This window comes from Hypomesus transpacificus, chromosome 3, assembly GCF_021917145.1.
Source record: "Hypomesus transpacificus isolate Combined female chromosome 3, fHypTra1, whole genome shotgun sequence".
NCBI classification, from domain to species: domain Eukaryota; kingdom Metazoa; phylum Chordata; class Actinopteri; order Osmeriformes; family Osmeridae; genus Hypomesus; species Hypomesus transpacificus.
In genome coordinates this window covers 480,689-622,993 of record NC_061062.1, presented here as the reverse complement: position 1 = coordinate 622,993, position 142,305 = coordinate 480,689, and the positions used below count along the sequence as shown (strand labels likewise).

Below are 142,305 nucleotides of genomic sequence, written 5' to 3'. Positions count from 1 at the left end.
TCCTCTCCTGCTTCTCCCCTGTTCCTCTCCTGTTCCTCTCCTGGGGCTTCATGTATAAAGGATTGCGCAGCTTTCATACCAGAAGATGGCGTACGGCCAAAACTCGAAAAGTACCTATGCACAAAAATATTCACATGTATTAAACCGGTCGTACGCCAGGTCCTGCACACCTTTCCTTTATAAATCACAATCAACGTGAGATTGACCGCACGTGAACGAGCCACTGACCCCGCCTTGCCTCCTCCCATAAATGAATATGCAGATGGGCTATAAATGCGCTCCTGAGGTCATTTCGTTGTCTGAATGACCGTATTTATTCGAATAAACGCCGCCCTCGAAGAAACGCAGCACCAAAAATGAACGTTAAACGCTGCAGCGTTTATTTGAAGAAATACGGTGACTGTGAGATCGCGGTTCTGACAACAGAGGTGGAGGCAAGAAATTGTGTCCTGTTTGGCGGCCTGTCATCAGGTATTAGTGACAAAAGCCAGCACTTTGAGATTTAGCTAAATGTAAAGTGCATTACAAATAAAATTATCATTATTATTATAGGGCCATCAATGCTGTGGGTTCAGAGAACCGGACCATGGCAGAAATTAAGAAGAAATGGTCCGATATAAAACTTTAAATGAAGAAACAAGTGGTGGCGCATCGTAACAGCACGATTTTGTCGTTCGTTTGACAGCCTCAAGTTTAACAGAAGTTATTAAGTGGTGGCGGTATAAACAGAAGGCTATATAGCATTTCCCGTTTTGGGTTTTGGCATTTTGATATGATCATCCACATTAATGATAAACGTTTATTTTATGTTTTTTGAATAGTCAACGTCATAACGTACTAGTGGAAACTTTATTTTGTAATGTTTGGTGAGTCTCGGCACTTTTCAGTTGGAATTCGCCATGTTACAGAGCCAGACAAGACTTTGCGGACGGTCCGCACATTCTCACGTCTGCTCAAAAGTTTCCGTGACGGCCCGCACATTCTCACGTCAAGTAAATCTTTATACATCACAAAGTGTGCGTGAAAACCATCGTACGCAAGCTTTTTGTGCGTACGCAACGTTTATACATGAGGCCCCTGTTCCTCTCCTGTTCCCCTCCTGTTCCCCTCCTGTTCCTCTCCTGTTCCCCTCCTGTTCCCCTCCTGTTCCTCTCCTGTTCCCCTCCTGTTCCCCTCCTGTTCCTCTCCTGTTCCTCTCCTGTTCCTCTCCTGTTCCCCTCCTGTTCCCCTCCTGTTCCTCTCCTGTTCCTCTCCTGCTCCTCTCCTGTTCCCCTCCTGTTCCCCTCCTGTTCCTCTCCTGTTCCTCTCCTGCACCTCTCCTGCTCCCAGCCTTATCCTACCAAGGTCAGAAGTGTGATTCTGTGTTGGCACTTGCAGACCCTATTCAGATGTGAATGGAAGTGATCTGCATGACATAATTAGGACCAGTTGGCGTCTTTAGGCTGCTTTATAATAGTGCAGTTGGCGTCTTTAGGCTGCTTTATAATAGTGCAGTTGGCGTCTTTAGGCTGCTTTATAATAGTGCAGTTGGCGTCTTTAGGCTGCTTTATAATAGTGCAGTTGGCGTCTTTAGGCTGCTTTATAATAGTGCAGTTGGCGTCTTTAGGCTGCTTTATAATAGTGCAGTTGGCGTCTTTAGGCTGCTTTATAATAGTGCCGTTGGCGTCTTTAGGCTGCTTTATAATAGTGCAGTTGGCGTCTTTAGGCTGCTTTATAATAGTGCCGTTGGCGTCTTTAGGCTGCTTTATAATAGTGCAGTTGGCGTCTTTAGGCTGCTTTATAATAGTGCCGTTGGCGTCTTTAGGCTGCTTTATAATAGTGCCGTTGGCGTCTTTAGGCTGCTTTATAATAGTGCCGTTGGCGTCTTTAGGCTGCTTTATAATAGTGCCGTTGGCGTCTTTAGGCTGCTTTATAATAGTGCCGTTGGCGTCTTTAGGCTGCTTTATAATAGTGCCGTTGGCGTCTTTAGGCTGCTTTATAATAGTGCCGTTGGCGTCTTTAGGCTGCTTTATAATAGTGCCGTTGGCGTCTTTAGGCTGCTTTATAATAGTGCCGTTGGCGTCTTTAGGCTGCTTTATAATAGTGCCGTTGGCGTCTTTAGGCTGCTTTATAATAGTGCCGTTGGCGTCTTTAGGCTGCTTTATAATAGTGCCGTTGGCGTCTTTAGGCTGCTTTATAATAGTGCCGTTGGCGTCTTTAGGCTGCTTTATAATAGTGCCGTTGGCGTCTTTAGGCTGCTTTATAATAGTGCCGTTGGCGTCTTTAGGCTGCTTTATAATAGTGCAGCATCAAGATTTATTCCTTGTGGCTGGCTGGAGGATGAAAAAGGAGGGAGACCCAGGAGGGTTAGGGTTAGGGTTAGACCCAGGAGGTGGACCTCAAACACGGAACACAACGGGACCTGGCACTCGCCGGCTCCTACCAACCCCCAGACTCCCGGCCCCGACTCCCGGCCCCGACTCCCGGCCCCGACTCCCGGCCCCGACTCCCGGCCCAGACTCCCGGCCCAGACTCCCGGTCCAGACTCAAACCACATTTCTGCTGCAGCCCCACATCAAATACCAGCGCCCTCGCTCTCCATTTATTGTCTCCCCAGACTTCCATGTTGCCTAATAAATGCGTGGCAGCTCGGGGGGGCCTGGCGCTCTCTGCATGTTCTCCCAGGGGGTCACAGAGGAGCAGCTTTAACAGCATCTGCCCCGCCCGGCCTGGGAGGGGAGGGCTGCCCTGCAGATCTAATTGCTTTCATATGCCGTATTATTGGTTGATTTTAATAATGACAGACATCAAGGGCGCTGGGGGCATCGCCTTTTAACCCCTGGTGGCCCGGACCACTGCTCACTGATGGACGGATGAGGCCAAGCACCCCTCCCTCCCCCCCCCCCCCCCCCCTTCCACCCCCCACCCCCTCTAGAAAGCACAGAAAACTTCAGCCAAACCCACCATTTATTTTAACTCGTTCATGGGACCTCAACTGCTACACAGGGATCTGGATGTGTGGTAGTGTCAGCAGTAAACACAACTGACCTCGACTTCACTAGGACGACATGGTTGAGGGACGCAGAGGCTGGTGTTAGGGGAGACAGATAGAGGCAGATAGAGGCAGACAGAGGTCAAGCCCTACCGGTTAGTTCTCGTTTCAGCTTCCTGATGTCCTTGATGAGGTCGTCAAACTTGACCTGGGCAGCCAGGAAGAAGTCTTGAGGCTCTGGCAGCGGAAACACACTCTTCTCTGTTCCTGCATGCTGCAACACACACATCACACCAACACACACACACATCACACCAACACACACACACATCACACCGACACACACACACATCACACCAACACATCACACCGACACACACACCATCATCACAGGTCCTGGAACACTTCCTGAAAACAACCTGGCTCTCTGTGTAAATCTAACAATTTACCTCGTCGAAGTTGCGGAGGTAGTATGATACCACATAGTCCACCAGACTCATCCGGTTGTCCTGTAGTACAGAGTTGAAGAGGAATATCAGTGAGTGTCTGGAGGACGTGATGGAGGGTGTGGGTGGAAGAGGTGATGGAGGGTGTGGGTGAAGGTGATGGAGGGTGTGGGTGGAGGTGATGGAGGGTGTGGGTGGAGGAAGTGATGGAGGGTGTGGGTGGAGGTGATGGAGGGTGTGGGTGAAGGTGATGGAGGGTGTGGGTGGAAGAGGTGATGGAGGGTGTGGGTGGAAGAGGTGATGGAGGGTGTGGGTGGAGGTGATGGAGTGTGTGGGTGGAGGTGATGGAGGGTGTGGGTGAAGGTGATGGAGTGTGTGAGTGGAGGTTATGGAGGGTGTGGGTGGAGGTGATGGAGGGTGTGGGTGGAGGAGGTGATGGAGGGTGTGGGTGGAGGTGATGGAGGGTGTGGGTGGAGGTGATGGAGGGTGTGGGTGGAAGAGGTGATAAAGGGTGTGGGTGGAGGAGGTGATGGAGGGTGTGGGTGGAGGTGATGGAGGGTGTGGGTGGAGGAGGTGATGGAGGGTGTGAGTGGAGGAGGTGATGGAGGATGTGGGTGGAGGAGGTGATGGAGGATGTGGGTGGAGGAGGTGATGGAGGGTGTGGGTGGAGGAGGTGATGGAGGGTGTGGGTGGAGGAGGTGATGGAGGGTGTGGGTGGAGGAGGTGATGGAGGGTGTGGGTGGAGGAGGTGATGGAGGTGACGCACCCTGCTCTTTACGTCCTTCAGCTTGGGGAGGATCTCCAGGCCGAAGCCGTCAGCCTGGCCCCTGGTCCTGTTCCCTCCATTCATGTAGTTCCCAAAGGCCAGAACCAGCCCTATCACCTCTTTCACACTGCCACACTCCAGGAGCCCCTTACACACACACACACACACACCAAGTTAGCATTGTAGGTTCATAATAACCAGCAAACTGAACCCAGCAAGGTGTGCAGTCTTACTTTGGACACAGACGAGACGATCTCCACCTTGCGGAGGGTGGTGGAGATGCTGTCCTGGAAGAGCGGCTGGAAGATGATGCAGTGCGCCCGGCCGGAGAAGTCTGGGATCTGGGAGAGCTCATGCAGAAACCTGGAGGACATGTTATGACAGGACTAAAACAAAATGTCCGACAGGATCAGCCTATTTTTGTCTCCTTGGCTGCTTCTTCTCCCAGGGAGACTGAGTCAGCAGGCCGAACGGGTGTGAGGGGGGTGAGGTGAGGGGGTGAGGGGTGTGAGGGGGGGTGAGGGAGGGCAAGGGGGGGTGAGGGAGGGCAAGGGGGGGTGGGGGAGGGCAAGGGGGGGGGGGGTGAGGGCCACTGGGAGGGAAGGTTCAGTGTTCTAAATCAAGGTCACCTTCAAGATCTGCAAGTGGTCGAATACATACGTATTTTCTATGTTGCGTGTTTGAGGGGTTCAGGTGGGTTCTTACTGTTCAGGTGGGTTCAGGTGGGTTCTTACTGTTCAGGGTTTCAGGTGGGTTCTTACTGTTCAGGGGTTCAGGTGGGTTCTTACTGTTCAGGTGGGTTCTTACTGTTCAGGGGTTCAGATGGGTTCAGGTGGGTTCTTACTGTTCAGGCTTGTCCAGCAGCTTCACCTCATCCTCCTTGGACGTGTCATAGTGCTTCTTGATCTTCTCCAGTTCGTCACTGGTGGCCCTCTGTTATCACACACACGCACACGCACACACGCACACACACACACACACACACACGCACACACACACGCACACATACACATCCTGTCAGCTTGTAAGGAGCCCCATGTTTCCACTGGGAGAGAAAGTGACTTTGTCTTCTTAAGGTTTGCTCATGCTGTCAGGTGACTTCCTGGACTCACGTTCTCGTATAACGCTTCGATAGTCTCCAAATCCACCACGGAGTTGTCCACAGTCAGAACAGCTGCAAAAGTAAAAACGTTTATCACAGGCCTGCTCTTATAAAGACCCAAGAAGCATGAAACAGGCACGCCATCTCCGTTATGAGCTGGCTGCGTTCTGGAAGCTGAGGTGGGTTGTGATTGTTGTTCGCTGTGTAGTCATGTGGGTGTGTGGCACGGTGCCTGGGAGGGTGGTGGGAGAGGCCAGGGAGGCCAGGAGGGATGTCAGGCCCACACCGGGGCACCCATCCTGGGCAGACAGGCAGGAGACTAAGCCCCTGGGGCACAGGTCATGGCAGACAGCCTGTAGCTGCTTAACCCCAGGACCTGCTGCTCAGAACAACCGCAGCCTTCAGTAATGAGAGCGAGAGGGAGAGAGAGAGAGGGAGTGGGAGAGAGAGACAGAGGGAGAGAGAGAGACAGAGCGAGAGGGAGAGAGGGGAAGAGAGAAGGAGGGTGAGACAGAGAGATGGGAGCCCTGCTCAGTGTCTGGATGATGTGTCACAGCTTTATGGTGCAGATAGAGGAGGATCCAAGGTACGGAGATCAGCTGATATGGCTCTGCTGCTGGACGGGGGGAGATCTCATTAGGGTGTATTACTCAGGGTCACGTGACCACAAGGTAGGGGGCGCAGTGTGGGGTAGCGGTCTGGGGCGGTCTAGGGCGGCCGGATATCTCTCCACACCAAGAGATCAAAGACTACCCACCTCACTCGTCACACTAGGTGTGTGTATATGTGTGTGTGGTGGTGTGTGTGTGTGAGAGAGAGTGTGTGTGGGTGGGTGTCGTTGTGTGGGGGAGCACAGGAGATCCTCCAGCCGGCCAGCCAGACTCCCTCCATCTGCCCATTCTCCTGGTAGGGCCACCAGAGACCTCCCCCCTCCTCCTCCTTCTCACCCACAGACCTCCCCCCTCCTCTTCCTTCTCCCCCACCACACTCCCTGCATCAGCCCCTTCTCTCCCCAGTGTCTCTAATTACATTACATGTCCCATGTCATCTTAATTTGTCAACAGAGGCCAGGCGGGCTGAGCAGAGCGGAGCAGAGCCTTCAGAAGTGCTTATTAAGCAGCTCTCAGCATTGTCAGGTTCTAACTGTCCGTTTCACCTACACCTCCCATTAAGCAGCCTCACGCAGAGAGGTTTTACTGGGTCTCTCTCTCTCTCACACACACACAGAGGGGAGCAGCATGTACCCAGCAGGGGGTGGCCGTACGTGGTCAGGGTTTATGTGGTGCTGTGAGGCTGTGGTCTGTGAGGGTGAAGTCTACAGCGTCAGATCATTAGCGGGGTGTCGCTCCTATTAGGCGCGGAAAACCGTCACCTGCAACGACAAGCAGGTCTGCCAACCCTCTGTTCAGACAGGCAGGCGCTCCGCTCTCTGTCCCTCCACCCTGAGAAGACTCACACACACACACACACACATGTACACATGTGAACCACACACTACTCATGCATTCCTGCATACACACACACACACACACACACACTCACACACCACACATTTCTCTGCTCTGTGTCAAGTCAGGGGATCTCTTTCTGACTGTGACCAGTGCTGCAGACTGCAGTGATAGGAGTACTATCGGACTGCAGTGGTTCCAACATCGCTCTGACAGGAAGTCTTTCCCCCTCCAACCCAACATGGTTCCCTGAGAAGCCAGGAGCATGTTGGGCTGAAACAACTTCATCTATTTAAGCAGCTACAAATATTCCTGCCTGTGGAGGCAGTAAAGGTGCGAAACAGAATCACTTCCATCTGACATTTATCAAGTCATCAATTTTTCAATCTGATGTTTACGTGTTTAATGAAAATAAAAACATTCTGAAGAGGCAAGGAAAGTGAGAGAGTGTGTGTGAGTGTGTATCTTTGTGTGAAAGAGAGTGTGTGTGACAGTTTGTGAGAGTGTGTGTTGTGTGAGTGTGTGTTGTGTGAGTGTGTGTTGTGTGAGTGTGTGTTGTGTGAGTGTGTGTTGTGTGAATGTGTGTTGTGTGAGTGTGTGTTGTGTGAGTGTGTGTTGTGTGAGTGTGTGTTGTGTGAGTGTGTGTTATGTGAATGTGTGTTGTGTGAGTGTGTGTTGTGTGAGTGTGTGTTGTGTGAGTGTGTGTTGTGTGAGTGTGTGTTGTGTGTCACCTTGCTGGATGTCCTTCATCTCCAGGTGCAGGCTGGAGATCAGGATGCCCACGGCTTGAGATCGCTTCCCGTCCAACAGCTTGATAATCTACACACACACACACACACACACGCACATTAGCCCACGTCACCTCCGTCTGCATGTCTGGATGCTGGAGAAGACATAACAGTCTGAGTCATCATAACACGTCTGTGAGGGTTCTGGGTTCATCCTGAACACTGAGTCATGTGGGTCCATGACAGGATCATCCTGAACACTGAGTCATATGGGTTCATGACAGGATCATCCTGAACACTGAGTCATATGGGTTCATGACAGGATCATCCTGAACACTGAGTCATATGGGTTCATGACAGGATCATCCTGAACACTGAGTCATATGGGTTCATGACAGGATCATCCTGAACACTGAGTCATATGGGTTCATGACAGGATCATCCTGAACACTGAGTCATATGGGTTCATGACAGGATCATGAGGGGCTGCAGTCCATCCAGGCCACAAACACTCAATCAAATAACACCATCAGAATACACAGCAAGGTTACCCTCTCAGGAAAAAAATAAAATTGTCCCCAAAAAATGGTAAACCATAAAAGGGCATCTCTTCTGGTCTGGACAAGCAGTCGAGAGCAGGGCCTTTCTTTTATAACAAACTATAAATTCACAGGATTTTTATTTGTGCCTACACATGGTCACAATTACTTATGACTGAATTAGCCATAAAGCCAGAGAGAGTTTTGGCTCTAAAACTTAATGTCTGGGCCGTCTTCATTAGGTAGCCTGTTCCAGCAGGGTCCTGATCCTGGGCCGCCACTGGGAACCAGGCTGGAACCCTTAGAAGTGGGTATTACGTTACAGAGTGAGTGCACGCTGTGGTGCACGCTCAGTCAGTCTCTGGATCACTGGGGATCTCCCACCCAGGGAGGAGGGGGGGGGGGGGATGGACGGGGGGGGGGGGGGGGATGGAGGGGAGAGGCTTTCCCAACACCTTTAATGAACTGCTCTGGACAGCCAGCACTAAAACCCTACCAGGAAGCCGCCACACTCCACTGTGGCTCCAGGACCCTAACCCAGGACTAGTGATTAGCCTGGCCAGTTAACTTAATGAGGAGAGACAACTGGATGTTTGGGTCTGCGAGGCGCGGGCGAGTGAGAAGACAGGCTCTCAGATGCTGATGCTGAGGGCCAAACAGACTGCTGCTGGGAGTCAGAGGAGAACAGCACCCTCCACTGGACACTAGCTGAACAACCTCATGTCTAGGGGTTAGCACGGACACCCATGCCATGGTGACACAAGTATGAGACGAGGAAAGCAGAGACAGATAAAAGAGAGAGGGACAGAGAGTGGAAGAGGAGTCGAGGGGGATAGAGATAGAGATAGAGATAGAGATAGAGACAGAGAGAGACAGAGACAGAGACAGAGAGAGAGAGAGAGAGAGAGAGAGAGAGCAGTGTGAGGACTAGCAGGTGGCTGGTGTTGAGCAGGGAGCAGCAGAGCAGCTGACAGTGTGCACAGCCCCGGCCTGCCTGCAGCTTCCTGTTGGCTGACTGACTAAAGCCAAACCCTGTCACGGGGCAGTTCAGCCAGGGCCACCTTACAATAACACAGGGATCAAGACATCTCCTCACTCTGTGGTCACAGCGCATCCCAGCCCCGTTTCCCTCTCCCTTTCCCTCTCTCTGTTAATCTTACAGCCACTCTCCTCCGTGTGACTCCACAGCAGACACATGCTTCACTAACCCCCATGTGAGGGCTCATCACTCATCTCCCACACGAGGGGAGAAGAACTCAAGCCAGACCCACGGTGTGTGAGCTGGGTGAGGGAGGATGTGTGTGTGGAGGGTAAGGGTGTGTGTGTGTGTGTGGAGGGTAAGGGTGTGTGTGTGTGGAGGGTAAGGGTGTGTGTGTGGAGGGTAAGGGTGTGTGTGTGTGTGTGGAGGGTAAGGGTGTGTGTGTGGAGGCTCCCTCCCTACAGAGCCTGCCAGGAGACACATGCCTGCAATCACACCGAGGGGCTTACGCCCCCTCAGCACCCCTCAGTCTCTGCTTTACGCCCCCTCAGCACCCCTCAGTCTCTGCTTTACGCCCCCTCAGCACCCCTCAGTCTCTGCTTTACGCCCCCTCAGCACCCCTCAGTCTCTGCTTTCATATGCTGATGAGAGGAGGCCTGAGGAGTTCCAATGGGGGCTTCATATCACAGACCAGACACCTGATACACATTACGCCTCCATGTAGGTGCCCTCCCTCCGGCCCCCCTCTCCTTGCCACCCTCCATCAGACACCCCCACTCGGCCCCCACCCTCCCCCCACCCCACCCTCTCTCCAGACTCTCGCTTTCCTCACCACCCTCCATCACACCCACACACCCTCCCCTCACCCCTCCCCACCAGCCTGTCACCCAGGGTTAGGGACCTGGCTGTAGAGCTGTGTTGAGGCCTCTACCATCGTTATAGCAGCCTGTAGCTACGAGGGTGGATTTGGTCTGGCAACACTTTATACAGGGTGCATCAGAACTGTCCTGTCATCACACACACACAGTTCAGACAGTCCCTGACATGAGGCCTGCAGGCAGTATGTTTCAGAAGAAAGCCATTATGTTTGCAGATAGCCTGGCTGCTCCTCGTGGTGTTGAAAGCGACAAGGTACTGGAGAGGAGCAGGATACTGATGGAGAGAAGGGAGAAAGGGAGGAGGTTTGTTCAGTGTTTGAGGATGGTGTGCTGGGTTGCTGTGTTGGCTGCTGGGGACACACAGACTAGCCATGCTGGAGCCGGACGGCAGCTCTCAGGTCTGTGGCTATCTGACCTGGATCTGAGGTCTGTGGCTATCTGACCTGGATCAAATGTTGGGCTAGTTTGAGCCCCACCAGATGGAGAGACACAGTGAAACACACACACACACACACACACAGGAGTGGACTGGAGCCCTAACTGATTGATCAGGGTATATGGATTGAGAGAGGGACAGTCTGGGCTGGTGGACGATTTTTTGCTGCTTGGACGCCAATCTCAGGACCGTGGGGGTGTGTGGGTAGGTAGGCGGCTGGGGGGGGGGGGTGGTTTGGGAGTGGGGCGGGCGGGGGGTTTGCGGCGGTTTTTGCTGATACTGCAGAAGCTGAAGCTCCAGAAGGGCTGAGTTGCTGTTCTGAGCTTGTGACTGCATGAGTGACGGAGCCAGTCTGACAGGGCGGCAGATGCCAGCTGGAAACATGGAAGCACTCAGCTATCAACCCTGCAGCACAGGGACTGGACTCGGAAGACAGCGTGACATTATTTACAGAGACTCTGACAACCTCTTTCACTGAGTAGGGTTCAGGACATGATGTGGTTGTGTGTGTGTGTGTGTCTGTGTGTGTGGTGTGTGTGTTACACCACCTTCTTAGCTTTGGTCTTCTTCTGGAAGGTGTCAGAGAGAGGCTTCTTCTTTGGTTGCTGCGTGGCTTTGGAGAACAGCTCCTCAAACTGCTCCGTGTTCACGATGTCTGGCTCCTTCAGAGAACCCCACAGCGTGTTGTTACTGCAAAGACAGAGCAGCAACTTTACTCTGGGGGTCAGGGTTAGGACAAGGACAGAACAGCAGCTTTACTCTGGGGGGAGCTAGAAGGAAATATACCCCAGTAACAACGGTCATAAAACTGAGTCAGAGATGAATTGAGAGATGACTTCTTGGAAATGAGGGAAGCCGGTGTGCTTTGGTGGAAAGATTCTCCCCTGCCAACAGATAAACATCATGGTTTGTGTCGTGGTTTATTTAATGTTTATTTTGAACTGTCTGGAGATTATATTTAGTCTCATCATCATGGCTTCAGTGTAAAAGAGCAAAGAATGTGTCTGTAAGCTATGACTGAGAACAATCCTGGACAGAACCCTAACCCACACTAACCCACACTACGAGGTGGGTCCATCTCTGTGCTAGAGGAGCACTTTACCCAACAAGGTGTACAGACACCAGGAATATTGTTTTCATAGTTGCTGAGTTACATGAACCAACAAACAGAGGGTGATGGGGAGCAGAGGGAGGAGGGGGTGGGGAGGAGGGGGTGGGGAGGAGGAGGGAGGAGGGGGCAGGGGAGGAGAGGATGAGGGGGTGGGGAGGAAGAGGAGGGGGTGGAGGGGAGGAGGAGGGAGGAGGGGGCAGGGGAGGAGGAGGGGAGGAGGAGGGGGTGGGGAGGAGGAGGGAGGAGGGGGCAGGGGAGGAGGAGGGAGGAGGGGGCAGGGGAGGAAGAGGAGGGGGTGGAGGGGAGGAGGAGGGGGTGGGGAGGAGGAGGAGGGAGGAGGGGGGAGCAGGGGGCCGGGGAGGAGGAGGGAGGAGGGGGCAGGGGAGGAGGGGAGGAGGAGGGGGTGGGGAGGAGAAGGGGAGGAGGGGAGGAGGAGGACGGGGCGGAGGGGAGGAGGAGGGAGCGGAGGGGAGAGGAGGGTAAGGGAGAGAGGGTATAGGATGGAGAGAAGGGCAGGTAGGTGAGGAACAGGACAGTGTGTCTCTAGACAGGAGGAACAGGACAGTGTGTCCCTAGACAGGAGGAACAGGACAGTGTGTCTCTAGACAGGAGGAACAGGACAGTGTGTCTGTAGACAGGAGGAACAGGACAGTGTGTCTCTAGACAGGAGGAACAGGACAGTGTGTCTCTAGACAGGAGGAACAGGACAGTGTGTCTGTATACAGGAGGAACAGGACAGTGTGTCTGTAGACAGGAGGAACAGGACAGTGTGTCTCTAGACAGGAGGAACAAGACAGTGTGTCTGTAGACAGGAGGAACAGGACAGTGTGTCTCTAGACAGGAGAAACAGGACAGTGTGTCTCTAGACAGGAGGAACAGGACAGTGTGTCTGTAGACAGGAGGAACAGGACAGTGTGTCTCTAGACAGGAGGAACAGGACAGTGTGTCTGTAGACAGGAGGAACAGGACAGTGTGTCTGTATACAGGAGGAACAGGACAGTGTATCTGTAGACAGGAGGAACAGGACAGTGTGTCTGTATACAGGAGGAACAGGACAGTGTGTCTGTATACAGGAGGAACAGGACAGTGTGTCTGTAGACAGGAGGAACAGGACAGTGTGTCTGTAGACAGGAGGAACAGGACAGTGTGTCTGTAGACAGGAGGAACAGGACAGTGTGTCTCTAGACAGGAGGAACAGGACAGTGTGTCTCTAGACAGGAGGAACAGGACAGTGTGTCTCTAGACAGGAGGAACAGGACAGTGTGTCTGTAGACAGGAGGAACAGGACAGTGTGTCTGTAGACAGGAGGAACAGGACAGTGTGTCTCTAGACAGGAGGAACAGGACAGTGTGTCTGTAGACAGGAGGAACAGGACAGTGTGTCTGTAGACAGGAGGAACAGGACAGTGTGTCTGTATACAGGAGGAACAGGACAGTGTGTCTGTATACAGGAGGAACAGGACAGTGTGTCTGTATACAGGAGGAACAGGACAGTGTGTCTGTATACAGGAGGAACAGGACAGTGTGTCTGTAGACAGGAGGAACAGGACAGTGTGTCTGTATACAGGAGGAACAGGACAGTGTGTCTGTATACAGGAGGAACAGGACAGTGTGTCTCTAGACAGGAGGAACAGGACAGTGTGTCTGTATACAGCAGGAACAGGACAGTGTGTCTGTATACAGGAGGAACAGGACAGTGTGTCTGTAGACAGGAGGAACAGGACAGTGTGTCTGTAGACAGGAGGAACAGGACAGTGTGTCTGTATACAGGAGGAACAGGACAGTGTGTCTGTAGACAGGAGGAACAGGACAGTGTGTCTGTAGACAGGAGGAACAGGACAGTGTGTCTGTAGACAGGAGGAACAGGACAGTGTGTCTGTAGACAGGAGGAACAGGACAGTGTGTCTGTAGACAGGAGGAACAGGACAGTGTGTCTGTAGACAGGAGGAACAGAGTCCAGCCTAGGGTTTCTTCCCTTCCTCCAGGAGAAGCAGACCCACGTGGAGCCTAACCCCAGCAGAGCCCGGGGAGGCCGGCCCAGAGCTGGACGGCACCGTGGCAACCCCCCAGGACACATCAGAGACATGTGGATCCACTCTCAACTACACACACAGACTGCATCCCAGACTACACAGACACGTTGGCACTATGTGACTTTATAAACAAATATATTCCTTCCACACATTTCTGTCACATTAGTATTTCTGAAGTCACTAGGTTAGACTTATTAAGGTTCCCTGCAGACAGACAGACAGACAGACAGACAGACAGACAGAGACAGACAGACAGACAGACAGACAGACAGACAGACAGACAGACAGACAGACAGACAGACAGGCTGCTGCTGCTGCTGCCAGGCTGGTAACCAGCCACAGACAGGCTGCCAGTAACTCCATTAGGGTCAAGTGAGCCCAGTTGTTTCTGACTGTTAGGATGTCTGACAGGATGAGCCTGCTGTATTCATCCTCTCCTCTGACAGGATGAGCCTGCTGTATTCATCCTCTCCTCTGACAGGATGAGCCTGCTGTATTCATCCTGTCCTCAGCTCCATGAAAGGAGGTTTGGTCAGAGGCTATGCTGGGAAGCGTAACTACGTGAACCCCACCAGTCACACTTTAGTAGACAATGTTTCAAATTTCCCTGACTGTGCTGCAATGATAATGATTATTTACTGTTTACTACCTGTCGTAGCTTTAACAAAAACAGCATCTATACATGCCATCAATTGTTTTGACGTGTAATTGCAGTCCTGGCTTGGTTTCAGAGCCCACAGTGGTTCCTCACTGAGCTGGAAGCCAGGGTGCTCCCTGCGTCGACACACATCACAGTTACAGCTCCAAAATATTTATCACTCGTTGACTTGCCTGTCTGGACTGAATTTTACACACAAAAATCACTGTGGCCCAGTCAGCCCTTCACAGTTGGCTTGAAGTGTGTGTGTGCGTGCCTGCGTCCCTTCAGAGAGAGAGAGTGTGTGTGTATGTGTGTGTGTGAGTGTGAACTGCTGCCTGACTTTCCCGTGCATCCAACCGTAAAAATACAAGGCCATAAAGTCAGGGGACTGGAACACGGCAGAGACCACAGCCACTTCAAATGAGCTGAGTAACCCGCTCCATCAGTGTGTGTACAAGCCCAGCCGGCCCAGGAGCCGGCCCAGGCTGGAAAAGGAGCCAGCCCTAACCGTAACCCAGGCTGGAGGAGGAGCCAGCCCTAACCCTAACCCAGGCTGGAGGAGGAGCCAGCCCTAACCCTAACCCAGGCTGGAGGAGGAGCCAGCCCTAACCCTAACCCAGGCTGGAAGAGGAGCCAGCCCTAACCCTAACCCAGGCTGGAGGAGGAGCCAGCCCTAACCCTAACCCAGGCTGGAGGAGGAGCCAGCCCTAACCCTAACCCAGGCTGGAGGAGGAGCCAGCCCTAACCCTAACCCAGGCTGGAGGAGGAGCCAGCCCTAACTCTAACCCAGCAGCAGAAGCTGTGTCTGGGGGACGGGCACCCAGCGAGTGCAGTTAACCCAGCGAGTGCAGTTAACCCAGCGAGTACAGTTATCTGGTACGCTGCTGCCACTGCCAAGGACAAGAGCAGGCTGCAGCATATCATCCGCTCTGCGGAGATGGTGATTGGCTGCAATCTGCCTTCCCTCGAGGACCCTGAGGCGAGCGAAGAAGATTATGGTGGACTCCTCCCACCCTGGACACTCCCCGTTTCAGTCACTCCCCTCCGGCAGAAGGCTGCGGTCCATCAGGACCAAAACCTCACGCCACACAAACAGTTTCTTCCCTTCCGCTGTTGGCCTCCTCTACAAGGCCAAGAGTTCACACTGACTTTAATGACTTCATGTCTTAAAACAATTGCATTTGCACTACTCACAATGTGTAATATTTGTATTTTATATTGTATTTTATACTGTAAATTGGCAACTTATATTTTATTTTATGGCAACTATTTTAATTGTATTCCACTTAGTATGGCTAGTTTATGTATCCTTAGTATAGTAAGACCATATATCTAAATTTAAGATTCCTATATGTTTATTGTATGCATCTTCCTGCCAAAGCAAATTCCTTGTCTGTGCAAACTTTCATGGCGAATAAATCCCTTTCTGATTCTGATTCTGAGTACAGTTAACCCAGTGAGTACAGTTAACCCACGGCTCCTTATGAAGACAGCTTATAAGAACATCAGCCATGGCAAGAGTTAGGCCATAATCATGGCAACACCAACATGTGAGAGGGAACCAAGGGTGTCAGATGGCTGAGCGGTGAGGGAGTTGGGCTAGTAATCAGAAGGACACAACATCATGTGGCACGGCGGGGATCGATTCCCCGCCGTGCCACATGATGTTGTGTCCTTGGGCAAGGCACTTCACCCTACTTGCCTCGGGGGGAATGTCCCTGTACTTACTGTAAGTCGCTCTGGATAAGAGCGTCTGCTAAATGACTAAATGTAAATGTAACATGAGTGAGGTAGATATCACAGTGAGGTAGGTATCACAGTGAGGTAGATATCACAGTGAGGGTAGATATCACAGTGAGGGTAGGTATCACAGTGAGGGTAGATATCACAGTGAGGTAGATATTACAGTGAGGTAGGTAACACAGTGAGGTAGGTAACACAGTGAGGTACATATGACAGTGAGGTAGATATCAGTGAAGGGACCTACTTGCTGTCCTGGATTTGGATCCTGGTCCAGTAAAGAGGCTTCATGGGCAACGCCGGTTCCTTGGTCGGTTTCCGTGGTGCCTTCTCCACCTGTGAGCCAAACCCAAAACCTGCCGGCGGGGGCGGGGGTGGGGGGCCGCAGCCTGGGGGGGGCGGGGCTGGAGGAGGCCCACACCCGGGTGGGGGGGGGAGGGGGCGGGGGGCCGCAGCCTGGGGGGGGCGGGGCTGGAGGAGGCCCACACCCGGGTGGGGGGGGAGGGGGCGGGGGGCCGCAGCCTGGGGGCGGCGGAGGTGGGGGGCCGCAGCCTGGGGGGGGCGGGGGTGGTGGAGGAGGGGGCGGGGGGCCACACCCAGGAGGAAGGGGTGGGGGAGGGGGGGTGCCATGTTGCCATGACATGGAGGAGGTGGGGGGGGCGGGGCACCGGACTGGCCGGGGAAGGGAGGGGGGGGTGGTGGGGGTGGGGGTATAGAGGGACCCGAGGCCTGCTCCACCTTGCCCCCCAGACTGTGGCTGATGGAGTCCAGGTTGAGTTTGTTGGGCAGGCTGTTCTGCCCCGGGCTCCGGCTGGCTGCCTCGCCCTCTGGGGGCCGGAGGAAGCTCTCCCGGTCTGTCTGGACGCACACGTTCCGGAAGGTTCTAGGCGGAAGGTCTTCTTCCGTGGTAACACTGGCCTCGCAGGGCTCACCGCGCTCCTGACCTCCGCACGCCTGGTCTCTCCGCAGCTGGGCTACCACGCTCTCCAGCCGGGCCACCGCAACAGCATGCTCCCCACGCACCTCGAAGATCTTCAGCCCAAACTCCACCTGCAAGGGACACGGAGGGACGTGGAGGATGATAGGGTGAGGATCAGGAGGATGATAGGGTGAGGATCAGGAGGATGATAGGGTGAGGATGATGGGCTAATTTCTGTCAAAGGGGCTCTTTCAATACACCAGGTGGTTTCCTCACAGCCCTTTCACAGACAAAGCGCGAACGGCAGATTCAAACCAGAATAACGTGGAGGATCAGGGTCAAACACAGAGGAGATGAAGCCAGACTTAAAAAAGAGGAAAGTGAAACTGTTTTGCAATTCATCAAACACATGTTATGTGTTACAGTGTGGTCAGCAAGAAAACAGGACTAGGCACGTTCTCCCTTCTGGAGGGTTCCACAGCATGTTTCTGGGTGTTGATAACAACCCACAAGATCAGGACCAGCGACAAATAAAAGACTGTTAAATAACAGACTGCTGACTCATCAGATCTTAAATGGCCACTTACTACAACCGTTTCCCAAAGACAATTGCTAAAATCAGAAAGCAATTACTCTCCCAGAAGGCTGTTCTATCGCCCTGGCACGGTGTTTAGCTTACTCACTCTTATGTTCCGGCCTTTCTCGGAAACAGAGAGAACACATAAACATAATAGGAGGATTTCATGGTGATCTGTGAGAAACTATCTAACATTCAGTGTTGAATTGCATCTCCTTGGCAGCCAGGGGACAGCTGGACAAACATTGTATCAGAGAAACACATACAACTCATCTTTCAAAAGTTTTTTTTAAATGAGTCTTTCACATCTCTGGAAAGCAGGTCTTCCTTTTCATCCTGGCTGAAACGAGGTGACTCTGATCAGAGCATCCAGACCTGCTCAGGGCTCATGGCTTCCACCCCTGGCTCCCTCAGTCCCCTTCAGCAACACACACATGCAGAGTACCTGTCCCCTGAACCATGCCTGAGGAGCTATATCGGCTGTTCTTCAAACCTTTCACTCATTCCCCTAATCTGACATTTGTTCTGACATGGTGCAGTAGACTGTGATGATGTTCTCATGGTGTGACTGGACCTCAACTCCTGGTCATTGTTATCCATCTGGCCAGACCACTACGGCAGAACATGATTCATCTGTGTTTGATTGGTGCCATCTAGTGTTTCAGGAGAAGAACTGTAGTTGTTCCACTAATTACACAACACACAGCAGAAGGAGGGGTATGGCAGGTCCTTCCTGCTGCTGTGAGACTATACACCCAGCACTGCTCTACCTTCCTGCTGCTGCTATGAGACTATACACCCAGCACTGCTCTACCTTCCTGCTGCTGCTGTGAGACTATACACCCAGCACTGCTCTACCTTCCTGCTGCTGCTGTGAGACTATACACCCAGCACTGCTCTACCTTCCTGCTGCTGTGAGACTATACACCCAGCACTGCTCTACCTTCCTGCTGCTGCTGTGAAACTATACACCCAGCACTGCTCTACACACACAAACACACACAGGACTCAACCACTCTAAATAATTAATGGACACACTTAAAGTGCCATAACTTAAAGTGCAATATTTATATTTATTTATTTATATTTAGTCTCAATATGCAACTAGTGTTATATTTTTATTGTATCTTGTACGAACTTTATACATTTCTATACATACTTTTCTGTCCACTTTGCTGCTGTAATGCCCAAATTTCTCCATTGTGGGACGAATAAAGGTATATCTTATCTTATAAGGAAAACATCAGTACAGCCCTTACTGAGGGCCTTGCTGAGGGCCAGACTGAGGGCCAGACTGACGGCCAGACTGAGGGCCAGACTGAGGGCCAGACTGAGGGTCAGACTGAGGGCCTTACTGAGGGCCAGACTGAGGGCCAGACTGAGGGCCTTACTGAGGGCCAGACTGAGGGCCAGACTGAGGGCCAGACTGAGGGCCTACTGAGGGCCAGACTGAGGGCCAGACTGAGGTCCTTACTGAGGGCCAGACTGAGGGCCTTACTAAGGGCCTTACTGAGGGCCAGACTGAGGGCCAGACTGAGGGCCTTACTGAGGGCCTACTGAGGGCCAGACTGAGGGCCAGACTGAGGGCCAGACTGAGGGCCTTACTGAGGGCCTTACTGAGGGCCAGACTGAGGGCCTTACTGAGGGCCAGACTGAGGGCCTTACTGAGGGCCAGACTGAGGGCCAGACTGAGGGCCAGACTGAGGGCCTTACTGAGGGCCAGACTGAGGGCCAGACTGAGGGCCAGACTGCGGGCCAGACTGAGGGCCAGACTGAGGGCCAGACTGAGGGCCAGACTGAGGGCCTTACTGAGGGACTTACTGAGCGCAGTTTACTTACATGTAGTGTCTCCACCTCTTCCTTGCATTCTCTCTTCAGCTGGAGGAGGGCAGCTTGGTGCTCTGGGGAAAGACAGAGGACACCACACTGAAGAACACACATACACAGCCCTATCACAGCTCTCTATCCTGGGTGAGCACGTGGACTTGGCCCCGGGGCGCTGGCCCGCTGTGCCTGAGAGGAAGACAGCAGGATGGGGCCGAGGCACAGACTGACGCCCTGGTGGACGACCTGGCATGCGTGTGTGTGTGTGTGTTGCTCTGCTCCCTGCACGTGTGTGTGTTCACATTGTGTGAGAGATGAATAAAGGATTCTTCTAAATGTGTCATTAGATGACAGATGTTACAACCACAGAGTTGAAGTGTGGAGGCAGGGCAGTCTTACAGCGTCTCTCTCTCTGCAACATCACAACAGACCAAAGAGACTCGCTTTTGTTTTCATGTCTCACTTTAACAATGAAGGACATGAACGCTTGGAAGACTGCCAGGAGATAAAAGCTTCAGAGGGTGGATCAGTTTCTAAACGTTTAACATGTCATCTGCGACTGCACAGACCGGTTGTAAATGCTGTTCCAGTGGTGATTCTGAGACGGGCAGGAGTGCTCCGGCTCTATTCATCATCTAATAGTTCTATCGAATTCTATAAGGCAACGTTGTGATTAAACATGTAGCTTGTGGGTTATAAAGATTGTTTGGTGGTTTACTATGACAGATGAGTTCTTCTTTCTAAGGCTTTACAACAGTTTTACTGCGTCAAGGCTTGACGGTTTATCTATCTGATGAAACCTTTGCACTGGTTTCTAAATGCCAGGAGAGATTAACCAAGAGGTGGTTACCCCAGCCTTACACAGGACTCTGCGTAGCACTGCAGAACAGCGAGCACCAACACTTTGACAGGAATGAACTTTTTCCATGTAATTGGATAAAGATCATTTAGAGGTGTGTGTGCTTGTGGCCTGTGTAAATCTTGAAGGAGAGAGAGAGAGACAGAGAGAAGAGAGAGAGAGAGAGAGAGAGAGACAGAGAGAGACAGAGACAGAGAGAGAGAGAGAGAGAGAGAGAGAGACAGAGACAGAAGAGCGAGAGAGAGAGAGAGAGAGAGAGAGAGAGAGAGAGAGAGAGAGAGAGAGAGAGAGAAGAAAGAGAGAGAGAGACAAAGAGAGAAGAGAGAGAGAGAGACAGAGAGAGAGACAGAGAGAGAGAGAGAGAGAGAGAGAGAGAGAGAGAGAGAGAGAGAGAGAGAGAGAGAGAGAGAGAGAGAGAGAGAGAGAGAAGAAAGAGAGAGAGAGACAAAGAGAGAAGAGAGAGAGGGCAGGAGAGACATACAGAGACTGAAGTCAGTGTAGAACATGACAACAACAAAATCTATCCCTCAGAGTCACAGGTGCCTTTACCTTCCTAAGCTTCCCACTATTTTGAGATGCCACAAAACAAACAAACCCAAACCGTGACTGTGTTGGACCATATCCCTGCTTGAACTGGGTTTAAGGGATCTGTCCCCCTGGTGCTAGCCTGGCTGGCCTGGGCCTGGGCCTGGACCTGGGCCAGCTGCAGGGCTGATGCAACACTTGCTGTCAGACACAGACTCTGTGTCACCTCTATTAGATCAGGAGGGCAGATTTGCGTGTTTTGGGAGGAGAACATCTGGATAAGTGAGTGTGGAGGCATTGAGGTTATTTCTGGTGAGGCATATGGGTCTCAAATCACTCAAATGAGGCAGCTACTGCACCAAGGAATTTCAGATGGAACAGAAACAAGGCTCCTGTATGAGCCCAAATGCACCGACACCTCCTCCAGTTAGTCTAGTGGCGTGCGTCTGAGCCAGACTGGAGTGGGGCTGTCTAGCAGGGCTGTCTTACCTGCCTCGGTGTAGCGTAGGCCCACCTTCTCCTCCTCCTCCTTGGGCTTGGGAGGGGGCCAGACCGCCTGCAGGCGTCCAGGGGTGCGGTCCTCACTGTCTGTGGGGGAGGTGATCTCCGACTAAGGGGGCAGGAGAGAGAGCCAGGTTAACACAGTCTCTACTGGGGGGGCAGGAGAGACACAATACAGGATGGAACATGAAGCTGGTACGTGATAAGGACTAGAAGGTTCCCTTAAGTCAGCTGTGAACATAGAATGTTTCAGTGTCTCTGTGTTTGTATTCACTAATCCAACACTCAGACCGTAGCCAAACACACTTTGTATTGTATATAAAAATGACAGAAGAATATAATTAATAAGTTAAGGTGAACCAGCACTGCAGACAAACACGTCAAAAGAGAGGAAGGAGGAGGGTAGAACACGGTGCTACTGTTGGGCATGTTGTAGGGAGCCACCACTGCTGTGAGAACATACATGAGCCTCGCCAGGACTTCTGGGTTCGGTAACGGAAGACCTGGAGGTTCTCTCAAAGATGGACTTCAGCAGCTCCTTCTCTGCCCTGATCTTCCTCTTCAGAGCCTCCAGGTCCTCAGGCTCCTTCTGGGCAGCCTTGGAACTGAAGAGGCTCTTGAAGGTGTTGAGAGCAGCTTCCGAGGTGGTCCGGCCCCCTGTCGGAGGGGTGCCAGGGTGTGGGAGCTCCCCTTCCCTGAGTGTCTTTGGCGGAGCCTCCTGCCTGTCCTCCGGCTGGGGCTCGTCCAGGCTGAGCAGCTGGTTCAGCTGGCCCAGCAGCTTGCTCTTGGTTTCAGTCACCGGCTTGGGCTCGGAGCGCCTCCGGGCCGGGGAGGTGCTGACATGCTCCGGGAGGATCCTGGCCTTGTTGACCGTCTTCTTCAGGCTCAGCAGGGCCAGGTCACAGTCCCTCGGCTGGATCTCCCTCTCCTCCCCCGACGCCCCCTTCTTCAGCACGCGCAGCCCGCTGAAGAGAGCAGGCAGCTGGAAGGTGGTGGCGGGGGCCGATCCTCCGGAGGGGGACCTGCTGGTGGAGGGGGAGGGTGTGGGGCAGGAGGGCCCTGCATCTGGTCTCCTGCCGGCCGACATGCTGCCCTCGTCCCTGGGAGGGGTGGGACCTGGAACGGCACTTGGCTGGCTGTCAGTTGAGGATTCACCAGGGACACGCGACATGCTCTCTGAAAGGCCTTTTGTCAGGGAGCGCTGGCTGGAGGAGGCTGGCCTGGGCCTGGAGCCGATGGTGGGAGAGTCCAGGCTGCATGTCCTCTCTGTCCTCTTGCAGGACCGGGGCTTCTCCCCATGCCCCCCGTCCTGCCCTGGTGGAGAGGCAGGATGTTCAGCTCCAGCCTGGCAGGCCCGCGCTCTAAAGCTCAGAGACTTGAGAGACGAGGGTGGAGGGGAGCCGGTGTCCAGGCCTGTTCCTGCCTCCAGACCCCGGGAGCTGCTGGCCGGCTTGGACCCCTCTGAGCCCATGGCTCCTGGCTCTGGTTGCGCCGGGCCAGGCGACGGGAGAGTGGCGGGGGCTTCTTCAGGAGCTGTCTGCTTGCTGGCGGAGGAGAGCAGTGCAGGATCTGTCTCAGAGGGACACGGCCGTGTGAACCTGGCAGTGAAGAGAACAGAGGTGTCTTTGAGGGACCTCTCCACAAGGCTGTGTGCTCTCCTAGCAGCCAGGCGCTGCTCTGACTCAGTGGTATCTCTCTGTGCAGGACGACATGACAGCTGACTCGCATTACCGTCCTCCAATCCGCTCTTGTCCTCCTCGCTCGGGTGGTGCGGCCCAGGGATGGCGATCTCATGTGATTGGCCGAGGCTGCTAAACGCCTCGTCATCCCCAGACTCTTCATCACTGAAGGTCTCGACCATGGTGACCTGGACCAGGTCTGGATCGGCCATGCTCTCCACATTCGCCTCATTCTCCTTACAGGACTCAATCTCCCAGGATTCAACAGTCTGCTCAGCGTCAGGGGGAGGGGCCGCGGGGGAGGGAGGCCCACTCCTCACCTTTGTCCCAGCGGGGGGCCCGTCAGCGGGGGGGCCGTCACCACTGATAAGATCCTGGGCACTTTGATCACCCTCACTGGCACAGCTGTCGTCATCAGACAGGATCTTGAAGGAGGTCAGGACGGCTGTGTCTGCCCCAGCCTGCCTGGCTGAGTCAGTCCGCTCGCGTGTGAAGATGGTGGAGAACATGTTGAGGAAGGAACTAGGAGGGGCTTTCCCCTGTCCATCACAGCTGCCGTTACTGACACTGTCCATTTCCACACTGTCACTGAGGTAGTGTTTGCAGAAAGCCAATTGACTGGGAGCCAAGCAGGAAGCCAGGTAGTGAGCTAGTCCAACACAGTGCTTCCATTCAGAGTGTCACAAAAGGCTCATCTCCCCCACCTCCAGCTCTCCACGCTGGTCCTGGCCCACTTACACGGTTTACAGGAACAAAAGACCTTTGTTGTGGCAAATACCCAAGTCCCTCAGTCAGGTCAGCTAGCTCCCCTGCTGCTCTCTAACCCTGTCAGAATATAAACACACAGCACTGCACAGACAAACACCTTCTCCAAACACACAGAAGTAGTCGTCTAGATATCACAGTTTACTAAAAATGCTATTATGCCAGAGAGCAAGGAGAAATTCCAAAGCATTCTGGTACAAGCCGATCTGTTCAGCTGCTGAAGGCATGTCCTGGCATAATCCTTCTGGGAAATGAAACAAAAAATACTGAGCCTTTTCTCAAACGTATCCGAGCAAGTATGAAACCATGGGTTGAGAAAGTGCCGGAAAGTTCCACGTGAAGTTTCCTCTGTACCAGTGTACGTCTGTGAGAGTCAACTCTCTCTCCTCTTACCCCTCCCTCAGAGTGTGTGTGTCCCACCCCACAGAGAGTTCAGGGAGTGTGTGTGTGAGAGTGTGAGAGAGAGAGAGAAAGAGGGAAAGGTCCTTGACGTTGCGTGGCCTACTGGTCTAGCCGGTCTGGTCCCGCCCCGCTGGGGAGGACCCACGCAGGCAGAGCAGGTGTCTGGTTACAAACGCTCACTTCCGCAAGTTGGTCGCTCCAGGTAACACAAACACTACCTCTCTCTCTAATTCTCTCTTTCTCTCCTTCTCTCTGCCTCTAAAACAAGCATGTGCGCACGCACACTAGCAGAGCTAAGCAAAGCTAGCAGAGCTAAGCAGAGCTAGCAGAGCTAAGCAGAGCTAATCCTTCTGTGGTCAGGTGGAATGCTAGGAAGGTCCAACCCCAGCCCCAGTGAGGCTAACCCAGCCCCAGCCTCAGCCCCAGCCTCAGCCCCAGCCCCAGCCCCAGCCCCATGAGGCTAATGCTGTGGTGATTAGCCAACCTGACCCTTAGCCAGGAACAAGCTTCCACTTCATGTGTCATCAGCAATGAAGCTTCACTCAAACACACACAGACCAGGCCACAGGAACATGCAGAACTTAGACAGAAACTTCGTTTTGATGAATCTTGAAAGTGTGGAAGGTTTATCTATTCTGATTACACAGTAAAGTATCACTCAGTTTTCATTCTAATTTAAGATTTAAAAAGAGCACATATTTGTCTTCTGAAGAAAATAATAATTGTTCAGTGAGCTTGTGGGAATGATTCAAGGTCTGTCACGGTCATGTGACCTGATGTCACTGACCACATTCCTCCTAACCCACGGAGCATCCATTTTTTGATTTTTTACATTTTAGTCATTTAGCAGACGTTCTTATCCAGAGCGACTTACAGTAAGTACAGGGACATTCCCCCGAGGGAAGTAGGGTGAAGTGCCTTGCCCAAGGACACAACGTGATTTGGCACGGCCGGGAATCGAACCGACAGCCTTCTGATTACTAGCCCGATACCCTAACCGCTCAGCCACCTGACTCCCATTCAGCAGGAGACAAAAATACAATATCTCACTGTTCTTCATCCAGATACTGTATGTCCTTTTCTATCTAATGTAATCTCATTTCATTCTAATATTATTCATTGTCAATCATAGGCTGATAGCATCTTTATCACAATAGTATGCAACATCATCATTTGTCTTATTTGTTTGGTAAGCATTATTCCATTATTGGTTATGTAGGGATTAAAACAAATCCTCAGATGCTGTTTCTGTCCCTGAAACATTAGGTTCCCTGGGTCATTATGTAAGCCTGGGGTTAGGTCACACACACCACCGCAAAGCTCCCAGTGAGCCAGCCTCCAGCTGCAAGCCTCTCAGAGGTCCCATTGAGCCAGCCTCCAGCTGCAAGCCCCTCAGCGCTCCCATTGAGCCAGCCTCCAGCTGCAAGCCCCTCAGCGCTCCCAGTGAGCCAGCCTCCAGCTGCAAGCCCCTCAGCGCTCCCAGTGAGCCAGCCTCCAGCTGCAGGCCCCTCAGCGCTCCCATTGAGCCAGCCTCCAGCTGCAGGCCCCTCAGCGCTCCCAGTGAGCCAGCCTCCAGCTGCAAGCCCCTCAGAGGTCCCAGTGAGCCAGCCTCCAGCTGCAGGCCCCTCAGCGCTCCCAGTGAGCCAGACTCCAGCTGCAGGCCCCTCAGCGCTCCCAGTGAGCCAGCCTCCAGCTGCAGGCCCCTCAGCGCTCCCAGTGAGCCAGCCTCCAGCTGCAGGCCCCTCAGCGCTCCCAGTGAGCCAGCCTCCAGCTGCAAGCCCCTCAGAGGTCCCAGTGAGCCAGCCTCCAGCTGCAGGCCCCTCAGCGCTCCCAGTGAGCCAGCCTCCAGCTGCAGGCCCCTCAGCGCTCCCAGTGAGCCAGCCTCCAGCTGCAGGCCCCTCAGCGCTCCCAGTGAGCCAGCCTCCAGCTGCAAGCCCCTCAGCGCTCCAAGCCAGCCTCCAGCTGCAGGCCCCTCATTCGCTGAGTGAATGTATTCATATGACAATTGTTTAACATGTAACTGGGAAAACCCCTCACCACAACAGCTGAAACCATGTGACTGTTCAGAAGAGTGCTGGGTGATAATGTGAGTGCTTTTCTGTCAGTCTATCCTGCTGCTGGTCTGCTGCCTTCTAAAATCCCAGACTGAGACACACCCAGATTATCTGCAAGAGGCACAGTAGCTTAACGTTAAAACCCTGACAGCCAGAGGCTGGAGTCAAGGCAGGCAAACATCAATCTAACCGGTGACAATAAGCCAGAGTTCAGTTAGAGGCAAGGTTTGGTAACTGCAGAGCGGTCGCTAGTGTTGTTATGCTACAGCGTTGTCATGGCTTCATGACATTCCAGTGTGTTCCAGAGAGTATCCCAGGAGGACAGAGCCTCTGTGTGTCTCTGAGCAGTCGGTCTGGAAGAGACGACAGGGCCTAGCGCAGGCTGCCTGTGTCCTGGTGTGTCCTGGTGTCTCCTGGTGTGTCTTAGTGTCTCCTGGTGTGTCCTGGTGTCTCCTGGTGTGTCTTAGTGTCTCCTGGTGTCTCCTGGAGTGTCCTTGTGTCTCCTGGTGTGTCCTGGTGTCTCCTGGTGTGTCCTGGTGTCTCCTGGTGTGTCCTTGTGTCTCCTGGTGTGTCCTGGTGTCTCCTGGTGTGTCTTAGTGTCTCCTGGTGTGTCCTGGTGTCTCCTGGTGTCTCCTGGTGTGTCTTAGTGTCTCCTGGTGTGTCCTGGTGTCTCCTGGTGTGTCTTAGTGTCTCCTGGTGTGTCCTGGTGTCTCCTGGTGTGTCTTAGTGTCTCCTGGTGTGTCTTAGTGTCTCCTGGTGTGTCCTTGTGTCTCCTGGTGTGTCCTGGTGTCTCCTGGTGTGTCCTGGTGTGTCCTGGTGTCTCCTGGTGTGTCCTGGTGTGTCCTGGTGTGTCCTGTCAGCTGCTGGTTCAGCCACCTTGGGCCACATTAGCCAGTGTCACCACTCCAGTGTCGTCAGGTGGTTTAAAGCGTTAGGGTTAGGATAGGGTTAGGGCTAGGGTTTAAAGCTTGAGTGGAATGAGATCCATGGTGCTTTGCAGCCTTGATGGAAAAACACCACAGCACCACACTGGTCTAACAGCACCACAGCACCACACCGGTCTAACAGAACCAGGGTGGTGTGCAGGAGGTGTGCAGCTGTACAGGTGTGCAGGTTTGATAATGTTGCTCTCACCGTGCCCTCCAGTTTGGGGTAGTAGGGCGTGTCTCCGATGATGTCATCCTCAGGGGGCGTGATCCTGAGGAAGTCCAGGTGCTCAGGGCGGGAGGAGCGGGACAGGGGCTTCTGGGAGATGGAGTCCTCACCATCCAGCATCCAGATATCATGATCCTGCCTCAGGAGGGCATCCTCTACACACACACACACACACACACACACACACATACACACACACACACACACACACACACAGAGGAATGGGGGATAACAGCTGGTGATTACATGTATTCAGCAGGTTATAATATATTCTGGCATCGGATCACTAGAACCTATGAAGAGGTCCAGTGGAAGGAGAGCAGAGACAGCAGGCATCAGCACGTACAAATTAAAGTGGCAGGGAGACTTTTTCTGTGCAGGGAAACACAGCAGGCTGAAACAGCACACACAAGTCCTGCTTCAACACATCCCCCTCCAGCCCTTCTCCTACAGGAGTGAAACTGATATTTATTGTTAAATGATTGTAGTTGTGTGTTAGGTGACATAGATTTACTTATTATACATTTAACTACTTTAAAACATTAATATATTGTTACATTTAATTAATTTTCCATTTTAAAAAACTCTATAAAAGAGCCTTTCTTTGATGTCATTTTTTAGTTTTTCAAGAATTTAGAATTTGAATCGTTTTAAAAGTACCAGCTCAGCATTGGAATCGTAAAAAAACGATACTCAACCCTCTCCCTGACTGAACCTGCCAGAACAGGCCTCCCTGAGTGAACAGGCCTCCCTGCCAGAACAGGCTTCCCTGCCAGAACAGGCCTCCCTGACAGAACAGGCCTCCCTGAGTGAACAGGCCTCCCTGCCAGAACAGGCTTCCCTGCCAGAACAGGCCTCCCTGACAGAACAGGCCTCCCTGACAGAACAGGCCTCCCTGACAGAACAGGCCTCCCTGAGTGAACAGGCCTCCCTGAGTGAACAGGCCTCCCTGCCAGAACAGGCTTCCCTGCCAGAACAGGCCTCCCTGACAGAACAGGCCTCCCTGACAGAACAGGCCTCCCTGACAGAACAGGCCTCCCTGACTGAACAGGCCTCCCTGAGTGAACAGGCCTCCCTGCCAGAACAGGCTTCCCTGCCAGAATAGGCCTCCCTGACAGAACAGGCCTCCCTGACAGAACAGGCCTCCCTGACAGAACAGGCCTCCCTGAGTGAACAGGCCTCCCTGACAGAACAGGCCTGAAGTGGGCCAGCTGAAGGTTCATATTTCATCGGACGTCCTTGATCCGTGCTGCAGTACAGACAGGGTTTTCATTCTGTTCATATTCACTGTTCACTTCAGATTCTGCTGCTCCTCCACAGTCTCTATGTCATCTTCAGAGAGTGGACTAAGTGTACTTCCTGTGACAATAAATAATATCGACCACGCCACCAAATACAGACCTTTTTTAAAGGTTGAAAATATGGTTTCAAACTTTTGGAAACTTTTTTTTCTTTTTTTTTTGTCTTTCAACCTTTAGAAACCTTTTTGGTGTAACTTTCTTACATTCAGCAGGTTATAATATATTCTGGCATCGGATCACTAGAACCTATGAAGAGGTCCAGTGGAAGGAGAGCAGAGACAGCAGGCATCAGCACGTACAAATCAAAGTGGCAGGGAGACTTTTTCTGTGCAGGGAAACACAGCAGGCTGAAACAGCACACACAAGTCCTGCTTCAACACATCCCCCTCCAGCCCTTCTCCTACAGGAGTGAAACTGATATTTATTGTTAAATGATTGTAGTTGTGTGTTAGGTGACATAGATTTACTTATTATACATTTAACTACTTTAAAACATTAATATATTGTTACATTTAATTAATTTTCCATTTTAAAAAACTCTATAAAAGAGCCTTTCTTTGATGTCATTTTTTAGTTTTTCAAGAATTTAGAATTTGAATCGTTTTAAAAGTACCAGCTCAGCATTGGAATCGTAAAAAAACGATACTCAACCCTCTCCCTGACTGAACCTGCCAGAACAGGCCTCCCTGAGTGAACAGGCCTCCCTGCCAGAACAGGCTTCCCTGCCAGAACAGGCCTCCCTGACAGAACAGGCCTCCCTGAGTGAACAGGCCTCCCTGCCAGAACAGGCTTCCCTGCCAGAACAGGCCTCCCTGACAGAACAGGCCTCCCTGACAGAACAGGCCTCCCTGACAGAACAGGCCTCCCTGAGTGAACAGGCCTCCCTGAGTGAACAGGCCTCCCTGCCAGAACAGGCTTCCCTGCCAGAACAGGCCTCCCTGACAGAACAGGCCTCCCTGACAGAACCGGCCTCCCTGACAGAACAGGCCTCCCTGACTGAACAGGCCTCCCTGAGTGAACAGGCCTCCCTGCCAGAACAGGCTTCCCTGCCAGAATAGGCCTCCCTGACAGAACAGGCCTCCCTGACAGAACAGGCCTCCCTGACAGAACAGGCCTCCCTGAGTGAACAGGCCTCCCTGACAGAACAGGCCTGAAGTGGGCCAGCTGAAGGTTCATATTTCATCGGACGTCCTTGATCCGTGCTGCAGTACAGACAGGGTTTTCATTCTGTTCATATTCACTGTTCACTTCAGATTCTGCTGCTCCTCCACAGTCTCTATGTCATCTTCAGAGAGTGGACTAAGTGTACTTCCTGTGACAATAAATAATATCGACCACGCCACCAAATACAGACCTTTTTTAAAGGTTGAAAATATGGTTTCAAACTTTTGGAAACTTTTTTTTCTTTTTTTTTTGTCTTTCAACCTTTAGAAACCTTTTTGGTGTAACTTTCTTACAAAAAATGTTTTCCAACCTTTCAAAATAATGGGGAATATAAAATATAAAAAAGTGTAGTCGGTACTTCAAATATTAGTCTTATATGTCTTAATATGAGTCTTTTAAAACATGAGTATCTGTACTTGAATGAAGGATGTGTGTACTCTTGCCATCTCTAGTCATCTCATGTGTGATTATTATTTACATGTTGGGCTGTATAAGGTGTGCAGTAATACCACTAACACATACACAGAGACAAACACACACAGACACACACACAGACACACACATACCTGTACTACCTCCCCATGATGTCACATGGCTTAACAGCAGACAGTGTGGACAAGCCCACAGACAAACAAACCCGGAGATCTTTCTAGAAGTCATCATTCGTGCTGCCATTAGCATTCAGCAGGAGTGTTTAGTAGAGTAAGTTGCTGACAGACAGGACCGCAGTCCTTGGGCAGAGAGGACTGCTGTTCTGTAATGCAGCAGGCACCGCTGCGGCCCAGTCAGAGACGCTGAGTGTTTGGGAGGGCTCCAGACACTACAGTGCTCACTCTGCAGCATGCCTGGGGGCTGAAGATCAGAGCTAGGGGTGAGTAAACTAATCTACTGTAACCCTACTGCTACTGTTACTTCAGCTCACCAGGTCTGTATTGCAACCATACATTCACAGGGTTAATGGAAATGTATTCATTTATAGTATGAGTTTATATTATAAGTAAAGTACAAGGGGGATTTGAACTTAGGTCATCTTGATCTGCAGTCAAATGCCTTCCTGCTGAGCTACACCCAAATCTGAGTGTTTTCTATGTGAGTGCGATGTGCCAGTGGGGTCATCCCCTCCAGGATGTGACCTGTGGTGTTAGACATGCATGAGGAGGGCCACGCTGCTCCCTGCTGGCCAGGAGAGGTCACTGCTGTGAGGTACGCAGACAGATAGAGGGTGAATGTTTACTGTTCTGTTACAGTCTGAACATGTGGGGACAAGAACGCTGACTGAAGAATGAGGAGTTCAAGAGGAGGAAGGAGGGAGGGATAAAGGAGAGGGGGGAGGAAGAGGGGGAAGGAGGAAGGAGAGAGGGGAGAAAGGAGAGGGGGAGGAGGAAGAGGGGGGGGATGAGGAATGAGAGAGGGATGAGGAAGAGGGGGGGAGGAGGAAGGAGAGGGGGATGGCATATAGATGACTTGAGGCTTTAAGTCAGGCTTTGCTGCATTAAGTAATGACTCTACTGCTGTCGTTAGTCTGGCTTCCCTTTGCAGTTGATTCATTACCACACACACACAAACAAACACACACACACATACAGCTATGCTAGGTGAGTTTACTGACGCTGGGAAGAAAAGGTCCTCTCATTGCTATTTTATGTCGTCCTGTACTCTCCAACAGAAATCGAGGGTGAATCGATGTGGGACAAGAGGGCCAGACCCACATGAGCCTTGCCTCTGTCATCTATCACAGGACATGTGATGTGATTAGATCAGAAGCTAGGAGAAGACTGCTTCTGCTAGCACACTCTCATCTAACCAAGCACCTAGGAGAGGACTGCTTCTGCTAGCATACTCTCATCTAACCAAGCAGCTAGGAGAGGACTGCTTCTGCTAGCACACTCTCATCTAACCAAGCAGCTAGGAGAGGACTGCTTCTGCTAGCATACTCTCATCTAACCAAGCAGCTAGGAGAGATCTGCTTCTGCTAGCATACTCTCATCTAACCACGCAGCTAGGAGAGGACTGCTTCTGCTAGCATACTCTCATCTAACCAAGCAGGCCTGTGTGAAGCACAGGTGGTTTACACACCCACCCCTCCTCTGTGTGTGTGAGTGTGCACGGGCGTGTGTGAGTGCGTGCATGGGGGAACCCTGTCGACCAGCAGGTGCTCACAGAGTTACTGTGTGTAAATCAGAGAGTGTGGATTGAGCAGCTGTCAGAGAGAGAGAGAGAGAGAGGTGGGCTGGGTTATGATGGGTCATGATAGGTTAATATAAACTGGTGTGGGTCTGGCAGTGATGACAGGACATCTAGAAGCTGATGTGGGTGATGGATGAGGCTCCGTGGCTGTCATCCCACAGCAACACAAGCAGAGCAGAGAGGTTGCTCCTGAATACACTAACACAAGGCTGAGAGGGGTTTGGCCCATAAATAGAACTTCCTGGTTGAATGGAAGTAGGAAGATACACACACATGCTTATAAGCCCCCACACACACTCTCTCACACACACACTCTCACACACACACTCTCACACACACACGCATACTCTCACACACACACACAAAATGGTGCCCAGTACCCTAGTACTACAACATCCATGAGCGTATTTATTTCAGATCCACTGGAGCATGTGGCGAGGCTCATGTGCTCTCCTACCCAGAGAAGCTGCTAGTCCATCAGAGCACAGGGATCCCAGTCCTTCATATGAATCAGTAGTCTACTGGTCTACTAGCCTGGTAGGCTGGTAGTCTACAAGCCTGGTAACCTGGTAGTCTACTAGCCTGGTAGTCTGCTAGCCTAGGAGTCTGCTAGCCTAGTAGTCTACTAGCCTGGTAGTCCGTTAGTCTGCTAGCCTGGTAGTCTACTAGCCTAGTAGTCTACTGGTCTACTAGCCTGGTAACCTGGTAGTCTCCTAGCCTGGTAGTCTGCTAGCCTAGTAGTCTACTAGCCTGGTAGTCTACTGGTCTACTAGCCTGGTAACCTGGTAGTCTACTAGCCTGGTAGTCTGCTAGCCTAGTAGTCTACTAGCCTGGTAGTCTGGTAGTCTACTAGCCTGGTAGTCTGCTAGCCTAGTAGTCTACTAACCTGGTAGTCTACTTGCCTGGTAGTCTGCTAGCCTAGTAGTCTACTGGCTTGGTAGTTTACTAGCCTGGTAGTCTGCTAGCATAGTAATCTACTAGCCTGGTAGTCTGCTAGCCTAGTGGTCTGCTAGCCTGGTAGTCTGCTAGCCTGATAGTCTGCTAGCCTAGTGGTCTGCTGGTCTGGCAGACAGCTTCAGTCTCTGAACAGAGCCGGTACTTGTCCTCGTCCCCAGCGGAGTAGCTGAGCTGGAGGAGGAGGAGCTGAGCTATAGGAGGAGGAGCTGAGCTGGAGGAGGAGGAGCTGAGCTGGAGGAGGAGCTGAGCTATAGGAGGAGGAGCTGAGCTGGAGGAGGAGCTGATCTGGAGGAGGAGGAGCTGAGCTGGAAGAGGAGGAGCTGAGCTGGAGGAGGAGGAGCTGAGCTGGAGGACGGAGGACATACGTCAGCTGACTGTCCTCATCAGGTTCACATGACTCGCGCTCTGATTGGTTGATGGAATTAAAGTAATTTAAGTATTATTTACTACCTTTCAGAGAGCAGAATGTGCAAGGACAGTTTAGAGATCCAGGTTTTGGTGTTTGTGTGTGTGTCTAAAAGTAATTTCATAGAGAGATTTGGTTTGGTGAGATGCAAGGACACAAAATTAACTAATGTTTTCTCTCTCATCCCACCCCTCCCCACACACACACACACACACACACATGCACAGACGCACACACACACCAGCACAGAGAATACAGGAACATGCCCTTTACAATTTCAATCTCAATCTAACTATTGGGGGTCAGATGGCTGAGCGGTTGTTAATCAGAAGGTTGTTGGTTAGATTCCCGGCCGTGCCAAATGATGTTGTGTCCTTGGGCAAGGCACTTCATCCTACTTGCCTCGGGGGAATGTCCCTGTACTTACTGTAAGTCGTTCTGGATAAGAGCATCTGCTAAATGACAAAATGTAATATTCAGCGTTCATCTAAATGTGCCTAGTTAAACCTATCTGATTAGACATCAGACAGAAAGATTGGATCTTAATTAGGGAAACTATAGACAACCATGAAGGGCACGCTTCATCCGGTCTCTCTCCTGTCCACGTGTCCTGGATAACTCTCAATGCGTCATTCATTATTGATAGTTAAAGGACAGACTCGCCCAGACTCGAGTCAAGCCCAGAGACAGCCAGCTGCGCGGTGGGACACGGGGAGGTAGAAAAGTCCTGTTTTCTCTTCCTACTGTGTTATCCTATCTGGTGTTGGGAGATGAAACCGTCTCATGTTCACTCAGAGGAGCAGTGGAGGAGTTATTTACAGACGTTTTATCGATCAGGCATAAGTCACACAGCACACAGCGGCATATGCAACATGAGAAAACAAACATCCACCAGTGCTGCCCTGAGATCTTACCACACCCATCTTACTAAATACACCAAAAACTGTAACAGATGATTAGACCTTCGAAAGCAAAGTGTTTTGCATTTTTTTTGTGAGGCTTTGCAGAATACACACACAGCCATGTACAGTGTCTGTCTATAAGCGTGTGTGAACTGACTCTGAATTCTGGTATGTGAGTGTTTGTGTGTGTCCATGCGTGGGCAGTGGGTCATTACTGTGAGGAGAATCAATTCAGATCATCTCCACATGAGTAACAACTCTCTCCCTCCGCACAGCAGCATTCTCTGGTGCCATGCAGCCTCCCCCAGGGCCAGGGCTGTCCCAGTCCAGACTTCCCTAGGGCTAGGGTTAGGGCCAGGGCTGTCCCAGTCCAGCTAGCTGCTACAGACCACTGACTCCCTTCAACATTGCAGACAACATTACTAATGCAAGAGTAAACAGACAACCCAAAACTATGCCCCTGCTAGTGATGCCCTAACCCCTGCTAGTTTAGAAGCAATTGTGCTTACGGAACCAGAACTCTATATATTTACTGTCCAATCATTGCATAGGCAATTAACAAATTACACAGCCAGTAAACTGCTGAGAGCCAGAGAGATAGATAGAGCGAGCGAGAGAGAGCGAGCGCAAGAGAGCGAGCGAGAGAAAGCAAGAGAGCGAGCGAGAGAGAGCAAAAGAGCGAGCGAGAGAGTGAGAGAGCGACCGAGACAGAGAGAGAGAGAGCAGTCTTCACTGATGGCTTCAGAAGTCAGTAAGGAAGTCCCAGATCAAACAGAATCGTAGCTGACTAACAGGAACCACCAGACACACATCTGACACCATCAAGTTCTGGATCAAACCTCCAAATCCTCAGAGGGAACTTGGTTAAACAACATTGAGCTCATGTCTAGCCACCGAGCTCTCCTCCAGGGATCAAAGGATTGGAGGTCCCAAACTAGCAGTTAGACACGTAGCTTCCTCTGCACAGGCAAGACAGCAAGCACACTGTGCTGAAGGAACAACATAAGATGAAGGGTACAGTGGGAGGTTCCAGAGGGTTCTGCATGGATTTTCAGACAGGATGTGGAACTCTGCTCTTCTTATAATATCTGTGCTCTCGATGTAACCATGAGATACGACTTATTAGACCAGATTAAGAAGAGGACGGAAGTTCTCCACACACTGAAATCCTAATCCTTTCTTCTGGAGGACTGTGGGCCAGTGAGTCTTTGACAGCCTGCCTGAGTGAACTCCTGGAGCAGTGGCTTTAAGAGGCACTCACCATGCAGAGGACAAATTGGCAATGCTTCAGTTCACATTGTTTTTATGAGAGTCGTGACTGAGGTGAACTGCTGTAGCTGAACCCTGAAGCTTTGATCTTGCACCCATGCACCCCCTTCCCCAACCCCCCTCCCCCACCCCTCTCCCCCACCCCCCTCCCCCACCCCTCTCCCCCTCGCCACCTCCTCCGAGAGTAAAATGATTAAGAAATGGATGTTCGTCAGCAGAGAGAGAACAGACTCTCTCTCTTTCACTGCCAAGTCACATGTCAAGTTCCAGACAGGCACAGCGCTCAGGAAACTGAAACTCAAAAACAGGACAATCTGAACACCCTTTAATTTGGACACATTGTCCAGGGCAGAGCCTATGGATTAAGAAAGGCATAGTCTTCACATTATGTCTTGGCTTGGTGTTTGAGTCCATTTAAAGTCCTCTCACAGCAGTGTAGAAAATGTTGCTTTGACAGTTACCATGCTGCAGTAACAGAGCATTTCCCAAACACCATGAGAATAGGTCTGGGTAAAAAACTGCAGCGCTCAGATACTGTGTATTGCACACAGGTACACACACTCACACACAAACACACCTTGACCTTCAACACGCATGTCAAATGAAATGTCAAAACAGTACATAGTAACAGTTGTTTTCAAGTATCCAAATATTCCTGATGACCTACATCACGCCCCTCAGGAGAGCATGACTAACCCAGAGACTGGATGGGCTTTGGGAAGGGAGGTGAGAGGAAGGCTGGGTGATCTTTACAAACACTCACTCACCTGTTTCCAAGGGGAGGCTGCAGGAATTCCACTTGGAGCTCCCTGGTTGTCGGCTGAGATTGAGGTCCAAACGTGTGATGGTCCGTTTGTTGCCGTTCCTGTCGACCACCTCCGTGGTGACCCTGAGTTCCTGGTCCCCGCCCCCCTCAGCCTCCCCGCCAGGGGTAACATCCTCATCTGCCAGGAGCAGAATGCGGTGGTTGAACTGGGGGCTGTGGAGCCTGGGGGACAGGGGAGACAGGACTGGAGACATGCTCTGCAGGGTGTTGGTGGGGGGGTAGGAGGTGTTGAACACCCCAGAGAGAGAGGGCGACGAGGGGCTCTTGCTACGGAAGGTCTCAGCAGGTTTGGAGAGGGGCAGCCACAGCCCCTCGGGGAGTTTGCTCCCTGTGTTTTCTCTCCTTTCTTCCAGCGTGGAGCTCCTGCAAGGCCCCCTACATTCTCCACACCCCTGCTGAAGGCCACTCGTTCCTGGCTGAGGCGTGGAGCTCCCTGCCCCGGGCTGGAGGTCTGACTTGTCTGGGCTCTTGTGGCTAACGCGCTGCACCCTCCCCTCCGTTTCCTGCACCTTTGCCACCACCCTGACCCCGGACTCCCTCCTGTGGATCTCCTCATACAGCTGGAGGGCCGTCTTGTCCTCAGACACCATGACAGGAAACACATGGCCCGGGGATGTGAGCCTCCTGAGGGGTCGTAGGTTCCCGCTCAGTGCGGGCTCCTGTTGGGTCTGATCATGCAGGCTGTCCATCAGGCTGCAGGAGGACGCCTCGTAGCCCAGGAAGAGCTCGCTGTCATACTCAGAGAGGTCGTTGCAGAAGTCCAGGTCTCCAGAGTCTTCCATGAAAGACCATGCGTCGCGGGCAATGTGGAAGTGTTCCTCCAGGGGCAGAATGGGGTTGCTGACCTCCAGGGGCAGGTTGCTGGCCACACTGACATAGGAGCCAGACGCTGGAGTGTCAGGCGCGCGGACGGACGCTGGTGTTTCTGGAACTCTCCGCTCCTCCACCACGGACGCTGCAGGGATGGAAGCTGAGGTCTGGACCAGAGCCTGGACAGAATACGACTCGCCGCCAGATTTCTTCTTCCCCTTGCTCTGGGGGAGCTCCTCCGCTGGATTCAGCTTCTTCCCTCCCAGCCTCTTGAGCTTCCGACCACGAGACGAAGCCTTCTTCTGCTCCGGGGATGTGGGGAGGGCGTGCTGGGGGCTGCTGCTACTGGCAGCCTGACCAGGGCAGCCCTCGCGACCCTCTGACGCCCCGTGACCCTGGAGCTTCCCTTCCTGGTTTCCCATCCTGACTTTGTTGGCGCAGTCCTCGCACAGAGACAGGAGCTGGGCCAGCAGCTGGCGGTGCTCTGCGGCCAGACAGAAGAGCTCAGAAACGGTCTCCTTTGTTGCCTGGCTGGAGTTGAGAAGTTCGCCTGCAGGGATGGAAGACTGGCCTCTTTGTTTGTCTGCAGGGGGATGGTCATCAGGCTGGTCATTACTGGGCCCGGCCCAGCCTGGGGCGTGGCTCCCGTATGTGAACCCGGGGGCCCGCCTCCTGGGGACGTACAGGCTGGTGTGGCTGCGCTCCTGGATGGGCTGGTAGAGATGAAGGACTGTGTGGGAGCCCTCCATGATGGGAGCCATGCTGGTCACCACAGCTCGCTAATCATCCCCCAGGCCGGGCCGGGCCCCGGTGGCTGCTGCTGTCTGTGGACAGAAGATGAATAGCAGTGTTCACAGGGGCCGTCCTTAGAGCCTTTTTACTGGAGCTCGTGCCACCCAAGTCAGAATTGAAGTAGGCTAAGAAACATTCCAAAAAGAAAAACAGTTTCTAAATTATAGGCTTACCGACTAAAACATAAAAACAATATTACATGAAACTCAAAAAAACTGTATTTGCGCTCAAATGAATGCAAATGAAATGCGCTTGCGTTAACTATTGATGTCCCTGCCAAAGATGATATCAAACTTGCATCCCTGAACTGTTGTATAGTGGGTTAAGTAAGGGATGTTTCTATAGCATAAAAGTGCGTTGTGCGCAGCAAACTTGGAAGAAAAAAAGGGATATGAATTAGGGGCCTGTGCCCCAGTAGAGTGTTATGTCTAACAACGCATCTGGGTGTTCATCACCTGGCCAGTCAGACCCCTGTCACAGATAAGAAGCGTTCAATGACACACGTGGGTGTAAATCTTCCTGTGTACACAACTGGAGAGCCAGTCTGACCAGCCATCAATCATCGGATGCTCAAAAAGCAAAATAACATTCATTGACTTGTGCAGATTCAAAACTGAAATGTATCAAATCATTTTTTGCAAGTCAAGCAAATATATATATATTTTTTTTACAAATTGTATTATGTCATGCGACAGCCCATGCAGAAGCTTTGCTTGATGTCCTCTGCAGCATCCTGGAACCGAGAACTGACTCTGACTGACTACGCTGGATCAAGACTGTCTTTGCACCTGTACTGTTTTATACATCTCCTCCACCATGTATCCTGATATTAAAGTATTTAGATGTCCAGCAGCATATGCCAGACAACACTGTGGTGATCAGATGTCAGCATAGAAATGCTTTAACGTTTTGAACTCTCCTTTACTGTCTTTTGACCTAAAATGTTTAGAAACAATACTTCGCATATGTATTGGAAAACACGATACACCACATCTATAACTGAGAACTAATAAGATCACTTACTTACAAGATCACTTTTAGTGATTGGCAGGCTCAATCATGAAGATATATGTTGATAACACATCTAATAAACCCCACGCTAACATAAAAGCGGGAAGACGTCATTTGAGGACAGCGCATCTCTTAATCGTGTAGGCATGTAAGCTATATCAGGACACCTAGCCCTGGCTTTCATTTCATCTTGCTAATTGAAAGCTTTATGTGCGTTGCTATAATCTTCATCGTCATCATCATACTGTGAAAGGGTATCTGTGGAAAGACACATTTTCTTAACGTCGGCTAGATGCATTTCATCAACATTTTACAAGATGCGGCATGATGTCCCACAAGGTGACGACGTCCCCAGTCAAACGCAAGATGTGAACACTGCAGATATAAAATAGGATGCCGTCGAACTTTCAATGTTTTATATCCGTGTCTAAAATAGTCCCGTCTCTAAATGTTTTGCATCACTGGGCTGCTGCCACCTTGCAGCACAGGATTGAAATGCGTCTCTGTCAATTCTCTAACCCCAAACCTCTAAACAACACGAACACTAGAAAACAAATGTAAACAGAACTAGATTTGCATCACGGTGTATGTTGTTAACGTTCTTTACGAGAGAAATATTACAAGCCAAGTTGTGTCGACCCTCAAATTATTAAAACATAATTATTCAAATGTGTTTAGTCTAGTTACAATAGGGAAACATTACGACGCACCTTCTACTGTTACATGCATTTTGATCAAGCAGGGAAAAAAGGAACTTACCCGTCTCAGTGGCATTACAAACCCTTCCGCCAGATCTCTCTGCAGGCAGCGGCCGCCGCTGCTTCCCTTGGACCGTCGTTCATCCATCCTGACTGGCAAAGCGTTAGGACCAATGCGTGACCTCAGCGTCTCTTTATCGCTCTCCTATTGGTGCAGAGATATTGTCCCACCCTAAGACAGAGTTAAAAAAGCTGCAGCTTCCAGCTAAAGACTAGCAGGTGAAGACGCTCACTGAGGGATCTTGACCAGTAGGAAAGGATCCAAAATCCTTACATTTTCTGCACGTTCCTCCCGTAGCATTAGCTAGTGCGGATGAAAACGTTTTCTTCCAGTTCATACCAACACATCTGATGCCGTTTTAGTGTACGCACGCTCACTGACTCTTCCTGCAACAGAAGACACATGACAAGTTGCTGACAGTGGACTGTAGAGAATGCACGTTACAAGCCACGTGTCATGTATTTCTGTATTTTGAAATGACAAAAAGTAGGCTACATCGCGTTGGCGCCGCCTGTTATGTCCCCAAATAAACCCAAATTGTATTGTAACGTATTTTTCGCTAATATTTTTTCAACCTTGAGAACTTTTTTTTTCGAAACTTTATTTACCACACACAGTGAAAGGAGAGGGTAGAGGAGAACAAGAACCCTAAAACCAAGTAATGCAGAGCACAATAGAGTACAGTAGAGCATAGTATAGTCCTCATCAATGATGCAAACTATATCAAATATATTGTTCTTCTTGCCTTCTGCCTTGCTCCATGGTAGCTTTGCACAATTAAATTAAAAATATGGATTATGCCACCAAATACAAATTATTACTAAATTTACATTTAGTCATTTAGCAAACGCTTTTATCCAGAGCGACTTTAGAGTAAGTGACATTCTCCCCGAGGCAAGTTGGGTGAAGTGCCTTACCCAAGGACACAATGTAATTTGGCACGGGGGGGAATCAAATTCGATTCATAGCCCAACTCATAACCGGTCCCTAACCGGTCAGCCATCTGACCACCTACAACCCTGGCTTGAAAATGTTAAAAGTAGAAAGTACAAATGTAGCCGGTATGTGGTGAAACTAACTCCTCAAGTATCAAAACCGTCACCCGCTTCCTTGAAGTGCTAGCTTTTCGTTGGCGTAGTTTGTAGGTGTCGCTTGGGAAATCAGAGGTGGTAAGTTTGACTCCTGGTCGGAGCAGACAGAGGCACTGATGAAACTTGCATGACCACATCTGTTACACAGACGTGTGTGTAACAATGGCGTTGTGAGAAATAAAACTGTACCGGGGCACAGGCCCCTATTCATCTCTTTTTTTTCTTCCAAGCTTGCTGCGCACAAAACACTACTAGGCTAGAAACTCCCCTTGCTTAACCCACTATACAACAGTTCAGGGATGCAAGTTTGATATCAGCTTTGGCAGGAACATTTATAGTTAATGCAAGCGCACAATTTTTTTTTGCTTCAAGTAATATTGTTTTATGTTTTAGTAAAAATAAGATGATCGGTAGGCCTGTTAGGCTTATTTAGAAACTTTCTTTAGTTTTGTGATGTTTTCTTAACCTACCTAATTTCTAACTTGTGTGCAAGTCCGACACCTGGACTTCTGTGTGTTTGCTGCAGTGGCTATTTGGCAAACTCAGAAGAGCACGCAGAGGTTTGGGTTTTCGGTTAAATTGCTTTGATTTTACAAGTGTTGATTGGGATACTGCGTTTATTTTTTCCGGGATTATCAACCTAAATTAATGCACTGACTAATAACGTAAATTGTTAAAACTCAAACTTTAGATTTTACTGCGGCACAACAAATGTATACTGGGGCACGTGCCCCAGTAAAAAGGGTCTAAGGACGCCCATGGTGTGTAAAATGTCAGGAGTGAAAGTAAATCGTAGTCAGAAAAACAATTTTCCGAAAATATATTTTCAAACATTTAGAAACGTTTTCGAAACGTGCAACGTGAAATGTTATACCCTAGTGAAGTAAAACACTGATACAAGAAATATCTTAAGTACAGTAGGCCTAACGAAGTATTTGTAGTTCACATCTGTGAAAGTGCCCTATAACTTCGTGAATTATGTCAAATTTAGTGATTAAACTCGGCACTCAATTATTTAGCTGTCTTCATTCTGACAAAGATGACAGCAATGGAAGGAAGAATAAATAAAAAAAGAAAGATGGATTTTTCATTACAATCGCAGGTTGAACAGAAGATGGCAGCCTAGTGTCATGATAAATCTACCCCGTGACTTCTAGATGGGTTATACGCACGTATTCGAAGTAATGGTGGTTAATGGCAATTTAACAGCGCTGACCCGTGCTGAAAATATTCTTATATCTATTAACAAAAACCGTAGACATGAACAGATACGTGCTGCAGCCCAGTAGCCTATAAGTCCTGTCTTTTGGCGCTGACCAAAGTGCTGATGTACAGGGGCGTGCATGTGAACCCGCATTCTATTCCTCCAATTCCATGCGTTGAATTTTTTTCCTTAAATAATTGAGTCTAATTATGTCATGTATATCAATTAATTGTCAGGTACTACCGCACATTCAGCAAGCTGAAAAACAATAGCAATCGCTCTTAGTTGTGCTACTCTGTGCATGGGAATTTCGAAAGGTCGCACTTTCATGTTTATATTGATAAGATCCACTGGTGACGTCGAAGATAAAGACCCCGGCACTGCCGTATTTTCACTGCAAGACTACGCTTCCCGTTTCCAGCCTGTGTGACTGTTCGCTTCAGCCCAGCCGATGCTTGCACGCTCCTTCGGGAACAGCACGGCAGACATTAGCAGAGAGCGGGCGTGAGTGACAGGCTGCGGGAGATCACGCAGACACCCCTATATGGCCGTGGATTAGCTATATGCTAATATCGATAATAGAGAGGAGAGGCAGCGAGGTGCTGCGAGCCGACAGTGGAGGCATCCAGAGTCTGAACAGGCTCCTCAACAGCCATGGCTGAAGGCGGAGAAGGCGAAGATGAAATTCAGTTTCTCAGAACTGTAAGTAATTTCCGACCGTTTAACCGCGAGCTCTGGGTCCTCAGAGCATCTTTAATTATGTCCTGCCCGTTTGCCTCAGCCGCTACCTGCGTTAGAGAGCTGCTTTGATGTAGATGGTCATAGGGTGCCCAAACCTGTAAATGTAGGTTCTTTAGAATTCTTCCTGTTTATGAATGCACCTCACAGCCTCTTAACGCGCTCGAGATTCGACGAGAGTGCTCTTTTAATTTGAGTGTTGATAAATGCATGAATCCATGGGATAAGCTACTACTAGTCCAGTATCATCGTTACGCCTTTCCGTCAAACTTATTTTTTAAGTGACAACAATAACCCTCTGAAGTCTTCTTTCCGCATACAACCTGATGTTTTTTGTGTGGAGTCTGGTAACTTCGATTTCCTCTCCATGTTGTTGGCTGTCTGTCAGACCAAGTTTTGCCTACTTCATGTGTCTTATGCAAGACCTAATGATAATTGATATGACGATTCTTGCATTTTTATGTTTCGTCTTCAGCGGTCTCAGGGAGCAATAACGATTACATGATCCAGGTTAAGGTTGGGAAGGTTAAATTTTAGCAGTGGATCCAAAAGGTTATCTTTGGCCTCCTATAGGCTGCAACAAAGGGATAATAATTATCTGACGATAACGGTGATTTGTAAAATGGCTTTCCATTAGTCTGTTGAATCATCCTGTCAGGCAGGATGCATGTAAAACAGTCAACGCAGCCTGGACCCCAGTCAAGGGACAGGTTGTAGCTGGAGGAAGAATAGCTGAGGACAGTATCCATCTGTAATCTCTAACAGTTCTTCTGAAAAACCCATTCAGATGGGTGTAGACTGAACCAGTTTAGATAAGAGCACTGTCTTAAGTAATGAAACAGAACGTTCTCAGAAAAGGAATTTCAATTTTAAGGAGAGAAAGTGACACTCGTTGCCAACACGACGGATGGCCATGATGACTGGCACTGCATCTACTGGGAAACATATAGAGGTGTTTCATGGCAGGAGATACAAAATAATCTTGGCCAGGTGAAGGATTGGAGAGCTGGAGGCAGATATCTGGATGTTTCTGCTGGTTTCATATATTGTCACAGTCAATAATGCTGTTGCTTTGTATCTCCTGCTGTATCTGACATCTACTAATAGAAAAGTGTTCTTCAGGCACCAGATAGATATTAGGAGAAAAGGAAGGCGGCTGCCACAGTCTTTTCATTCATTTGAAGCAATATTTACACCCAGTCCAACCTGCCTGTCGTCTCTGCGGTGTGTGGGAAGGGATCCACTGCAACAGTTGTTCAAGGGCTGAATTCATTTGTGCTGATTGCAGTTCACACTGGTAATCCACAGTAAATCTGCACCACAGAAACACAGTCAACTACAAACATGGAGCTTTGCTGGCTCTCTGAACTGACAGAAACTACAGTATGTTTAGAGATCAAATGAATCTCGGTCATTCTCTGTCGTCAGTTTTCGAGGGGCTTAGCGGTGGTTAGCGTAGCTGTGGTTAGCGCCGGGTGTACCTGGCCTGCTAGCATGCAGGCAGCATCTCCCAGTGTCTCCAGGCAGGACAGAGGAAATGCCATGTCTGAAACCCCCGCAGCAACCAGTCCCATGTGACCAGAGCACGCAGAGGTCCTTCAATCAGCAGGCCCACAAACACAGCTGACATTTCAGCTCTATTACTGCTTGGAGAGATGAGGCCCAAACGCCAACAGTCTCCAAAGGGGATTATGAAAAACATAGATCAGAAAGAAACAAAGAAGACTTTATTTTTCTTGCCATTCAGATGTAATAGTGGTCCAGTGAGTTGTGAAGACGTATGTTCTGCACCTTTAAGGGACTCAGCTTGTTGCATCCCTGCACACAAAGCAGCTGGCTGATGGTGTGTGTGTGGGAGGGGGTGAGGCTGGATGGTGTGTGTGCGTAGGTCGGGGCCAGTGTGTGTGTGTGTGTGTGTGTGTGTGAGAGAGAGTGGTGTGGCATGCTGCTCTCTGTGTGTGTGTGTGTGTGTGATGAATGCAGCTGAGCAGTGTGGTGCAGAATCTGGCTGCACCAGACCTGTAACAGGGAAACAGAGTAAAGGTAATGTTTGCATGCCAGCAATAAACACATACCACATGTCTGACACTGCTGTCTGACACTGCTGTCTCACACTGCTGTCTCACACTGCTGTCTGACACTGCTGTCTCACACTGCTGTCTCACACTGCTGTCTGACACTGCTGTCTCACACTGCTGTCTCACACTGCTGTCTCACACTGCTGTCTGACACTGCTGTCTGACACTGCTGTCTGACACTGCTGTCTGACACTGCTGTCTCACACTGCTGTCTGACACTGCTGTCTCACACTGCTGTCTGACACTGCTGTCTGACACTGCTGTCTGACACTGCTGTCTGACACTCCTGTCTGACACTGCTGTCTGACACTGCTGTCTCACACTGCTGTCTGACACTGCTGTCTCACACTGCTGTCTGACACTGCTGTCTGACACTGCTGTCTGACACTGCTGTCTGACACTGCTGTCTGACACTGCTGTCTCACATTGCTGTCTGACACTGCTGTCTCACACTGCTGTCTCACATTGCTGTCTGACACTGCTGTCTCACATTGCTGTCTGACACTGCTGTCTGACACTGCTGTCTCACATTGCTGTCTGACACTGCTGTCTCACACTGCTGTCTGACACTGCTGTCTGACACTGCTGTCTGAATGGTGGTTCAGGTATCGCCCTCTGAGGTCTGTCTCTGGCCACACAACACGCACACACACTCTCACACACACAAACTCACACACACAATCTGTGGATAATATTCCCTGATACCATTGAGACATCAGTGTCAGACATGTAGTAGGCGTTTTTTGCTGGCATGCAAACATTACCTCATACTGAAGCACCTAATAAACTTCTGTACAAACTACCTTTTCTCTAACAACCAAACAAAAGTAATTTTCCTGGAGAGAGAGTGGAGAGATCCCCCTGACGAGGCGCTGCTGTAAAGCAGGATTTCAGCCACGGGTAATCTGCTGCTCCAGGAAGAGGAGCAGCTCTGATTGAGAGCTCCAAGACTCAGTGAGCGTCTGGCTGAGTGTGTATGGAGGCTGTGTGTGTCTGTCAGACAGGAGGGTCTGGGAGGCTGTGTCTGTGTGTCAGACAGGAGGGTCTGGGAGGCTGTGTGTCTGTCAGACAGGAGGGTCTGGGAGGCTGTGTGTCTGTCAGACAGGAGGGTCTGGGAGGCTGTGTGTGTGTGTCAGACAGGAGGGTCTGGGAGGCTGTGTCTGTCAGTCAGACAGGAGGGTCTGGGAGGCTGTTTCAGCCCTGCTGTTGTTGAAAGACTGCAGGACCTGCCTCACCAGCAGGATTCTGAATCAGAGATTATTAGCCTGTGATTACGTGTCTCTAACAGCTTGTTATGTAAGAAACGTTTTTACAATTCTGTTGGAGGGCCAGCGAGGTTGGTAACTGTGGATCAGAAGGTGTGAGTATGTCCCACCTCTAACCCTAACCCCATGGGGTATAATATGGGACAAATAGTTAGAGCAACTACTGGCTGTTTTTCTCAGTTCTGTGTGATTCTGCTGTTCCATCACTCTCTGACGTGTACACGCATGGGCCCTGTGATCTACATGTTCATCACTGAGAACCACAGATATCCACCCCTCTCTCCTCACAGCCTCCTGTCCCCCCTCCACCCAGGACCCCCCGCTAGGCTCATACCACAGTCTCAGGCTGCATTAGCAGGTAGTGGGGCAGTGGAGATGGTGAAAAGGCCAGAGTCTGACTGTGACTAACCCTGTGTGACAGCGTGGCCAGGCCTGTCTATGTGAAGGCCTGTCTGACCTGGCATGCTGCTGTTAGGAGTCCAGTCAGAAGCAGGCCTGGAGCAGAGATACCACCCTACTGCTGCTGCTCCTCCCTCCTCCTCCAACCTTCTCCTCCTCCACCCTCCATGTCTAATTCTCTATCTGTCTCTCTCTATCTGTCTCTATTGCTATCTCTCTAGCTCAGGAGAACTCCTCCTCTACTCAGATCAGAAGTGTGACACCAGAGCCTACTCTGGTGTGGTTAGTGTCAGGAAAAGTGGAATTGTCATTTCATCCTCATCAGAGACATCCAAACACTGCCTTGTCATTGTCACCTTTCAAAGTCACCGAAATTGCTTTCCTAGAGAAAATCTCCTGCTGAATCTTTTGAATGAGTCTCGAATCCACCAGATCCTACTAGATATAAACTCTGTTTCAAACTTTCTGTATTACAGCTCCATTTGTGTTTCTCACTTCATCTCAATGGGTATAATTATCTGCCCATGAAAGGACTCCTGGCCGTTCGTATTCAGTTCAACACATCATCCTTGTCTACTTGACTCTAGGATGATGGCTCTAATGTTATTATGCCCATGGAGTTCACTGTCATTTCATGGTTGAATTAAAAAGTAATTGGTCCATTTGATTAAGAACCGAATGACATTTGGAGCATAATGGTGCTGCTCTGGTCTCCAGTCCTGCTCTGGTCTCCAGTCCAAGACTGCGTGCTGGAGCTAAAACCCTGCCTACACTGCAGTCCTCCCGATCGGGCCTCCTCCCTCTCTGGCCCCCTCCCGGTCTGGCCCCCTCGCGGCTGGGCCCCCTCCCTCTCTGGCCCCCTCCCGGTCTGGCCCCCTCGCGGCTGGGCCCCCTCCCGGTCTGGCCCCCTTGCGGCTGGGCCCCCTCGCGGTCTGGCCCCCTCGCGGCTGGGCCCCCTCCCGGGCAGGCCTCCTCCCGGGCAGGCCTCCTCCATGCTGTCACAGTGAACACAACCTAACCTTTTCAAACAGAACAGCAAATTCTGACCATGTTTTTCTCACATCCACAGCCTTCAGACCCAGACTGACACACAGCAGCTGGTCTTGTATTGCTTTCCTACCTGTGTATTGGATGTGTTCTTGCTGAGTTAAATTAGATTAGATTGATCATGTTTGCCTTGGAGTGATTGCCTTATGGAGGTGTTCAAAATGCTAAGTTATACAATGTAAAAGCCGTGGTATTGATCGGGCACTTTACCTTGCAGTGAATGAGAAGAGACTGTAAACCTATATCCATATTGCTGTATTGATTAACACTGTACCTCCCTGTGTGTATAAACACAGAACCTTACAGCATGGAGGAGTTCTTACTACTGAACACTTCAGACGATGCCTAAATACAGGACAGTACAATGTGTGTGTGTGTGTGTGTGCGCTAGCCCTGGTGTATAAAGTACAGTTAATTTAAGGCTAGAAGCGTTTTCCTCAGTGTGTTGTACTGATGTGTAATGGAGGCAGATAGAGGGACCTGTCCAGGAGGATGAAGCCAGCAGGCTGGGTTCAGAGACAGAGCAGAGCAAGGCTGCTGTAATGAGCTATCGATCCAGACACCAAATGAAGAAATTTCCTGAAGAATGTCAGAGGTATGCAGTTAGCTCGCCTGATTGATTTGTGTTTTAGAGCATGAATATTTAAGCCAGGGAGTAGGAGGATCTGATGCATGCTGGTGGCCATCTTGCCCTCTTCTTCTGTGGTGTGTGAAGGAAGTAACCTCCAGATGTGGTTATAATCAGATTTAATTTCTCTGCTGCAACCTGGTTTATCTAACACACATGATTGTGGAGGAGCTGAGTAGATGATTTGTCGCTGTTCTGGAACCCACTCTGCCAGGCAGCTTGCTGTCTGTGTTCCAGGCTGACGTGCCCCCCCCCCCCCCCCCCCCCAGGGGCCGGCAGCTCAGCTGGGTGTGGGGCCTCCAGTTTTGGAGCCACCCTGCAACTCCAGTCACAGCCAGGGAAGGTTTGGCCGTCCGACACGCTGTAAATCCAGTTCTGATTGTGCAGCGTTGTCACATCCAGCTACACTCCCTCTTTGCTGGGATGAAACACCCTGGTCAGCTCTCCTCACTGAGAAAGGGAGGGAAGTGTAAATCACCTGGCCTTGTTAACAAGATGGGACTGCTGCAGAAACATTAGCTGAGGGGTTTGTCCACCCAGCCTCTTCAGTGAGGTGGTCAGTATCACATTGATTGATGCTGAAGACTCAGAGGACAGATTGACACATCCTGAAGGTTTTATACATCACAGATAGTATGTTTGGAGTTGACCTTTTCACCTAACATTGTAGGGTCAGAGATATTGACCTTACCAATCACACAAAGCAGTCCATGAAAATTGTGGATGTTATCCGTCCTGATTGACAGTACATTACCTTCAACCACCCCCACATTTCATGTCTTATAAGTAAAGTAGAGTTACAGTTAGCAGACTAAAGGCTTGTTGTGGCCTATTTTAAATCAGGACAAGGAGATGTATTGTACTTATCATAGTTCCTGTGAACTCACGATAACTCGCGGGGCGCGCTGGAGGGGCTGTGCTGGCGGGGCTGTGCTGGAGGGGCTGTGCTGGCGGGGCGCGCTGGAGGGGCTGTGCTGGAGGGGCGCCCTTTGCTGGCGGGGCGTGCTAGCTACCGTTTTTAGTTCAACATTTCTTCACTAAAAGCTAAATAAGACTGCGTCCGGTCAATGTAGACCCACTGGTGCGTTGTTGAACTAAGGAGACGGTTAGCCAACTATAAATACTATTTCCATTCCGGCTAATTCAACCCTTGATTTGTCGGTCTTTTCAGCGTGTTGACGCATCTCCCTGGCTCCTCCTCGACGCCGCCACAGTAATTGCTGTGTTGAGAAATCCTCATACTTTTTCCTCGCCGCTGATGCCAACCTTTCTGCCCCTTCCCACCGATATTGACGACACAGCTGTTCCCCACCTCATAAAAGATTCATACCATTTTAACAACCCTTGCGCCTGCTTCTCACCACACAACCGCAAACCAGGAGATATCTCTCCTTTATTGGGCCTTGTTACAGCAGAGTCAATGATGTGTGTAATAAAACTATGTGTTATTCTGCCTCCGCAGCAAGCCGCAGACAGGGGAAGAGATGCTGGGCCGTGGTAGAGATTTGGCTGACATACTGATAAGCATTGACATATTTGACCCTTATTCCAACCCTTCATCAACCCGCCTCCCCTCCACAAACACACGCTCTGTGAGGAGTCCAGTCCTGTACTCTCTGGGTCTGAAGGAGCTAGCTACAGTCCTGTACTCTCTGGGTCTGAAGGAGCTAGCTAAAGTCCTGTACTCTCTGGGTCTGAAGGAGCAAGCTATAGTCCTGTACTCTCTGGGTCTGAAGGAGCTAGCTACAGTCCTGTACTCTCTGGGTCTGAAGGAGCTAGCTACAGTCCTGTACTCTCTGGGTCTGAAGGAGCTAGCTACAGTCCTTTACTCTCTGGGTCTGAAAGAGCTAGCTACAGTCCTGTACTCTGGGTCTGAAGGAGCTAGCTACAGCTACAGAGGTTTGAGAGGAAACTATGTATCTCTGTTCTGCTCTGCAAGTGTGGATGGAGGGAAGTTGTTAATGCTGTTTTATACCTCCACTCTGTAGCCTGCCTCTGCAGTCTCTCTCCCCATCTCTTTCTTTCTCCATCTGTCTGTTTCTCTCTCTCGATATCTCTTCCTCAATCCATCTTTCTCTCTCTCTCTCCCCATCTCTCTCCCTTCATTGCTCTCTGTCTCTCTCCCCATCTTCTCTCTCAGCTCTGGACTTGCAGGAGGAGTCATGTGGAGGAGATGTGGCTTGCTGTTTGACATGACTGCGTGTGGGGAGGTTGTAAGTCCTATTAAACTCAACTACACTGTGCGAGACGAGACAGCTTTATGATGCTCTCTTTTGCACTGTGGTTTTTCATTGCTCTGCTCTTCTTGATTTGGGACTTGTCAGCGACTCCCTGCTCCTCTCCTCGGATTCCTCAGGGTGTCTGACTGCAGAAGCTCTGTCAATCTCCATCCAGACTGGGACACTGGAGATCAGCTGTAGTTCACTGACTTCCCCCAATCTCTCTGTCTCTGTGTCCCTCTCTCACACATACTCTGTGGCCGTCACCAACTCATCCTCTATTCACAGAGGAGAGAACAGAAGCACATATTCGCTGACATATTAGTACTGAAGAGAATGATGGTCAATCTCAATGGCTGTTTTTATGCCCCAGTTACTTTAAATCAGTGGTTCCCAACCCTGGTCCTCGGGACCCCCTGTCCTGCATGTTTCAGATGTTTCCCTGCTCGAACACACCTGATTCAAATGAATGGGTCGTTATCGAGCTCTTCAGAAACCTGGTAACTACCATTCATTTGAATCAGGTGTGAACAAGGCTACAGTACAGCTATCCTATACAAGCCCATTTGGATCATATGTGACTATGGCCCATGTCCAGGAGCCATCTTGATGGGTATGTAAAGTGCACACACAAGCTGTTTGCCAGTTTCATTGTGATTGATTAGCAAGTACAGGAGTAGCCAGCACATCCAGGTGGCTCATTACACAGACAGCACAATTGGGACCAGCAACACTGTGCTTTTAACTGGTCTTAAAAGGGGCGATTAAGAATGACTCACCACACCTTCCAGGTAAAGGATCTGCTTGTTAGTGTTCCTCTCCCCCAAGACTTTACAAGGCTTTCTTCTGAAAACACCACTTCTCAGAAGACAGAAATAAGCCAGCTATTTCCCCCTCACTGTAGTTTGAGAAACGGTCTCCGCTCCCCTGGTATTGCCTGCCTTGAGGAGGGAGGTGAGGGGAGGACATGGTGTCAGCCTGCTCTTCCACCTCCAGCCTCATCAGCCAGCACAGGCCTTACCTGACATGCCGACACCACGCTTATCCTCTGTGGGCTGGATAGCTCATACCAGAGCATGTTAAAACCATGCCTGATGTTCCCTTCGAAGTGTGTGTGTTTGGTTATCTTACCTACATTTACATTTAGTTATTTAGCAGACGCTCTTATACAGAGCGACTTACAGTAAGTACAGGGACATTCCCCCGAGGCAAGTAGGGTGAAGTGCCTTGCCCAAGGACACAATGTCATTTTGACACGGGGAATCGATCCGGCAACCTTCTGATTACTAGCCCGACTCCCTCACCGCTCAGCCATCTGACTCCGCTCTCACTCTTACCTGAGTGAGAGCTAGAGTTTTGGAAGCAGGTGATTGGAATGAGCTGTGTGTATGGTTTGAGAAAGTGTGTTGGTGCATCTGCTCTGATGAGAGATTACCATCACTGTCTGATTTTTAGATGGATTGCGAAGGCCCATATGTGTGTTTGAAGTGCACATCTGTGTGGGGAGTGTGTTCATGATGACTCAGCCTTGCGGAGAGCAGGTGTTCATCACACACAGGTGGAGAGAGACCCGGGAAGCAGACTGAGCGGTCCTTATTTCTGTCCAGAATTGACGCAAGCTATGAGCTAGTGCCCGAGTTGTTTACGGATATGGGATAGCTTGTGGTGAAACCAGGCACTAGCTTGTGGTACAGCTGGGAGCTAGCTCGTGGTAAGTCTGTCACACTCAGTGCTGTTAGCAATGCGCTTAAAGAAGGAACAAATGTTTAATGGAGACTGAAATGAATTGATGTCACTCGGGTGCTGGGGAATGCTGTGGGGATGTGTATGTGTGTGAATGCAGGAAAGAGAGTAAGAGAGAGAGTGATTTGGGGTAGAAGAAAGTGTGTGGGTTAGAGAGAAAGACGATGGTGTGTATGTGTGTGTGTGTGTGGCAGCTAGCTCAGCAGGCTGCCTCTACAGTAGACGAACACTTTCCCCTCAGCACAGTAGCACTGAGTCACAGGAACAAATGGCTCGCCTTTCTACTCAAACATGACTCTCTCTCCCCCTCTCGCACTCCATCTCTCCCCTGTCTGAGTCACGACACACTCACTTAGAGAGACAAAAACGCTACAAGTCCATGAATCATGTCGTCGTCGTCGTCGTCGTCATCTGCCGCTTGTCCGGGGATCGGGTCGCGGGGGCAGCGACCTAAGCAGGGAGGCCCAGACTTCCCTCCCCCCGGCCACTTCCGCCAGCTCTTCCTGGGGGACCCCAAGGCGTTCCCAGGCCAGCTGAGAGACATAGTCCCTCCAGCGTGTCCTGGGTCTTCCCCGGGGCCTCTTCCCAGTGGGACGTGCCCGGAACACCTCACCAGGGAGGCGTCCAGGAGGCATCCTAATCAGATGCCCGAGCCACCTCAGCTGGCTCCTCTCGACGCGGAGGAGCAGCGGTTCTACTCTGAGCCCCTCCCGGATGACCGAGCTTCTCACCCTATCTCTAAGGGAGAGCCCGGACACCCTACGGAGAAAGCTCATTTCGGCCGCTTGTATTCGCGATCTCGTTCTTTCGGTCACTACCCATAGTTCGTGACCATAGGTGAGGGTAGGAACGTAGATCGACTGGTAAATAGAGAGCTTCGCCTTTCGACTCAGCTCCTTCTTCACCACGACGGACCGATGCAGAGCCCGCATCACTGCGGACGCCGCACCGATCCGCCTGTCGACCTCGCGCTCCATTCTTCCCTCACTCGTGAACAAGACCCCGAGATACTTGAACTCCTCCGCTTGGTTCAGGATCTCCTCCCCGACCCGGAGATGGCACTCCACCCTTTTCCGGTCGATTACCATGGCCTCAGATTTGGAGGTGCTGATTCGCATCCCAGCCGCTTCACATTCGGTTGCGAACCGCTCCAGTGAGAGCTGAAGGTCACGGCCCGATGAAGCCAACAGGACCACATCATCCGCAAAAAGCAGCGACCCGATCCTGAGGTCACCAAACCGGACCCCCTCAACACCCTGGCTGCGCCTAGCAATTCTGTCCATATAGGTAATGAACAGAATCGGTGACATAGGGCAGCCCTGGCGGAGTCCAACCCTCACCGGAAACAAGTTCGACTTACTACCGGCAATGCGGACCAAACTCTGGCACCGGTCGTACAGGGACCGGACAGCCCCGATCAGGAAATCCGGTACCCCGTACTCTCGGAGCACCCCCCACATGAGCCCCCGAGGGACACGGTCGAACGCCTTTTCCAAATCCACAAAACATGTGTAGACTGGTTGGGCGAACTCCCATGAACCCTCCAGGACTCCGCGGAGGGTATAAAGCTGGTCCACTGTTCCACGGCCAGGACGAAAACCACATTGCTCCTCCTGAATCCGAGGTTCGACAATCCGACGGACCCTCCTCTCCAGGACCCCTGAATAGACTTTCCCAGGGAGGCTGAGGAGTGTGATCCCCCTAAAGTTGGAGCACACCCTCCGGTCCCCCTTTTTAAAGAGGGGAACCACCACCCCGGTCTGCCAGTCCAGAGGCACTGTCCCCGATGTCCACGCGATGTTGCAGAGTCCATGAATCATTCCAACAGCAAATTCACAGCCAGAGAGTCTGTTTTTCCTGAAGGATATTCTGGATATTCTGGAATAAAACTATCTTAAAACACTGATTCTGGAGGGAGAGAGAGAAGAAGAACTGACCACTACTACCCGACAGAAGACTAACTCTATAGTGTGCGTACTGGATCGCAGGCACAGAGGTCTTGTGGTGAGCTGGTGTAAAGCTACCAGTCTGGCCAGACCTCTCCTCTCCCTCAAGATCTAAAGTGACTCTAACTTGCTCCTCCTCTGAGCTCTACTCTATCTCTGTACCCAGCCTTCTGACTGTTCAACCGTTCAAACAGAATATCTACTAAATATCTCCCCGCGTGTCTATTAATGGCACTGCTTCCCTTCTGCAGGGTCCTTTGGGTCTGAGCAGTGAGGTGGTTTATTTAAGGTGTCAAGAGTTGAGAAGACCTCAAGTCTGAGGTCAAGAGCGTTTCCCCAGAGCTGCTGTTACTTTACAGAGAACCGTAAGTTCACCTTTTTAACAGAACCACTGTAAGGCCGTAAGTTCACCCTTTAACAGAGAACCACTGGCCGTTAGTTCACCCTTTGAGCACCATTTAAGTTCCACAAGCTCTTGGCCATATATTAAGCAGCTGACAAAAGCAGATGATGAAAGAATCATCTAGGAACTATCAACAACAAAAAAATAACAAATAAATTATATATATTTCCAAAACATTCAACTTTTTGGGGGGCCACCAAATATATCTTAATCCACCTTAGAGGTCTAGCAGGGAGGGAGGGTGAATTGAGAGGCTTCAGTCGGTTGGCATCACAAGTTTCACCGTGCAGAAATCTCCTGTGACGGGCTGAAGTGATTGGACCAAATTAACAAAATGAGCGGAGCAATCAACATTCAGACACTGATGTGCTTTCAGCATTTAGAGTCCCAGCAGCCCTGTAGAGAGAAGTGGCTCTGTACATTCAGTCCCTCACGAGAACACTGGGGAAATATACCTGACAGGCCTGATTCAGACAGAAAGATACCAAGTGAGAGGAAGGAGGGACAGGGGAAGGGAAAAAGGTTGAGAAGACAGAGAGTGTGGAAGGCCAGAACTGATGTCAGAGTCAAGATGTGCTGGAGCGTTGCTAGCTGTTCATTATTGTGAAAGAGCTCCGGTACGAATGACTCATATTGACTATATTTAGATCCTTAATTTGGGATGACCTTATCATACACACTAATCTCATGACATAGAAATCTGTGAGTGAGACCGTCCTGGGTAGAAAGGCCCATCCCAGAGTCTGTGAGAGCTCATCTGAGCCAAGCTAACAGGAAGTGAGAGCTCATCTGAGCCAAGCTAACAGGCAGGAAGTGTGCTCTTCTCGTACACTTAAATGATTGACAGCTATGAGTGGTGGGGGCTATGCCCCCCCCTCTCTAAATCGGTCAGGCGATACACTACTGTATGTGTGGTCTTGGTGTGTGAGTGTGTGTATTTGTCCTCTGTGAGAGGTGAGGCGGGGTGGCAGAGTGAGGAGCAGACAGAAGGATGGGATGTGAAAAGGAGGCGCTGTGATTAACGAGAGTGTCTGCTGCTCCGCAGACAGGCTGCTCCGCAGACAGGCAGCTCCGCGGACAGGCATCTCTGGATGAAGCACGATCAATACTGGCCTCATATGGCCCACATCACACACGCACACACGTACCCACACGTACGCACACACACGTACCCACACGCACACACACACCACAGTGACTGCATGTGCCGACCCACGGGCAGTGTAAGGCTGATCACAGGTCACATGATTCACATCCCGTTTGTGTGATGTAATCTCTGTGGTCACACAGGGCACACAGGGCACAGAGCGTCACTGTTAGACAGACCAGGCCTTCAGGCTACTCTGATGAAAGGATGATCAATACTGAAATGGGTCACAAATAAGTGATCTATACCGTAATGTATAAAAGCATGATGGTGCACAGTGATAATGCTATGGTGCACAGTGATAATGCTATGGTGCACAGTGATAATGCTATGGTGCACAGTGATAATGCTATGGTGCACAGTGATAATGCTATGGTGCACAGTGATAATGCTATGGTGCACAGTGATAATGCTATGGTGCACAGTGAAAATGCTATGGTGCACAGTGATAATGCTATGGTGCACAGTGATAATGCTATGGTGCACAGTGATAATGCTATGGTGCACAGTGATAATGCTATGGTGCACAGTGATAATGCTATGGTGCACAGTGATAATGCTATGGTGCACAGTGATAATGCATCAGGATGTATGAATGCAGACGGTGTCTCAACATGGAGCAAGGAATCTGACTTTCTCCCTAGCAACATCTTAGCCTGGATGAGCACAGACTTGAACTAATGTGTAGAGTGTGTGTGTGTGTGTGTGTGAGAGAGAGAGAGAGAGAGAGAGAGAGAGAGAGAGAGAGTTTTGGACCGTGGGGGCTGTCACATACACTTAAACACAGAGCTTGTGACACACACACACACAGCACACACTCTCTCTCACAGACACACACACAGACACACCCTCTCTCTCTCACACACGGGGATGTATGTACATAGCCATGCCACTACTAACCCTTTGAAACGTTAGCCTGCTAGCTACTGGTGCTGCATTCCCAGTCCCCTCACGTTAAATAATGCAGCATGCTATTGTGCACAAGCCCCCCGTGTCTCTCATCTCTCTCTTTTCCCTCTCTCCATCCTGAAGCTGCAGCCTCAGCATATTCTGCTCCTCCAGTAGGATAGTAAGCTAGCCCAGATCCATTTTAGTGTGTATACTTTCCCCACCATAAAGACAACCATTCTCACTATCAGATTGTGTCTGTTTCCAGTGTGTGGTTTCCACCAGTATCATTACAGGTGTTCTATATTATTCTGCTGAGTAGCAAGCTCAGTGGGGTTTGTCTAGTGAGGTCTGCAGCATTAACACAGTACAATACAGTCAATGTTACATGCTTAAAAGATTTAATGACTCATTTCCATGAAAAATTGATGCGATTTGCTTCTCCAGTGGTTCCTATTTGTAAATGTGTTTTTGCAGCCTGCTCAGAGCAGACTGTGACAGCTTGGTTTACAGCTCTGTTAATCATTCATAAACTGCTCAGGGATTTCTTAACTAAGATGTTCATTAAGACTAAGGCTTAGGGCTGTGTGTTCATTCATTAATATAGCTGATGTTGTATGGTACTCATTCTATAATTAGCAACAAAACTAAAAAACATTTGTCTAAATGCACCAACATGTGGGTTAGGGTCTGCAGTTTTTTTATTTAACATATTTTAGTCAGTTAACCAGTAAGAAAGGTAGTTTAGTAGTATCAGTTATTTAAGGTGGGGGAAAAAATCGATTCACATTTCAATCACGATTCAGTCTTCTAGCGATTCACAAATCTCAAAAATAATTAAAAATATATATTTTTTTTTATTAAAACTTTTTTTGGATTAAAAATCGCGAATCGATTTTTCATCAAATTGTGACCCCAAGAATAGTTTTGAATCAAATCATGCGGTACCAAAAGATTCCCACCCCTATAGGTTAGCCAGCCAGATAGTTCACGCAACGCGCATCAAGAACCAGCCATCACTGGTCTGTTCATAAGAACCAGCCATCACTGGTCTGTTCATTAAGCCCTCCCACAGCCCTGTCTCTAATGAGGCTGTGACTGACCCTAAACCCAGCTCACATAGCACAGGAACACAGCAGATACCACCCTTTCATGGGAGCTTCTTAGCAAGCGTGCGTTTAGCTAAGTCATTATTCCCTTGTACACAACCTGAACTCTGTAATCAATTATTTCAGGCTGGTTTTGTACAGTACAAACAGTGTAAATAGCCCAGAGGACGCTGGGAAGACTCAAAAGAAACCTGGATGGATACTTCCTGTTTGATCATCACATTAGGAGAATACTGGCCAATTACGGAGAAACAGGCGCACAGGATAGGGAACGCACTGATGAGGAGAAATTCCTTGTTTGTGAACACTTGGCGATTAAACACAATTCAGATTCTGATGTTTGAACAGTTTGAGGAAAACAACCTTTTGGAGTTTTGTATGATGCGTTTCGCCTCAATTCCTGAATTCCTTGGATGGAAGTGTGCGCTGGTATTGTCATAGAAAGGACGTTGTTAAATTAAAATGTGTTAAATTAACTACAATAAAAAGAAAAGAGGTTGTGAGTATTTTTTGTCCACAGTTAGCTATCTGTTTTGCTGTTTAGCCAGGTCTGATAGGATAGGCAGACTGCAGGTGGGCAGGCAGGCTGCAGTGGGGCAGTAGGGGGGCAGGCAGACTGCAGTGGGGCAGTAAAGGGGCAGGCAGACTGCAGTGGGGCAGTAGGGGGGCAGGCAGACTGCAGGTGGGCAGGCAGACTGCAGTGGGGCAGTAGGGGGGCAGGCAGGTTGCAGGGGGCAGTAGGGGGGCAGGCAGACTGCAGTGGGGCAGTATGGGGGCAGGCGGGATGCAGGTGGGCAGGCAGACTGCAGTGGGGCAGTAGGGGGGCAGGCAGGTTGCAGGGGGCAGTAGGGCGGCAGGCAGACTACATGGGTGCAGGCAGGCTGCAGGGGAGCAAGCAGGATGCAGGGGGACAGTAGGGGGGCATGTAGGATGCAGGGGGGCAGTAGGGGAGCAGGCAGGATGCAGGGGGGCAGACACACAACCTCATCACATTCACACATGGACACGCACGCACACACCTCATCACACGCGCAAACACAAACTGAAGTCCTCCATTTTGTCTTGACAGGATGATGAAGTGGTTCTCCAGTGTGTTGCCTGCATCCAGAAAGAGAATCGCAAGTTCTGCCTGACCGCCGAGGGGCTCGGCAATCGCCTATGCTACCTGGAACCCACGTCAGAGGCGAAGGTAGGCTCAGCAAGTTAGCAACCTCTCTTACTTTCAGACAGAAGAGCTCTCACAGGAAGAACACCATGTACCTAACCCTACCCTCTATGAAACACTCAGCAGTCAGCAAAGCAACTGACTCATTCAAATCATAGAACAGTTTTCATTTGAATGCTGAGAATTCTTATACTGATATTGAAACCAAGTCTGAGGGAAGGAGGTACTCACCTCAATCGCCAATCGGATGGCAGAATCCCTGTGCTTCCATGGTAACCAGATGATTACTTCCAGGGAAGTTGTGGGCCATGTTGAGCAGCAGACAGACGTTGAGTGTTCCACATCATCAAAAACACAAATTCCAGTTACTGTGGGGTCATCGTGACCCTGGCTCTCTGTGGGCCAGTTCAGTGATCATAATTCTCAAAAATTACACCTGCTAGTTTTATTTAACTGATTGTTCCATAAGCTGTTCTGCTGTTTGTCATAATTGCCAGAAGACACATGCCGCTGCGTGTTTTGTCTGGCCTTCTGTACTTGGGCTAAGTGACGTTTTTTTTTTTTTTTTTAACAATGCCTGCTATCAAGAAAACCACATTATCATATTTGTATTATTTATTATACCCACCACAACTCCCCACCCCAGTTTAAGCACTACATAGACATGAATCGTGTCAAAATGTGCATCTCTTTCTCTCAGCGTTGCTATCGTTTTATGGAAGGTTTAGCTAGTTGTGTGTTTTTGTGTCTAAAAGTAGGCCTACCACAAGCGCTAGCTCGCCAGCCACCGCTAGCATACGAAGTCACAAACCGAGACGTACGTGCGATAACAACTAATGGCACGGTTTACTGGTTCTGCTAATTAAATTACCCCACCCAAAAACATTTTAAAGATCTGCTACTTCGACAATCTCCGTTTTCGTTGAGCAGCAGTAAAATAACTGTAATGTACGTTTTGTACCATTCTCAATTTGGTTTGGAATTACGTCATCACGTAATTTTTGAACATTTAGTTATCTTTCGGCTTTTGGAGCCTCGTCTCGTGCGCCACTGAGCACTTTCCAAAGTCCACTACTTACGTTAGGCTTAGGGTAATAAGTAATTTTGCTACCTACATAACTTGCTAAAACTGAACAGAAAAAATAGTACAGACCAGGGTCAAAGATTATAGAAGATAGTAGTAGGGATGGGACGTATGGCACTGACGCATCGATGCTTGTGTCGCAAAACCAATATGCACAGTTTCGAAAAAGTGTTTTGGAGCTTGTATCAAATTACGAAACCACGTGACAGATGACGTTCAATGCTTCAAACGTCACGAACTGGTTCGAAGTTTTGCCGCTCTTCTGAACCAGAGCCATGGAAGGAACGAAGCCACCGTTTCTTGTTAAAGACAAATCTCACATTGTCAGAGAAGCAGCACCAGGCATCGCTAGAGTTTCTTCCATCAGTCATTATTATTTAGCCAAATCCGTATAGTAATAATTATAAATCCGTGCATTTGTGTTGTGTTATTTTATTGAAATGAAACGTAACATGATAGGACTAGGTAGGTCTATACAGTGCCCAGAAAACAAATGTTGATGATTCGTCAACATTGTCAACAGTAATAATAATTTGTAAAAATAAAGTTCCCCCAGTTCACAATAGACCTACATATAACAAATGTTAAGAAAAAATCTGTGTTATCTAGTTTAATTGATATAAAGACCATATCGTATAAAGTCCGTCCAACCGCTTTAACAAGTAATGATCTCTTCTGTGGTGTAGTTGGTTAAAGCGTTGTACGTCTATATATTGTTAATGCGAATCTGGGATCTCAAGTTCGCGCCACAGTCCAGTGAATCTCGTACGATATTCTTTAACTTTTACTGTGAGAAAATGACATAATTCTAAAGGCCTACGGATGTATCACAACATTTTAATGTGTGAGCACTAATATCAGATCAAAATGAACACATGTAGCCTTAATTAAATATTGAATAACGTAGGGTCGTCTACCGTCGGAGACAACCACTACGCGTCATTCAGCCAGTTTAAACGGCTGCTAGATGACGCTGTTCATTTTCAAAGCGCCGATAGTTCGGCTCTTTGGGCCGGCACAATCCGGAAGAAACCACCAAAGCTTCACAAGGCATCGTTCGCCTATCCCCAGATAGTAGTATTCTATACTCTTTTACAGGGTGGCGATATCGCAGCAAACACAGCAGAACTAACAGGGGGACGTCATTGTTGTAGCTAGCTAGGCTAGCTGTTTCGTAGTTTAGCTTCCAGTAGGTAGTGTTAGTTAGCTAGCTAGCTCAAACTGCGAAAAGACTAGCAGCAGTCATAATAAACACCACAGCCAGTGTGAAAAGTCGCATATACAGCTGGCTATTTTTCCTGATATCATCACACTGTATTTTTATTTTTGTCAGTTTTAGCTAGACTGTAGGTAGCAAAATCACTTGAGCATTAGGGGAGACTGGGGTTGGTTAGCACACTATTCACTGTCTGACATATTTCTCTGGCATCATTTATGTTAGAATATTCTGTCATGTTAGAAATGTTACCCTCACCAAAAAACAGTTTGTGTTTTTGATGTTTTAACATAGTAGATGAGTGCAGGTGACAAAACAAACATTTTGATGTTACAATTTTGTTTCTGTGACCTTCAAAAAGACAAAAAAAATGCTGTGTATCAACCCACCCCGGTCTCCCCTACCTTATACAACGAGCCACAAATATGTTGTGAACTCTTGAATCTGAAATATCTTCATCAATAATGAATAAACATAAGCTACTTTTTTTATACAGTTGTCATCATCATGTTTGTCTCAGTTTAACGTGAACATGTAAGTATATTTTTTCCAAGTGTTTGAACATAATGCACATTTCATATGACCCTAAACAAGTCATCAGGTTTGGAGGTGAAATAAAGGAACTGTCCCTGCTGCAGTGGCTGCAAACAGCTTCACATTTACCCAGAAATGGTACCTTCTTTAGGCAATTACTTTTTCAAGTTTTTATTTCACACAGCAAGATTAAAGTTGACAAAAGCAGCCATTTCAGCAAAGCATGCATTTTGTCATCAAAATTACATACATATTCATGTTAGGGTTTTCAGTCGGGGCAGTGGTTGCCTCCATGGCAGCAGACTATGACTCTGGTAACACACCATTATTGTTTTCCCTATAGCACTGCCTGTTGACAGCAAGGGCCTAATTGGCTTTTCCTCGTTGATTGTTCTTTTAATCATAATCCATTAGTATTGACTGAGATTAATTTCACTGTGGCAGGGAAGTCAGGCACATAGACAACACAGGCAAAGAGTATGAGTTAGTGTGTGTGGAGAAGAGAGATAGAGATAAAGACTAACCAAGGACTGCGACTTGGAGTGATTGGGATGTGTGCACAGGGGCCAGTGTTTCCTCAGTGACTCACCTGGGAATTGGAGAGAGCGAGAGATGAGGAGCAGAGGAAGACTGAGAGGGAGGTAGAGGGAAAGGGGGAGAGAGAGAGAGAGAGAGATGAGGAGCAGAGGAAGACTGAGAGGGAGGTAGAGGGAAAGGGGGAGAGAGAGAGAGATGAGGAGCAGAGGAAGACTGAGAGGGAGGTAGAGGGAAAGGGGGAGAGAGAAACAGGAAGAAGAGTGTTGAAAGGAGGAAGATCTGGAAGCTTCCTAGATGGTGTGGATGGTAATGACAGAGGACAGGCTTTGTGGATGCGCTCGCTGCCTTCCATTCTGTCTTCATTGTCTGGTGTTAGAATGAGCAGGCATCATCCCCAGGGAACACCTGATGGAGATCAATGAAAGAGAGAAAGGGGACTCCTGCTACAACAATTACCAGATTCTGAGAAAGCAGTATAAGCAGATTGGCTGTGATGCCCTCTTACAGGCTGTGATGCCCTCTTCCAGGCTGTGATGCCCTCTTCCAGGCTGTGGTGCCCTTTTCCAGGCTGTGATGCCCTCTTCCAGGCTGTGGTGCCCTTTTCCAGGCTGTGATGCCCTCTTCCAGGCTGTGATGCCCTCTTCCAGGCTGTGATGCCCTCTTACAGGCTGTGATGCCCTCTTCCAGGCTGTGATGCCCTCTTCCAGGCTGTGGTGCCCTTTTCCAGGCTGTGATGCCCTCTTCCAGGCTGTGATGCCCTCTTCCAGGCTGTGATGCCCTCTTCCAGGCTGTGATGCATTCTTCCAGGCTGTGATGCCCTCTTCCAGGCTGTGATGCCCTCTTCCAGGCTGTGGTGCCCTCTTCCAGGCTGTGATGCCCTCTTCCAGGCTGTGGTGCCCTCTTCCAGGCTGTGGTGCCCTCTATAAGGCTGTGATGCCCTCTTCCAGGATGTGGGGCCCTCTTCCAGGCTGTGGTGCCCTCTTCCAGGCTGTGGTGCCCTCTTCCAGGCTGTGGTGCCCTCTACAAGGCTGTGATGCCCTCTTCCAGGCTGTGATGCCCTCTTCCAGGCTGTGATGCCCTCTTCCAGACTGTGGTGCCCTCTTCCAGGCTGTGGCTTACTGGAGGAGCCCAGAGAGGAAGGAGCAGGGGGTACCAGCTGACGTCGATGCTGATTTAAACTGCACTTTTAAACCAGGGCATCAATCACCCAGAGAGCAGGCAGTTGATGATGATTTATGGGAGAAGGCGTTCCCTGTCAGAGCGCTACGACCACCGGAACATCCCTGGTCCCCTCCAGTGCGCCCACACACGGGGTGTTGGGTAGCTACTGTAGGTAGCTCACTTGGTGCAGAAGAAGAGGCTATACATTAGCACAGACTCTGGCTTTCTTTAAATGAAGAACAGTTGTTTTGAGCTGTTTTAATAGCAGGAGTACTGATGAAAGTGCCAACTCCTCCCATGTCTGCCAGCAGAGCCTTGTTCAAGAGAGAGAGCATCTCTGATGGAAAATCAACCTGCCAAGTCATCCCTCTTGCTCTCCTCCCAGGAGGGAAATAAAGAGGCATTCTTTACCCTCCTCCCCTCACCACCAGCTCCCTTTATTTATCCATCTTTCACACTAAGCATCATTTAAATTCCAAGGCATGAATGGCATCATCGATTCCAAATACATATCCTCACCACATATTAACTGGTGTTCATAGGATCAGTTAGCAGCAGAGGAAAATTGGGTCAGACAAAGAAATTTGAAATGAAGGTCAGATGTACCTGTAGATGTACCTGTACATGTGAACCAGTTTTGGGGAAAGGGGAGGGAAGAGGAAGCTGGTATTTTTTGGTCTGAATCATTTATCTTGTGGTTGGTCTTTTTCTCCCTCTGCCTCATTCTGTCAGGAGACAGAATGAGTAGCCCTGCCCTTTACCTTCAGAGTCCTCTCTCCTCCTCTCTCTCTCCTCCCTGTCTCTCTCTCTCTTCCTCTCTCTCACTCCCCCTGTCTCTCTCTCCTCCCTGTCTCTCTCCTCCCTGTCTCTATCCTACCTGTCTCTCTCCCTCTGTTGGTTCTCCACCCCAAAATGTGTTTTTCTCAATGTGTAGAAATAAACAAATAACCAAAACATGCCTCACATAAGCTGTTCCTCCTTCATCTACCAAGACACACAAGGCTTGCCCCTCGTATCCTCTGTACTGATGCCTTTTCAAACAAGGCTAAGTACCTCCATGAAACCAGGTGGGATTAGCTCAAGCTGGGGAAGCTTTCCCTGTTTTCGGCCTGTCGTAAAGAAGATTAATGGTTTTAGGTTTGTTCAATCAAACAGGATTGATTTTAGCGATGCGCTGCACCCAAAGACATCTGTGTTATTGCAGTCCTCATACAGCTTGGACCAGAATGTAGAACAACTCAAAAGCAAAGTCAATCACGTGCATCTTGTGATGGATGGTTGTTACTGAAGTCATGGTTGTCTTTGCATTCTAACCTCTCTTACCCCCCTAACTCTCTCCCTCCCCCTCCCTCCTGCAGTATGTTCCTCCTGATCTGTGCATCTGTAACTTCGTGCTGGAGCAGTCTCTGTCTGTGCGTGCACTGCAGGAGATGCTGGCTAAGACTGGGCCCAACAGTGAGGGGGTGAGTAACACTCACACTCACACTTCATGCACGCGCACACACTTGTCATTTCACTATCATTCAATACAGGAACTCAGTGACAATGGACTCAAAAAAGGCTGGGAGATTATGGTTGTTTTGTGGTTGAGACAGTTTAACAAGAGGACTGGCCCAGTCCGGTGTCCTGTACTCTGGGGGCTGGAGGCTGAGCCCTCCTTTCCTGCACCCTGGAGGCTGAGTCCTCCTGCCCTGCACCCTGGCAGTCTGGAGGCTGGAGGCTGAGCCCTCCTGTCCTGCACCCTGGCAGGCTGGAGGCTGAGCCCTCCTGTCCTGAAGGCTGGAGGCTGGAGGCTGAGCCCTCCTGTCCTGCACCCTGGCAGGCTGGAGGCTGGAGGCTGAGCCCTCCTGTCCTGCACCCTGGCAGGCTGGAGGCTGAGCCCTCCTGTCCTGCACCCTGGCAGGCTGGAGGCTGGAGGCTGAGCCCTCCTGTCCTGCACCCTGGCAGGCTGGAGGCTGGAGGCTGAGCCCTCCTGTCCTGCTGGAGACACCAGCCTGGTGAAGAGCAGAGACACGCAGCCTAATGACCCCATCATCAGTCACATTAGCTCAGGTTGCTTGTTGCTAACTAACAAAAGTAGCTGAATGAGGGACGTCTTTCTGACACACAAACAATGAGCTTATTCACAGCACACGATGATGCGTTGTTAATTGCTAACATCTTTTCTTTGTCATGGCTGTACTGCGAGCGATGTGTTAACATGCTGCCATCTCTATCTTCTGTGTATGGTTGTTCATCTCCTCATGTTAGCGCCCTGGACAGGACCGATGGGTATGTCCTTCATTCCTCTCTCTCTGCTCTGGTGCATGTACACCGTAGATTAGACAACCACTTGCCCTTCCATCCTCATTCAAAATGTCTCCTTACTTTACCTCAGTTCACTGGTCTCCAGTGACAACACTCCAACCCAACACCAAGGAAATGACTAATGACGCTATGGTGGCCTGGAACTGAGAGGTAAACACTGGCCTGTCCTGGAGCTCTGAGCGCAGACCCCCAGTGGGGAGATGGGAGCAGGGTTAGGGTTGGGTAACCTCTAGGAGGGTTGGTTTAATCTCTGGGAGGAAGGTGTGGTCTTTAGCGTGAGGGTCCTCTGACGCGAAGACAGACAGGACAGTGAGAGGAGAAATGTACCCTGAACCCAAAACAACGAGACATTTTTACAAGCAACTGCCTCCGAGCTGCTGGTCTGCTCGGTCTAACTCCACTGCCATGCGTCAGATGCAGTCAGGAGGAAGCTAGTTCACATTCACCTTTAAAAACCTACTTGGTAAAAAGTCATATTTAAGGCTGATTTAGTATGCTAAAAACTTTGTCCTGGCTTTTTCTATTAACTCACTTATTTCTCAATGCTGTTTTCCATCCCTATCTAATGAAGCTGTGGGTTTATGGAAGAGCCATGTTAGCAGAGGGCTCTGGCTGTCTGTGTGTGTGTGTGTGTCTGTCTGTGTGTCTGTCTGTGTGTGTGTGTCTGTGTCTGTCTGTCTGTGTGTCTGTGTCTGTCTGTGTGTGTGTCTGTCTGTGTGTCTGTGTCTGTGTCTGTCTGTGTGTGTGTGTGTGTGTTTGTACTCCTTTACTCTGTGTCTGTCCTCAGTACTTCCAAAGTCTTCATCTCTCCTTTGCTCTGAAATGTCACTGGACCAAACCCCATTAGGAGGACATGCTTGTTAAATCAGTATCCAGTGTGAGGTGATGTGCCAGGGTTAGGGCTGTAGGAACCTGAGGGGCATGTTCAGTTGGACGTGGATATGCACCCGACCTGCAAACTTGTTTCTACAGTCTAAATGTACATTATCTTCTCATGCTTTGGTCGAAACGACCTAACATGCATACAAGTTAGCTGTAAAAAAAACTAAACAGTTATCTCAGGATCTTATCTCCCCAAATGTGATGTTGTAGTGACACCTCGGCATGGCTGGGTGGGGGCTGGATGGGGCCTGTTGGGGTGGCTGGAGAGGGGCTACGGGGGGCGCTTCCTTTAAAGGTTGTGGATGTCACCGTGCCTATCAGGGTAGGGGAACAGCAGGGGGCCGGGGTTGTTCCTTTGAGCCAGCAGTCTCTCCCTTCCAGGCCTCTGCCTGTTTAGACAGAGCAACACTGGCCTGCCACTGCTGGCCTTCATACGGTCAGGAAGGAGCGGGTTCCTCAGCAGAGCAGAGCAGCTAAGCCCCACTGCAGATTCATAATCCATGGCAACTGCATCCAAACTGGGAGCTATCGTCTGAGCCAACAGCAGCACAGGAACAGGGTGCACAGGATTGGTTCAGAAAACACTGGCATGCACACTCACATCACGGTCCAGCTTCCATAAGGCACGCTCTGCAGTCACTGCTGTGAGGCCCAGCTAATAACCCCATTATCCAAGTAGATTAAGAAAATCATACAGCCGATAGACAGATGAAATGCATTTTTAGGAAGTGCATTCACAGTGATGTCACTCTCTCTTACCTCATCGCTTTCCTAGAGGCTCGTACGGAAGGTGAGTAGCTGCAGAGCCGAGCTACAGGATGTGATGTCACATCCTTTACTGTAACTGCTGTCCCTGTCTGCATCTCTCCTCCGACCCGCGGTGACCTTAGGACTCCCCCAGCTCTCTTTAATGTCCCCCCCAGCATTAGAGACACAGAGCTCTCATCCCTCCCTCCCTCCACCCATCCATCCTTCCCTCTACCCCTCCACCCCTCCCTCTCTCCTGTTCTAGTTGCGTGATGATGACCCGTATCCCAGTCACGGATACAGGAGGAAGATGTTGGACTGCATGTCTTATTATAGATGCTACAGGCCAGGGGACTGGCTCTGTATGAGGTCATCACTGTGCGCCAGAGTGATCTCTCTCCAGATGAATGGAGAGGCTATAGGTTGTTTTTAGAGTGTAACTATTGTGTGTGTGTGCGTGTGTGTGTGTCTCCACAGGCGGCGCAGGGAGGAGGACACAGGACCCTTCTCTACGGACATGCCATCCTCCTCAGACACTCTTTCAGTTCCATGGTGAGTGGAACACACACACACCACACGCACACACCACACACACACACACCACACACACACACACACTCCTAACAACCAAGTCTTTCCACCAGGATGTAGGGTGACATTTAAACAGCTTTCACATGTTTAGATAGAATGTGAGCTGTTATGCAAGTGTGCCACATTGTTGAATAGCTCATCACTTTGTCACTTTGTGCGTGTGTGTGTCTCAGTACTTGACCTGTCTGAAGACATCCAGGTCCCAGACAGATAAGCTGTCCTTTGATGTGGGGCTGCAGGAAGACTCCACAGGTACCACTTCTTCACCACCACACACACACCAGTACCACCACACCCCCACCCCCCCCCCAGATTCGGGGAGGATTGTTGCTATGGTTAGGGTTCCTGAATGCCCACCTGTCACTCTACCCTCCTCCCAACCTGCATCTACTCATACAGTCAGTCACTTCTCCAACTGTATGTAAGTCAGTATTATGTCATGATTGTGTGTGTCTGCGTGTGTGTGTGTGCTCCTGCAGGTGAAGCCTGTTGGTGGACCATTCACCCTGCGTCCAAACAGAGGTCAGAGGGCGAGAAGGTTCGCATCGGGGATGACCTCATCCTGGTCAGCGTCTCATCAGAACGCTACCTGGTAGGAGTCCTTACCAGAGTCACTACTGAGACTTACACCAGAGTCACTACTGAGACTTACACCAGAGTCACTACTGAGACTTACACCAGAGTCACTACTGAGACTTACACCAGAGTCACTACTGAGACTTACACCAGAGTCACTACTGAGACTTACACCAGAGTCACTACTGAGACTTACACCAGAGTCACTACTGAGACTTACACCAGAGTCACTACTGAGACTTACACCAGAGTCACTACTGAGACTTACACCAGAGTCACTACTGAGAATTACACCAGAGTCACTACTGAGACTTACACCAGAGTCACTACTGAGACTTACACCAGAGTCACTACTGAGACTTACACCAGAGTCACTACTGAGACTTACACCAGAGTCACTACTGAGACTTACACCAGAGTCACTACTGTGTCCTGTGGCAGTGATATCAAGCCAAACACTGTTTACACATCCCATAATGTGACAGCATTTCAGATTATTTCCATCCTCTTAGCTTGAAGAAGATTTTGGCCAAATCGTCTGCCAGCTGTCAACACCCTGATTAAAGCTCTTTTAAAGTTTGAATCTATCCAGAGTAGTCAATTGAATCTCCGTTTGTTTCAGGGGTAAATGGTGTTAGGTGACACGGCTGGTTTTGTTCTCATACAGTGAAATGTCACAGATATTGAAGGCTGCTAGCAATGGAAACTTCCTGTTACAACACAAACACTGTCAGAGTTTACAGTTCGAGTCGCTATATAACTAGGAGCTTAGCCTGCCTCTTCTATCTCTCTCTCTCTCTCTCTATGTCTCTCTCCCTGTCTCCCTCTCTGTCTCTCTCTCTTCCTCCTCAGGCCCTTTTATGACTGTCAGTCTGTCGTCTGTTATTTTCAGTCTAGGCCTCAGGGTGGTGATGACTGGGTTGGGGACACAGTCACACACCCAGAGACAGTGACACACAGACACACAAACAGACACAGACAGAGACCCACACTGCCCTCCAGGCTGGTGTCTATCAGCAGAGTGGACCCCTGTTTCCCCCAGAGGGTCTCACCCACACCGCCCCGGCCTGCCATGGCTCTGTTTCTCATGCAAACACAGACATGAGCTGAAGCCTGTCTGAGCCTTACAGCCGGTAGAGCCAGCAGTGCCGGACCCAGCTGGGCCAGAGCAGGTAAACATCATGTCCTCTGTCCTCCAGCACCTGTCCATCTCCAACGGCAACATCCAGGTGGACGCGTCCTTCATGCAGACCCTCTGGAACGTTCATCCAACCTGCTCCGGCAGCAACGTGGAGGAGGGTGGGTCTCTCTCATACAGGGTTGTTAAAGTTGTTGGAATTGTCCAGTGGTATACTCAGCTGAGCTCTCTTCTGATAGGTTACCTGCTGGGAGGTCATGTGATGCGTCTGTTCCATGGCCACGACGAGGTGCTGACCATCCCCGGTTCAGAGCACAGCGACGAACAGCAGAGGTGAGACCAACTGCTGCTCCTGGAGAGAGAGGAGGGTGGTTCAATAGAGAGAGGAACTGGTGGTTGATGAGAGGAGAGAGAGTGAGAGAGAGAGTGAGAGAGAGAGTGAGAGAGTGAGAGAGTGAGAGAGTGAGAGAGTGAGAGAGTGAGAGAGTGAAAGAGGGAGAGAGGGAGAGAGTCGAGAGAGAGGGAGAGGGAGAGGGAGAGGGAGAGGGAGAGGGAGAGGGAGGGGAGAGGGAGAGGGAGAGGGAGAGGGAGAGGGAGAGGGAGAGGGAGAGGGGGAGGGGAGAGGGGAGAGGGGGAGAGGGTAGCTGTTGGGCTCATGAGGGACAAGTCACTGCCACTCTCTCCCAGGAGACACTGCCTGCTATCTTTAGCTCCACAATGCTAATGAGGAAATAGTTCAGGGGCCCAAAGTGGGTCGACACGCCAAGAGCAGATCAGCCAGCCGCATGGAGGACCCTTCGTCTTTCACCTCTAACACACACACACACACATGCATCCAGGTACACATATAAACTAAGGTGCAAATACACACATTCTGTACACTCACAAACTTATACACACACAGAAACACACTGAACAAACACTAGGTGTACACAGAAACATACACACTAAGGTTCACACACATGCAACTATTTTTAGACCATTGATGTGAGGCAAAATACGCAGACAATGATTAAATCCTGGTTGTCAGCTCCGTACTCCTGGTTCTGTCCTTGAAATGTAATAGACAGAGCTTCTTTAGAGACCCTACATTTTCATCAGACACGCTCCAAACTGTCACCGAGGGCCATCAACAATTCCTTTGATCTGTGGACCCAGTCACCCATAGCAGAGATGGCCGGTGTGACTGGGTTATCTGGACTTGTGTGTTCATGTGACAGCCAGGTTAAACAGGATCCTACTCAGGGCTAAGACCTCCTCATCTGAGCTAACGTCACGAGGACAGAAGGGAACAGAACAGGGATAAAAATGATTAGAGCACAACCTTAAGACTGTTGATCAAGGTTAAGGTTGTTGTTGATTGTATATGGAGATGTGAATACAGTCCAGGAGATCCAGGAGATCCAGGCCAGACCCCTCATGCCCCTCTCTCATACCCCAGGATAGTGAACTATGAGACGGGGAAAGCTGGTGCCAAGGCCCGGTCCCTGTGGAGGCTGGAACCACTACGCATCAGGTGAGCTGCCCTTCATTTGCACTCTGTCATCTGTTCTTCTCTCTCTGTCTCCCACCCTCCTCTTCTCTCTCTCTCTCTCTCTCTCTCTCTCTCTCTCTCTCACTCTCTCTCTCTCTCTCTCTCTCTCTCTGTCTCCCGCCCGCCCGCCCTCCTTTCTCTCTCTCTCTCTCTCTCTCTCTCTCTCTCTCTCTCTCTCTCTCTCTCTCTCTCTCTCTCTGTCTCCCACCCTCCTCTCCTCTGTGTTAACTGTATCGGTCTCTTCATCCCCTCCCTCCTCCTCTCCTTCCTCTGATATGCTCAGGTGCACATTACCACCGCAATCATGACCCTCCCCCCCGACTCAGCAACCCCCCCCCCTCCCCGAACACCTTTGTCTGAGGCCTCACAAAGCTGCAACTCATTTGCACTTTTGGCCCCAGCTATTTGTAGAGTCTTTCATAGATGCTGAGTGTGTCTCTGCTCAGTGAGATCAGACTTCTTGATCCAGACATCCTCTCATCTCTCATGTTTTCCTTCTGAGTCGGTTTGATCTTCCACAACAGAACATGTCGTGAATACACATTAGCTACATAATTAGTGGAATATTCTCTTGCAGAGTGTTTAGTAATTGCTGTATTAGCACATGCCTTGCTAGCTAATTAACAGCTGGCAGCAAAGTGTGCATGATCTGATTTAAGGATATTAGCCTTTGATGGCCTAGTGAGTTGTTTATAAATGTGTGTTTGTGTGCACTCGTGTGTGTGTGTCTGTGTGTGTTTGTGCCTGTGTGTATGTATGTCTGTGTGTGACCCTGACCCGTGACAGCTGGAGTGGGAGCTACATCCGCTGGAGTCAGCCCTTCCGCCTGCGTCACCTGACCAGCGGTCACTACCTGGCGCTGGCTGAGGAGCGGGGCCTGGTGCTGCTGGAGAGGGAGAGAGCGGATACCAACTCCACTGCCTTCTGCTTCAGAGCCTCCAAGGTCAGCGCACACACACACTTACACACACACACTCACACATCCTCAGAGGTGACCTACAGGACTGTGTGGTGCTCAACCACACCCTCTCCACCATCACTAAAATACATTACAAAGGAACGATCTGTAGCGATATTAACGACCTGCTCTCCTTGAACTGGAAAATTGAACGCATTTTTATTGACTAGGGCTGTAGTAGAGTTGTGGTGAAGCAGTTCTGCTTTAGAGAGTGGAGCCCTTACCTGCCGGCTGTTAGGGTGAGGGTTAAGGTTAGGGTGAGAACTAACTGCTGACCTCACTGCCTGACCTCACCACAGGTCAACACATCCTGCTCCTCTCTGGAGATTTCCAGCTGGAGAGGAGGTGTGTGTGTGTGCATACATGCACATATGTGTGTGTACATGTGTGTGAGTGTGTTGAGTTCTCTGACCCTCTCTGCTGGCTGGTCTCCCCCAGGACAAGCTGGAGAGCAGTCCCAAGAGAGATGTGGAGGGCATGGGCGTGGCTGAGATCAAGTATGGAGACTCCCTCTGCTTCGTCATGCACGTGGCCACGGGGCTCTGGCTGTCCTATCAGGCGCCCGATGTCAAGTCTGCCCGCCTCGGCCCTCTCAAGAGACGGGTAAACTCTCCGTCCTGCTGGCCTCATGTGGCCGACCAAGACACATCCTGTAGAATGAGATGTAGAAGAGAATCGTAGCAGGGGGGGCTGATGTGAAGGGACTGTGCATGTCTGGTGTTTACACACACACACCCACACACACCCACACACACAAGTAGATGGCCTGCAGTGGAAGCACCTTTTCAGGCTAGTGGATTTGATCACCCATAATATCTAGCTGTCTGATGTCTCTCCTCTCCCTGTCCTCCGTCTCTCTCCCCACCTGCTCTCTTCCCTGTGTCTCCAGGCCTGTCTTCACTCTGAAGGTCACATGGACGACAGTCTGACCCTGCAGCGCTGTCAGCACGAGGAGTCCTGTGCTGCACGCATCATCCGCAACACCACCCGTCTGTTCAGCCGCTTCATCAGGTGCACTTACACACACACGCACACACACTCACACACACGCATGCACACACCAGTGTTTTCCATACATTGATTGATTTGTGGCGGCTCATCACAATTAGTATTCTTTTATTTATTTTTCTGTTTAACATGACAAAAAAACATTTCATTGTAGAGCTGCGCGCATTCGAACAGTAAAATCCCAAAAGATTCGAGCTTCAGAAATTCAAATAGAACAAGGGGCAGAGAGGGGTTGGCTGGAACCTCGGCCGCCCACCCTCTCTGAACCCCTCAGGTCAAGTCGGGGTCACGGCTGGCTGTCCCTGTCCCCTGTGTCTGTTCTTTGCCGCTGGATGGAAACGCTTCTGCGTGAACCTGAAGCGGCAGAACGTGTGGCAGCTTTTACATTCAGAGTCATGTTCTGTCCATGCAGCGTGCTGGCCTTGTTTACCACAGTTGTTATGCAAGACATGGTGCTGCAGAAGGGTCATGTCTGCAGAGAGGCAGCGATGGTAATGTGTGCTCCTCCTCTCAGGGACCTGGACTGTCTGGGAGGGAAGACCCGTGCATCTGTGGCCCCGCCCATCCAGGAAGTCCTCCAGACCCTCAACGACCTCATCTCCTACTTCCTGCTTCCTGCCGCCGACCTGGAGCACGAACAGAAGCAGATCAAGCTGCGCTCGCTCAAGAACCGCCAGAACCTTTTCAAACAGGAAGTGAGTCCCGCATCACAGGAAGTGCCCAACCCTGGCCAGAGAGCGATGTTTGGCAGGGAAATACATTAGCAGTCCTAAGTCAAGTGTCAGGTGTGTTAAGGTCATGTTAGTAAGTGGCTACCGCAGGAGTTAGCTGGTCACAGTCTCGTGAATCTGTGAATGCGCTTTCAATAGCACATTGTTTTGCGCTGCCGTGCATTTTCAACTGTCAGCAGTTTTGTTATGAGTTGCTGTGATTCTGAGTAGGGATGCTCCGAATCCAGGTTTTTGGGGTTCGGCCGAATACCGAATCCACTGGTTAAGATTTGTCTGAATCCGAAACCGAATACCGAATCCTACCCCCATCCTCAGTCCATTAACACAGTAAATACATTAATGAAGTAAACAACGGTAATCAACGGCGGTGTCATTATATCGACCAGCGTAGCGCGCGTAGTGCAAGCGTAGGGTTTAGATTTGGTGAAAAAAAAGGTTTGGCCAAATACGAACCCTGTCAAAAAGCCCAATATTTGGCCGAATCCGAAACCAAATCCTGGATTCGGTGCATCCCTAATTCTGACACCGCTGCAGTGAAGCCTCCGATTAGCTTCTGGGCCCAGAATTACTCTCATCAATTATCAAATGTCAGCTTCCCTCCTCTGAGTCGACGAGGTCAAACAAGCCCCACATCCACCTCACGACACCTGGAGGTAAAACTCTGTGTTGTTCCCAAGTCACCTCCATGCCCTCGCTCAATGCTGTAGGTTAATAACAGAAATGCAAATGAGCTCAATATATCTGTTTACATAACAGATTTTTGCAGTTAGTGTTCGCACTAACGTGGCTCTCTACATATCCTGCTTCTAAAGCATATATTTCTCTTCTGCTTTCCTCAGTATATGAATATGTTGGAATTGTATTTTTTCGCTCCAATTCTTCACTATAAAACCGTCGTTCGGTCAATTTGTCACAGTAGATGGCTGATGCGAGGCACTTCCTGGAGGTATAAATCCTTTGTGATTATCTGTGTCTCAGAGCCGGACCCTGCCTGCTTCTCCTCTCATCCCACGACCTGACACTTCATGGGGTCAGGCTGCGGCACACACTGATGACCTCACGGTGATGTGTGTGTTTGTCAGGGCATGCTGACGCTGGTGTCCAGCTGCATCGACCGTCTCAACATGTACAACAGCGCCGCTCACTTTGGAGAGTGTGCCGGGGCCGAGGCTGGGGCTGCCTGGAAGGACATCCTCAACCTGCTCTACGAGCTGCTGGGTGAGGCCTGCCTGCCTGCCTGCCTGCCTGCCTGCCTGCCTGCCTGCCTGCCTGCCTGCCTGCCTGCCTGCCTGCCTGCCTGCCTGCCTGCCTGTCTGCCTGTCTGCCTGTCTGCCTGTCTGTCTGTCTGTCTGTCTGTCTGCCTGTCTGCCTGTCAGGTGGGTTGGTACTTTAATAATTCCAAGGGAATTAGAGCCGTCCAGAATTATTTTTATCAATATAATTTATTTTTTAATGGACAGGTTACTTGTTGGGGAAACATATTACTGACCTGATTGGCTGGATGCTGTTTTCCTGCGCACACACATTCACACACCCACACACACGTGCACCAGACTTGACTACAATCAGTTACAAATTGTGTGAAGTGCTTTCAGGGCACCCCCCCAAACATGCCTACTGCTTACACACACACACACACACACACACACACTCTCACACACACAGTCTCCCAGCCAGGCAAGGCTGTGCCTGTCTACCAGATGGCTTTTGAATCCATGAGGGAACAAGCTCTCCACTGTGCTCATGGTCTGTGGTAGCTGTTATCGGTGACGGTGGCCATGTCCACCCTCTGTCTCCATGTCCCCTCTATGTCCCCTTGTCCTCACCTCTCACTGTCCCCCACCAGCCCCTGAGCTGTCCCTGTCCTCAGACCTTCTGAGGACTGCGTGGACTAACGTGACCTGGCAGCTGAAGAGAGCTGGGCTGTTCTGTCCAGCTGGCAGCACATCCCTTTTCTTAGCGTGGTGGTCTTGAGTGGTTCTGTTTTAAACCTTGTTCTTGTCCTTGTTCTCCCACGCTCAGCGTCGCTAAACGGATAACCGCTCTCCTCTGTTCGTCCCCACTGGATGAGCCGTGTGCTTTTGGCTCTGATGCGTCTTGTCTCTCCTCCCACCCCCCCTCTCCTCTCAGCCCATTAACATGCAGGAGTGCTCTTAGAACACTCCTCTCTCCTGTCCTCTGAGCAGGCTGGCAAGGTGGACCTTGTGGGGGACATTGCCAGGGACATTTTGATGATATTTGTGTAAGATGCTGGTTGTGTGTTGATGGGTAACTGGTTTCACCTCACCCCAAAGACAGATGCAAGGATATCTTTTCTTCTACTATACAGATAACCTGACCTTTCTCTACTTTGTACAGTATATAACCTGACTTTTCTCTACTTTGTACAGTATATATGGATAAGAGCATCTGCAAAAATTACTAAATATAACCTGACTTTTCCATGTGTTTCCTGTAGCTGCGCTAATCCGAGGGAATAGGAACAGCTGTACCCAGTTCTCCAACAACCTGGACTGGCTGATCAGCAAGCTGGAGAGACTGGAGTCCTCCTCAGGTACCATCGGGCCCCGGCCTGTCTGTCCTCTCACCTGTTACACCACCAGTCTGGAGCTACACTACCTTGTTGCTAGGGTTCGTCTGGAGCTACACTACCTGGTTGCTAGGGTTTGTTTGTAGCTGCAGTACCTTGTTGCTAGAGTGTGCTTGTTGCTAGGGTTCGTCTGGAGCTACACTACCTTGTTGCTAGGGTTCGTCTGTAGCTGCAGTACCTTGTTGCTAGGGTTCGTCTGGAGCTGCTGTACCTTGTTGCTACGGTTCATGTGTGATGCTCATGGATGAGGTGTGTCTGCAGGCATCCTGGAGGTTCTTCACTGCATCCTGATCGAGAGCCCTGAGGCCCTGAACATCATCCAGCGAGGGCACATCCAGTCCATCATCTCCCTACTCTACAAGCATGGACGCAACCACAAGGTGGGCTCACTCACACATAGCTAAACACACACGTGCATACACCCCCCCCCCCCCCCCACACACACACACACCCGTGCGTCTCCAAGGAGGAGTGCTGTAGTAATTCATTTTTCTGACAGTTACTGTCATTACTAGATAAACACACACAGACACATAGCGCAGTGTCTCCATTGTGTATCAAGATGTTTACATTGGGAGGAGATCCAGGGAGCTGACATCCTCTCAGTCATAGATCCCAGTCAGTGTTTCATCTGGCTGGCAAGCCGGAAAAAGGCTTCTCTCCTGCTCTTTCTCTCCTGCTCTCTCTCTCTCCTGCTCTCTCTCTCTCCTGCTCTCTCTCCTGTCCCTCTCCTGTTCCTTTCTCCTGCTCCTCTCTCACCATGCTCTGCTCTCTGTGTGTAACGTCCTCTCCTCCCTCCAGATCCTGGACGTGCTCTGCTCTCTCTGTGTGTGTAACGGTGTAGCTGTGAGAGCCAATCAGAACCTGATCTGTGACCACCTACTGCCGAGGAGAGATCTTCTCCTCCAGACCCGCCTGGTTAACGACGTCCAGAGGTACACCTTGGAAACAGACCATAATCACCACTATTCACAAATCATTACTTTGTCAGTGTAATGTGTCCTGTACTGTCTAACAGGTATAGAGTGTTTAGTTTCCTCTGCTTGTGTGTGTGCAGCATGAGGCCCAACATCTTCCTGGGGGTGAGCGAGGGCTCCGCCCAGTACAGGAAATGGTACTACGAGCTGATGATTGACCAGGTGGTGCCCTTTCTGACCAGCGAGCCGTCACACCTGCGTGTGGGCTGGGCCAGCACCAAGGGATACGCCCCCTACCCAGGGGGCGGCGAGGGCTGGGGGGGCAATGGGGTGGGGGACGATCTCTACTCCTATGGCTTTGACGGACTTCACCTCTGGTCAGGTCAGTATGTACCTGTGTGTGTGGGGGGGTAGCTTGAGTGTTTGACCTCAGATGGGCTGAGAGTAGACTGTCAGCTGTCTGGGCCCTGGGCTGAGAGTAGACTGTCAGCTGTCTGGGCCCTGGGCTGAGAGTAGACTGTCAGCTGTCTGGGCCCTGGGCTGAGAGTAGACTGTCTAGACAGCTGTCTGGGCCCTGGGCTGAGAGTAGACTGTCAGCTGTCTGGGCCCTGGGGCCGTCTCTCTACCCACACTGAGGGAGTCGTCGAGTGAATGAGTTTCTAGCCATTCCTCTTTCTACGTATGTCTTAATTGTGTGTGTGTGTGTGTGTGTGCAGGTCGTATCCCAAGGGCGGTAGCCTCAGTGAACCATCACCTCCTGACGGGTGATGACGTGGTGAGCTGCTGTCTGGACCTGGGCGCTCCCAGCGTCTCCTTCAGGATCAACGGCCAGCCCGTCCAGGGCATGTTCGAGAACTTCAACACCGCCGGGCTGTTCTTCCCTGTGGTCAGCTTCTCTGCTGGGGTCAAGTATGTGTCCTCCTCACAGGGAGAGAATACACACACGTACTAATGTTTACCAACATACACATGCATACACTCTCACACATCATTAAACACACAAACACATACACTAACACACATATCACACATACACTCACACACACCTCTCACACAACACTCACACACACCTCACACATACACTCACACATCTCTTTCCCTGCCAAATCAGCCCCGGACACAGGGAAATAGCCTGACTCTTCTCCTCTCTTCTTGCCATGGTGACTTCAGATGGTGTGATTGACAGGTCTGCAAAATGGAATTTCGAGCTCCAGCAGACTTCTCAGGATTTCCTAATCGACTCATTTGGAACATCAGATCTTTTACTGTCCAGCTCCTCTCTGGAGCGGAGACCCTCTCTGGAGCGGAGACCCTTTCTGGAGGGAGACCCTCTCTGGAGGGAGACCCTCTCTGGAGCGGAGACCCTCTCTGGAGCGGAGACCCTCTCTGGAGGGAGACCCTCTCTGGAGGGAGACCCTCTCTGGAGCGGAGACCCTCTCTGGAGGGAGACCCTCTCTGGAGCGGAGACCCTCTCTGGAGCGGAGACCCTCTCTGGAGGGAGACCCTCTCTGGAGCGGAGACCCTCTCTGGAGCGGAGACCCTCTCTGGAGCAGAGACCCTCTCTGGAGGGAGACCCTCTCTGGAGCGGAGACCCTCTCTGGAGGGAGACCCTCTCTGGAGCGGAGACCCTCTCTGGAGCGGAGACCCTCTGTGGATGTTTCTGTCTGATGTGGAAGATTTAAATACTGCATCTGTCTCTGAGTCAGACACACAGAGCTGCCTCTGTCTCTGAGTCAGACAGAGGGAGTTGACGGTGTTAAAATGTGACATGTTACAAGGTGAAAACACGCATGGTGAACCCCTGGTTCTGTACCCTTCCTTGTTCATGCTGGAACCACCCGTTTCCTGTCTCCCCAGGGTGCGTTTCCTGTTGGGGGGTCGCCATGGCGACTTCAAGTTCCTGCCGCCGTCGAGCTACGCTCCGTGCTGCGAGGCCCTGCTGCCCAGGGAGAAGATGCGCGTGGAGCCTGTGAAGGAGTACAAGAGGGATGAGGAGGGGGTGAGGGACCTTCTGGGCACCACCCAGCTGCTGTCACAGGCCTCCTTCATCCCCACACCTGTGGAGACCAGCCAGGTAGCTCTCTCCACTCCACACTCACCACACTGGAACACAGCCCTGCCTCCACACCAAGGAGCGTCAGCTTCCAGGCTCTGCATGAGCAGCCGTACACAGTGTTTGGTTCAGGGTGTAGCGGTGTTGTCTGTGATCCTGGTCTTAGGTGGTCATGCCCTCCCACCTGGAGAAGGTCCGAGACAAGCTGGCTGAGAACATCCACGAGCTGTGGGGCATGAACAAGATCGAGCTGGGATGGTCCTACGGCAAGGTATGACCTGCCCTGCTGCTCAGGGCACACACACACTCACACACACACTCAACACATAGGACAGGGTTCACACAACAGCTGTGATTTATATGCAACATCATTCCAGTGATACACACTTAATCTATACAGTTTTGATTGAGTAAAGAAAGAACCGTTTATGTTTGTTTATTGAGAAATGCTCTAGGTTTGGAATGCGACCGTTTGCGAACCAAAAAGCCTGTACACCATTTTGCTTTTCTCTTTTATAATTTGCGGTTCAAACTCAACAGAGGGTAAGTGACCAAAAATCCCTCCTCTTTCTGTGTTCCTTCTACCATTTAACTTTCATTTTAGTGTGTTGGTAGGTGACAGACTCACTCTGTCTCACGTCTAGTATCATGAATTACAATGCAATTGTTTTACTCCAAGGACACAACAGGTCATTGTAGACCGTTAAACTGCTACAATAAACCAAGAAATAGATGCAGGTGACATTTCCCCCTGAGACTAACAGACCTGGTGTAGTCCAAATGATTCTCCTTCATCTAGTGCTTGTTTTTTGGAGGTGTGTGTGTCAGTAGGACTACACTGCGTCAGTGACTCTTGGTTTATTGGACGGTGAGGATCTTTGACCTGTTTTGCCCAGCTGCACTGTGAGGTGCAGACGACCTGAACAGAAACAATGTGCTCCCCAGCTCTTATGTTTATATTACAAACAAGATGAATACTGGCTCTGGTCCTCAAACCCTCCTCTCCTCTCTCATTCCTCCTCTCCTCCAACCCTCTTCTCCTCTCTCATTCCTCCTCTCCTCCAACCCTCCTCTCCTCTCTCATTCCTCCTCTCCTCCAACCCTCCTCTCCTCTTTTTCCTCCTCTCCTCCAACCCTCCTCTCTCATTCCTCCTCTCCTCCAACCCTCCTCTCCTCTCTCGTTCCTCCTCTCCTCCAACCCTCTTCTCCTCTCTCATTCCTCCTCTCCTCCAACCCTCCTCTCCTCTCTCATTCCTCCTCTCCTCCAACCCTCCTCTCCTCCAACCCTCCTCTCCTCTCTCATTCCTCCTCTCCTCCAACCCTCTTCTCCTCTCTCATTCCTCCTCTCCTCTAACCCTCCTCACTCATTCCTCTTTTCCTCCAACCCTCCTCTTCTCTCTCATTCCTCTTCTCCTCAAACCCTCCTCTCTTCCTCTTTAATCCTCTCAGTGACAGCCCTCTCCCTCCACACAGTCCAACATGATGATAGAGTGTGTGATTTGGGGTGAGGACATCAAGGCTGGCTAGGAGCTTCATTAATCAAATCAAATCAAATCAAATTTATTTGTATAGCCCTTTTTACACGCAAGCATGTCACAGAGGGCTTCACATGCGCCCATAGAACTGCCCCTCAACCAACCTAAACCCTCAAGGAAGACAAGGAAAAACTCCCAGAAAAACTCCCACCGGGAGAAAAAATGGAAGAAACCTTGGGAGGAGCAATTCAGAGAGGGATCCCCTCCTCCAGAGACGGTTGGTAAGAGAGAGGAGCAGAACACAAGCTAAACATAGTCATACAGTGTCAATGGGTTTTGAAACACCAAAATCCATTGTTCGGCTTTATAGACGTTGGATGGGACCGGGAAACTCGCTGTTGGCCGTCATGGAGACTGGATTCCGGGTGACGACCTGGTTCAGCGTTGGCAGACCGACGACCAAGCAGGTCCTGACAGCTCAAACCCCCCACACCACAGGGAATGTGTGGGGGGGGGACAGAGAGGAGAGCAGGGATTAGAGAATGCCAGGAGCAGCTAACAGTTACAGTCAAAATAGAATGAGATCCCCACCGGTCAAGTGTGGACTAGTGCAGCAATTTAACAGAGCAAAAAGGGTATTTGATGCAGCCCCACACACCAAAACAACGACAGCCCCCCTCAGTTGGAACATGAAATCTGTTCCAGGGGAAAGAACTCTAAAGTAGGTTATACTTATACGAATAAGGATGAAAACAGCCAGTCCCCCGTTGTCTCCAACTAGTAATAAAAACTATAACAGTAACAATATACAGCAACGGAACTATAATAATAATAATACTAACAATATACAGTAACAGGTTTACTTTATTTGTAACATCTAGCTGGGCAATGTGAACATAAGCTATAATTAAAATTTAAAAGTTACATGTGATACACACATAGGCAAGCACACATCCCAGGTTTACATAGAAAGTACACACATACTTCCCTTTAACAATCATAGAATTGACTAAACAAGAACGTTTTTAATCTAGTTTTAAATGTCGAGACAGTATCAGCTTCTTTAATTGAGATGGGTAATTTGTTCCAAAGAAGAGGTGCTCTATATGAGAACGCCCTACCTCCAGCAGTTTTTTTCTTAACTTTGGGTATTACCAGATAGCCGGCATTTTGAGATCTTAGAGACCTTGCGGGGCAATAGGGTGCAAGGAGACCGGAGAGGTACAGTGGTGCCAATCCATGCAGAGATTTGTAAGTTAGTAGTAGAACTTTGAAATCAGCTCTGGCTTGGATAGGGAGCCAGTGTAAAGAGATAAGAGTCGATGTTATATGATCAAACTTTCTAGTTTTAGTCAATAGTCTAGCAGCAGCATTTTGCACCCGCTGTAAGTTTTTTAGGTAGGTAATTGGGAGGCCAGAGAACAACACATTGCAGTAGTCCAATCGGGACGTAACAAAAGCATGTATTACATTAGAACAGAGTTCTGCACCCAGAGCTCCAGCGACATGTGCTGTAACTAGGCTTGTTAGCTGTCAGACCCTGTCCTCTGTGTGTGAGGCCAGGCTGGGGTTGGGGCCGGGGCCGGGGCTGGGGCCGGGGCACACGTTCCTGGGTGGCAGAAGCTTCCTCTGTAGAGGGCATGGTACTCTCCTCATTGGCCTCACACAGGCTTCATTAAAACCCTCTTATGGTTGCCCTGGGGACAGAAAAGAAGAGAAATTAAATACTTACAAAGCTTAGCCTATTAGCTGTTGGTTAGCATAGTTAGCATAGCTTCCTCCCCGGAAGCATATAACATTCTTAAAAAGTACTTCTTGTACTATTCACAAAAGAGCTGAACGTCGTTCATCCAACAACCCACAGCTACACCTGTGAACAACCCTGCATGTTCTCCTGGTAAACACGACGTCACCGCTGCCAGACAGTGTCACATCTCTCTGCTGGTGTTCTAGCCTCTCTGCTGTCTGGCTCCCCAGAAAACATGCTCTGTACATTCATAACATGTTCTCCAGAAAACATACTCTTTACATTCATAACATGTTCTCCAGGGTACAACGTCACCAGAAGCACTGTGACAGAGAAGCCCCTCCCCCTCTTGTCGTCTATATGACCTTGAATGTTATTTTCAGTGCTCATAACCTCCCATGTAATGTCCCTCCATCGTAAAGGTAGTAGTAGTGATGTTAAGGACAGCAGACTCATTCTGCTGGTCCCAGCTTCACCATGTTGTGTGTCTGATCTTGTCGGGTTTTGACTGTTGTGTTCCAGATAAGGGATGACAACAAGCGCCAGCACCCCTGTCTGGTGGATTTCTCCAAATTACCTGAAACTGAGAAGAATTACAACCTGCAGATGTCCACAGAAACGTTGAAGTATGTCCTGTATTCTGAGTCCCTGTGTTCCTGTTTGGAGGGAGCGAGGGAGGAGGGGGAGGGGGGCAGAAGGAGGAGAGAGACAGAGAGCAGCATGTGTATGGCCAGACAGGTGTGAAGTGTGCTTCAAAGGACACGCAAAAAAGAAACTTAACAGACAAAACATGTTTGTGTTATGTGTGTGTACATGATGTGTTCTGTGTGTGTACATGATGTGTTCTGTGTGTGTGTACATGAGTGATGAAGAAGGAGCACTTCAGTAAATAAGCTAGTTTGTGATTAACCTGACCCTACAGAAACTCCACCGTCTGGAAATAAAGAACAGTTTAAACAAATCTGTTGATTCATTAACCTTTTCCAACCCCTGCAATTATATTGTTTAATAATGGCCAAGGATATGCACAATTAAACAATTCATTACTTCGTCTGTGTGTCCACACTTAGTCCGTGGCTACATTGGCAGTACTACAGTGACCTGGGTCCTAATTGGTTCCAACCCTTTTCTGGGCAGTGAAACTGTGTTCAACTGAATGAGCATGTTCTGTGTTTGATTACTGTTCTTATCAACCATGCTCACTCACCATGCACCTGGCTCTCTTTAGGACCCTGTTGGCTCTGGGCTGCCATGTGGTCCAGGTCAACCCCAATGCTGAAGATGATCTGAAGAGGATTAAACTCCCAAAGAAGTAACAACACGCAATATATCACTTGCTTATACATATGTACATACACACATACAATTATATATATATATATTTATCTATATTTCTCTATCTCAGAGAGATACACATGTACTGTATACAAATACAATGGAATACATTTTTGATTAGGTCTATGCTATACACAATGTATACAATATATAGAATACAGTATTTGTGCAGTAACCTATTATAAAACCATCAATTTGTCATTTTGTATAATATTCAGTATTATAAAATAGTAGTGTTGTGATTGTGGCTGTTTGGCAGCTACATGATGTTTATCCGCTTCAAGCCCAGTCCCCTGCGTTTAGAGTTAGTGTTGGCGGTACATTACATTTAGTCATTTACATTTAGTCATTTTAGCGGTAGCGGTGGCGGTAGCGGTAGCGGTGGCGGTAGTGTTAGCGGTAGTGGTAGTGTTAGCGTTAATGTTAGCAGTATGGTAGGCAGAGATGGCAAAAGTACACACATCCTTCAAACATTTCGAACATCTCCCTTCGTTTACTCGGCCTACTTTTTAATTTTACGTTTTTTATACACACACAGTGAAAGGAGAGGAGAGATGAGAACAGCCTAAAATGTAAGGAGTGAAAGTAAAAAGTTGTCAGAAAAACAAATAATGAAGTTTTTCTGATACTATAAAAATCTAGTAGATTTTTACGTCTCTGATGGTAGCGTTAGCGGTAGCGTTAGCGGTGACTGTGACTGTGACTGTGGCTGTGTTGCAGCTACATGATGTCTAACGGCTACAAGCCCAGCCCTCTGGGGCTGGCGGAGGTGAGGCTGAGCCCGGCTCAGGAGCTGCTGGTGGACCGGCTGGCTGAGAACGCTCACAACGTCTGGGCCAAGGACCGCATCAAGCAGGGCTGGACCTACGGCATCCAGCAGGTACCTCTCATACAAACACACACACGTTTGTGATCTCTAAGTCGCTATGACTTCGCTGAAGCAGACCGTATTGTATGACGCTCTAGGCTTTATGTGTCCTGACAGCTTTCTGTTCTGTCACAATGCCTCGGCTGCAGAAAGCTGCTCTCTAGGAGCCTCAGCAGATCCAGGACCCTGCCTGCCTTCACCAGGCTGAGGCTGAACACTCAGACCACTGTGTTAAGCTGTTCTAATAGTTATGACAGATGGACTATTAACTACTTAATGACCCTCACTGATTGACTGCATTGAGCTGGTTCCCTGGCTGAAACTGAGACATGATGAGAGTGTGTGTGTCTGTGTGCGTGTCTGTGTGTGTGTGTGCGTGTGTGTGCGCGCTAACAGGATGTGAAGAGCAAGCGTAACCCTCGCCTGGTGCCCTATAACCTGCTGGACGAGCGCACCAAGAAGTCCAACAGGGACAGCCTCCGGGAGGCCATCCGCACTCTGATTGGCTATGGGTATAACATCGACCCACCTGACCAGGAAGGCGGTGAGTTGACCTCCTGGTCAGGAGACGTGAGATGCAACACATTACATTACATTTACATTTAGTCATTTGGCAGACGCTCTTATCCAGAGCGACTTACAGTAAGTACAGGGACATTCCCCCCGAGGCAAGTAGGGTGAAGTGCCCAAGGACACAACATCATGTGGCGCAGCGGGGAATCGATCCAGCAACCTTCTGAATACTAGCCCGACTCCCTCACCGCTCAGCCATCTGACTCCCTTGACTCCCTTGCAACACACCTTGCAACACACCTTGCAACACACCTTGCAAACATGCTAACTGTTCTCCTGAGTAACTCCTGTAGTGTCCATGTGTAGCATGTTGTGGTCGTGAGGTGATGCAAGGCTGACCCTCTCCCCCAGCAGGTCACATTGTGGAGAGGCTGAGCATTGAGAAGGTCCGCTTCTTCCGAGTGGAGCGCACTTACGCCGTGCGGACGGGGAAGTGGTACTTTGAGTTTGAGGCGGTGACGGGCGGGGACATGCGTGTGGGCTGGGCGCGGCCGGGCTGCAGGCCTGACGTGGAGCTGGGCTTGGACCACCTGGCCTTCGTGTTCGACGGGTTCAGGGTGAGCTGTCTGCTGGGTACTCCTGTGTGTGTGTGTATATGTGTTGTTTAATTACACTCGTGTTGTGTGGGATAGAAAAGCAATGTGTGTGTTTTCAGGGTCAGCGTCTGAACCAGGGTGGTCGTTTCTTCGGGCGCTGCTGGCGTGCGGGGGACGTGGTGGGCTGCATGATCAACATGGAGGACAAGTCCATGATCTTCACCCTCAACGGAGAGATCCTCATCACCAGCAGCGGCTCTGAACTCTGCTTTGCTGACTTTGAGACCGAGGACGGTGTGTGTGTGTCTGTGTGTGTGTGTCTGAGTGTTTGTGTATGTCTGTGTGTGTGTCTGTGTGTGTGTGTGTGTGTGTGTCTGTGTGTCAACCCTCTCTCACTGCTGTCTTCCTGTTCCATGGTGACTCTCGGCCGTGGGAGCAACGACAGGACAGTTTGAGTTAAGCTCAAACAGCCATGCTGTGGAAATTACAGAAAAATTAGTGCCTTCCCCATTATAAAATGACCCTCATTTAATGTGACACTCGTAAATTGCCTTTCGTAAAAGGTGGATGTGTGTGTGTGTGTGTGTGTGAGAGAGAGAGAGAGAGACAACTCTCGGATACCCAACTGTGTGTTGTGTATCCGAGCTCTCAGCATGCTGACTGCTTGTGTCCTCTCCAGGGTTCATCCCAGTGTGCAGCCTGGGTCTGTCCCAGGTGGGGCGCATGAACCTGGGCAAGGACGCCAGTACCTTCAGCTACTACACCATGTGTGGTCTGCAGGAGGGATTTGAACCGTTTGCCGTCAACATGAACCGAGAAGTCACCATGTGGTTCAGCAAGCGTCTGCCCACCTTTGTCAACGTGCCAAAAGACCACAACTCCATAGTGGTAAGAGTATAGATTCTCATGTTTAAAAAGACTCTGGTAAAAGTTTCACTCACATGGTGAGAGGAAAGGACTTTTGTTTGTAAACTTTTTTACGAATATATTTTTTCAACAAAAAAAATCTAACCCTTTTAAAAAATATATATTTTTTGAAGCTTTAGAAAGTTTTTTATTCCCAAACTTGTTTTTCACTCACATAGTGAAAGGAGAGGAGATTACTTATTTTTCCACATTTTTTGCAAAAACCTTTTTCTTGCTAACCTTTTTACCACTCACACTAAAATGAAGGACTTTTTTAAAAACCTTTTTTTGAAAGAAAAATGTCAATACATATTGATCTCTTGACCTTTTCCAAATCTAATGTTATTTAAAGACAACGTTTATTTGTTTAGACCTTTTTTTACAAGCCTGTCATGTTGCCCCCTCCCCCCCTCCCAGGTCAGCCGTATTGACGGGACGGTGGACTCCCCCCCCTGTCTGAAGGTGTCTCTGCGGACATGTGTTCAGAGCAGCCAGGCTGACATGCTGTTTTGCAGACTCAGCATGCCTGTGGAGTTCCACCCTGTGTTCAACACCAGCCCCACCCTCCACATGAACGGCCTGCATGACGATGACACCCTCAAGCTCAAACACAGGTCACACACGATGTCTCAAGCTCAAACACAGGTCACACACACTGTCTCAAGCTCAAACACAGGTCACACACACTGTCTTAAGCTCAAACACAGGTCACACACACTGTCTCAAGCTCAAACACAGGTCACACACACTGTCTCAAGCTCAAACACAGTCACACACACTGTCTCAAGCTCAAACACAGGTCACACACACACTCTCTTTTGTGGTTTGTGAGGTTGACCTCTGACCCTCCCTCAGGTATCCTCTGAGGGCTGTGAAGCACAGTGACGAGACCAGGCGGGTGGACTACAGCAGCATCACCACGGTAACACTGTCACCCAGTGATCAAACTTTCTAGTCTGTACTACTATACTGAATGTGGGATATCCATGGTGCTGTGCTTGGGTACAAGTTGGTAAAAAGGGGGTAAATCTCAATGGTAGAGCAAAGTCAATAAATTAAAGTGAAGCATTTGCTCTGTTACATTTACATTTAGTCATTTAAAAGGAGAATGGTAAGTGTTGGTGTGAGGGCTGGGTGGCTAGGCTGGGTGTAGTGTGTGTGTGGAGGCTGGGTGGCTAGGCTAGGCTAGGCTAGGCTGGGTGTAGTGTGTGTGGAGGCTGGGTGGCTAGGCTAGGGTAGGCTGGGTGTAGTGTGTGTGGAAGCTGCTGTGTGACTGGAGCCTGCTGTCTTGCAGTACTACCACTCTCTCAGGGTGTTCGCTGGACAAGACCCTTCCTGTGTGTGGGTGGGCTGGGTCACCCCAGACTACCATTACTATAGCAACAACTTCCACCTCAGCAAGAACCGGACAGTCACGGTTACCCTGGGAGACGAGCGTGGGCGTGTCCACGAGAGGTGAGTCTGTTGTCAAGGAAACCCTGTTCTTCAGACCAGCAGGAAGACCCTTCTCCTCTTCTCATGTTGTCTCCTTTTTCTCTGGCTGCTGTTCTCCACTCCTCCCTCTTCTCCACTCCTCCCTCTCCTCCCTCTCCTCCCTCTCCTCCCTCCTCCCTCCACTCCTCCCTCTCCTCCCTCTCCTCCCTCCCCCCTCTCCTCCCTCTCCTCCCTCTCCTCCCTCCTCCCTCTCCTCCCTCTCCTCCCTCCTCCCTCTCCTCCCTCCCTCCACTCCTCCCTCTCCTCCCTCCCTCCACTCCTCCCTCCACTCCTCCCTCTCCTCCCTCCCTCCACTCCTCCCTCCACTCCTCCCTCCTCCCTCCACTCCTCCCTCCCTCCACTCCTCCCTCTCCTCACTCCTCCCTCCTCCCTCCTCCCTCCTCCCTCCTCCCTCCTCCCTCCTCCCTCCTCCCTCCTCCCTCCTCCCTCCACTCCTCCCTCTCCTCCCTCTCCTCCCTCCACTCCCTCTTCCCTCTCCTCCCTCTCCTCCCTCCTCCCTCCTCCCTCTCCTCACTCCTCCCTCCACTCCTCACTCCTCCCTCCCTCCACTCCTCCCTCTCCTCCCTCCTCCCTCCACTCCCTCCTCCCTCTCCTCCCTCTCCTCCCTCCTCCCTCCTCCCTCTCCTCCCTCCTCCCTCCACTCCCTCCTCCCTCTCCTCCCTCCTCCCTCTCCTCCCTCTCCTCCCTCCTCCCTCTCCTCCCTCCTCCCTCTCCTCCCTCTCCTCCTTCCACTCCCTCCTCCCTCTCCTCCCTCTCCTCCCTCCTCCACTCCTCCCTCTCCTCCCTCTCCTCCCTCCTCCCTCCTCCCTCTCCTCCCTCTCCTCCCTCCTCCCTCCTCCCTCCTCCCTCTCCTCCCTCCTCCCTCCAGTGTTAAGAGGAGTAACTGCTACATGGTGTGGGGGGGTGACGTGTGCAGCAGTGGTCAGTCATCTCGGCGCAGTAGCGTTGACCTGGAGATAGGCTGTCTGATCGACCTGGCCACCGGCCTGGTCACCTTCACCGTCAACGGCAAGGACATCGCCACCTCCTACCAGGTACTCACGCTCTCTCACCTGTCTCTCTCTCAGTCACACACAGTGTGTCTGTCTAGACACTATCTGACGACCATCAGACAGCAACCATCTCTCATTCACCTGCCTGTCTGTCTGTCTCACTGATGGTGCTAGGTCTGTCTGTCTGCCTGTCTGTCTGTCTCACTGATGGTGCTAGGTCTGTCTGTCTGCACCTAAGCCTGTCTGTCTGACGGTACTTTCCACAATGAGAGAGAGAACAGAATCAATAAGTTGTCCCTCGCAGAAACACGCCAAGCTTTTAAACTGCTCTGAGTCACACTCACTCACTCACACACACTCACATACACACACATACACACACATACACTCTCTCACACACACTCACGCACACACAGGTAAAAGGGTATGTGCTGACTCACTATGTATATACACACACATTAAGTGAGACTCTCAAAAAATCTCGTCTTGCTAAGCAGTTTGCTGCAAATCACACTCATCACATTTCTTCTTACTGCCAGTGTTAGTGTTTGTGCTTTGAGGCCTGACTGGAGCATGTTTCTGTGTTCTGACTGGAGCATGTTTCTGTGTTCTGACCAGGTGGAACCCAACACCAAACTCTTCCCTGCTGTGTTTGTGCGACCAACAAGCCCCAATCTGTTCCAGTTTGAGCTGGCTAAAATCAAGGTACCCACACACTGAACTGTAGCTACATACTTTACCTACATACTCTACCTACATACTCTACCTACATACTGGACCCATACTCATTCTCCACCTTAGTGTGACCTATCAGTGTGACCCCTGACCTTTGCCCCCTCCAGAATGCCATGCCCCTGTCGTCGGCCATCTTTAAGAGTGAGCTGAGGAACCCGGTGCCCCAGTGTCCTCCTCGGCTAGACGTCCAGACCATCCAGGCGGTGCTGTGGAGCCGCATGCCCAACACCTTCCTCAGGGTGGACACGGGCCGGGTCAGCGACAGGCATGGCTGGGGGGTGCAGTGTCTGGAGCCCCTGCAGATGATGGCTGTCCACATCCCAGAGGAAAACAGGTAGACAGATACTGCGCCCAGGGAGCGGGTTCGAGACACACACAGACACATACACAGACACAGACACACACCCTCTGCTTGTGTCTTCCCAGGTGTGTGGACATCATGGAGCTGTCGGAGCTGGAGGAGTTGAGGACGTTCCACCACCACACCCTGAAGCTGTACGGGGCTCTCTGCGCCCTGGGCAACACCCGCGTGGCTCACGCCCTCTGCAGCCACCTCGACCAATCACAGCTCCTCTACACCATCGACAACCAGTACCTGTCGGGCGTGCTGCGTGAGGGCTTCTACAACGTCCTCATCAGCATCCACCTGGAGACGGCCAAGGAGGCGCGCCTCATGATGAACAACGAGTTCATCATCCCCGTCACCGCCGAGACCCGCTCCATTCGCCTGTTCTCCAACTCCTCCCACAAACACCTCCCACCGGGGGTGGGGCTAAGCACCTCGCTCAAGCCCCGCCTCAACTTCGTCCCGCCCTGCTTCGTGAGCGGCCAACGGGATCCCCAGAGCTTCAGCCCTCAGATCCCGCTGGACGCGCTGAAGGAGAAGGCCATCTGCATGCTGACAGAGGCCGTGCAGGGCGGAGGGCACCACATCAGGGACCCTGTAGGGGGCAGCGTGGAGTACGAGTTTGTGCCCATCCTCAAACTGATTGGCACGCTGCTCACCATGGGCGTGCTGGGCAGCGAGGACGTGCAGAAGATCCTGCTTCTCATCCACCCCAGCGTGTTCGGAGACACGAGCGAGGAAGCGGTTGCCGCGGTAGCGGAGGCGACGGAGAAAGAGGGGCTGAAGGGGGCGGAGGAGAAGGAAGTTGAGGCGGGGGAGGAGGAGGAGGCGAGTGAGGCCAAGCAGCCAATGAAAGGGCTTTTGGAGAAGAGACTGCCTGAGCCAGTGAAACGACAGGTAACCCTCAGATCTGATCCAGGGTCAGGTTTCCTTTACCAACTTTTTTACTGATAGAAAACCCAAGCTGACCTTAAATCTGTTCCTACTGTGGTGCTGTTTTCATCTAGGAAACTGACTGATGACAGAGGTCCACTGATCTGATCTCACTATCACCCCCCCCCCCTCCTAACATTTATGGCCCCGTTCTAAAGCACTCCCACATGAAAGGGCTCAGCATGATCCTGAACTCATGTTCCCTCGTCTCCCCCTACATCAGAGACGTGCCGTTACTCTGCTTTCAGACACCACCTGTTATCTAAGTGCTCAGAGTGTGTGTGTGTGTGTGTGTCCTAGATGTGTGAGCTGCTGCACTACTTCTGTGACTGTGAACTGAAGCATCGTGTGGAGGCCATCGTGTCCTTCTCAGACCGCTTCGTCTCCAAGCTGCAGTACAACCAGAAGTTCCGCTACAACGAGCTCATGCTAGCCCTCAACATGTCCGCCGCTGTCACAGCCAGGAAGACAAAGGAGTTCCGCTCTCCTCCCCAGGAACAGGTACAGCAGACACCACCTCCACACCCCCACCTCCCCTTCTCTCCAAAGACCAGCTTGCTGGGGTAGATTCCTGGTTCCCTGTGGAGGTGAGGGGGGCAGCTGAAGTGTTGAGGACCTGAAGCCTGTGCAGAACTGTGCCTCATGCAGCGGGACTCAACGGAGGGAGGGAAGGAGGGAGGGAGGGAGAATCTGGGACGTTTACCAATAACAACTTAGCACTCTCTCCACCAGACTTTTGATAGATTCCAGTCTGATTAACCCTGCCCTGCCCCTGAAATAACCCCAGACTTAATGACATAGATGATAGGTAGTACAGGATGATGTCCACCTTCTTTTGTAATTACGGTGTTGGAGAAAGTCACAGGCCAGCAGTTTCATCCACACGCCGGCTCCCGCCTCATAACTCAGTTTGGGATTTTGAACCGCTGCCCACTTTCTGAGAACATGGCTGCAGGCATCTGTCTGTGTTAACCTCATTCCACTGTTAGCACAGACAAGGTTCACATCAGCTCCGAGCAAACTTAGAGAGAGAGAGAGCAGAGGGAAGGAGAGATGAGAGAGAGAGATGAGAGAGAGATGAGAGATGAGAGAGAGATGCGAGAGAGATGCGAGAGAGAGATGAGAGAGAGAGCAGAGGGAAGGAGAGATGAGAGGGGGGATGGGTGATGGAAGGATACGATGACAGCAGTTCAAATATGGACATTTTCAGTAATTGATAACAATTAAAAGCCTATACTTTTATGATGAAGACCGTGTTCTTGTTCTCAGTTAAAGGTCACAGGTCAAACAGAGTCACCTGCAACAAGGAGCCCTGTTTCAATCCCTCTCTGATGATGAGAGGCTGGCTGGAGAGTTAGTTGCAGAGGAACGATGTGCTCCTCATGGTGGGGTAATTGATCTCCTGTTGATGACATTCCTGCTTGGTTTGGATCATCTGCTGGTCTCCCAGGCAGTGAGCTGAGCTGAGAGAGGGCTTTGAGCTCTAACCCTAGAGAGAGCTCTTTAATGTGAGTGGGCCCTCCACAGCCCAGCCTCAAGGCTGCACTAATCCATCCCTCTCTTCTGTGCCATCCCGACGGCAACAGGTTGACAGGTAGCATGGTTCTACTCTCCTCCGTCTGAGGGAGACAGGAAGGACGACTCCTTGTCTCCCTCGTCCCCTCCCCATGCCCGGCAGGGGAAAACCTTCTCTCCTCTCTCTCCTGTCCTCCCCTCTACCAGCCTGTAACCCTCTCTTTTCTGTGTGTGTGCGTTTGTGTGTGCCTGTCCAGATCAACATGCTGCTGAGCTTCAGTTCTGGGGAGGACTGCCCCTGTCCAGAGGACATCCAGGAAGAGCTGTACAACTTCCACAAGGAGCTGCGTCTGCACTGTGGTAGGACACACACACCACACGCACACACACACCACACACACACTCAGAGACTTAGCTACACTGATGCACCTCAGTGGCTTGCTGTGTTGGCTGGAAAACGACCTCTTGATGCTGTAACGGTAAACAGACAAAAAGAGAACACCACACAGACAACATGAAGATGTCATTCAGATCAAACGTCCATACTGAATCATTCAGAACACATTAGATATAATACCTGCACGGGGAACAAAAACGACCCCAACTAAGATGACGGTGTCTTGTTCCCCTGACCAGCTCCCTCCCTCTCTACCTCCCCCTCTCTCTCTCTCTCTCTCTCTCTCTCTCTCTCTCTCTCTCTCTCTCTCTCTCTCTCGCTCTCGCTCTCTCGCTCTCTCGCTCTCTCTCGCTCTCTCTCGCTCTCTCTCTCTCTCCCTTCCTCTCTATCTCTCACACATGCTGCAGAAGTGTCATAGTTCAGTGCCTCTAGATTGTTCTGACACCTTGATGTTTTGATAAATAATTGAATAGTGTTTCTCCTTGGGGCAGCGGCCAGTATAATGGCTTTCTGAATCCTGCAGCCCTACACACACACACACACACACACCAGAGACCAGGGGACTGACAAACACACACACACACGCACACGCACACCAGAGACCAGGGGACTGACAAACACACACGCACACCAGAGACCAGGGGACTGACAAACACACACACACACACCAGAGACCAGGGGACTGACAAACACACACACACGCACACCAGAGACCAGGGGACTGATCAACACACACACACACACACGCACACCAGAGACCAGGGGACTGACCAATGAGGACAGGACGACCACTTGGAGATTCTCCTGACTCCTGATGGAAGTGACCTTGAGGATACGATGTTAGCTCTGGAGAGGAGTGTTTATGAGTTTGTGTGCGCGTGTGTGCGCGTGTGTGTGCGCGTGTGTGTGTGCGTGTCTGTGTGTGTGTGTGTGTGTGTGTGTGCGCGTGTGTGCACGTGTCTGTGTGCACGTGTGCGTGTGTGTGTGTGTGTGTGTGCACGTGTGCGTGTGTGTGTGCGTGTCTGTGTGTGCGCGTGTGTGCACGTGTGCGTGTGTGTGTGTGTGTGTGTGTGTGCACGTGTGCGTGTGTGTGTGCGTGTGTGTGTGCGTGTCTGTGTGTGTGTGTGTGTGTGTGTGCGCGTGTCTGTGTGTGTGTGTGTGTGTGTGTGTGTGTGTGTGCACGTGTGCGTGTGTGTGTGTGTGTCTGTGTGTGTGTGTGTGTGTGTGTGCACGTGTGCGTGTGTGTGTGCGTGTCTGTGTGTGTGTGTGTGTGTGTGTGTGTGTGTGTGCACGTGTGCGTGTGTGTGTGCGTGTGTGTGTGTGTGTGTGCGTGTGTGTGTGCGTGTCTGTGTGTGTGTGTGTGTGTGTGTGCGCGTGTCTGTGTGTGTGTGTGTGTGTGTGTGTGTGTGTGTGTGTGTGTGTGTGTGTGTGTGTGTGTGTGTGTGTGCAGGCATCCCGATGGAGGAGGAGGAGCAGGGGCAGGACACGTCCATCACAGGCCGTCTCCTCGCTCTGGTCTACAGGGTCAAAGGTCACCAGCAGAGAGCTGAGGAGACACCCAGCAGACTGGCACATGAAGAGGACACCCCCTGTAAGACCCTCTTATTGTCACACTGGAACTGCTACTGGCAAGGACCTTGCCATATGATATATATCACGATACACATGTTACGATTCAATACATCGATATATCACCCTGCTACGCTGTTACACCCTGCTACACTGTTGCACCCTGCTACGCTGTTACAGTTACACCCTGCTGCTGTTATTGTAACTGCTACTGTAGTTCTACTGGTATACATGTATTATGGTGGAGTATGCTGTTGTAAGGTGTTGTATGAGTACTGTAATCGCTAGTGCTACTCTTAAATGCAGTCAAAAGTAAAAGGTATTGTTCTGTTTAGGACTATATCATGTTTCCTTGCTCTAGCTGGTTAGACAGAGAGAAACTGAAGGGATGTAGTTGAGCTTGTATACAAGCCAGATGGATCTGTGTGCTGCACAGCAGAGATGCCCAGGGCCAGTCATTTCCTATTCCATGTATTTTTCAATGTTGTTATGGAGATGTGTCTGGAGGAGGGGGGGGGGGACCCTTTTGCTCGCTGCCTAGCCACGGTGGAAAACTGACTTCATCAGATTACACACTCACACCCCATATCACACACAACCAGAACACACACACAAAACACACACACATACTTTCACACACACAGAGCAGTGATTGGTTCATTGATCTAGTTGTAATCAGATGGGAGTCAGATGGCTGAGCAGTGAGGGAGTCGGGCTGGTAATCAGAAGGTTGCCGGATCGATTCCCCGCTGTGCCAAATGATGTTGTGTCCTTGGGCAAGGCACTTCACCCTACTTGCCTCGGGGGGAATGTCCCTGTACTTACTGTATGTCGCTCTGGATAAGAGCGTCTGCTAAATGACTAAATGTAATGTAAATGTAATGTAATGAAGCCTTTCAGGGAAGCCCTTGTATGAGCTGTGTGAACTGATGACTGAGTTCAGTCAGGCCACACTGACCCAGTATTCAGCAGCACTGTAAGCACATGTGAGTCTGTCTGTCTTACGTAACTCTGCCTTAGTTCCGCTCTGCTGCCCACCAGCCATCGCCTGCTCATGAATGAGCTCACAAACGTCTTTTCTTTACAAACCACATAAAGGAAAGAATTCCTGTGATACTGTTCACATACAGCCTTGTCTTCAGAAAGAATCTGTTGCTGTGCGCACACACTGGTGTGTGACTACAGTCCTCCAGCTCTGAAAGGCAATAGATTTTTTTCAAAACTCAAGGTTGGTTCATTGTATAACTCTGTATCTCTGAACCAAGTGTGTGAATCCAGTCTTTGAATGTGTTTTTCATGCGTGCTCTGGATTGTGTAACACTAGATAACAGAGGGACAAGCCAGGGTTAGTGTGCTGTATGGAGCAGTCTGTCCAGGGTTAGTGTGCTGTAAGGAGCAGTCTGTCCAGGGTTAGTGTGCTGTAAGGAGCATTCTGTCCAGGGTTAGTGTGCTGTAAGGAGCAGTCTGTCCAGGGTTAGTGTGCTGTAAGGAGCATTCTGTCCAGGGTTAGTGTGCTGTAAGGAGCAGTCTGTCCAAGCAATTTCCGAGCAATTGTTAAGTTCATGTTTATATATATAGCATGCGCAAAATACTGTCACAGTAGTTGTAATGTTTCTGAGATGGTTATGGTCAAACAAACAGCATGAAGTACCTCACCAGCTCCAGGTGTGATGCTGTGTCTGTCGTCCGTGTATCCGCAGCCAACCTGAAGGAGCTGATCTCCCAGACCATGGTGAGCTGGTCCCAGGAGAGCCACATCCAGGACCCCCAGCTGGTCCGCAAGATGTTCAGCCTGCTGCGGCGCCAGTACGACGGGATCGGGGAGCTGCTGAGGGCCATGAGGAAGACCTACTCCATCTCCTCTGCCTCCGTGCCCGACACCATCTCCCTGCTGGCCTCACTGGGCCAGATCCGCTCGCTGCTCTCCGTGCGCATGGGCAAGGAGGAGGAGAAGCTGATGATCGACGGACTGGGGTGAGAGGCAGCAGGCTGGGCTGAGAGGCAGCAGGGTGGGCTGAGAGGCAGCAGGGTGGGCTGAGAGGCAGCAGGCTGGGCTGAGAGGCAGCAGGCTGGGCTGAGAGGCAGCAGGCTGGGCTAAGAGGCAGCAGGCTGGGCTAAGAGGTAGCAGGCTGGGCTGAGAGGCAGCAGGCTGGGCTGAGTGGCAGCAGGGTGGGCTGAGAGGCAGCAGGCTGGGCTGAGAGGCAGCAGGCTGGGCTGAGAGGCAGCAGGCTGGGCTGAGAGGCAGCAGGGTGGGCTGAGAGGCAGCAGGGTGGGCTGGGGTGAGAGGCAGCAGGGTGGGCTGCTACTCTGGTAGGGTACAGAACTACTAATGGTTTGACTAGACTGAGCAATCAGTGCTTGGATTTCCTCCCTGTAACTTGAGATGCTTGGCTGTGTGTTTTCTGCTGTGGTTCTCAGGGACATCATGAACAACAAGGTGTTCTACCAGCACCCTAACCTGATGCGCGTGCTGGGCATGCACGAGACCGTCATGGAGGTGATGGTCAACGTGCTGGGAGGAGGCAAATCCCAGGTACTGACCTCCCTGCTACCCTGCTGGTGTTCACAGGCTGGGCACTACACTGAACACCACAACACAGGAGGGGCATGTTCACTCTGGAAGCCTCTCATTTGATTAGCACTGTGGATTGAAATGACACATTTTCCAGTGCTGCATTTCAACAGTTTGACCTTCCAGTTATTAGGGACACACTCAGGTTTGCTTCTTAAGCTACATACTCTGTTGTTGATAGAAATATGAATGCCTGATGTAAAAATGGTAGTTTGTACTTGTGTGGTAAGATGTGACTGTGTTCAACAGGAAATAGCCTTCCCCAAGATGGTGGCGAGCTGCTGTCGCTTCCTGTGCTACTTCTGCCGGATCAGCCGTCAGAACCAGAAGGCCATGTTCGACCACCTGAGCTACCTGCTTGAGAACAGCAGTGTGGGACTGGGTGAGGACTGCAGGCTGCAGACACACCTGACCCCATCCTGCAGGCTGCAGACACACCTGACCCCATCCTGCAGACTGCAGACACACCTGACCCCCTGACCCCATCCTGCAGGCTGCAGACACACCTGACCCCATCCTGCAGGCTGCAGACACACCTGACCCCATCCTGCAGACTGCAGACACACCTGACCCCATCCTGCAGACTGCAGACACACCTGACCCCCTGACCCCATCCTGCAGGACTGCAGGCTGCAGACACACATCATACTCACATGCCCACTGTATGAACATAACACTCTGTAAACAGAGCTTTTATGACAAGCAAACCAATAGCTCTCTCCTGGAGGCATGAAGTGGTGTGTGTGTGTTTGTGTGTGTGTGTGTGTGTGTGTGTTTGTCTCTGACAGTCTTGGAACAGGCAGTAATCCCTCAGGGATGACAGGATTGGTCCTTGAGCTGTGAGCCTGAATATATTATTATCCCCACACCTGATATTAAGGGTGTGTGAACGTGTGTGTGTGTGTGTGTGTGTGTGTGAGCGTGCATGTGTGTGTGTGTGTGTGTGTGTGGTTGGGGGTTTGTGGTGAGAATGCATCCGGGGGAGGGTGATTCATCTCACATTCTGTCGGGAGACGACGGAGTCAGAGAGTCAGAGAGTCAGAGAGTCAGAGAGTCAGAGAGTCAGAGAGTCAGAGAGTCAGAGAGTCAGAGAGCCCCCCTGTTCAGAGACAGAGTGCTGCTGTCCTGAACACACACACGTACACACGTACACACGTACATACACACACAAAGATACTCCAAAAGCTAGAATTTTAAAGGCTGGCCTGTAGAGTGATGATACTGCCCCCTGCAGGCTGGCCTGTAGAGTGATGATACTGCCCCCTGCAGGCTGGTCTGTAGAGTGATGATACTGCCCCCTGCAGGCTGGCCTGTAGAGTGATGATACTCCCCCCTGCAGGCTAGTCTGTAGAGTGATGATACTGCCCCCTGCAGGCTGGTCTGTAGAGTGATGATACTGCCCCCTGCAGGCTGGTCTGTAGAGTGATGATACTGCCCCTGCAGGCTGGCCTTTAGAGTGATGATACTGCCCCCTGCAGGCTTGTCTGTAGAGTGATGATACTGCCCCCTGCAGGCTGGCCTGTAGAGTGATGATACTGCCCCCTGCAGGCTGGCCTGTAGAGTGATGATACTGCACCTGCTGTCAGGCTGGCCTGTAGAGTGATGATACTGCACCTGCTGTCAGGCTGACACAACTCTGCAGTCAGCACACCTAGACAGGATTCACTGGAATGACTACTCATGTACGAGTGTATGATAAACTGGTGTAGTAACTGCTGTGTGTGTGTGTGTGTGCGCCTCTCAGCCTCCCCAGCCATGAGGGGCTCCACCCCCCTGGACGTGGCGGCCTCTTCAGTGATGGACAACAACGGCCTGGCCCTGGCTCTGGAGGAGCCCGACCTGGACAAGGTGAAAGAGCCTTCGACCGCTTGCAGTCATTGGAAATGTCATATCGCTGTTACTTCATATCAACAAAATGCTAATGGAGACTCCTATGTATTGGTGCGTTGTGTGCGTGGTGTGTGTGTGCGTGCTGTGTGTGTGTGTGTGAGCCAGGTGGTGACGTACCTGGCTGGCTGTGGTCTCCAGAGCTGCCCCATCTTGCTGGATAAGGGCTACCCAGACATAGGCTGGAACCCCATCGAGGGCGAGCGCTACCTCTCCTTCCTGCGCTTTGCTGTCTTTGTCAACGGTAGCACTTCCTGTCAGCTGGGTCCTGATGGAGACAGGGGGTGGAGGTCTGGGACAGGGGTGTCCTGATGGAGACGGGGGTGTCCTGAGACGGGGGTGGAGGCCTGGATGGGGGGGTAGGGGAGGGAAGGGGTCTGGGATGGGGGGGTAGGGGAGTGTTTAGTCTCTGCTGGAGGTGTTTAGTCTCTGCTGGAGGTGTTTAGTCTCTGCTGGAGGTGTTTAGTCTCTGCTGGAGGTGTTTAGTCTCTGCTGGAGGTGTTTAGTCTCTGCTAGAGTTGCCTGTCAACCAGGGGGTTGGGTTCTAGCGGCTCAGTGGAGATACTGGGAGCTGGAAACATCCCCTGGCTGGAACACTTGCACCAGCCATTCATTTGAATCCTGACAGTGATGGAGCAGAAAAAGTGGCGATACGTTGGCAAGCACTCTCTAAATGAGCCTTCTGTCTGGGCCTTGAGAGGGCTGGGGCTCTGGGGGGGAGAGGTGGGGGGTGTTGCTGATGTCAGGGTAGTTTATGCTATGTATGGGGTTTCTTCCCACTTGCAGTTTTATGAGTCTTGAGTGTGTGTGTGTGTGGAGTCTGCTCGCAATGTGGCAGTATTGAATCTTCTGTATGTGTGTCTGCACCTCTCTGTGTGTGTATATCCCTGTGTTTGTGTGTGTGTGTATCCCTGTGTGTGTGCGCATGCTCCAGGTGAGAGTGTGGAGGAGAACTCCAGTGTGGTGGTGAAGCTGCTGATCAGGCGTCCGGAGTGTTTCGGTCCCGCCCTGAGAGGGGAGGGCGGGAACGGCCTGCTGGCTGCCATGAAGGAAGCCATCAAGATCTCAGAGAACCCCGCCCTCGACCTGCCCAGCGCCGCCCAGGGTGTCAGCTCAGACATGTGAGAGCCCTGGGACACATGGCTAGCAGCCTGTTAGCATAGTTAGTGTACAAGGTGGAGCAAGAGGAGCAGGAGGAGCAGGAGGAGCAGGTGGAGCAGGTGGAGCAAGAGGAGCAAGAGGAGCAGGTGTATTAGGAGGAACAGGAGGAACAGGAGGAGCAGGTGGAGCAGGAGGAGCAGGTGGAGCAGGTGTATTAGGAGGAACAGGAGGAGCAGGTGGAGCAGGAGGAGCAGGTGGACCAGGAGGAGCAGGAGGAGCAGGTGGAGCAGGAGGAGCAGGAGGAGCAGGAGGAGCAGGAGGAGCAAGAGGAGCAGGTGGAGCAGGAGGAGCAGGTGGAGCAGGAGGAGCAGGAGGAGCAGGTGGAGCAGGAGGAGCAGGAGGAGCAGGTGGAGCAGGAGGAGCAGGTGTAGAAGTGCTGCGCCTGGTCTTCCCCATGTTGGGATTTGAACTCAGCTCCTCTGACTTACAGCATGGCTGCCAACACCGCTAACCAGCTGTGCCTTCCAAAAGTTAGCTTGATGGAGCGGGTGGACGCTATTTATACTGAGGAGCTTAACCATTCCAACTTGGTTACATTAGCATAAGTACTCTGTTAATATAGGTAGTATAGTTAGCATAGGTGGCATGGTTTGCAAAGTTAGCATAGCACAGGCAGACAGCATGATGTTAGCTGGGTGTGTGGGCTTGTTTCCTGTGTGCTCGTGGTAACCCCCCTCTCTGGGCAGCTCTGGTGAGGATGAGGAGGAGGAAGAGGTGGTGCACATGGGCAACGCCATCATGTCCTTCTACTCTGCTCTCATCGACCTACTGGGGCGCTGCGCCCCCGAGATGCACGTCAGTGACCCCCCCCCCCCTACACACACACACACTGACATACACACACACACACACACACTGACATACACACACACACACACACACTGACATACACACACACACACACACACACACACACACACACTGACATACACACACACACACACACACTGACATACACACACACTCACACACTGATACCCCCCAGCATGGGGTGTTGAGCAGAGCAGGGTTTGTGACCAGCTCTCTCTCCCAGCAGCTGATAAACAAGGGGAAGGGAGAAGCCCTGCGAGTGCGAGCCATCCTGCGCTCCCTGGTGCCCACTCAGGACCTGGTGGGAAGCATCAGTCTGCCCTTCAAGATGCCCACCGTCAACAAAGGTGCTGACACACACACACACACACACACACACACACCGCAACATCTCAGATCTGTTATACTCTGGGAAACCAGACACACACACACACACACCGCAACATCTCAGATCTGTTATACTCTGGGAAACCAGACACACACACACACACACACACCGCAACATCTCAGATCTGTTATACTCTGAGAAACCAGACACACACACACACACACACACCGCAACATCTCAGATCTGTTATACTCTGAGAAACCAGACACACACACACACACACACACCGCAACATCTCAGATCTGTTATACTCTGGGAAACCAGACACACACACACACACACACCCACCACCCTGTTAGTGAACACACACACTACCCTGCCTGCTCGCCAAGAACCCAACCACTCAGCCGTGTGTTTGCGTGTGTGTGCGTGTGCGTGTGTGTGTGTGAGCCTGTGTGTGTGTGTGCACCTCCCCAGAAACTCTCCCATGCTGCCCTGCTCCTAATGATTACACATGGTTCTCTTAATGAGAAGAGACGGTGTGATGCACAGGCTTCCTTCTGAATGGGTCCCAGTCCAAGCAGAGTTACTAATACACCACAAAACACTGTTAATACACCACAAAACACTGTTAATATGCCACAAAACACTGTTAAAATGCCACAAAACACTGTTAATACACTACAAAACACTGTTAATATGCCACAAAACACTGTTAATACACTACAAAACACTGTTAATACACTACAAAACACTGTTAATATGCCACAAAACACTGTTAATACACTACAAAACACTGTTAATACACTACAAAACACTGTTAATACACTACAAAACACTGTTAATATGCCACAAAACATACAATTTGAAAAGAACCGAGACAAACAGTTGTTTATTGTCCTTTTGTCCCTCTGTTTCCTCACCTTCCAGACGGGGAGGTGACCGAGCCAGACATGGCGGCCAGCTTCTGCCCGGACCACAAGGCCCCCATGGTGCTGTTCCTGGACCGTGTGTACGGCATCGAGGACCAGAGCTTCCTGCTGCACCTGCTGGAGGTGGGCTTCCTGCCTGACCTGAGGGCCTCCGCCTCCCTGGACACGGTAGGAGGGCCTGGGCTGGTCAGGGGGGTGGTGGGTGGGTCTGGGCTGGTCAGGGGGGTGGTGGGAGGGGCTGGGCTGGTCAGGGGGGGGTGGTGGGTGGAGCTGGTCTGGGCTGGTCAGGGGGGTGGTGGGTGGTTCTGGTCTGGTCTGCCTTAGCGTACATGACCCCACCACCTCTACTGAGACTGTGACCTTTGTCCTCCCCCCTGCAGGAGGCGCTGAGCACCACAGAGATGGCCCTGGCCATGAACCGCTACATCGGCTCGGCCATGCTGCCCCTGCTGACTCGCTGCGCCCCGCACTTCGCTGGCTCAGAGCAGTACGCCTCGCTGGTGGACTCCACCCTGCACACCGTCTACCGGCTGTCCAAAGGCCGCTCGCTCACCAAGGCCCAGCGAGATGCCATCGAGGAGTGTCTGCTGGCCGTGTGCAGGTGGGCAGCCCTCACGCGCTCACGCCATCACGCCTTCACCCCAATCACCCTGACACTGTCCTGCCTGGGTCATGCTGGAGGGGAGCTGGTGGATGAACAGGGATGGAGCCTGGCTGTGACCTGTGACCTGTGTTCCCAGGTACCTGAGGCCCTCCATGCTCCAGCAGCTGCTGCGGAGGCTGGTGTTTGATGTTCCTCTGCTGACCGAGTACTGCAAGATGCCTCTCAGGGTGGGGAAGCATCGCCTCTCTGTCTCTCCTGATCTCTCTCTTCCTGCTCTGTCTCTGTCTCTCTCTCTCTCTCTATTCCTGATCTCTCTCTGTATTCCTGCTCTCTCTCTCATCCTGCTCTCTCTCTTCCTGCTCTCTCTCTTCTCTTGTTTTCTATCCTGTCTCTCTTCCTCTCTCTCCCTGCTTCTCTCTTCCTCTCTATTCTGTTTCTCTGTCTCTCTGTGCTGTTGAGCAGCCTGGCTTCAGAGTCTATGGTACAGTATAGGAGAGGTTGATTAAAGCAATGTTGACTGCTTTGCCCCAAGGGATTCTGGGAAGTGTAGTAACAGGTGACTGGCTTATGTCTGCCGGTACAACACATTTTCTGATGTTTAGCTCTTGTTTGTTGTGTGCACACCAAGGGACGATAGAATTAATTTCCCTCAGCTCTGCTTTGTTATATATCCTGTTTGAGATGTTTGGCTTGGGGCCAGACTGTTGTGTTCCAGCACACTGCAGCAGGGAGGGCTGGTTCAGGATCCTCCTGCCCCCCTGCTGCCCCCCCTCCTGCCCCCCTGCTGCCCCCCTCCTGCCCCCCCTCCTGCCCCCCTCCTGCCCCCCTCCTGCCCCCCCTCCTGCCCCCCTCCTGCCCCCCCTCCTGCCCCCCTGCTGCCCCCCCTCCTGCCCCCCTCCTGCCCCCTTCCTGCCCCCCCTCCTGCCCCCCTGCTGCCCCCCTCCTGCCCCCCTCCTGCCCCCCTCCTGCCCCCCCTCCTGCCCCCCTCCTGCCCCCCCTCCTGCCCCCCCTCCTGCCCCCCTGCTGCCCCCCTCCTGCCCCCCTCCTGCCCCCCTGCTGCCCCCCTCCTGCCCCCCTCCTGCCCCCCCTCCTGCCCCCCTCCTGCCCCCCCTGCTGCCCCCCTCCTGCCCCCCCTCCTGCCCCCCTGCTGCCCCCCCTCCTGCCCCCCTCCTGCCCCCCCTCCTGCCCCCCTGCTGCCCCCCCTCCTGCCCCCCTCCTGCCCCCCTGCTGTCCTCCTCAGCTGACCTTTACCCTGTGTCCTCCTCAGCTTCTGACCAATCACTACGAGCAGAGCTGGAAGTACTACTGCCTGCCGGTGGGCGGGGCCAGCAGTGGCTCCGCCTCCGACGCTGAGCTGCTCCTCACCAAGAAGATCTTCTGGGGCGTCTTCGACTCGCTGGCCCAGAGGGTAGGAGAACATCTGGAGAACATCTGGAGAACAACAGTTCTTCTTCACCTCCTTGGTGGTCATCAGAACACCACAGCTCTCCTTAACCAATCCCAGAATGACATCACATGTACACAACAACAACACACGGCACTCTGATCCCCAGGGATGTACAGTACAGGGAAACCTGAAACATCTTGATTCGCAGTCAAGTGCTCTAACCACTAAGCTATCCCCCTTTTGTGAAGGTGAAGGCTTGTCTATGTTCCTGGCCCGTAGTTTACACCTTGTTGTACTGGAGGAACATTCTAGCACACAGCCAAGTTCCTTCAGATTGATTGTTTGAGGCGGTCTTAGAGATGGCCTTGTTTAGGGTTCTTCCTGTTCATATTCAGACTGTGTGTCAGATATTGATTAGGAGATGATAGGACATCTTTGAGTGCACACATGAAGGTCTGAAAACACATTTCAACAGATGATCTCCATGCCTGACGTACAGATCTGCTGCCATCCCCTCCAGGCTTTCCTTCAACTCAGATTTTGGTCAATAGATATTCTTGATATATTAATATTCTCTCACATTTTTTATAAAATTCCCTATAAAACATATATGCTTGATCCTCACCCAGACCAGATTCACAACATAGTTCTGTCAGTCAAGGTCATGACTATCCATCTATTCTATTCTCTCTCTCTCTCTCTCTCTCTCTCTCTCTCTCTCTCTCTCTCTCTCTCTCTCTCTCTCTAACACATCTCTCTAACACATCTCTCTCTCTAACACATCTCTCTAACACATCTCTCTCTCTAACACATCTCTCTCTCTAACACATCTCTCTCTCTAACACATCTCTCTCTCTAACACATCTCTCTCTCTAACACATCTCTCTAACACATCTCTCTCTCTAACACATCTCTCTAACACATCTCTCTCTCTAACACATCTCTCCCTTCCGGATAGAAGTATGACCCAGACCTCTTCAAGATGGCCATGCCCTGCCTCAGTGCGATCTCCGGGGCCCTGCCCCCCGACTACATGGAGCCATGGGTCTGTGCCAGCCTGGAGCAGACGGTGTCTGTGGACGGCCACGGCAGCTTGGAGCCCAGGCCCATCAACACCTCCAGGTGAGCTCCTGTGAACAGCCGCACTGCAGACACAACTCACCAGCTGGTTTCATCTGCCTCACTTACCTCCCTGTGTCCAGCCCCTGTCCTCTGATGTCATACACAGGGCTTTTATTCATGTGAATTGGTATGTAAATGCCCATAGTACCCCCTGTAGGGCTGATTTCCCTCCTTGGGTAGCTGAGTGATTGTTTACGTCTGTTCCCTGCAGCATATCTCTCCCGGAGAAGCTGGAGCACGTTGCCAACAAGTATGCAGAGCACTGTCATGACAGATGGGCAGCAGAGAAGGTAGGCCAGGGAGGAGCCCTTCTTCACAGGTTAGATGAGATGATCTCAGATGCGACCGTGAAGGATGCACAGCCATCTCTAGCTCCATTATTTTGGGGCGTAGTGAAGATTCCACTTTGGCTGAGCAAACTATTTATATTGTTTTTTTACATTTACTTTCTTTTAGGGAACTTTAATCTTTCCTCTTGGTGTTCTTTCTGATATTGTATTTAGTAGAGTGATGTTTGTAACTGCTGGGCTGGAAGTATGGAGACTGTGTGGGTACTCCTCAGGTTCTGCTGGGCTGGAAGTATGGAGACTGTGTGGACGAAAAGGCCAAGACCCACCCTCAACTCAGGACCTACAAAGGACTCACAGAGAAGGTGCCACACCCCAAAACCACACCCACATCATCCCCCACCCCAACAGCAGCCACCAGGACAGGTGAGGTGACCCCCAGCAGGGCTGACCCCACCTCTCCCCGCTGCTCTCCAGGAGAAGGAGGTCTACAGGTGGCCGGTGAGAGAGTCTCTGAAGAGCATGCTGGCTGTTGGCTGGAGCATCGACAGGACCAGGGATGGAGAGACCACGTCCCTGCAGAGGGAGACTGAGAAGATGAGGAAGATCTCCCAGACCTCCTCCCAGGTACAGCTCTGGAGCTGCTGGGACAGTTCCTACTGGGACTCTGCAGTCAGCTAAATGCCTCCCAGTGTTAACCATTGTTTTCTTGAATCCTGGCAGGCGAATGGATTCTACCCAAGCCCTCTAGACACTAGCAACGTGGTTTTGTCTAAAGAACAGCAGGTGAGCGACCTTGCATGGTGTTGGTGTTGAAGTGTTTGTCTTCTGAGAGAGTGCTGAACAGCTACGTTGTGTTGAATCTTGTCTCCATGATGTGAGTGTATCGTAACCTTCCTCTGTATGAAGGGCATGGTGGAGGTGGTGGCAGAGAATCATCACAACATCTGGGCCAAGAAGAAGAAGACGGAGCTTGGAAGCAGAGGTGATTCTACATCTAGCACACACACACGTCCATGTGCTGTCTGCTGATGCGAGTGAGACCAAACAAGCCGATCACAGAGCAGAGGAGCTGCTCTACTGCACCATCTGCTGTCAGCCACCTGCCTCCTCACCTGAGACACGACCTCCTCACCAGTCACACTGGGCAGGAGAGCTGTCACTAGCACTCATGTCATTCAGATGGGCCTTTCTTTGTCATCTTTGATATTTGAAATCATCATTATTTCTGCACATTAGAGTGTATTTGGCAGCCAGTACAGAGTTGTGTGCGTGTGTGTCTGTGTGTGTGTGCGCGCCAGGTGGAGGCAGCCATCCCCTGCTGGTGCCCTACGACACCCTGACCACCAAGGAGAAGGCTCGGGACCGCGACAAGGCCCAGGATCTCATCCGCTTCCTACTGCTCAACGGATACACTCTCACACGGTGGGTGTCTGTGTTTGTACATGTGTGTATCTGTATCTGTGTGTGTGTGTGTGTGTGTGTAGTACATGGTAGTTAGTGTAACCTCCATGTACCCTGATGGCTCTGTAGAGGACTGAAGGACCAGGACCAGGACTCGTCCTCCCTGGAGAAGAGGTTCGCTTACAAGTTCCTCAAGAAGCTCCTGCAGTATGTGGACTCGGCCCAGGAGTTCATCGCCCACCTGGGTAAGACTGGCCCTCACTAGCACACCTCACATCCACCTCTTCAGGTTAGACAATGTTGGATTAAATAATCAAAGTAAAGCTTGCCCTGTCTAGATCTGTCCTGTTTAGAACCTTCCAGTGTAGATCTTCTAGATCTTTCTGAACTCATTCCAGAGGCCATGGCGTCCAGTGGGAAAACTGACAGATCACCTCACGAGCAGGAAATCAAGTTCTTTGCCAAAGTAAGGAAGTGCTGAAGATGGTCAACATAGTACTGAATATCATTAACAACCCCTGAATATGAAGAACAAGTTGAGTCAGATGTGGCCCTAACCTTAACCCCTGTCTCCCCCAGGTCCTACTGCCTCTCATAGACCAGTACTTCAAGAATCACTCTCTCCACTTCCTTTCGTCTCCCAGCCTGGCGCTGAGTAGCAGTGGCTACGCCTCCAACAAGGAGAAGGAGCTGGTGACCAGGTGCCCTCTCACGCTGATCACCTCTGCCTTCACACTGCACACTGCTCATCTGTTCCCTCTTCTGTTCTCTGTACCTCTTCATCTGATCTGTCCATTTTCCTCTCTCTGCTTCCTGTTTCCAGCCTGTTCTGTAAACTGGCAGCTCTTGTCAGACATAGGATTTCCCTCTTTGGTAAGGAGTTATGCCTGCATGAGGCAGGGAGGGAGGGAGGGATGGAGGGATGGGTGTGGATGGGTGTATCACACTTAGAACATGTTTTGTCAGCCGTATCTGCTACCAGAACTGTGTGTCATCCTGCAGGTAGTGACTCAACCTCCATGGTCAACTGTCTTCACATCCTGGCACACACCCTGGACACCAGGTGGGTAACACTCAGACATTGGAAGTAACAAAGTACAAATACTTAATCTACTCTGTTTTAGGCTTCTCTGTTCTCCTCTCCCCTCTTCTCCTCTCCTTTCACTGTGTGTGAAACAAAGTGTTGCTATCTGCATCTAACCCTAACCCTATCAAGACCTTCATCACAGCTTTTACAACAGTGTTGGTATTCCTGCACGATAGGGAGCCATGTAAAAAGGGACAAGCTAATGTTGTTAATGCATCACACCATCTAGGGTGTCATATTATTTAATTATGTTGCAACACTGACAACCTAACCTTGAATCTAAATCAACCAAATACAACGTATAAATCATGGGAATTTCACCTTAAGGCGGTCAAAGTGATCAAGCAGATCTCATATTACACAGCCAAAGCCTCCTGGGAAGTATGCGAGTCATGTCATCTCCCATCCAAGCCTCCTGATTGGAAATGACAACGTCCTTTGCATACTGTTCAGCCATTGGCTCATCAGTAATCCTGCGTTCTGTGTCGTCCAATAGGACGGTGATGAAGTCAGGCGCAGAGCTGGTGAAGGCGGGCCTGAGGACGTTCTTCGAGAACGCGGCAGAGGATCTGGAGAAGACCCTGGGGAACCTGGAGCTGGGCAAGTTCACACACTCCCGCTCCCAGATGAAGGGTGTGTCTCAGAACATCAACTACACCACCGCGGCCCTGCTGCCCATCCTCACCGCCCTGTTCCAGCACATCTCCCAGCACCACCTGCAGCTGGACCTCATCTGTGAGTCACTGCAGCACACAGCACCATGAAGGGGGTCCACACTGCAGCACAAAGCACCATGAAGGGGGTCCACACTGCAGCACAAAGCACCATGAAGGGGGTCCACACTGCAGCACAAAGCACCATGAAGGGGGTCCACACTGCAGCACAAAGCACCATGAAGGATGGAATGGTGGATGGATGAATGGATTAAATATATTATTGTTACAGTACCTATAGAAACAAATGCTGAAGCAACTGTCTGTTTCTCACAGTGGATGACGTGCAGGTGTCCTGCTATCGTATCCTGACCAGTCTCTATGCTCTCGGGACTGGAAAGAACATCTATGTTGAGAGGTACTCTTTAAATCCTGCTCAGTTTGAATCAGGGGGCAGAGGTTTCAAATGGTTGCCTATTTGCCTGTGATGTGTGTTCAATGCCCCAGTTATTTGAACCTGACTTGGCATGAAAAATATAAAATGCCCATAGTGCCAGCTTCCCCAGCCCTCCCGTGTGCTGCTCTGCCCCCAGACAGCTGCCCGCCCTGGGGGAGTGTCTGGCCACCCTGGCCGGGGCCATGCCTGTGGCCTTCCTGGAGCCCCTGCTCAACACACACAACCCCTGCTCCGTGTTCAGCACCAAGACAGCCCGCGAACGAGCCAGTGAGAAGCCCCTCCCTCACTCACTCACTCACTCACTCACTTACACTCATACTCACACACACACCTCTAAAGGTGCTTATGGTTACACACAAACACACTCCAGATAGTCTTTCTGCTTGGTAGTTTAGTGTGTACACATTGTGAGCCGTGTGGAGCATGAGGCTGTCTGTGTCCAGTGCTAGGCATGCCTGAGGCTGTGGAGGACATGTGTCCAGACATGCCCCGCCTGGAGGTGCTGATGAAGGACATCAACGACATGGCCGAGTCCGGGGCTCGCTACCCGGAGATGGCCCACGTCATCGAGGTGGTGCTCCCCATGCTGTGTAACTACCTGTCCTACTGGTGGGAGAGGGGCCCTGAGAACCAGGACCCTGGGGGCTGCTGCAGCACTGTCACCTCCGAGCACCTCAGCCTCATCCTGGGGAACATCCTCAAGATCCTCAACAGCAACCTGGGCATCGACGAGGCCTCCTGGATGAAGAGGATCGCAGGTGGGCTGGAGGGTTGGCAGGGGGCTCGGCCGCGGGTCCATAAGCCCCCCTTGGGGACCTCTTCTGTGTGACCTCCTTAAAGGACCATGTCTGTCACTCTCAGTATCCTAATTTAACTCTCTGAATGTTTGTATGTGCAGTGTACGTGCAGCCAATCATCAGCAAGGCCAGAGCTGACCTGCTGAAGAGCCACTTCCTGCCCACGCTGGACAAGCTGAGGAAGAAGACGGTGAAGGTGGTGTGTGAGGAGGAGCAGCTGAAGGCGGAGGGGAGGGGAGACACTCAGGAGGCAGAGCTGCTCATCCTGGACGAGTTTGCCGTGCTCTGCCGCGACCTGTATGCCTTCTACCCCATGCTCATCCGATATGTGGACAACAACAGGTGGGCCTGGGGAACTCTGGGAAATTGAGTTTTTGAGTGGTGAAGGATGGAGATGGGAACATGACAGGCTGCTGACAGGCCATGTGTTCAAGGGACTCACCTCTCCTCCTGCAGGTGTCGTTGGCTGAAGGAGCCGGATGATGACTCCAACGAGCTTTTCAGAATGGTGGCAGAGATCTTCATACTCTGGTGCAAATCACACGTAGGTTTGCGTCGTAATCTTTAGACACACGGTCTAATTTAAGATATCAGAATAAAAAGTATGAATGCAAGGTCTCATTTTTTCCTCAGAACTTCAAAAGGGAAGAGCAGAACTTTGTGGTTCAGAATGAAATCAACAACCTGTCCTTCCTGACTGGGGACAACAAGAGCAAAATGTCTAAGGTACGGGGGAATACTTCCTCTCCTTTCCTTTCTTCTCCTCTCTCCCTCTTCTCCTCTCTTCTCTCCCTCTCCTCTCCTCTCTTGTTTACAGAAGTAGGTAGAGAAAAATGTACATTGTCTCATTGCCCTGTGGCATAAGAAACAAACATTTATAGAACAAGCTGCGATACCATCATCTACCATTAGCACAGCACAGCACACACCAAACACACACACACCACACACACACACACACCAAACACACACAGGGTTGCAGAAGGTTCTGTTGGTTGCTCGATAGCTTGTTTGTTTTTATCTCATAAAAACAAAGCAGTGTGCCATCATGTTGTGTTAGACATCCATCCTGTCCCTCACTCAGCTGTTTGGAAGCAGTCATAGTGCATGGGCCGGGTCATAGTGCATGGGCCGGGTCTTACCTGAATGCTCAAATGCAGGAAAGGACAGGCAATAGCGTGCTCTGCGGCATATTTAATAAATGTTATAAAAAACATTTATCAGCCAATCATTCATGGCCATTGCCCCTATTCGTCGCCATGTATGACATCATAACTAGCACCATCAGTCACTCCCAGATGGGTGTGGCACCTCCATTTCCATAACTGAAAACCATGACGACCACTGCAGGTCATGGGATCACATGACAGAAGGTTTGTGTGTGATGAACACTGCTGGTGAGTTTGGCTCAGGCCTCGGAATAAGCCCCCTGGCAGTTCTGTTGATGAAGGGTGTGTGTGTGCATACCTCCTTTTGTACAGTCCTTCCTTATGAAATAAGACCTCAGTCTGTTACAGGAAAACAGTGAGCTCATGCAGCCTGCAGCCCATAGCTTGCTCTAAATGCTTCACTGGCACAGATTCGCAGATTTTGCTGGTGCTGATAAGAACACGGCTTCACTGTATTGTGCTGCCTGAGCCTGCCTTTACTTTAAAGATTACGTTGAAAGTAAAGGCAAACACGCAAATTTGCGCAAATTATGCGTTTTTGCGCTATTTGCGTCTATTGCGTCTTTCACTGACGCTGTGTCGCAAAAGTTGATAGATGTTCAGATGTCACTGACTGTTTTTAAAGAAATTGAGGGCAAGAGTATTGTAGCTGTTTGTCGATTTGCGCGAATAAACACAAATGACTGCAAAGCGAAAATTTGCTTCATTCGCGCAAATAATTAGCTTTGAGTTTAGTGTGAACACAGCATTAAAGTGCACCCTATCTGATGTCCAGCCTATGACAGTTCCAGTCTGCTTCAGGGAGGTTTGTTGTGTCGGGGGCAGGCAGGGGGGCAGGACCAAGAGAGGAAACACAGGAAGCGCCGAGGGGAGTTCTACTCCATCCAGACCTCGCTGATCGTGGCGGCGCTGAAGAAGATGCTGCCCATCGGCCTCAACATGTGCACCCCTGGAGACCAGGAGCTCATCTCCCTGGCCAAGACCCGCTACGGCCTGGTGAGGCTGCCTGGGCTGGGGCTGGGCTGGGGCTGGAGCTGGGCCTGGACTGGGGTTAGGGTTAGACTGGGCTGGTTCTAGGATCTAGGGTCCCATAACTCACCTAACTGACGTGAGGCTCGGTGAGTGAGGTCTGTATTTGTGTTCTTTTCACAGAAAGATTCAGACGAGGAGGTCAAGGAGCACCTCCGACAGAACCTGCACTTGCAGGTGAAGGTCAGTGGGCCAGTATTCTGTTACAGTCTGGTAGACACAGTGTGGTAAACACAGTCTGGTAAACACAGTCTGGTAGACACAGTCTGGTAGACACAGTCTGGTAAACACAGACTGGTAGACACAGTGTGGTAGACACAGTGTGGTAGACACAGTCTGGTAGACACAGTGTGGTAAACACAGTCTGGTAAACACAGTCTGGTAGACACAGTCTGGTAGACACAGTCTGGTAAACACAGACTGGTAGACACAGTGTGGTAGACACAGTCTGGTAGACACAGTGTGGTAGACACAGTGTGGTAGACACAGACTGGTAAACACAGTCTGGTAAACAAAGTCTGGTAAACACAGTCTGGTAGACACAGTGTGGTAGACACAGACTGGTAAACACAGTCTGGTAGACACAGTGTGGTAGACACAGTGTGGTAGACACAGTGTGGTAGACACAGTCTGGTAAACACAGTCTGGTAGACACAGTGTGGTAGACACAGACTGGTAAACACAGTCTGGTAGACACAGTGTGGTAGACACAGTGTGGTAGACACAGTGTGGTAGACACAGACTGGTAAACACAGTCTGGTAGACACAGTGTGGTAGACACAGTGTGGTAGACACAGTGTGGTAGACACAGTCTGGTAAACACAGTCTGGTAAACACAGTCTGGTAGACACAGTGTGGTAGACACAGTGTGGTAGACACCTCATCATCCCCTCCCCTCCCCAGTCAGAAGACCCTGCTGTGCGCTGGCAGCTGAACCTGTACCGCCACGTGGTGGTGAAGAACGGAGGCCCTCCAGACCCAGAGAAGACTGTGGAGAGAGTCCAGAGCATCTCCGCTGCCGTCTTCAACCTGGAGCAGGTCTGCTCTCCTTACTCCTCCTCTCAGGAACCTTCTGGAAGCTCTGTCAGTGATAACTGTGGTGTGTGATGGTGTGCTTGCTGTGTGTGCCGGGGCGGCGCTAGGTGGAGCAGCCGCTGAGGTCTAAGAAGTGTGTGTGGCAGAAGCTGCTGTCCAAGCAGAGGAAACGAGCTGTGGTGGCCTGTTTCCGCATGGCTCCTCTCTACAACCTGCCCAGGTACCCACAGCTGCACCTCCTCTGTCTCTCCCCCTCCTTCACCTCAGTTGTGCTTTCTAACGAGGTCCTTCCACTCCCAGCTAGTGTAGCAGAGGTGAATTTCGTAAGGTCCCTCCTCCTCAGTATGAATAGTCCACCCGCGCCAGTGAAGAGCTAGCTTCAGTGGCGTAGTTGGTTTGTAGTCACGCTCGTAGGTCAGAGTGCCTGAGTTTGAAGCCCGGTGTGGGTAAAGATCTGGAGGAAGCTAAACTGACAGGCCGCGCCACCTCCGCTGTTACACTGGCACACTCTCTCCTCACAAAATAGAGCTCCGCTAATGAAACACCAGCAGAGGAGGTCATTAAGCGTGTAGCTTTTCTTCTCAGTGCTAGCTCGGCTACACTAGTTGTCTCCACATCACAACTCTCACAATGCTTCTCCTGGGCTCTGACCCTGTATTAATGTGAAGTGTCCCGCCCCCACTCTGTATGACAAATGTCTTGCCTGGGGGCTGTTATCGAGGAATAGGAGAAGGACAGTAGCAATTTCATGCCCAGATGCACTGTAACTCAGTCACAGAGCGCTAGGAGGGAAGACAGGCGGGAGGGGGAAAACAATTATGTACAACCTGGGGGCGGCCATCTTTAATGTGCTCTCAGCTGTCGCCTGGCGATGGGATGACTCATTTGAGCGAGTGATTGGCCGCCTTATGGGACGAGGCTTTGCGTTATATTAAGATAGGAATACACAGGGTTACTGCTTACGCTGAGTCGTGACAGGAAGGCAGAAATGATGGTTCTGTGTATTCTGTTATTTATGTCTGGAACTGTATATCTTTGTTGTGAAAGGTCTGTGCTCTTTTCATTCCCTACCTCATCTATCTTCAGCTCATGTGTCTTCTGCTGTAACCCTTATAGCTGACACTGCCATTCTCTGCTCTGCTCTGTCCTGAATGTAACCACTGGACCTCCCCTCAGGCACAAAAATAATAATTACTTCCTCATCGCCTACCAACGTTTATGGCTGGAAAAAATGTATGAGAAGTCAGACTGTGACAGTCTGCTCTCCATGCTGACGGTAATGTGATGCCTGGAGAACGTGTTCTCTCCTGCTGACCCTCCCCTGATCCTGCCCTGACCCTCCCCTGACCCTGCCCTGAGCCGGCTCCAGCCATGTGCTGGGACCGTAGCTAACTCCCACACTTAGTGTTCTCAGTGGCGTTTCGACTGGTCGGCCTCAATCTGAACATCCCTTGTAGCATTGACTGTGTTTAGCCTCCATTCATATACTAGAGTACTTCTAGATTTGTTAGATCTTATCTTTGTTTTACTGTATAACCGATATGACCTAAATATATCTGCACCTCAAGGTGACCAGTTGGATTTGCCAGTGTCCTGTACTAACCAGTATTAACTAGTGTGCCCTCTTCCTCTCTCCTCCTTTCCCCCCTCCTCTCTCCTCTTGCTCCTGCTCCACTGCCCTGCTCCTCCCCAGGCATCGTTCTATTAACCTCTTCCTCCTGGCCTATCAGAGAATATGGATAGAGACAGAGACCTACTCTTTTGAAGAGAAGCTAGTTCAGGACCTGGCAGTAAGTAACGCGGTACCCACTGCTCTGTGTGTCTGTGGGGGGGGACCCCTCCTCTCCTCACCTCCAGTGTCCCCTCCAGCAGCCAGGCCAGGCTCTGGGCGGGCGCCGCCGTCATGTTCTGCTGTAGCCCAGTGTCGCCCTACTGGTGTGTTTGTGCTGCTGTTAGACTGACGCCCCTAGAGGGCGTGCATGACATCAGCCGTGATATCAGAGCCTGTAGCTGTGTGTTTGTGTTGTCCTGAAGCCACGCCCCCTTCCCCCAGGTGAGGCTGCATTCAGAGCTCATGCTGCAGTTACTGACGACAGTCATGGAAGGCATGCTGTCTCTACTCTGACTTTTCTGCTCTCGCTTTCATGCCTTTTAGGGAATTTGTTGTTCTGAAAGCTTTTGAGGTGTCCTTAAAAGGTCTGCTTTTAGCACAACTTTGTTAGTGAGATTCTCTCCTCCCAAAAAAATCTAAGACACTTTGTAAAGATCATGCGTAACTGCTGAAATAGTTCTCCAGAGACAACCCAGTGATGTAGGTTGATGAGGGTCGACTGTAGCTGACTCAGACCAGGTCATGACAGAGTAGGCTGGGCTAACAAGCATGCTGCCATCACCGCACACACACCTGACCCTTACACACACACCTGACCCTTACACACACACCTGAACCCTGAGTCATCTGGCTGCTTTGTGTATGTTCACCCGTGTGTGTGTGTGAAGTGTGTATCCGCATGCTCCGCTAGATATCCCATACCTTAATCTATCCGAATCATGTGAAACTGATGTGTGTGTATGTAATGTAATGTACTGCACAGAGCAAGCATGTCCTGTTGGGGCTCAGTGAAATGCAGTGGAATGTCATCTTTGGTATTTCTGCCTCTTCTCACGTAGTCTCCGAGGCATGGAGAGAACTGTGGTGCCCATATCGACCGACGGACAGAAACACACCAAATGTTGCTTCTGTCCTAGCCTTTTACTTCACTACCTTTTACTTTCAATGTGACTTTTGTGTGTCGAGTGTACCTAGAGGGCTCACCGCTCAAGGTGGTGTGGTGGCAGCTGTGAAGGCTGGTCCCACAGTGTGCTGATGTGTGTGTGTGTGTGTGTGTCTAACAGAAGACACAGCTTGAGGAAGAGGAGGAAGAGGAGGCAGACAAACAGCCAGACCCTCTTCATCAGCTCATCCTGCATTTCAGTCACAACGCTCTCACTGAGTGCAGGTAAACACATGTGTTGTCTCTCCTTGTGGTGGCTTCTTCATCTGTCCTTGTGTTTTCCCTAACTATAACATCTCCACCCCTTAATATCATCATCATTCTAACCCCCCCCTAATCCTAACCCCCCTAGCACTTGGAAGTTGGGGTAACCAGGAAAATGTACCCACAATGTCAAGTGTTTCTTAGTTCATCGTCATTGTGTGGATTTTGATTCCCTCAAGGGTTGTAAAACAAGGTTACTCACACACACACACACACACACACACATTCACGCACGCGTACCAATACACACAGTCACTCACACTCACACATGCTCACACACACACACACAAACACACTTGGCCCTCGCACTGCCAGTCCATCTGTGCTGTGTAATGTTGCTGGAGCTTCCCTTAGCAGATAAACTGTCTCCTCAACTGAATCACTGCTGGAATGTTCCTGCCCTGTCCGAGGAGCCAGCGTCTCACTGTCATGTGTCACGTAGCTGAGACGAAGCACCTCAGACATCACCAGACAGCTGGTGTTCACTTCACAGTCATGTCTGATCTCATCCACTGTGTGTTGTGTTTCCAGCTCGTTGGAGGAGGATCCTCTGTATATTGCGTACGCAGACATGATGGCCAAGGTACACACAACAAGGTTGTTTTTCAGATGTGGCCTGCGTTGGTGCTCTGCCCTCTCACCAGCTGACTCCTCTCTGCTCTTCTCCCCCAGAGCTGTGCTGAAGACGAGGAGGAGGAAGAGGAGGAGGGGAAAGAGAAAACCTTTGAGGTTCAGAAACATTTTCCAGGTCTGTATTCTGGCTGGATGAGCAGGCACTGACAGACGTGCCTGTGGTGTTTGTTGTGCAGGAGAAGGAGATGGAGAAGCAGAAGACGTTGTACCAGCAGGCCAGACTCCACGACAGAGGGGCCGCTCAGATGGTGCTGCAAATGATCAGCGCCAGCAAAGGTACAAGATGACGCCCACACACCATCTTTCTTTGTTTAGCATTCTTTTGGGGATTCTGGTCTCCAGGGTAGTAAAGCAAGCTCCAGGGTAGTAAAGCAAGCTCCGGGGTTGTAATACAAGGCCACACCAGGGGAGTCAGGTGGCTGAACGGTGAGGGAATCGGGCTGGTAATCTGAACACGCCAGTTCGATTCCCAGCCGAGCCAAATGACGTTGTGTCCTTGGGCAAGGCACTTCACCCTACTTGCCTCGGGGGGAATGTCCCTGTAGTTACTGTAAGTCGCTCTGGATAAGAGCGTCTGCTAAATGACTAAAATATCATTGGTCCAGTTGCAGTGATTTCTTGTTGTTTCCCAGGTCGACTTGGTCCAATGGTGACATTCTCCCTCCAGCTGGGCATCTCCATCCTGAACGGAGGCAACATACTGGTGCAGCAGGTAACCCTTCCAACATACTGGTGCAGCAGGTAACCCTTCCAACATACTGGTGCAGCAGGTAACCCTTCCAACATACTGGTGCAGCAGGTAACCCTTCCAACATACTGGTGCAGCAGGTAACCCTTCCAACATACTGGTGCAGCAGGTAACCCTTCCAACATACTGGTGCAGAAGATAATTCTTCCAACATACTGGTGCAGCAGGTAACCCTTCCACCATGCTGGTGCAGCAGGTAACCCTTCCAACACACTGGTGCAGCAGGTAACCCTTCCAACATGCTGGTTCAGCAGGTAACCCTTCCAACACACTGGTGCAGCAGGTAACCCTTCCACCATGCTGGTGCAGCAGGTAACCCTTCCAACACACTGGTGCAGCAGGTAACCCTTCCAACACACTGGTGCAGCAGGTAACCCTTCCACCATGCTGGTGCGGGGGTACTACTCTGTCAGACCCCCCCAGGCCCTCCAGGCCCTCCAGACCCTCCAGGCCCCCCAGGCCTCCCAGACACCCCAGGCCTCCCAGGCCCCCCATGCCCTCAGCAGCCCTGCTCTGTTCTCTCTTATAATCCTCCCTTTCCTCTCTCACAGAAAATGTTGGACTACCTGAAGGAAAAGCGAGACGCTGGGTTTTTTAAGAGTTTATCAGGACTGATGCAGTCTTGCAGGTGAAGTGCAGAACACATAGTTTTACTGTACCTGGAATCGTAACATTTTCTGTACCTGAGAGTATGAGATAAATCCATGCCTGCTGTGTTTCTGTCCAAACTCCCAGTGTCCTGGACCTGAACGCCTTTGAGCGTCAGAACAAGGCAGAGGGTCTGGGCATGGTGACTGAAGAGGGATCGGGTAAGTGAAAGGGGAGGGCGTAGTCCCAGCGTTGTCCCACAAACGGACTGTTATCTGTTATCAAGGTGCTGCCTACAACTGGTGACAGCAGAGGTAGACCTGGTGAAAGCAGAGGTAGACCTGGTGAAAGCAGTGGTAGAACTGGTGAAAGCAGAAGTAGACCTGGTGAAAGCAGAGGTAGACCTGGTGAAAGCAGAGGTAGACCTGGTGAAAACAGAGGTAGACCTGGTGAAAGCAGAGGTAGACCTGGTGAAAGCAGAGTAGACCTGGTGAAAGCAGAGGTAGACCTGGTGAAAGCAGAGGTAGACCTGGTGAAAGCAGAGGTAGACCTGGTGAAAGCAGAGGTAGAACTGGTGAAAGCAGAGGTAGACCTGGTGAAAGCAGAAGTAGACCTGGTGAAAGCAGAGGTAGACCTAGTGAAAGCCGAGGTAGACCTGGTGAAAGCAGAGGTAGAACTGGTGAAAGCAGAGGTAGACCTGGTGAAAGCAGAGGTAGACCTGGTGAAAGCAGAGGTAGAACTGGTGAAAGCAGAGGTAGACCTGGTGAAAGCAGAAGTAGACCTGGTGAAAGCAGAGGTAGACCTGGTGAAAGCAGAGGTAGAACTGGTGAAAGCAGAGGTAGACCTGGTGAAAGCAGAAGGTAGAATGTCGGCCTTGAAGAAACATTTTCCCAACACACTTCAATGAAACAGAAACGTATTTAGTATGAACTCATTAAACACTGTAATCTCTTCCAACCATTGAAATAGGAGCTCACTCGATGATGTTGTCCAATGCTGAACCATGTTGCATCACCACAGTTAGACACAACTTCCCGGTTCTTTGCTTCCGAGCTTGATCTCTAACAGCCGTCCGATATAATGAGCACATGGGAAGGACTGGTGATTGCATCCTGATCCCTTCCCCAACCCCGACCCCCTCAATCTATGTTTCTGGTAGAAGCTCTATTTCTATTCAGAAGAACCATACTTGACTGGCAATAACAGAAGCCTATAGGAAAACTGTAGATGGTCAGCTATTCCTCCCATCAGCTAATGATTGGCCCATGCCTCTGTTTTGTTAGAAAGGAAGACCTGTGATTGGCTCCCAAGACACATGGTGCAGCATTAGCATGGCGATGCACGTTCTTTTGTTTGTGCTGGAACATCTCCATGTCACGTGTGTCACGCGTGTCCTCGTCATCTGTGTGTTCATCCCAGAGGGGGTCCTGTGCTACTGTATGTTGCTGTCTGAGCGCTGACGCTTACATCCCACCAAACCTGAACTGTTTGTAGCCGAGTCTCCCAGCCTCCCAGCCCCCCGGGGCCTCTCCGTGGAGCTTCTCTCTGGACCACTGGACCTCATAGAGAACATACAGTAGATATGGATATGTTCTCATGCATACTCCACCTCATTCTCACCCCATGCGATCAGGCATAAGTGATGGTGACTGTTAATCCCGTACTGTTCCACCCCCTAGTCCAACACAGACTGCCAAACTGCACAATCCTTCCTGGACAGACTGCAGAATCCTTCCTGGACAGACTCTGTAACATCGCATGTTGATGCCCCTAGAGCCTAGCAGAGTCATGTCCGTATAACTACAGTATCTGTCTCTCTCTCTCTTGTTCCTACTTCTTACTGAATCTCAGTGTCTTCTCCTTTGCTTATGTCTGCTTTTTTTGTTTGTTTGTTTTCCTCTTATCATTTTTATAACTCATCGGTCGCAGTCAACGTGAGTGAGCGGGGTAAATACACGGTTTAGATTCTACTCATTTCGCAATGCTGCCACCCTGATTGCTCCTCTCAGCCCAGACCCTCCTTCCTTCTCTCCTCTAACCCCACACTCTCCTCCTCCTCCCCCCATTCTCCTTCCTGTCTTCCTCTACCTCCCATCCCTCTCCCTACTCCCCACCCTCTCCTTGTCTTGTCTTCTTGTTCTGGCCTGGAAGGAACACCTGCATGCTCTTTAATGACATCTGGATTGAACCCATCAATTCAACAAGTCAACAACCCCCAAACTCACTCTCTCTGTCTCTCTGTCTCTCTCTGTCTCTCTCTGTCTCTCTCTGTCTCTCTGTCTCTCTCTGTCTCTCTCTGTCTCTCTCTCTATACTTAAGTAAGTTAGTGCCTGTTGTCTATGTGGGGTATTGTATGTGTCTTTATGTTGATTATACTAACCAGTACCAGTTTTGTTGAAACTTAATAAGAATACAATTCTCAGAGCTTTGTTTGTGTTCTAAGAACAAAACAACAAAGCTGGCCCCGATTGTTTTACTCCTGTTGTCAGTGCTTGTATGGAGCCTGTATCCAGTCACGATGGTATGGTGCTGATGCTGTGCTTCTACAGCACTCTCCATGCAAGGCCTGCAGCTGGAGTACTACACAGTATTGCTGGTCAGGTGATGTGGTGGTTTAGAGGAGGGGTGAGATGGGGAATGGTGGGTAGAGGCTAGGGTGCCTGGGTAGGAGGGGTGGGATGGGGTTGTTCAGAGGCTAGGGTGCCTGGGTAGGAGGGGTGAGGGTTGGAGACCTTCACACCATTGAGGGGCCAGGCGTCAACCTCCTCTCCTGTCAGCAGGTTCCAAAGTCCTGCAGAACGATGAGTTCACTAAGGACCTCTTCAGGTTCCTGCAGCTGCTGTGTGAGGGCCACAATAACGGTAGGACACAAAGATCCTACTTACTGTACGTTCAGTACAAGATAGCAGGATAACCTCACATGCAACACTTCATGGATATGTTTACCCCTTTATTTGTTCTGTCTGATATTATGCTGTTCTTCTGCAGACTTTCAAAACTTCCTGAGGACTCAGACAGGGAACACCACCACTGTCAATATTATCATCAGCACAGTGGACTACCTTCTCAGACTGCAGGTACAACACACACACTTAAACACCAACAGGTACACACACACACACACTGATGAATAATAATTCACTCTGAGGAACATGGGTGATATGTGTGACTAAGTTGTTGACATGCTTGTTTACCCATCGTCCTGTCAGGAGTCTATCAGTGACTTCTACTGGTACTACTCAGGGAAGGACGTGATGGATGAAGCAGGTCAGAGGAACCTTTCCAGAGCCTTGGCTGTAGCCAAGCAGATCTTCAACTCCCTCACCGAGTACATCCAGGTACCCTGCCTGCCTTCAACATCTCTAGGACCCCACGGATACAGAACCGTGTGCAGGAATGTTTGTGTTTCGAGGAAATGTGTGTGTGTTGGTCTGAGGATGATGCTGTGTGTGTGTTGGTCTGAGGATGATGCTGTGTGTGTGTTGGTCTGAGGATGATGCTGTGTGTGTGTTGGTCTGAGGATGATGCTGTGTCTGTGTTCTCAGGGTCCCTGCATAGGGAACCAGCAGAGCTTGGCTCACAGCAGGCTATGGGATGCAGTGGTGGGTTTCCTGCACGTGTTTGCCAACATGCAGATGAAGCTGTCACAGGTAACACCACCATCACAATACATTTACTGCCTCTGCTGTCTCTACTGCCTCTACTGCCTCCGCTGTGTCTACTGACTCTACTGTATCTGCCGTCTCTGCTGTTTCTGCCGTCTCTGCCGTCTCTACTGCCTCTACTGCCTCCGCTGCCTCTACTGCCTCTACTCTCTTTACTGTCTCTACAGTCACTGCCGTCTCTACTGCTCTACTGCTTCCACTGCCTCTGCTGTCTCTTCTGACTCTACTGTCTCTACTGTCTCTGCCGTCTCTACTGCCTCTACTCTCTTTACTGTCTCTACTGTTTCTGCTGCTCTACTGCTTTCATTGCCTCTGCTGTCTCTACTGACTCTACAGTCTCTACTGTCTCTGCCGTCTCTACTGCCTCTACTGTCTCCACTGTCTCTACTGTCTCCACTGTATCTACTGTCTCCACTGTCTCTACTGTCTCCACTGTATCTACTGTCTCCACTGTCTCTACTGTCTCCACTGTCTTTACTGCCTCTACTGTCCATGTCTTCCCCACCTCTACTAACCCAGCTCTCCAACTGGGTGTCATGGAACCAAAGGTCATTAAGTTTTTGGTAAATGCTGTCTCACAAACCACATGCGTGCAGCCACCAGAGGTCTCTCTTTGCTCATACATGATCAGCCACTAGAGGTCTCTCTTTGCTCATACATGATCAGCGTGCTGAGGGCTGTGTGACATACCGCTCCTCCAGTTCCTCTGCTCTGTTCTGCCAGTAAAGGTGCTGCTTTGTCTCTGTCCCCACAGGACTCCAGCCAGATTGAGTTACTGAAGGAGCTGCTGGACCTGCAAAAGGACATGATCGTGATGATGCTGTCGCTGCTGGAAGGTCAGCTGCTGCCTCCTGATTGGTTTAGACCACGTTAGGGAGCCAGGAGCATACACTCCCAGCATATGGCTGTTTGACTAATCAGATCTCTCTCTGCATAGTTTTCATTATAGAGAAATGTAATTCAATCAAAAAGGTTTTTATTAGCAACTATGAGGAGAGAAGGCTCAGCTGTTGTGTGTTCTGTTAACACCTTGTGTCCTCGTGTAGGAAACGTTGTCAACGGAACAATCGGCAAGCAGATGGTGGACACGCTGGTGGAATCTTCTAACAACGTGGAGATGATCCTCAAGTTCTTTGACATGTTCCTGAAGCTGAAGGACCTGACCACCTCCGACAGCTTCAAGGAGTACGACCCAGACAGCAAGGGGGTCATCTCCAAGAAGGAGTTCCAGAAGTCCATGGAGAACCAGAAGCAGTACTCTCAGTCAGAGATCGAGTTCCTCCTCTCCTGCACTGAGGCGGACGAGAATGACATGTTTAACTACCCAGAGTTTGTGGAACGTTTCCACGAGCCGGCCAAGGACATTGGCTTCAACGTGGCCGTCCTGCTGACCAACCTGTCGGAGCACATGCCCCACGACCCCCGCCTGGCCACCTTCCTGGACCTGGCAGAGAGCGTCCTCAGCTACTTTGAGCCCTACCTGGGCCGCATCGAGATCATGGGTGGGGCCAAGCGCATTGAGAGGGTCTACTTTGAGATCAGCGAGTCCAGCAGGACCCAGTGGGAGAAGCCCCAGGTGAAGGAGTCCAAGAGGCAGTTCATCTTCGACGTGGTGAACGAGGGCGGAGAGAGCGAGAAGATGGAGCTGTTTGTCAACTTCTGCGAGGACACCATCTTCGAGATGCAGCTGGCCTCTCAGATCTCGGAGCCGGACGCAGCTGAGCGCCCTGAGGAGGAGGAGGAGGACAGGCAGAGTGTGGGGGAGGAGGGCGAGGAGGAAGAGGAGAGCGTCCTGCTGGAGTCTTCCTCGGCCTTCACCGTGGCCTGTGCCTCCCTGAGGAAGACTGTGTCCAGCCTGCGTCAGCTGCTCACGCTGAGGAGCATGCGCCGGCAGTACCGCCGCTTCAGGAAGATGAGCGTGAGGGAGATGGTGCGAGGATTCTTCTCCTTCTTCTGGGTGATTCTCACGGGCCTCCTGCATCTCCTCCACAGCCTGGTCTGGGGGTTCTTCCACATCCTGTGGACCACCATGTTCGGGGGCGGGCTGGTGGAGGGCGCCAGGAACATGAAGGTGACCGACATCCTGGGAAACATGCCCGACCCCACCCAGTTTGGTATCCACGGCGACGTGCTGGAAGCAGAGAAGCTGGAGGCGAGTGAGCTGGCGGTGCTGGAGCAGAGGGGCCTGGCGCAGGGGGAGTGTGCCGAGGCGGAGCTGATGGCGGAGCTGCTGGCCGTGCAGGGCCGGAGGGAGGGAGGCAAGCAGGGGGCGGAGCCAGGCCTGGGGGACGTGGCAGAGGTGGTGGGGGTCGACGCCCCCTCCATAGCTAGCGCGGTCAGGCAGAAGAAGGCTCTGGTCTGTGTGGGTCTTTGTCACACACACACACACACTCACATATACATGCTGGCACACACACACAAACAGGACACACACATACACTTGTATTATTCCATAATGGTATAACAGTGTACCTCCCTTGTGGACGGGCTTTGCTTGACATGATGACGTGAACATGAGCTGCTGGTGAACCTGTGTGTCTCTAGGAGGCTGCGAGGAGTGGCAGTCCAGAGGGAGAGCCCAGAGCAGAGGCCGAGAAGGCAGAGTGAGTTCCTGCTCTGTTCCTGACAGTCTCACCTGGTCTGCTTCCACTGGTACAGTCTGTTCTGGACCGCACACATTTCCTACTGTCTAAGACTGTGTGTATGTGTGCTCCAGCTCAGAGGACGGAGAGAAGAGGGACTCGGACAAGGTCAGGGAGGACGTCCAGGCAGAGCCCCCGGTGGAGGAGGAGAGGAAGCCTCCTAAGAAGAGGACCAGCCACAAGAAGGGGAGCCCAGAGGCCTTCATGACCAGCTTCTTCGCTGGGATGGACATCTACCAGACCAAGATGCTGGTGAGGCCGGGTCCTGAACCCGCCGGGTCCTGAACCTGTCTGTGGATGAATGGGTGGGATGTGACTCTGGTATGGGGAGACGGGTTCCTGAATGATGCGTTGTCTTTCCAGAACTACCTCGCCCGCAACTTCTACAACCTTCGCTTCCTGGCGCTGTTTGTTGCTTTCGCCATCAACTTCATTCTGCTGTTCTACAAAGTAAGTGACTTTTCCTCCAAGGATCAGGTGATTTGTTCTTGTTTCTAATCTGATTGGCTTGTGTTGTTTCCTGTGGTGGTCAGGTGACAGGGGATGACTCTGAGGAGGACGACCCCTGGAGGGGAGATGGGGGGCCGGAGGAAGGCTCGTCTGAGTACTTTGTCCTCCAGGAGAGCACTGGCTACATGGCCCCCACCCTCTGCTTCCTGGCCATCCTGCACACCATCATCTCCTTCCTGTGTGTGGTGGGATACTATTACCTGAAGGTACGCACACGCACATAGTACATAGAGCTCTGGAAAAAATGAATCTTTTTTTTTTGTAAAGGACAATTTGGAGTGAAGAACGATGAATTTAACACTGCAAATGAAACCCTTCTGTTCTCACTCCAAATTGTCCTTGTGAAAAAAAAAATTATGAATACAAAATTTAAGTGGTCTCTCAATTTTTTCCAGACCTGTATTGTACATGTGTACGCACACACATAAAAAACACATGCATGCAGGGTTAGTACACGTACACACACGTTCACAGTGAGTGTGTGTTGTCTGGTAGGTGCCCCTGGTGGTGTTTAAGCGGGAGAAGGAGATCGCCAGGAAACTGGAGTTTGACGGCCTCTACATCACTGAGCAACCGTCAGATGACGACATCAAGGGCCAGTGGGACCGACTGGTCATCAACACCCCGTAAGGATTTAACCCTAACTGACCCTAACTAATCCTGACTAACCCTAACCCTAACTAACCCTTATGACCCTAACCCTGCTGGTCATCAACAGCCCGTAAGGACTAGGGGAAGGGAAGAGGAGGGTAGAAAGGGAGGAGGGGAAGAGGAGGGGAGGAGGGGGGGAGATGAGGGGGAAGAGGAGGGGAGGAGAGGGTGAGGAGGGTAGGAGGAGGGGGGGTCTCAAACTCCACAGGCTGAGAATCACAGTGGTATGTTGGTTTCCTCAATTTATTTTCAATCCTCCTCTTTGCAGTTCCTTCCCTAACAACTACTGGGACAAATTTGTGAAACGCAAAGTAAGTAGGCTTCACCCATCCCTGTGATCAGTGTACCGTGGCCATAAAGTTAGGCCTGGGCTCAGTTAAGCCTGGGCTCAGTTAAGCCTGGGCTCAGTTAATCCTGGGCTCAGTTAGGCCTGGGCTCAGTTAGGCCTGGGCTCACGGCTGCCTGCTGTGAATGTGTAGGTGATCAACAAGTATGGAGATCTGTACGGCGCCGAGAGGATCGCAGAACTGCTGGGATTGGACAAGAGTGCCCTGGACTTCAACCCCACCGAGGAGACGGTGCTGAAGGAGGCTTCACTGCTGTCCTGGTGAGACGCATGAGAAGCAGGCCACAACCACACACAACCACACCACACACAACCACACACAACCAAACACAGCCACACAACTACCAGCAGACGTGGTGATAAAACGAGGAAGTTTTGACCTGCTACAACCTCTACCTACAGGCTCAGCTCTATCGACACTAAGTACCACATCTGGAAGCTGGGCGTGGTGTTCACAGATAATGTGAGTGCAATGTGATTGTTCGACGTATGATTGTGTGTGTTATTGGCGTGCTCTGATTGGTTGTTTTGGTGCAGTCTTTCCTGTACCTGGTGTGGTATACGACCATGTCCATCCTGGGACACTACAACAATTTCTTCTTTGCTGCTCACCTGCTGGACATCGCCATGGGCTTCAAGACCCTGCGCACCATCCTGTCCTCTGTGACGCACAACGGCAAACAGGTCTGGATCACACCCTGCCCTGCCCCCTTCAGCCACTAGGGGGCACTTTGAACCTGTCACTCTGTTGCTGAGGGAATAGGTGTTACCTGTGTGTGTGTGTGTGTGTCACAGCTGGTCTTGACGGTGGGCCTGCTGGCTGTGGTGGTGTACCTCTACACTGTGGTCGCCTTCAACTTCTTCCGCAAGTTCTATAACAAGAGTGAAGACGAGGCTGAGCCAGATATGAAGTGTGACGACATGATGACAGTGAGTTGGACATGATGACATCATGTCATGACATGATGACAGTGAGTTGGACATCATGTCATGATGACATGATGACAGTCACTGCGTTTACATGATGGTATCAATTCGAATCTAGCTTTATTTGGATAATGCGAACCTTTGGGGTAACTGCTATTATCCTAATATATATGGCAGTGAATAAACCGAATCATTGGCCGAAAGCATGTCATATCCCAGTACGATACGTGGCGCTGATTTCATTACAACTAGTGGTGATACAGCCCTTTCCGCTTGACCTCTTCACCACTACCAACAACAACATCAACATTTTGAAAAAGATGGCGAACGGAGAGCAAGGTGAAGCTACGTCCCTCTACATTTCGTGCTTGTTGACAAAAGAAGTACTGCGAATGCAAATGGCACTATTGGTGCTATTGGCTTGCGTTGTGCGTTTGTTTCTGCCGGGCCGGCTCTCAGCAGCAACAACTTATCGTCTTTTTTGACTTCCAGGTCACAACCAAAGGTGTTTACAAGAAACGGATGATTCTATTTGAGTCCAAATAAGCCAGTAATTCGAATCCATGTAAACGCAGTGACTGAGTTGGACAGTGGAGTTGGTTCTTCACCGTCTGCAATGCATTCAAAATGCTGCTGCTAGGCTACTTAGGCTACTTACTACTTACTTAAACGGGAGTCAGATGGCTGAGCGGTGAGGGAGTCGGGCTAGTAATCGGAAGGTTGCGGGATCGATTCCCTGCCCCGCCAAATGACGTTGTGTCCTTGGGCAAGGCACTTCACCCTACTTGCCTCGGGGGGAATGTCCCTGTACTTACTGTAAGTCGCTCTGGATAAGAGCGTCTGTTAAATGACTAAATGTAATGTAAATGTAAACTTACAAGGTCAAACAGGCAAACTCATATCACTCCTCTACTCTGCTCCCTTCACTGGCTGCCTGTAATTTACAGGATCCAATTCTAAATGTACCATAACCTATAGGGCTTTACATGGTCAGGCTCCTGCTTATCCTGCCAATATAATTCACCTACACACCCCCTTACAGTCTCTTAGATCTATTAACCAAAATCTGCTATCCACACCACGCACTCGTCTGAAGACGTGAGGATAGAGCTTTTTCCGCTATGGCACCCAGACTCTGGAAATGCTTTGCAAACCAGCATTAGGTTTGCTGAGAATGTTAAGAGTTTCAAGAGACAAGTGAAGACTCACTTGTTCAGGTTAGCTTTTGACTAATCTCTGTCTTTGGTCTATTGATAATTTGTATCTGTTTTCTTTATTTCTATTTTTATTATTAGACTATAATGTTATATTGACAATGTACATTGTAAAGCACTTTGTGACCCTGTCTGTGTGAAAAGCACTGTATACATACATTGTACTTACATGATGACATCATGACATGATGAAATGGTGACAGTGAGTTGGACATGATGACATCATGACATGATGACATGGTGACAGTGAGTTGGACATGATGACATGATGACATGGTGACAGTGAGGTGAACATATGACATAGTGACAGTGATGGCTGTATGTATATGTAGGGTTATGTTGAAACAGGAGTGTGTTGTTAGCTATGAGAAGTTATTGCAGCAACAATTTATTGCAGCAACAAAATTGTATTTTTCAACCCATATTTGTGGGAATGTAACATATTTCCCTGTGACCTAGTTCAGATGACATTTCTCTCCGTCTCTCTCTCTCTCTCTCTCTCTCTCTCTCTCTCTCTCACCCCTCTCAGTGCTACCTCTTCCACATGTACGTGGGCGTGCGAGCCGGGGGGGGCATCGGGGACGAGATCGAGGACCCGGCGGGCGACCCTTACGAGCTGTACCGCATCCTCTTCGACATCACCTTCTTCTTCTTCGTCATCGTCATCCTGCTGGCCATCATCCAGGGTAGGGCCAGAGAGTGTGTCTGTCTGTGTGTGTTTGTATGTGTGTGTGTGTTTGTATGTGTGTGTTTGTCTGTGTGTGTGTGTTTGTATGTGTGTGTTTGTCTGTGTGTGTGTGTTTGTATGTGTGTGTTTGTGTGTGTGTGTTTGTATGTGTGTGTCAGGTTGATACCAGCCGTGTCAAAGTCACATCGTCTCCCATCCCTCCAATGGCTGGACGTCCCTGAGGAGAGATCAGTCAGGAGGACGAGGGGCTGTGTCAGCCTCACACAGCCACCCTGACTCTCCTCAGATCCACAGTCCCCCTCAGCCTGGTTGAACCTTACAGCCCTTCCCAGCAGAAGCTTCACACCTCAGAGAGACAGTAACTGACGAGGACTCTGCTCTGTGTCCTCAGGTCTGATCATCGACGCCTTCGGAGAGCTGAGAGACCAACAGGAGCAAGTGAAGGAGGACATGGAGGTCAGGGGAAACTTTGTGAAAGGGGAAAGTTGATTTGGGGTTGTGTCAGACTAAAAACAGGAAATGAGCTGAATGCTGAATGTTTGTCATGTTTGATCCTCAGACAAAATGTTTCATCTGTGGCATCGGCAACGACTACTTTGACACAACGCCTCATGGGTTTGAGACACATACCTTACAAGAGCACAACTTAGCCAACTACCTGTGAGTACCACCTGGACACGGCTCTCACTCTGACCATCCAGCACCTCATCTCATTGATCCTCTACTGATGTTTCTACTTGGTTTCCATGTAGCCTGATTAATTGTACCTCTACCCTCAATGATCCATACTACCAGTTCCCCTCCCCTCTCTCCTCCCCTCACTGTGTGTATGAGTACTGTGCTTCTACTCTGCTAGAGTTATTCAGGCTTGAAATAGCTACAGTTCCAGCAGTCAAGTTTGAAGTCAAGTAAAGTTATAAAACAGAATTTAATGACATTTCCAATTTAAAGGCTGCTTTCTGCATGACCCCGTCTGTGTTCTCTCTCTGAACTGACTCTAGGTTTTTCTTGATGTATCTCATCAACAAAGATGAAACTGAGCACACTGGTCAGGTAAATAATACGTGGATCTCCCTGGAGATAGACCTGTACAGGCCATATACACACCTTATGTCTGACAGCAGCAGTGTCTCTCAGTACATCTGATCAGTTCCCAGCTGATCCTGAAGGATGGCCTGGCTGTAACCTGTCTGTCTGCATCCTGCAGGAATCGTACGTGTGGAAGATGTACCAGGAGAGGTGCTGGGACTTCTTCCCCGCTGGAGACTGCTTCCGCAAGCAGTACGAAGACCAGCTGAACTAGAGGCCCGTCTGCCAGAGCAGCTTCCCCTGGAGGATCTCTCTTGGAGGAACAGCAGATCTCAGACCTGCTGGATCTTCTCACGAGCAGCTGACCAGCATCTCCCATCGCCTGCCCGACGTCCTGAACAGGCTGGAAGAGAGGGCGAAGGCTCTCATCTTCTCTGAGAAAGAGAGAACCGTTTCACATCAACGTCCCTGGGCACTGTACCCTCACTAGAGGACGACCTGAGAACGGGACGATTGTAACTTCAGACATTAGTTTGTTTTTGTTGTTTTTGACAACTTGATGCCTTTTCCTCCACGTAACCCCAAACCATTGCACAATTTTTTTGTCTTTTTGAGAAACATTGGGTTGTGTGGGGTTATGGGACAGTGAGTGGGTCGTAATATGCACAAGATTACTACTTCAATGTTTTAAGAATGTTGAAAAACGAGACTTATGCCAAAAGAGAGGGTGAGTTGATTTAAAAGAAGTTTTCCAAACATGACCATGCTAGCAGAGATGAGGTGTTAAACTGAATGACTTGAGCAGGTGAAAGAGGTTTATTATATGATGAAATGCCTAAATCAAGTATTGACTAAGTGCCTTATCAACATTAAAAACCAAGCTATGCAAAAACCATTAGGTTTTTTTCTTCATGGTATGTAAGTGCAGTAGTTATCCTGAACCAGGCACTTGTTCTAAATACAGCAGTTTGTGTTTTTTGTTTCTCATTTGAAAACAATTATGAATTAAAATTTAAAAAAAAGTTTATTCATTTTTTTTTTTTTTTGCTAAAATGCAGCATTCTAACTGCAAATGTTCACTGTATAAAACGTTCTAGGTGACACGTCAAAATATATCACATGTCCGAATTTATGGAACACCTCAACAGATAATAGATTGCTATGTATGTATGGCCCTTTGTATGTTGTAGCTTTGCTGAACCGTGGATTTATTTTGAAGGAAAAATAAAGTAGTGCAATAAATTAATCCTATTGCTGTGTTTCCTGGTCCCTTGTCACCACGGCGACCCAGGGTCCACCTCCGCTCACTCAACATTCAGACACCAATGAGTCACTTTCCAAACTGCTCCTCCCCTTCACATTACGGCTGGCTTGTTGCACCATTTGTAGGTTTATGATCAAATAATGAGTCCTTTTGGCCGCGGTGCGCTCCTGTTCTCTTCATCTCCAGGGGAGGGAGGGAGGGAGCGAGCGCTGCCAGGCTGGACGGCTGATCCGCTCCCGGATCAGACTGTGTCTGAGTGTCCGCTCTCACCAGGGCTGGAAGGACAGGACATCAGCAGGGACGGCTGATGGGAGTTTGAGCCACCTGTCAGATCCCATCACGTCACCCCGTCATCTGCCTGCACGCCGGGGAGCGGCCACACCCTCCATCCAGCCCGGCCCCTGGAACCAGGCCTGGCATGCTCACATCAGGTTAGCTACCCTTTCAGCGGAATTATGTGCAGAACATTTAATCATCTTGTGATTGTGAAAACAGTCATTAAAAACCATCTGTCAGTAGATAGCCATGATTCTGTATTTATGTACATAATTAAAGTTTACCTCAGAAAAAATGCACAGTTACAGAAACTTTACAGTCCTTCAGAGATAACATAGAAAATATATTTATAATTACATCAGCTATAATTTTCATTAATTTGATGTAATGAGAGCAGTAATCTTCAGCTGGAAATTAATTACAGTCATTACATGTTGCCTTTGTATTTTTCTCTGTGTGAGATAATAATGTCTGAAGTGCCGGCAGTTCAAATGTTGTGTTTTGTGAGTTGATGGATGTCAGAGTGGCACAGCAGGGGGCACATGTTCTGTCCTCTCTAATTGCAGGTAATCATTAGATTTGTAAAGACACAAGCTGAAATTCCCCGGTTTAGCTCAATCATCCCCAGACTCATGTTTAATGAACTGATTTAAAGTGGAATGATAGTTGTGCGCCCTGCGCTGGTATAGCTCTAAGCTCGTTAGAACAGAAGCCCAATCTGCAGCCTCTCACGTGGCTCTGCTCCCAGACTAATCATCCAGCCTCCACCCTCGCCTCCAGCCTCCACCCTCGCCTCCAGCCTCCACCCTGGCCTCCACCCTCGCCTCCAGCCTCCACCCACGCCTTCAGCCTCCACCCTCGGCCCTGACACACACACAGTACATGATGATCCACTGCAGCCGTGACTCGGACCGTTCCAGAACACCAGCTTCCTCTGAGGTCCAGCAGCAGAGAGGGTGGATTGCTCAGCAGGACTGATGACCTGCAGGTCAACGCTCCGCCCCACCAGCGGGCGCTGAGTCGGCACGTCTGCCCCCGATTTGTGACTTCACGCATCCTCGACTGCCTCTAAAAGCTTCCACATGACTCTGCCTTTTTATTCTCTCAGAGGGCAGCAGTGCCGAGGCGACGGCTGCCGAGGCGACGGCTGCCGAGGCGACGGCTGCACTTAACCTGTTCAGTTCACTGCAGAGATGGAAGTAGTATTACTACAGAAGTCAAGCCCTCTAGAACCAAATCTAATTTTGGTTCTAAGGGTTCTGTGGTTAAACATTGACAATATGTCTTATGACAGGAAGTTGCAACTGCCTTGCCTTCAGTTCAAAACAAGAAAATATTACTTGAATTTTAAATCATAATTTCATCTATTAAAACTTACCAGGAGCTGGTGTGTCTGATGTGTGTAGTAGCAGGTGGATCTCGAGGCAGATTGTACGGTATTCTACATGTTCCAGGATGGATCGACTGGATGTTTGCCTTTAAAGCCTTCTTGGGGGGCACACACAAAGGAAGTTACATTACATTTACATTTATTCATTTAGCAGACGCTTTTATCCAAAGCGACTTCCAAGAGAGAGCTTCACAAAGTGCATAGGTCACTGATAATAACAACAAGATAGCCCCACAGCATTGCGGGTAGTCAAAAACAAGAAGTACATATTGTGAACAACCAAAAAATAGTGCTAAAGGGAAGAAACCATAAGAGCATGTAGTTAAACAAGTTAAAAATTACACAACATTAATCTCTAAGTGCAGGTGTACCTGTAGGAAAGCAATAAAAATAGGATTAACTAAAAAAGAATACAACAGTTTAAATCAGCTACCACTAACCAACAAGAGCAACAGTGTAAGCAAGAGTCATTGTGAACCTTGAGGAAACTAGCGTTGGGTTCAGCAAACCATTCCTAAGTACCATTGTACTCCCGGAACAAGTGTGTCTTGAGCCTTCTCTTGAAGGTGGAGAGACAGTCCGTGTCTCTGATGGAGGTGGGGAGTTGATTCCACCACTGGGGTGCCAGGCAGGAGAAGAGCTTGTGCTGGGACCGGGCGGTCTTGAGAGGTGGGACCACCAGGCGGTTGTCTGAAGAAGACCGTAGGTGGCGGGTGGGGGTGTAAGGCTGCAGGAGAGACTTGATGTAGTCGGGCGCAGTCCCGTTCACTGCTCGGAAGGTCAGTACCAGGGTCTTGAATCAGATGCGGGCCGTTATGGGTAGCCAGTGGAGGGAGCTGAGGAGCGGGGTAACGTGGGAGCGTCTGGGTAGATTGTAGACCAGACGGGCCGCTGCGTTCTGAATCCTCTGAAGAGGGCGGGTTGCGCATGATGGGAGACCGGCGAGCAGCGAGTTGCAGTAGTCCAACTTGGAGAGGACAAGTGCTTGGACAAGCAGCTAGGTGGAATGCTCAGACAGGTATCTCCTGATCTTCCGGATGTTGTAGAGGGTGAATCTACACGACCGGGAGACCGCAGCAATGTGGGCCGTGAGGGAGAGCTCGTCATCCATGGTAACCCCAAGGTTCCTGGCAGAGGATGAGGGGGTCACCGTCGCAGATCCCAGGGTGATTGAGAAGTCATGGGAGATGGAGGGTTTGGCCGGGATGATGAGAAGTTCCGTTTTGGCAAGGTTCAGCTGGAGGTGGTGCTCAGTCATCCAGGCGGAGATGTCTGCGAGGCAGGCCTCAATCCTAGCTGAGATCCCCGGATCGGTCGGAGGGAAGGACAGGTACAGCTGCGTGTCGTCAGCGTAGCAGTGGTAGGAGAAGACATGGGAGGTGATGATTGGTCCAAGTGAGGTGGTGTACAGAGAGAAGAGGAGGGGACCAAGGACGGAGCCCTGTGGGACACCAGTGGAGAACTGGCGTGGGCCTGACAGTTTGCCTCCCAAGGAGACCTGGTAGGATCTTCCCGACAGGTAGGATGAGATCCACTGGAGTGCAAAGTTTACATTTGAAGCTTTTATCTGAAGCGACGTACAAAAGGTTTATTATAGATCATATTGTCTATGAATGTTTGTGAATACAGATCCAGCACACAGAACGTTAGGTGAGAGACTTAACACAAACACAAATTTTATCTAATCAAGTTTAATCTAGTCAGTGTTCATGTGCAGATGGAAACAATAACATTGTGTCTATACAGGAAATCTGCTGAGGCCTATTCTAGGAAAGATGGGAAGATGTGAAACCTCTGCTCAAAACTAGTAAAGTATTGTAATTATACAGTGCCTGTTTGTGTGTGTGTGTGCATGTGTTTGTGTGTGCGTGGATGTGGGTGTGTGTGGGTGTGGGCAGTGGGCACAAGCTCCGTGCTGACAGGATGATCTGTTCTCTGCAGAGCTGGCATCACCGTGGTGACAGATGTGTCGCTCCCTTCAGCATCCTGTCTCCATCATGTAGAAAGAGACACAGAGAGAGAGAAGCAGGCAATGAAAGAAGGGTAGAATGAGGAAAAGGTAGAAACAGAGAGAAAGAGTCAGACAGACAGATGCCTCAGATCGCAAATCTCAGGATTAAAGCTGGACTGAGCTCATCTTGTCCGGTTCTTTATCCCATCTCCCTGCATTATGTGCAGCTTCTCATATGGTCAGTGCATTCTGAGACCTGATCTAACAGGATTGTGGTCCCGCGGTGGGTTCGATTCCAGCATCCTACAAATTGGACTTGTTACGTAAGAGCTCTTGGATCGTGTAAATCCTCCCATCCGCTGGGTTCACTGCCCCTGCCACTCCGAGCAAGCCTGGGACAATGTAGCCCTTGGGATGTTTGGCCAACAAGTCTTTTCAAGCCTTCCGTAAGCAACACATTAAACAACCAGTGATGAATCCACAAATTATCTGTCCTCTCTCTCTGACACACAGAGAATGTGGATGCTAAAGCTGACAATCTCTCTCTCTGAACAGATGTGTGACTAAGCTGTGGATTCAGCACAGTCCGGGTCAGAGGTGAGCTTCTGTCTTATATCCCAGCTCAGAGCTCTGTTTTGCACGAGTCTAGAATCAGCTTGTCTCAGCATTATTAGAACAAAGCATCAGGGTGGAGTTATCATGTGGTCTCCGGGCTGTGATCAGACACACTAACAGCAGTGGGGTTAGACTGGGTTAGGGTTAGACTGGGTTAGGGTTAGACTGGGTCAGGGTTCGACTGGGTCAGGGTTAGACTGGGTTAGGATTATACTGGGTTAGGGTTAGACTGGGTCATGGTTAGACTGGGTTAGGGTTAGACTGGGTCATGGTTAGACTGGGTCAGGGTTAGACTGGGTCAGGGTTAGACTGGGTTAGGGTTAGACTGGGTCATGGTTAGACTGGGTTAGGGTTGGGGTTCCTGCTGGTGACAGACCTGGTGTCCAGGCTCCATCTGCAGGAACAGGACTGTCCAGGGAGACATCAAGGGTGCCAAGGTTACCGACATGTGCTATGGAGATGAAACAGTTGGGATGTTGAAGCATTGGGATTCATTCACTCACAAAGCAGGGAGACAAAACTGAAACACTAAAACCATTTGATCCCAACTTTACCACTAGAATACCACCCTAGCATCAGCGCTTGCTGGATCTCCTGCAGCCAGGCGGGACAGTGACAGATGGTCCGGTCTGCGGCAGCTCTGAGCCCAGGGATCGCTTACGTGTCCAAGGTCAGGCTGGCTCTCTGGCCATGCTGCAGGGGGGAGGAGCAGGCGGGGGGAGGAGCAGGCGGGGGGAGGAGCAGGGCAGAGTGGCGAGGTGTGCTGATGGGCTGTGCTGAGCAGGGCAGAGCAGGGCCAGGCAGGGCAAGGTGTGCTGATGGGCTGTGCTGAGCAGGGCAGAGCAGGGCCAGGCAGGGCAAGGTGTGCTGATGGGCTGTGCTGAGCAGGGCAGAGCAGGGCCAGGCAGGGCAAGGTGTGCTGATGGGCTGTGCTGAGCAGGGCAGAGCAGGGCCAGGCAGGGCAAGGTGTGCTGATGGGCTGTGCTGAGCAGGGCAGAGCAGGGCCAGGCAGGGCAAGGTGTGCTGATGGGCTGTGCTGAGCAGGGCAGAGCAGGGCCAGGCAGGGCAAGGTGTGCTGATGGGCTGTGCTGAGCAGGGCAGAGCAGGGCCAGGCAGGGCAAGGTGTGCTGATGGGCTGTGCTGAGCAGGGCAGAGCAGGGCCAGGCAGGGCAAGGTGTGCTGATGGGCTGTGCTGAGCAGGGCAGAGCAGGGCCAGGCAGGGCAAGGTGTGCTGATGGGCTGTGCTGAGCAGGGCAGAGCAGGGCCAGGCAGGGCAAGGTGTGCTGATGGGCTGTGCTGAGCAGGGCAGAGCAGGGCCAGGCAGGGCAAGGTGTGCTGATGGGCTGTGCTGAGCAGGGCAGAGCAGGGCCAGGCAGGGCAAGGTGTGCTGATGGGCTGTGCTGAGCAGGGCAGAGCAGGGCCAGGCAGGGCAAGGTGTGCTGATGGGCTGTGCTGAGCAGGGCAGAGCAGGGCCAGGCAGGGCAAGGTGTGCTGATGGGCTGTGCTGAGCAGGGCAGAGCAGGGCCAGGCAGGGCAAGGTGTGCTGATGGGCTGTGCTGAGCAGGGCAGAGCAGGGCCAGGCAGGGCAAGGTGTGCTGATGGGCTGTGCTGAGCAGGGCAGAGCAGGGCCAGGCAGGGCAAGGTGTGCTGATGGGCTGTGCTGAGCAGGGCAGAGCAGGGCCAGGCAGGGCAAGGTGTGCTGATGGGCTGTGCTGAGCAGGGCAGAGCAGGGCCAGGCAGGGCAAGGTGTGCTGATGGGCTGTGCTGAGCAGGGCAGAGCAGGGCCAGGCAGGGCAAGGTGTGCTGATGGGCTGTGCTGAGCAGGGCAGAGCAGGGCCAGGCAGGGCAAGGTGTGCTGATGGGCTGTGCTGAGCAGGGCAGAGCAGGGCCAGGCAGGGCAAGGTGTGCTGATGGGCTGTGCTGAGCAGGGCAGAGCAGGGCCAGGCAGGGCAAGGTGTGCTGATGGGCTGTGCTGAGCAGGGCAGAGCAGGGCCAGGCAGGGCAAGGTGTGCTGATGGGCTGTGCTGAGCAGGGCAGAGCAGGGCCAGGCAGGGCAAGGTGTGCTGATGGGCTGTGCTGAGCAGGGCAGAGCAGGGCCAGGCAGGGCAAGGTGTGCTGATGGGCTGTGCTGAGCAGGGCAGAGCAGGGCCAGGCAGGGCAAGGTGTGCTGATGGGCTGTGCTGAGCAGGGCAGAGCAGGGCCAGGCAGGGCAAGGTGTGCTGATGGGCTGTGCTGAGCAGGGCAGAGCAGGGCCAGGCAGGGCAAGGTGTGCTGATGGGCTGTGCTGAGCAGGGCAGAGCAGGGCCAGGCAGGGCAAGGTGTGCTGATGGGCTGTGCTGAGCAGGGCAGAGCAGAGCAGGGCGAGCCGTACTCCAGCGGTGTTTTATTGCGCTGATGCGGCAGGAAATGACCCAAGCACAACCCCAGGTTTGTCAGGAAGCCAAAATACTGTTGAGAGACCTGTACTTTGTGTGAGTGTGTGTGTGTTGTAGGGTTATTGCAGAGTGGGTAGCAGCAGTCTTGTTGAGGCTGAATAATCCCTTGACCTTTCCTGTTGGCTGTGTTAGAGAGGAAGAATCTGTGGATGTGGAATGAGCCAGCCGCCCTCCCTGGGCGAGGATCAGAGGGGATATGAGAACATGACAGTAAACATGTGAGTATGACACAGTGTATGACATAGGGACACAGTATGGCAGGTTCACAGATATTACCTCCACATCTCACCTGTCACTCACTCTCACGGAACAGTTGCGAAGATGCAATTATTCCTGCCTCACTGAACCCTTAACTCTACTTTGCATCCCGACATGTCATCCAATCTCTCCACTCAACGTCCCATGGACTAGGGAGAGATGGCCTGTGTCCCCCAGAGACAGATTTCAGAGAGTAGGGACCAGGAGAGGAGGGGAGCCCATTCCACAGCTCTAACAGGGGACGGCATTGTGGGAGCAGGAACAGGTGTAGATGTCAGCAAGGACCATATACATTTTTATACGATAACAGCAGCAAATTCACCCAGTTTCCATTATCACACCACCTCCTTGTTCTCCTCCAGTACTCAGTGACAGAGAACCAGCTGCCTCTTTACAAACCGTGGTACAGAGATAATACAGTACTTCACTGTGCTGCCTGGATTGTTTTTGGGAGTCAAACATTTGCAATTTGATTTTACAATATTAAATTGCTTCGCCAAAATATCCACAGTCCCCTCATAATCTGGTTAGCACTAGGATGATCCGAATAGATTGTTTTAATCAGGTTGAGAGGAGGAGAGGTAGAAGGGGGGTGGGCTCTGAGCTTGTAATTCACCAGTTAGTCCTGATTACTAGAGCCACATTCTCTCTGCCTCGTTTCCCGAAGCCAGTAGAACAGTAGGCGGTCTCTTAATGTTCGTGTCATTAATCATTATGTAGATTCAGCTGCTGGATCAATACAATATTGAACTGAAGGCTTGTGGAGAAGGAGAGGAGAGACTCCTAGCTCTACCTTGTCCCCTGCCAGGCCATCCTCCAAACTCCCCCAGCCTGATCTGGCCACATCAAAGCCAACCTGCGTGTGGGTAAATGGCAGAATAATTCTGCTCAGAATGTTCTATAAAAGAGTCTATTGACTTGGCATTCTCCAAGCAGGCTTTAGTCCCGACACCCAGACATGGAACCCCCATGGTAAACAGCTGTCAGGGTGATGGAGGCTGTTAGTGAGGGAACACCAGGGGGGTGCTGGACACCTGTGGAAGTTATCCAAGCTGCCTTCTTTGGTCTCCAATCACAAGACACCCAAGCACTGTTCAGCCTCCACCAATTAGCACACTGCTCCCCAGGAAGTAGACTCATTCATTAATCATGCCACATTATTTAGAATGGTGATTAAAGATGCATGAACTCACCACTCCTAAACCAGGAGGAGTGTGACACCCATTCAGCACTCAGAAGTCAAGACAGGATAGGCTTAATTTGCTTCTACTTGCTAATTGGACTCTATATTCTCCTCTAAATGGATGCTTTCCATTGCAATTGACTGGATGAGCGTTGACTCTTCCGGGTATTCAGACACGGTGATGTCAGAGGAACACATGCCCTGTCATCAAGAACAGGAGCTATTGCATCTGTGTTTACCTTGCATTAATGATCCCCTGCCCTCTCTCTCCATCTCTCTTTCTCATCTCTCTCTCTCAAGCTCTCTCTCTCTCTCTTATCTCTCTCTAGCTCTCTCTCTCTCATCTCTCTCTCTCCATCTCTCTTTCTCCAGCTCTCTCTCTCCATTTCTCTCTCTCGAGCTTTCTCTGTCTCAACTCTCTCTCCAGTTCTCTAAAATCGAATACATTTTGCCAGCAGGCTTAAAGATGCAGAGTAGAGCTGATGGAAGACACTCCACATCCACCATGGTGACTCTGTTCCCAACACAGCCTGGTTGTGTGTGTGTGTGTGTGTGTGTGTGTGCTGTAGAGGTCATTTACTGGGGTCGTGTTGGGCTGTGGCTGGAGGTCTCTGGTGGGCTGAGCATGTTTGAGAAACCATATGATGAGCACTGTGTACCCCAAATACCCCCCCGACCCTCCATCACCCCCCTCAGAGACTCAGCCAGGTTGCCATGGTAACAGGCCAGCGGGCATGACACCACTAAGGACACCTGACATCTCACCTGATTAGCATGCAGTGACAGGCCTCACCTTATAGGACAGCATGCAGTGACAGGCCTCACCCTATAGGACAGCACGCAGTGACAGGCCTCACCTTATAGGACAGCATGCAGTGACAGGCCTCACCCTATAGGACAGCATGCAGTGACAGGCCTCACCTTATAGGACAGCATGCAGTGACAGGCCTCACCCTATAGGACAGCATGCAGTGACAGGCCTCACCTTATAGGACAGCATGCAGTGACAGGCCTCACCCTATAGGACAGCATGCAGTGACAGGCCTCACCCTATAGGACAGCATGCAGTGACAGGCCTCACCCTATAGGACAGCACACAGCTCCAGCTGCAGCCTTCCCATTGGGTGACTGAGGTTCCTCTAGTGGCACCATGTATGTCCAGACAGCATCATGATATTTTGGGCGACACTTTAGTTAATAGGACATTTTGGTGTGAAAATACTGAGCTGCTGTAATGGCGATGCAGAGGAAGAGAGATGATATCTGTCATCATCCTACAGATGATACCTACTGCACACGTCTCAGGAGATGAGACCTACAGCACACGTCTCAGGAGATGAGACCTACTGCACACATCTCAGGAGAGGAGACCTACTGCACATGTCTCAGGAGATGAGATCTACTGCACGTCTCAGGAGATGAGATCTACAGCACGTCTCAGGAGATGAGATCTACAGCACGTCTCAGGAGATGAGATCTACAGCACGTCTCAGGAGATGAGATCTACAGCACGTCTCAGGAGATGAGATCTACAGCACGTCTCAGGAGATGAGATCTACAGCACGTCTCAGGAGATGAGATCTACAGCACGTCTCAGGAGATGAGATCTACAGCACGTCTAAGCGTCTAAGCCCTGGATGGCAGTGGCAAGGGAGGGATCTCAGGCGACAGCGGGGGCTGGCGGTCATCCTCCTCACAGCTTCACGTCTGAACGACGTGAGAAGAGGCTGTCGGCACTTCCAAAGTGTCACAGCGCCCCAGACGTCATGTGATCAGCCAGCCTGTGGCTCTCTGCGCCGGCAGGGCAGACGACGGGCACACTGACGACCAGCAGGGCCTGTGTGTCTCCTGGTGCCCTCAGAGGGGCCAGGAACTCATGGCTGGTTGTTAAAGGGTTTGAGGAAGGCTGAGTGTGTTGTGTAGTTGTGTTGTGTAGTTGTGTTGTCATATATGAAGAGCAGGTTTGGATCAGTTTGATGGTCAAGTTCACGACAGGTTTGTCCTACTATCATGACAGAATAAACATTAGTGAGGGTAATACTAATTGTATTAATACATCATGCACATTTGTGATCTGCATTGAATTGTGACACATTTCAAATGACTGATATGGGTTTGTCACTATTTCAAGATTGAATGATGACATTTGAAAATACCAGCGACCAGCTCGATCCCTTTTCACTCAGTGTTTCCATGCCCGGCAGCATGTGGCCTTTAAAACGTGTTCAGGATGTTCAGGATAGGAATCGGACAATACTAACAACTCTCTATTCAAACTCTGCAAATCCAAACACAGGTGTCTTTCATGTCTATAGCATTTCCCCACAAGGAATAATTATCAATTTCTGAAATGTCAGTGAGAGAGAGAGAGAGGGAGAGGGAGAGGGAGAGGGAGAGGGAGAGGGAGAGGGAGAGGGAGAGGGAGAGGGAGAGGGAGAGGGAGAGGGAGAGGGAGAGGGAGAGGGAGGGGGAGGGGGAGAGGGAGGGGGAGGGGGAGGGGGAGGGGGAGGGGGAGGGGGAGGGGGAGAGACACAGACACAGACACAGACACAGACACAGACGAATCTATTTCTACCTAAATTCTCTGCTGGTTAAATAAATAATAGCAGAGTCAAGCCCATCATCTGAGCCCTGAGGAAGGAACCAATCAAATCTCTGATATTTACATATGGAAGAACACCCAAAGGTCAATTAGAATTGCAGAACAGCGGCTAGAGCAGGTCATGAGTTTGTATTTGAACTTGATAGAAAAAGGAGACATAGTATTGTAATGATGATGATCCTTCCAGTCCTGCTTTGTATGTGTGAGTCATGGACTTCATTAGCATTCCGTTAGCATCAGGGGATAATGAGAAGGACCCCTGTTTCAAACAAATACAGCTTAATTCTGCACTGCAGATCCGGAACACTAACTTCTGAAATATGCAGCCTGTTGCTGAATAATTAGTCGTAGATCAATACGTCAATATAAACAACACATTCGAGTCAACCACCCAAACTTTCACTTTCATCCTACTG

At 50.8% G+C, this 142,305-nt stretch overlaps 3 protein-coding genes across 3 annotated transcripts in view; 2 read left to right on the top strand and 1 right to left on the bottom strand.

Moving 5' to 3' along the window:
• Nucleotides 1-23,936, bottom strand: part of LOC124484021 (formin-like) — a 42,008-nt gene extending 18,072 nt beyond the window's left edge. Inside the window, 14 exon segments of the mRNA XM_047044690.1 lie at nt 3,125-3,245; nt 3,421-3,480; nt 4,184-4,330; nt 4,417-4,546; nt 5,028-5,116; nt 5,296-5,357; nt 7,465-7,552; nt 10,842-10,983; nt 16,064-16,272; nt 16,274-16,453; nt 16,456-16,866; nt 19,152-19,213; nt 21,010-21,130; nt 21,485-23,936. Coding sequence (XP_046900646.1) covers nt 3,125-3,245; nt 3,421-3,480; nt 4,184-4,330; nt 4,417-4,546; nt 5,028-5,116; nt 5,296-5,357; nt 7,465-7,552; nt 10,842-10,983; nt 16,064-16,272; nt 16,274-16,453; nt 16,456-16,866; nt 19,152-19,213; nt 21,010-21,130; nt 21,485-23,275 — 3,613 coding nt within the window. The 5' untranslated portion in view covers nt 23,276-23,936.
• A 674-nt stretch (nt 23,937-24,610) lies between these two features.
• Nucleotides 24,611-26,322, top strand: LOC124488539 (uncharacterized protein KIAA0754-like). The gene is made up of 2 exons (XM_047051194.1): nt 24,611-24,620; nt 25,107-26,322. Exons 1-2 carry the CDS (start codon nt 24,611-24,613, stop codon nt 25,853-25,855), a joined length of 759 nt encoding a protein of 252 aa, XP_046907150.1. The 3' UTR covers nt 25,856-26,322.
• A 15,886-nt stretch (nt 26,323-42,208) lies between these two features.
• On the top strand, nt 42,209-131,113 carry LOC124464771 (ryanodine receptor 3). Its single transcript, XM_047016607.1, has 102 exons — nt 42,209-42,457; nt 58,435-58,554; nt 64,421-64,525; nt 67,476-67,550; nt 67,763-67,841; nt 68,069-68,181; nt 69,365-69,464; nt 69,543-69,636; nt 70,745-70,819; nt 71,624-71,780; nt 72,234-72,398; nt 72,685-72,806; nt 73,318-73,498; nt 74,617-74,752; nt 75,993-76,088; nt 76,386-76,504; nt 76,926-77,059; nt 77,182-77,423; nt 77,758-77,950; nt 78,899-79,115; nt 79,261-79,365; nt 82,839-82,942; nt 83,545-83,628; nt 84,372-84,531; nt 84,916-85,063; nt 85,447-85,649; nt 85,748-85,922; nt 86,308-86,516; nt 86,952-87,148; nt 87,390-87,456; nt 87,829-87,989; nt 88,897-89,062; nt 89,639-89,725; nt 89,863-90,089; nt 90,182-90,998; nt 91,335-91,535; nt 92,807-92,909; nt 94,397-94,537; nt 96,216-96,489; nt 96,934-97,048; nt 97,337-97,469; nt 98,832-98,935; nt 99,083-99,218; nt 99,909-100,095; nt 100,822-100,930; nt 101,172-101,292; nt 102,204-102,373; nt 102,586-102,806; nt 102,946-103,036; nt 104,077-104,217; nt 105,155-105,318; nt 105,530-105,608; nt 105,881-105,970; nt 106,083-106,232; nt 106,329-106,391; nt 106,515-106,590; nt 106,907-107,030; nt 107,139-107,254; nt 107,408-107,475; nt 107,589-107,710; nt 107,833-107,882; nt 108,012-108,072; nt 108,593-108,831; nt 109,086-109,167; nt 109,343-109,473; nt 109,650-109,964; nt 110,105-110,345; nt 110,460-110,547; nt 110,637-110,729; nt 111,998-112,168; nt 112,325-112,384; nt 113,105-113,239; nt 113,344-113,456; nt 114,930-115,026; nt 116,132-116,235; nt 116,806-116,857; nt 116,947-117,003; nt 117,084-117,183; nt 117,540-117,619; nt 118,207-118,283; nt 118,391-118,464; nt 121,021-121,104; nt 121,232-121,320; nt 121,453-121,581; nt 121,789-121,893; nt 122,663-122,744; nt 122,955-124,264; nt 124,453-124,511; nt 124,625-124,802; nt 124,914-125,000; nt 125,084-125,266; nt 125,556-125,686; nt 125,980-126,022; nt 126,191-126,318; nt 126,460-126,520; nt 126,595-126,741; nt 126,853-126,987; nt 128,728-128,884; nt 129,278-129,342; nt 129,446-129,546; nt 129,888-129,939; nt 130,094-131,113. Exons 1-102 carry the CDS (start codon nt 42,410-42,412, stop codon nt 130,187-130,189), a joined length of 14,622 nt encoding a protein of 4,873 aa, XP_046872563.1. The 5' UTR covers nt 42,209-42,409; the 3' UTR covers nt 130,190-131,113.
• The last annotated feature ends 11,192 nt before the right edge of the window (nt 131,114-142,305 follow it).

Coding starts and splice junctions, on each gene's coding strand:
- LOC124464771 (XM_047016607.1), top strand. CDS start 42,410: ATGGCTGAAGGCGGAGAAGGCGAAGATGAAATTCAGTTTCTCAGAACT. Junction 113,457..114,929: donor CCTCTCTACAACCTGCCCAG/GTACCCACAGCT, acceptor GCTCCTCCCCAG/GCATCGTTCTATTAACCTCT. Junction 126,988..128,727: donor AGTGTGACGACATGATGACA/GTGAGTTGGACA, acceptor CACCCCTCTCAG/TGCTACCTCTTCCACATGTA.